Source organism: Mytilus trossulus, chromosome 14, assembly GCF_036588685.1.
Source record: "Mytilus trossulus isolate FHL-02 chromosome 14, PNRI_Mtr1.1.1.hap1, whole genome shotgun sequence".
NCBI lineage: Eukaryota > Metazoa > Mollusca > Bivalvia > Mytilida > Mytilidae > Mytilus > Mytilus trossulus.
In genome coordinates this window covers 6,896,115-7,040,293 of record NC_086386.1, presented here as the reverse complement: position 1 = coordinate 7,040,293, position 144,179 = coordinate 6,896,115, and the positions used below count along the sequence as shown (strand labels likewise).

Here is a 144,179-nt window from a genome sequence, read left to right as displayed (position 1 = left end):
TTGACGCGTCAAGTTGGTTACCTATTCCCTATTCCCTATTCCCTATTCGTTACCTATTCCCTATTCCCTATTCGTTACCTATTTGTTACCTATTCCCTATTCCCTATTCGTTGCCTATTCGTTACCTATTCCCTTTTCCCTATTCGTTGCCTATTCGTTACCTATTCCCTATTCCCTATTCGTTGCCTATTCCCTATTCCCTATTCGTTGCCTATTCGTTACCTATTCCCTATTCGTTACCTATTCGTTACCTATTCCCTGTTCCCTATTCGTTACCTATTCGTTACTTATTTGATTTTTAATATCCTTCCCCCTTTTTAATTATGGCATGAAATAGTTTAATATGGCTGCTGTTACCATGGAAACGGCACAATTTTGAAAAAAATCAGTTTTTGGTTTTTGGTGAACTGTTTGGATATGCTTCAACTCAGAATCATCATATTTTAAAACAATGTAGGTGCCCACTATGTACAGGTGTAGGATGATTTTGGCGATCATTGGAACTACTATGTTGCTATGGAAACAACACCAAAATTTTCAAAATTCTCCAAATGCTCAAAACTTCATGAAACTTCACAGTAATGACGAGCAACAGTGGTAGATGTGGCATTTGAAGTTGGAATTTCCAAAATAGGTCTTGTTACCATGGAAACAATGCAAAAAGGTCCTAAATTTCAAAAATAAGAATTTTCAGCAAACTGGATGAAACTTTACAGGAATGGTAACTGGCATAGGCAGAGTTGGATTTTGAAGTTGGAATTTTCAAAATGGCCGCCGTAACCATGGAAACAGGAAAAATATCAAAAATTTTAAAATTTTCAATTGTGTCCGTGTCTCTGGTGGTAAAATTGTGTTTTAAGAGATGACAATACCCTATTAGCGCGCATGTTCCCGTTCCAGCGCTCAGTTAAAACCCTGTTACCTATTCGTTACCTATTCGTTACCTATTCACTTAAATAAAACGTTTGTTGTACGTTGCACCTTTTAGAAAGGAATTTTCAATTGTGTCCGTGTCTCTGGTGGTGAAAATAAGTTCTTAGAGATGAAAATACCCTATTAGCACGCATGAACCCGTCCCAGCGCTCGGTTAATACCCTGTTACCTATTCGTTACCTATTCACTTATGATACGTTTGTTGTACGTTGCACCTTTGAGAAAAGGATTTTCTATTTAATTCATATCTCTAGTGGTAATAATGTGTTCTTATAGATGTAATACCCCTATTAGAGCGCATGTACCCATTCCAGCGCTCGGTTAATACCCTGTTACATTTCGTTACCTATTTACTTATAATACGTTTGTTGTACATTGCACCTTTTAGAAAAGGATTTTCAATTGTGTCCATGTCTCTGGTGGTAACAATGTGTTTTTAGAGATGAAATGATCCTATTTGCGGGCATGTACCCGTTCGAGCGCTCGGTTAATACCCTGTTACCTATTCGTTACCTTTTCGCTTATAATACATTTTTTTATACGTTGCACCTGTTAGAAAATGATTTTTCTCTGGTGGTAACAATGTGTTCCTAGAGATGAAACGACCCTATTAGCGCGCATGTACCTGTTCCAGTGCTCGGTTAATACCCTGTTACTTATTCGTTACCTTTTCACTTATGATACGTTTATTGTACATTGCACATTTTAGAAAAGGATTTTCAATTGTGTCCACGACTCTGGTGGTAACAATGTGTTCTTAGAGATGAAATTACCCTATTAGCGTGCATGTTCCTGTTCGAGCGCTCGGTTAATATCCCGTTACCTTTTCGTTACCTTTTCGTTACCTATTCACTTATAATACGTTTGTTGTACATTGCACCTTTCAGAAAAAGGATTTTCAATTGTGTCCACATCTCTGGTGGTAACATTGTGTTCTTAGAGATGAAATAACCCTATTAGCGCGCATTTACCCGTTCCAGCGCTCGGTTAATACCCTGTTACCTATTCGTAACCTATTTACTTATTAAACGTGTTGTACATTGCACCTTTTAGATAAGGATTTTCAATTGTGCCTATGTTTCTGGTGGTAACAATGTGTTCTTAGAGATGAAACAACCCTTTTACCGCGTATGTACCCGTTGCAGCGCTCGGTTAATACTGAATAGGTAACGAATAGGTAACAGGGTATTTACTGAGCGCTGGAACGGGTTCATAGGCGCTAATAGGGTAATTTCATCTCTAAGAACACATTGCTACCACAAGAGACATGTAGACAATTAAAAATCCTTTTCTAAAAGGTGCAACGTACAACAAACGTATTATAAGTGAAAAGGTAACGAATAGGTAACAGGGTATTAACCGAGCGCTGGAACGGGTTCATGCGCTTTTATAGGGCCATTTCATCTCTAAGAACACATTGTTACCATTAGAGACATGCACAAAATTATAAAAAGATGTATTTGAAGGTGCACCGTATACCCCGCGCATCAAAAGCGAATAGGTAACGAATAGGTAACAGGTTATTTAACAAGCGCTGGAACGGGTACATGCGCTCTAATAGGGTCATTTCATCTCTAAGAACACATTGTTACCACCAGAGACATGGGGACAATTGAAAATCCTTTTTTAAAAGGTGCAACGTACAACAAACGTATTGTAAGTGAATAGGTAACGAATAGGTAACGAATATGTAACAGGGTATTTACTGAGCGCTGGAACGGGTACATGCACGCTAATAGGGTTATTTCATCTCTAATAACACATTGTTACCACAAGAGACATGGAGAAAATTAAAAATCCTTTTCTTAAAGGTGCAATGACAGCAAACGTATTATAAGTGAATAGGTAACGAATAGGTAACAAGGTATTAACCGAGCGCTGGAACGGGTTCATGAGCTCTTTTACGGTCATTTCATCTCTAAGAACACATTGTTACCATTAGAGACAGGGGCACAATTGAAAATCCTTTTTTAAAAGGTGCAACGTACAACAAACGTATTAAAAGCGAATAAGTAACGAATAGGTAACGAATAGGTAACAGGGTATTAACTGAGCGCTTGAACGGGTACATGCCCTCTAATAGTGTCATTGCATATCTATGAACACATTGTTACCACCAGAGACAGGGGCACAATTGAAAATCTTTTTCTAAAAGGTGCAACGTACAACAAACGTATTATAAGTGAATAGGTAACGAATAGGTAACAGGGTATTTACTGAGCGCTTGAACGGGTACATGGGCGCTAATAGGGTAATTTCATCTCTAAGAACACATTGTTACCACAAGAGACATGGAGACAATTAAAAATCCTTTTCTTAAAGGTGCAACGTACAACAAACGTATTAAAAGCGAATAAGTAACGAATAGGTAACGAATAGGTAACAGGGTATTAACCGAGCGCTGGAACGGATACAAATGCACTTATAGAGTTATATCACCTCTAAGAGCCCAAATCTTCAAACAGAGACAACAAAACAATTGAAAATGATGTTTTAAAAGATGCAACGTAAGATACTCGTATTATCAGCAAATTATAAGTGAGTGATCGAACGAATTAAACAAGGTAATAGCATGCTCCGAAACGATGTACACCCATTTACATGTTTAACTCCACCACATTATGTTAGTATGTGCCTGTCCCTAGACAAGAGCCTGAAATTAAGTAGTCTATGTTTGTTTTTGTGTTACATATTTCCGTTTTTTTTTGTATATGAAATACGGCGGTCAATTTTGTTGTTTGAATTGTATGAGGTTGTCATGCCTGGGCCTTTTATAGGTGACTACACGGTTTGGGCTATGCTCATTGTTGAAGGCCGTACAGTAAACTATAGTTGATAATTTCTAAGTCATTTTGGTCTAATATGGATGGTTGTCTCATTGGCAATCATACCACATCTTCTTTTTTATGCAAGCGCTAACACGGTGATTTCATCCCGTCGAACCAAGATCCATCTTCAAACATACGGACATAAAGCAGTTAAAAGGTAGAACATATAAAAAAACAAGTAAGGAACAAATGCGTATCGAACATGAAGTAAAAAGATCGGTTGAGCACAAACACATATAAATAGGTCATAAAAAGATCATTTTACCTCAACAAATTTAGAACTATTACCATATGTAAGAGTATTAACAACTAGATTTGTAATTGCTAGCAATAACGGATGGCACCCTTCCCCCTATTACCAGGTTAGCGGCAGCCATTTTGACAATTCCAAAGTCAAAGAGAGCATCTACAGATGTCTAGTAACATTTTTGCAAAGTTACATTTTGAAATGTTTGATATTTTTGCTGTTTCCATGGTTACGGCTGCCATTTTGAAACTTCAAAATCCAACTCTGCCTATGCCAGTTACCATTCCTGTAAAGATTCATCCAGTTTACTCAAAATTCTTATTTTTGAAATTTTTCACCTTTTTGCATTGTTTCCATGGCAACAAGACCTATTTTGGAAATTCCAACTCCAAATGCCACATCTACCATTGTTGCTCATCATTACTGTGAAGTTTCATGAAGTTTTGAGCATTTTGAGAATTTTGAAAATTTTGGTGTAGTTTCCATGGCAACATAGTAGTTCCAATGATCGCCAAAGTCATCCATCACCTGTATATAGTGGGCTCCTACATTGTTTTAAAATATGATGATTCTGAGTTGAAGCATTTCCAAACAGATCACCAAAAACCAAAAACAGATTTTTTTCACTATTGTGCCGTTTCCATGGCAGCCATATTAAACTTTTCCATGCCGTAATTAAAAAGGGGGAAGGATATTAAAAATCAAATAAGTAACGAATAGGTAACGAATAGGGAATAGGGAAAAGGTAACGAATAGGGAATAGGGAATAGGTAACGAATAGGCAACGAATAGGGAATAGGGAATAGGTAACGAATAGGTAACGAATAGGGAATAGGGAATAGGTAACGAATAGGTAACGAATAGGGAATAGGGAATAGGTAACGAATAGGTAACGAATAGGTAACGAATAGGGAATAGGGAATAGTTAACGAATAGGGAATAGGGAATAGGTAACCAACTTGACGCCCATTTTATTTTGTATGTATTTTTGTCCGTTTTCTATTTGTATTAATAGTTTTTGAAGGCTAGATTAACATGTAATTGTTAAATGTGTTACCTTCGTTAAATAAAGAAGTTTATCATTATTATTATTTAGTCTTTAGTTTACTATGACATGTTTTGTGGGTGATTATGTTTGTCATTTTTGTCGTCTTTCGTCTTTTGCCATTGCGTTGTCAGTTTGTCTTCGACTTATAAATTTAATTATCCCTTTGGTATTTTATTTCTCGTGTATGATCACAGTAAAACACGTTTAAAATCGCAAATTACAAATTTACGAAATATCAGTTGTTGAAAAATTATTAACGGCCTGGGTGAAAGGTAATTTAAAAGTACTCACACTCTTTAATTTATCCAATGCGTCCGAAGAGCTTTTCTGGATTTACCTTCATCAGAAACGCTCAAAGCCAAACATGTGATATCCGAAGATGTACAAGTACCGAAACCGTTGAAGAGTTATATGACTAAAATACCTAAAATTGATAGACAAATTCAACTCAAGTCAACTTTGCCTGAGGGAGTTGAAACCTTAGTTTCTTAATAATTTCAAAATGATATGCCTTACACTAATTAACGAACTATTATTTTTTTGCGCGGAATAGTTTAATACAACCGAACGGGACTGGCTCTGTATTGATTGAGCAAGTGCTCTTTGTCCTCTTTATTTCATTATATATATTTTCTTGAAAAAGTACGACATTGGGTTTCAAATAATACTTTCTTGTTCCTGTATGTTGTGAAAACTTCGATATCTTGAATAAAGATAACAAAATTGTTAATCTCCAGAAAAATATACCGCATGCGCTGCTCTTATTCCTACTAATTTATCATAACACATTCTATTCTTCAGTTTGTTTGTCATGGAATCTATTTGCAACCCTTGTGAGAGAAGAAATATTGTATCTAAGTTAACACACTGGTGTAGCGATTGTGAGGATGGGCTATGCGGGAAATGTCTTAAGGATCACCAGGCCATTAAATTAACACAACATCATCATGTGACTGAAATGACAGAAATATCTATTGAAAAAGTTAAATTACTCTCAATTTCCGAATGTGATAAACATCCGGGTTGTAAAGAAGATTTTATTTGCCTAGAACACGATCTTATTTGCTGCCATGCATGTCTCCAGTCAGATCATAAGGACTGTAAACAAGTTTCGAATGTGAATGTTTTGGCAAAGGGGATAAGAAAGTCTGAAATGTATTTAGCTAACAGACGAACGGTGCAAGAAGTGAGAAAAACTATGAAAGGGATATATGAAGAAAGGCAAAGTGCAAAGGAAGGCGTAATAAAACAACAACATAGAATCAAAATGGAAATAGCTAATACCAAATCAAAGTTCATGGAACATATCAACAACTTAGAAAAGATACTTCTACAGGAACTTTCAAATATAGGAAAGGACAACAACAATTTAATTGAGGAAGAAATGACTGCCTTATTAAAAACTGAAAAAGAAATCAAAGAAGATGAACAAAATTTGCAGTTTATTGCAAATAATGGATCTGAAAGTAGGTTGTTTACCTTTCTTAAGAATCAAAGGAGAAAAAAGGAAAACATAATTGAATTGTTAAAAGAAAGATCCCCAACATCAAGAGTAAATATAAGCTTTGGGGAAGTTAGTCGTGAAATAGAGGCAATCAAAGCAATTGGATTCCTCTCCGTTCATTACGATATTGTTGAGTCAGGAATACCAAATAAAAAGAATCATAATTATGCAGCACAAATGGTTTCAAACCAGAGTATGTGGCCTACACCAAGGTCAAAAGGAAGCATACACAAGTTCCCAATGCTGAAGGAAACCTTGCAAATACAACTTGATCCAAAAGATTTTATTGATAGAAATGAAAAATATGGTAAATTGAATTTACTTGAAGTTTGGTTTGCTGTTGGAGATGCCAATTGTTTACTTATTGCAGGCCATGTATCAATACTAGAAAATGCAGAAGAATTTGAACCATCAAATTACAAAAACAGCTACAGACTTGTGAAATACAAATATGACGACAACGGATTAATACCCATCAAACACTTGAACTTCGACTCTTATAAGGAAGAACATCTTGCTATAAGTATGGCGATTAGCTGCATTCCTAAATCAAACCAGGCAGTTTTATTGTTCCAAAGAAATTTTGTTCTTATGGATACGGAAACTATGGAAAAACAATGTTGTATAATTATTGGTCCTTCTTTCAAAGCCATATCGACTGATGAAAATTATATATATATAGCATATGATAAAATGTTATGTAAATACAATCGTATCGGTTGTCTAATGGAAAACACGCAATTTGAATATTATTGTAGATGGTTTGCTTTTACATTGAATGGCAATATTGCTTGCTATTCTGGCTATTTCTTTTTGGTAAAAGCTGACGGATCCATGATTTTCTCCTACTGTCCTGATGGCCTAAAGAGTGTTACCGTAGACGATAATGGAAAAATCTACCTGGCAATTAGAGATGGCATACAAGTATTAGATCCATTGAAAATGGAAACTGAGATGGTGTATAGATATGATAAAAAGATAGCGGATGGGTTGAAGGGATTTGTTTTTAATCGGGATAATGACAAAATGTTCCTCCTAGGAAAAGAAAGTACAAAGGGCAAAAAATTTGGAAAAATCAGATGTAATCAAAGCATGACGAGTTGTTCTGAAAATGAAAAAACATATTACGTTTGTCCTTTGTGTAACTATCGAACGGATTCATATTCAAACAATCGTTGTGAAGGACTTCGGGACAGACTCTTGGATTCCAACAAATTCATTATAAAAGTTTTAATAAAATAAATCTTTAGGCTCTCAAGAGCCTGTATCGCTCACCTGATTCTACTTGGGTTTTTGAAATCATCTAAAAAAATATAAGATTTGGCTTAAAGTAACAACACAACCTCATAAGGAAAGGAAAATTCAGGCTATGTTTGATTTCATTCAAAAGTCCCCCCGCTGGCAGCCATCTTGAATGATGGATCGGCTACAAAGTAACAACACTTGGTCAGCAACTCATATAGGACATTCATGCTATGTTTTGTTTTATTCCATTTAGTGGTTCTCTAAAAGAAGACATTTGTATATATTTCCCATAGGGTCCTATGTTAAATTAAGTCCCCCGCTGGCGGCCATCATGGATGTTGGATCGGCTACAAAGTAACAATACTTGGTCAGCACCTCATAAGGAACATTCATGTCATGTTTGGTTTCATTCCATTCAGTGGTTCTCTAAAAGAAGACATTTGTATATATTTCCCATAGGGTCCTATGTTAAACTAAGTCCCCCGCTGGCGGCCATCATGGATGATGGATCGACAACAAAGTAACAACACTTGGTCAGCAACTCACAAGGAACATTCATGTCATGTTTGGCTTTATTCCATTGAGTGGTTCTCTAAAAGAAGACATTTGTATATATTTCCAATAGGGTCCTATGTTAAACTAAGTCCCCAACTGGCGGCCATCTTGGATGATAGATCGGCTACAATGTAACAACACTTGATCAGCACCTCATAAGGAACATTCATGCCATGTTTGGTTTCATTCCATTCAGTGGTTCTCAAAAGAAGTCACTGTATGCATTTCCCATAGGGTCCTATAATAAACTGAGTCCCCCGCTGACGGCCATCTTGGATGACGGATCGGCTACAAAGTAACAACTCTTGGTCATCACCTCATTAGGAACATTCGTGATATGTTTGGTTCTTTCCATTCAGTGGGTTTCTAAAAGAAGTCATTTGTATGCATTTCCCATAGGGTCCTATGCTAAACTAAGTCCCCCGCTGGCGGCCATCCTTGATGATGGATCGGCTACAAAGTAACAACACTTGGTCAGCACCTCATAAGCAATATGCATGCCTAGTTTGGTATCATTCTATTCAGTGGTTCTCTACAAAAAGTACAAAATGTTAGACAGACGACGGGCCTTCGGGCCAGATGAGCTTAAAAGTAAATAGTAAACAAAGAGGGGTAAGTATAGAAATCATAAATCGTGGTGTGATTGCAAGGATACAACCATCCTCGAGAGATCAAATGACGATATGAATGAAAGAACCATTTGGCACCTGAAATTTCAAAGATATAAAGATAATTCAAGACTTTTAAATCATGTTCTTTTTTGCTTAAGATAGCCTGGATGTTTTGGTACAATCATTTCATTTGTGATGTCGCGTTGACGTCATAAACATGTCATAATTGACCTTAAAATGTAATTGAAAATGTAAATTAAATTTTGGTTCAAAATACATACCGTATTATCTAGAAGCAAAATATCTTTTGAGGGTAAAGCCATGGCCAATATCAAAATCTCAAAATGATACTATTTCAATGGTTTTTGAAGTTTTGCACAAATACAAATTCAAAGCCTTAACATAAATGATATGTAAAACAATAATTAAATATTATATTGAATACGCACGAGTAACATTTTGATGTTTTGTGAACTTCCTAAGTATGTTATTTAGAAGTTTCGTAACTTATCATACATTTTCCTCTGCTTCCATCATAAAAATGTGAATTCTAAAGCTAGATTTCATATCTAAAAAATGCAAAATGTGTGCTGCTTGTTAAAGTATCTAAATCTATTTTTTAGAAATGGTTAACTTGTTTATCACACATTTTCGATTTGGTTCAATTTAAAAGAAAGGCAAGAAGGGGTATCATAATTCCAAAAGTTTAAACTTTCTTGTACTTTTAAATTCTGCTAGTATAGGAATAGATCTATCTGTATAAAAATTATGATATATGCCCACATAGAATGTTTGATTATGAAAAGTGATCATCGTTGGACCTTTTTCGTGCGTTTGGACTGATAAAATCTTTATCACTTTTTATGCCCCATGGGCATTATTTTTTCTGGACTGTGCGTCGTACCGTCCGTCCGTCCGTCCGTTCGTCCGTCCCGCTTTAGGTTAAAGTTTTCGGTCAAGGTAGTTTTTGATGAAGTGGAAGTCCAATCAACTTGAAACTTAATATACATGTTCCCTATAATATGATCTTTCTACTTTTAATGCCACATTAGACACTTTATCCCATTATCATGGTCCACTGAACATGGAAAATGATGGTGCGAGTGGGGCATCCTTGTACTGGGGACACATTCTTGTTTAATATTGAGTTAAAAAAGCAATGCATCCTTTATAACAATATCTTAAATAGAAATAAAGAAAAACTTTATATATTTGATTAACTGCTTCTCCGATTTTTTTTACTAAAAATACCAAATTCCAAGAAAAATACAAAATGGAAAGTCCTTTATCAAATGGCAAATCAAAAGCTCAAACATATCACACGATCATATTCCTGATTTGGTACAGATATTTTCTCATGTAGAAAATGGTGAATACAACATGTACAACAATTCAATCATAATATTTCACGGTTGTTTTAGATTGTTTTAGAATATTTGCAAACAAACCAACATTACCGAATTTGTCATCTTCAATCTGTAGGATAAGTTATCCCTAAATAACAATTGGTATCTAGTTTTGCATTTTTGGAGAAACTATAAAAGATAGAGAGCAACAGAAAAAGAAAAAAACATTCAGCGAAAGAAATATTACAAATTAGTCAAAACGGCTGAAATTGTCATTAGATCCTTTATTGGAGTTATAGTCCTTGAAAGATATTTTTTGGCCATTTTTCAGACACCATAACAGATAGGAGAGAAATTGTAAATAGAAAAGACGTTGATCACAATGATTTTTAGTAATTTGTTTTTAAAATAAGTCAAAATGGGCGAATTTGTCAACTGATATTTGAACTTAAAAAATAGTCCTGCATCACAATCTTATAGTGAATTTGTCAATCTCCCATTTGTACCAATATTACCGGGCTGAAGTTTTCTACAAGATTTCCATGCTAAGCTACTAAGCCAACTGTAATTGTAAAGTTGAAGTATTCTCTCCGAAAATTGTCAGAACGTCATCATGACTAAATGTGTACCGTTGTGTAACGATTGTTTCTATTTGTCGTAAACATACGCTTGTTTTCATTTTCTCCTTTGTCACACCACAAACCGCCTATAGATAAGCCGTGGTTTGCTTTCGTTGAGTAACACGAAGGTGATTTGTTTAAATTCTGCATGTTATAGTGTTTTATGCTTATCGTTGGTTAATATTGCATTGCTGTCCCCTTGATATTTTCACCTTTTTCAGATGTATACAAAGCCCGATATTTATTTGTGTGCCGCAATGTGTCAGTTTCCTATATTGTCGTCGGATGAAAAACAAGATAACGTAACAAGGAAAGAGGGAATCACTGACTTTGAACAAACGGGTTTGAGTTTTATTTAAGAATTGAATGCTTCTTTTTGTAAATTTATTGGGTGGTAAAAGCGTTGACCGAAGTACATTTTGTATGAAGCGCGGAAGCGCTTCATTCCAAAAATGTACGCACGGTCAACGCTTTTACAACCCTATAAAGTTTCAAAAAGAAGTATTCAAATCTTATAATTACATTTTTTTAGCTAAAATCATGAAAACACGATTTTTATCCAGTTTTATTTAATTCACCTGTGCACTTTTTTGTGGGACCTCGTGTCATCATGCAAAAATCAAAATCAAAAAATCAAATAATTTTATTGGTGTAAATTCCTATACAGAAATGATACCAGCCGACATTTACAAAATACAAATACAAATACAAAAATAAACAAACAAACAGACAAAAAAAAAAAAAAAAAAAAAAAACATATTTTCTCAATGATAAGAGATACATATTTTATATTTACATTGCGTAGAGGTGTTATTCATACAAAATTATTAATTCAAGCCATTAACAATTAGCTTTAATACTATAAAAGTTCTTAATAACATTATGTTTGCTTTAAATGAATGTTCAAATCATACATATCGCTTATTCCAGCTACACTTACAGTACTAATGTCTGTATCATTACTTTTCAAAATGAAACTAAACTTATCTTGTTCACACATATTAGCAAAAGATGGAACTATATCACTTAAATTACAAAAGAGAACATTTCTATTAATTTCTAGCGCTTTACATTGAATGAGGAAATGGAACTCATCTTCAATTCCATCCTTACAAATTGGACAAATTCTCTGTTCTAAAGGTGTTCTAGTATATCTACCAACTTCTATTAGTAATTTACTATTACTAATTCTGATTTTTACCATTATAGAAATAACACTTTTGTTCAGGTCTAGTAGAAGATATTTTTCTAATTCAAAATTATTTTTAACTTTGCGATATGTTCTTAGTTTATTACCATGACTATTACCATTATTTGAGTCACAAAAAAGAGCTTGTTTCCAGTATTTTATGAATTCCTCTTCTAATTTCTTTTGAAATGAAAAAAAGTAATTTTTTCTTTGACATAGTATTTTGATTTTCCCAGACATGTTGAAAGCCAAGTTTACTTAATAACACTTTTAATTTACTACAAAAACCATGAGGAAAGTTTAAGTTTTCATTGTATGCTTTCTTTACCATACTCTCACTGTCCATGTTAATGATATGAAGCCAGAAGTTAATTGTATTTTTAAGGGCTGACAATGAAAGCGGGAATAAACCTAATTCAGAAAGTACAGCATTATTAACAGCACCTTTATTTACACCTAATAAAAATTTAGCAAATTTGATTTGAATTTTATTTGGACTGAAGTTTGCATAATTTGACTCGATGGTAGTATTTTGTTTCACTAAACTAATAGTAGCCCAAACTTCACTGCTATATAACAGAATAGGTTTAACGCAAGAGTCAAAAAGCTTTAAATGTGGTAATAAATTCATCTTTTCAGAAAATAATAGTTTTCTAATACAAAATATAGCTTTGCTAGCCTTTTTACATAACTGATCAATTGCTGTGGTAAAAGATCCAGATGGTTTAAAAATTATACCTAGATACTTGTATTCATCGGTTAGCTCTAGTAATTTTCCATTATAATAGAATTTGTGCTTTCTAATAATTTTCCCTGCTTTATTGAATATTATTATTTTGGTTTTATCAAGGATTTGTATAGTTAGACTAACTATACAAATCCTTGGTTTTATTAAGATTAACAGATAAATTCCATTTTTCACAAAATATATTTAATTTATCTAAAGCATTTTGTAGGCCAGATGCAGATTCTGATATTACTACTAAATCGTCTGCATAAAGAAGACAAGACACTTGTTTATTATCAAGGCATACCGGATCACATTTGTGGTCAAACATTTCAACCAGTTCATTTACATACAATGAAAATAATGTAGGGCTTAATATACAACCCTGTTTTAATCCTACACATGTGGGAAACGTTTGTGTTAGTCCCTCTTTTAATTTTACAGAGAAAGATACATCTTTGTACATATCTTTTAAAATATTGAAAAAACAACCTTTTATATTATATTTTAGTAACTTATGAAAAAGCCCATCTCTATTGATTGTGTCAAACGCTTTTCTTAGATCTACAAGGCAAGTGTAGAGATGTTTAGGTTTTTTTAAATGTCTCGTCAATCAGAGTTTTTAATGTTAGAATGTGATCACTTGTTCTGCTATTTTTCCTGAAGCCTATTTGCTCCTTATGTAATATATTGTTAGTTTCTAGAAAGTTGTCTAATCTGGTAGATAATATTTTTAAGAAAAAATTACCTAAACAGCTCGAAAGAGCTATACCCCTGTAGTTTGAAGGATCATTAAAACACCCTCCTTTAAAAATAGGCTTAATTATGTTTTCTCTCCATACAGAAGGAAAGATTCCACTTTTAAATATCAAATTAAAAATCAACACATATGTTTTAACTAATTTACCACATGACACTCTAATCATTTCATTTGTTATACCATCACAACCAGCAGACTTTTTTTTAACTTTAAGTCTTTTACAACCTTTAACACATCCTCTGCAGTAATATTATTTTTCAAACAATTATTATTACAATCAATACTACTAAGGTTTTCATCAAAATTGTTACAATGTTGAAAATTCATTAAATCTTTAAAATACTTCAACCATTCATCATGTGAAATATTGGAACTAGGGTCTTCCTTTGTTTTCTCCTTTAATAAATTTACAGATTTCCAAAATTCAGAAGGGTTTTTCTCAGATAGGTCAAGTATATTTTTTAATATTTTATTTTTGTAGACCCTATGTGTTTTACGTACAAGCTTGTTGAAGTTTTTTCGCTCTGTAAAAATTTTTAATCTCAAACTGGAATCCCAAGGATTCCTACCTAAAGTTCTACAGAGAGCTTTTATATGCCTATATTTAGCATCACAGTCTTTGTCAACCCATGTTTTTTTTTTATTTTCCTTCTTTTTTGTTTTTTATTCAATTTTGATTCAAATTTGTTATTTAGGGTTGCTGCTCCCTTTAATAATTTATTAAAATCAGATACCACGTCATTCACGTCTGTTGTGCTGTTATCAGCATTCTCATTTGCTATCAGCTTTTCGGTTTTTGTACAAGTATTATTAAAACTATCATAATTTAAATTTTCAATAAATTTTTGCTCTCTTATTGGGGACCATCTTATGACTGGTGGCAATTTCCGAAGGTTATTACCTGTGTCCTGTTTAGGGCCCAATATGTTACTACAAAAAATGTTTACGGTTATTTGACAATGATCTGAATCATTTGTATGAAAGTCTTCAATTGTAAAGTTTAGTATATTTGTTAGGAATGTTGAACTACAGATGCAATAATCATCTATTGAGGTTCCATTGTAACTATGGTAAGTTACTTTCCCTATAGAGTCTCCTAAAGTACGTCCATTTAAAATACGTAACTGTGAACTAGTACACATTTCTAGGATACTTTTTCTATAACTATTTGTACGTTGTGGCATTTGAGTATTACGTTTAATTTGTACATTATCTGCAATATAGTTAGGTGGAAGAAAATCTTCCAAGGGGTCATTTAATTCATCACATATAAAATCTATTTATTTTGATTCAATATGAGCATTCAGATCTCCCATTATCATGACTTCACCTACTGAGTTAAAATTAGAAATATCAGTCTCAAGTTTTTCAAATATCTCTTTATCCATACCAGTTCTTATTGTATATGATGAATTAGATGGTGATATGTACACAAAACAAATATAAAGATCACGTTTAAGACCAAAGTAGGTGTGGTCTAATTTAAACCATACCATATCACTCAGAGATGTATCAACTAATTTCACACCACCTATGATTGTTCTCTTTACAAATATAGCTAAACCCCCTCTTTTTCTACTACTTTCAGTAGATCTACAATTAACAAAACATTTATATCCTTCAAGGTATAATACATCATTAGAAAAAGAATGAGTTTCTGATAGAAATACAATATCTGACCTTATTTTTTCTCTGAAATTTTGATCATTTAATTTTTGCTCATCTTATAACCATTAATATTTCTATAGAGTCCATGAACATTCCATGAACTAACAGACACACTTTTGGGTATTTTAATTGTCAATAATTACATTAGATGTATGTTTCATTATAATACGTTATTCTGATTGGCTAATTGCACATCACATGTTATTCCGTAAGCAATTGCATGAGACAATAACATTTCATTCATGATGACACGAGGTCCCACAATAAAGTGCACAGGTGAATTAAAAATTAAACTTCATGAAAATCGTGTTTTTATAATCCTAGCTAAAAAATGTAATTATAAGTATTGAATGCTTCTTTTTGTAACTTTATAGGGTTGTAAAAGCGTTGACCGTGCGTACATTTTTAGAATGAAGCGCTTCCGCGCTTCATACAAAATGTACTTCGGTCAACGCTTTTACACCCCAATAATTACATTAGATGTAAGTTTCATTATAATACGTTATTCTGATTGGCTAACATGTTATTCCGTAAACAATTGCATCAGACAATAACATTTATCATGCATGATGACACGAGGTCCCACAAAAAAGTGCACAGGTGAATTAAATAAAACTGGATAAAAATCGTGTTTTCGTGATTTTAGCTAAAAAAATGTAATTATAAGTATTGAATACTTCTTTTTGAAACTTTATAGGGTTGTAAAAGCGTTGACCGTGCGTACATTTTTAGAATGAAGCGCTTCCGCGCTTCATACAAAATGTACTTCGGTCAACGCTTTTACCACCCAATAAATTTACAAAAAGAAGCATTCAATTCTTAAATAAATTTACAAAAAGAAGCATTCAATTCTTAATAATATTTGATTTTCTTTTGAAATTATCTATGGGATCCTTAATCACACAAATGAGAAAAATATAAACGAGTTATAATAATCTACATATAAAATATCTAATATAAACCATTTAGTTCTTAAAAAGTAAAATGAAATAAAAATTCTAACAAAATACAATAATACTGATTAAAGGGAAGTAACTCTAACTTTCCTTTGACTAGACTGAAGTAAAAAAGTACACAACTATCGTTAATTCTTGTTAACCGTTAAGAACACTCAAGAGTGCTGAAGCTAGTGAATTCATCAGATTGTTATTGGACTGAAATTGATCACCTCTCAGATTTTGAGACCCATTTCCTCGGTGTATGTTGTGACTAGGTCTTTGATATAAAGGCTTATTTGCATATGCACGGTTCTGATGTTGACGGTCAAAGCTCTGTCTCCTTGGTATTTGTGATTTGTTATGATTGATGGATTCATCACGAGAGAAGATTGTTCGTCTTAGGTTACTGGCAAGTACCTTCACTCCTTGGTCTCTGGATAGTTTTGTGTCATTCCAATAGTTGTTGTAGTATTTTGCCTTGACGACAGAAATTGTTATTCAAACACAATGCTATTTTGGCTGAGTTTTCAAATTCTCAAATTCATGCATGATAAATGTTATTGTCTGATGCAATTGTTTACGGAATAACATATTAGCCAATCAGAATAACGTATTATAATGAAACTTACATCTAATGTAATTATTCTCAGATGGGTCAAAATCTTTAATTATTTTTACATAGGAAGTAATGGTAACGTTTTTTCCTGTAGCTCAGTCCATATCGTAAACTTTGATATGTATGATAGCTCGTTTCGAAGCTGTGACATTTTCACATATGTGGTTAAATTTTCGGGGTACGAAGTGAGATTAATTTTTCTATAAATTAGCAAACCCCGAACATCCTTTTGTGATGCGGCTGTTTGAGGTAAAATATCCCCTTTTTAACACAATAAGTTCTTTGAAAATTTAATACTTTGAACACATTCAATAGCTCCATATTGTTTACACATTTATTCTATGTTCCTCTACTTTCCTCATCACCACAAATAATTAAGTTCAGTCGTTTGTTAAAAATAGAAACATGTGCAATATCACTACACAGAGATTTCTTTACATGTGACTTTTGAGTTCCTCATTTCAAGGCGCATTAGTGATGTTTTCCCAGATGCGCTATTAGAAAGAGCCAGTGGTTGTATGGTACAATTAAGTAATTACCACCTGTGCAAACTAGTTGATGGCTGTGTAAATATCCAGCGTCCTTAATTTAATTCATTCACTTCACACACAAAAATAAGCAATCGAAGCAGGAGGTGCACGTTCAATCTTCAAAAAGAGAAAATAGTTTCTGTCCGACTTGTGGCACCTTTTATTTCGTTCATAGTTTTTTTAAAATATAACAATCGGGAATGTAATGACGAGAAAAGGTAAGACGGGCGTGTGGTGATCAGTGGTAGTCTATGTCACAGATATTACAATTGTGTTCGTTAAAATTTTTCTAAGAGTTGACTTAATATTATATTATAAAATTGTTCTATTCAATAGCTTCCTTTTCGGCAACAATCCTCTATCGAGGAAATCATTCAAGCATTGCTAATCGGTTCATCTTGGAAGTGTATATTTCATACACAGGACGACATGTAGTGGCATTCCATGGGAAAATCGATTGTTTTTGTAATACAATTGAGAATGGAAACGGGGAATGTGTCAACAGAGGCAACAACTCAAACAACTAGCAAACAACAGCCCAAGGTCACAAATTTGTCTACAACACAGCTAGAAAAACAAGAATCCGGAGGCGGGCTTCAGCTAGCTGACACTTGAACATAAATGTATACTAGTTCAGTGAAAATAGACGTCACACTAAGCTCCGAAACATATAAGGAGGCATGGGGGACCCAAAAACAGCAAAACAGCGAATCGGTTTGGTTTACAACAGCTATCAAGGAATCGAAAGGGGATAAACAGTAATAACAATAAATAAATGATCATTAATATTCCGTTTCGTAATACAGGTCAAATTATCCCTATATGTAAAAAATATATACATATGTGTAAATATTTCTCTGGTTATATATTTAGTGGCAATACTTAATGTATACTTTATACCAGGAAGAACAGACCAAAATAATAATGAAAGTCTATCGTTGTAAATAAACTCTTCATAGATACCAGGACTAAATTTCGTATGTACGCCAGACGCGCGTTTCGTCTACTAAAGACTCATCAGTGACGCTCGAATTCAAAACAGGTATAAAGGCCAAATAAAGTAATACAACCATTGATTTCTCCTTTTAATCTGTTTAATTTGCACTTTTCAAAAAATTGTGCAGAATTGATCTTTGTTTCAAATAAAGAAATGCTTGGCAAGAGTAAAGTTTTATCCTGTCCAGTACTACAGGCAAAATTTAATATAACATTTCATTGCATATAAAATAATAACCTCCAATAAACTTTTATCCGTTACTTTTCTGTAAACAAGCTTTAGTAGCCATTCAAACTTAAGTTTCCAACATACTCTATAGACAAATTAAATTTTACAAAAATGGTGCTTTAAAACACCAAAACTTATATGTTTATGACTCAGAAAAGTATTACTGAAAAGAAATGTAGAATTAATTTCCTTAAACTGTCAAATTCAAGGGATTATTTTTTCAACCCTTTTTCGTATGTTATCGGATGTGACTTACTATGATATGGTGATATAACACCTATATCAATGACTAGAAAATCTCTTGCTTTTAGATAAAATCTGGTAATGACACAGAAAGATAGGAACTAGTTCGGAAAATAAAATAAATACATCCTCATACTGATAAGAAATAATATAAACATATCTTCACAACGAAAATATGTACACAAATTTTTATTGCAAATTTATAACATTGATGACAACCGTTACGTCACATCTGGTGCGCATTTTTGTTTGGTGACTTTTCATCAGTAACTGAAAACTAACACTGGTAAGTTCTCTTTTTGTCATTTTCGTATTATTATTATTTCCAACTCAGGGGAAAAATCATTATAGTGGGAAAGACAAGACGCACCCTTTTTTTAAGTTATCATACAAGAGATTAATAATTTCAAATTTTTAACAAATTATAATTCTTTAGCTGGGTTTATTTCGACAAATACAACATTTAATTATCACATTTAAATCTATCAAATGTACAACATTCCTTTTAGCGTTGAAATTTTTGCCTGACATATGGTGTTTACAATACTAATTTTAAACATTAAACGAAATAAGCACAGTAGAGGACGACAAGAAAAAGAGAGGTGGAAGATACTAAAGCGATATTCAAACTCAACAGTCGAAGGCAAATTGAGAACCCCATGGTATAAAAAAACAGACGATGAATCAATACTGCCACACTTCGACTGATAAAATGTTAAATAATGTAAATAATTGTCATGTGCAAAGAAAATAACTTAAACACAAGGACCAATTAAACATGTTTCAAGGTTATATCGTAGCGGATGAAATACGTCCTGACAAACCCAATGACTGAACAGTAAAGTAATTCCTGTATAGTCTTCAACATCGGACAAGAAACAAATGTTTATCTTCGACGTATAATCAAGTAATTCGCCGTCGAAGATTCTGATTGAAAAAAAACGATACTTTTGAATTTGGATCTTTCAAATTTTGTCATTTAAGTCTAATCGGGCTTTATGAATTTTTTGACAGATCTTCAAATGTTTTAAACTAATCTGAACATCGCTGAAGGTTGCACTTCTGTAAAGTTAAACAATGCAATTTTCCATAGGAACTCAAATTACGGCTATTTTTTTTTTACTTTTACTTAAAAGTTTCGTAAAGAATTATCTTCTAGAATCGAAAGTTGATATGTACTACTATTTTATTCAAAGGTCAAAATATAAAACATAAACACTTATATACCCCGAACTCTTAATTGTAATGAGTAATGTAAACAGACTCATAGTTCTGTATGTGTGTATTGGTCATCAGTAGATTATATCTCTCTTTATCTCTTTTTCTAATCTATATTTGCATTATAACTTGAGTTCACGTTAAATATATGTTCATATACAGTAGCAATGGAATTTTGTCTCAAATGTGTCAGCCCCCTTCTCTTTTTCGAGCTTCTCTGTGTGTTGTTTGTTTGTTAGTCAGGACAAAAAACGTGGTTTTATTGATATGTTTTTGCTTGATTTTTCTTTTCCCGCTATAATAGTTTTTTTTCGGAACATGCAATACTTATAAATCTCTAATTTGTATGTTATTGTTGATTTGTTTTATTAACTAAAATCGTGTCGTGCAGAATGTCCGCTTCACAAAGAAATATTGTTAAAGTTAAAATTACATTTGAATCTTAAATATTTGAGCACAAGGTGTTTTCCGTTTTTATTCTATACAACTCTTGATGAGTTTTTTATTTGCTTTTAAACCCACATAATTTGTATCTAAAACAGCAGCGGTGATTATCATTATAATATGTCAAACAGTTATCAAAGGTACCAGGATTATAATTTAATACACCAGACGCCTGTTTCGTAAGACTCAACAGTGACGCTCAGACGCTATAGGTATAAAGCAACCAAACAAGTACAAAGTTGAAGAGCGTTGAGTTTCAAATTCCAAAAGGTTGTGCCAAATACGGCTAAAGTAATTTATTCCTTGGATAAGAAAATCCTTAGTATTTCGAAAAATTTGAAGTTTTGTAAACAGGAAATTCATAAAAATTACCACATAATTTATATTCATATCAACACCCAAGTGCTGACTACTGGGCTGGTGATACCCTCGGGACAAAACGTCCACCAGCAGTGACATTGACCCAGTGGTGTCAACAGTTATCACAGATGGACGAAAAAACTAGAGGGACAATCAGACTCATAAATCGAAATAAAAATGAAACAAATGAAGGAATACAAACAGACAAACAATAAAACACATGCCACAACATAGAAAACTAAAGAATAAGCAACATGAACGCCAACCATTACTGCTACTAGGGGTGATATCAGGTGCTCCGGAAGGGTAAACAGATCCTGCTCCATATGTGGCACCACTTATCAAAGGTACCAGGATTATAATTTAATACGCCAGACGCGCGTTTCCTCTACATCAGACTCATCATTGACGCTCAGTTCAAAATAGTTATAAAGCTCAACAAGTACAAATCGAAGCATGAAAAAACCACTTAAAACAAGGTAAAAAAGATTTTTTTATTTCAAACAAAAAAATGATGCTGTCGTATACTATTTTGTGATGTTTTATAACTTCTATCGGTCTAGTTAAAGATCGAAACCAACAATGCTTTAGAGGATAGTCAAGTCGTATATCACATTTAAGAGTAATATGCTATGTTTAGTTTTTAGTTTAAACACGTGCTATAAGGAAGAACATACATTGTAGGTTGAAGGAAAGAAGCAGTATCTACTCGATTAAAACCTATTATACTATAAGATAAAACTCGTTTAGACATGGAAAGATTGAAAAGTCACATAAATACATCCTCATAAAGATAAGAAATAAAATAAACTCATCCTGATACAAAAAAATAGGTTAAACCAACCGTTCAGATGACAATTTAAGGCCTTTCCACATAAGATTACAAGAAGCGTTCTCGATAATAAGATAAATAAAGACAGTTGAAGATAAACTTAAGGTATTAGAAAAAATGCAATCCTTTCAAAAATTTCTCAAATATAAATTAAGATTTGTATATACTTGCTCTTAAATCAAAGAAAAAAAAGCTACATACTTCTAGTCTAGAATATTCCCATAAAAGGATATTTTAGACTGATTTGAAAAAAAAATATTGAATGGTTGTAAAATAAGGTTGCTACTTAGCTACTCCCAGATAAGTAATTGGTACTTGCATGGTAATCAGGAAGGTTATTTTACATAAGATAATACACAATGTTGACTGCTATACACATATTTTCGACATTTTTACCGATTTTAAAAGTCTGTTTGTTTTGTTCACAAATCGTTGTCAATATAATGAAATTTGATTCGATTGTCATACAAGTGAGAGGTTTAACTAGCTTTAAAAGCAGTTTTTATCCACATTTTTTTACATAAGAGAATGCAAACCCCATATCAGGTATATGACTAAATTGATAAGTTTGAGCGATTGAATTTGATTAGGGACTTTTTTATGATTTTACTTTTAACACCGATTCTTTGATCGTATTGTTTCTATGGATGTTGAATTATATTAAATCTTTGAAATTCCCAAACGCATTTCAAAATAGAGGAGCTTATAAACCAAAACAGGCGACATGCATGGACAAAACGGTAAGTCAAATACTGTTAAGGAATCGAAGCGTTGCATAGGGGAATGTATTTTGTTTTTTATAGAGTGTCAAAAATGTTCTGCAACATTTAAGTTTTATAAACGTATTGTTTTACCAGTACATACGCTACCATTAACTACTATTTTTTATTTATTTGTCCACGTTATTTCCAATGCGAACGTAATGTCTTACATCTACGTCATTTTCTTTCTGGTGGATAATTAATTGTTTTACCTGAATATTATAAAAAGAACATTCAGCAATGTAAGGCTTTTCACTGAATTCAATAACAAACTTGTGAAATAAAGTTACAAGTGGCTACAAATACGAATTCTTGGCAAACTGAAGCATGAAATTACAATGATTCTCCTCATGAATAAGGAACATAATTGAAATATCCATCATATATACTTTAGATTCATTATTATTTTTACGGTTGGATACCAATTTTTGTGTTGTTTTTTTGGAACAGATAAACTACGAGTTCAAACGTTCATCTATTTAAAAGGTTTCTATAAGCTGTGTGTGCAAAGATTGACAAAACCACGAAATCAAATATCCACGAAGTTTTTCCTCAATTCACGAAAATTGATACCCACAAAAATAAATGAATTCACAGTTACTACCTTTGATATTGCCCCAATGATTCTATGGTTTATTTGAATGGATACTTACATAACTTTTATGTATGTCATTTAGTACTTTTGTATTGGGAAGGAACCAAACGGAAAACAGTCACCAAATCTATCAAAATTTAACTGTTCTTTGAAAGCATACAGGTGCCGACATAAGAGGTCAAACAGAAAATAAGGGAATGTATGACAGGGGTTGTCTCTTACAGGTCAGCCATTCTCCACACGTAAATATGTTTTAGAGTTAGTAAAATAGGATAAGCAATGCGTCAAAGTAGCCCTAGAATTTAAATCGCACTTACAATACTGCTGTTTTTCCTTTAACTTAGCTTTACAATTAAAAACGAAAATATATAGATACAAATCAGCTTTAAGAAAAAGCGAGGGAAAGCATAAATTAAGCATATGACTATAAATAATTATAGACTTTGTTCTGCTTCGTTGTTTTTCGTATCTCTTTTCGTTTAATAGATCTTGATTTATTTCAGACCAACAATAATGGATTCAATTTGTAATCCCTGTAGTAGAAGAAACTGTGTTAGTAAACTAACACACTGGTGCAGTGATTGTGAGGATGGTCTATGTGAGAAATGTGTTAACGATCATAAAGTTATGAAAATGACACAAAGTCATCGTATCGTGAACATATCCGAGATTCCTGCTGATAATTTGAAACTACTCTCAATTCCTCAATGCGAGAGGCATCCAGATTGCCGAGAAGATTTCCTTTGCTTAGACCACGATCTAATATGCTGCCATGCCTGTATCAAATCAGACCACAAGGACTGCAAAAAAGTTTCCAATGTGAATGTTTTGTCAAAGGGGGCGAGTAAGTCTGAACTGTTTATAGCTAACATGCAAACATCGCAAGAAGTACGAGATTCTATGAATAAAATTACAGAAGAAAGGCAAAGTGTAAAGGAAAATGTTACAAAACAACAGCAAAGAATCAAAATGGAAATTGCTAATACCAAATCAAAGTTCATGGAACATATCAACAATTTAGAAAAAGTCTTGATACAAGAACTTACAAATATCGAAAAAGATAACAGAATTTTAATTGAAGAAGAAATGGCAGACTTAAGGAAGTCTTTTAAAGAAGTAGAAGAAGATGAGAAAACCTTGCAGTTTGTAGCCGATCACGGATCTGAAAGTCAATTATTTACTCTTCTGACGAAACGCAGAAAAAAACATGATAACATTCTCAAAATGTTAAAACAATTACCACCAACGTCTAGAACAAAGATAGGTTTTGAGGAAGCTTGTCATGAAATAAAAGTAATCAAAGCTTTAGGGTTCCTTTCCGTTCATTACGAGATTGTTGAGTCCGAGCAATCAGAGGTGCGTGTTAATGAATATGAAGATGCAGCGCTATCTGCATCAGACCAGAAGAAGCTAACTACGACACCAACAGGAAGCAAGATCCCAATGCTAAAAGAAACTTTACAACTTCAACTTGATCCAAGAGATTTTGTCGACAGAAATGAAAAATATGCAAAATTAAATATGCAAAAGGTTTGGATTACTGCTAGTGATGACAATTGTTTACTTGTTGCAGGGCATGTTTTTATACTCGACGAACAAACGGGGAAAATGACAGCATCAACGTACAAAAATAACTACAGGGTTGTAAAATATATTTTTAATGACAACGGCCTAACATTATCTAATGATTTCAACATCTACTATCAACAGTACAGCGAACCTCATTTACCGAGTCCTTCTATGCAAATGGCCTTGAACTGCATTCCTAAATCCAAACTCGCAGTGTTATTGTATGATAAAAAGTTAAACCTAATACATACAGATTCCATGAAAATACAGTGGTGCTTTACATTTTATCATGAGTTCAACGTTGTAGCAACAGATGAAATGTTTATATATATATTATGTACACCAGAAAATCAAACAGTAATCACTCTGTACAAGTACAGTCGAATTGGTTGTTTCATGGGAAGTATGAAGTTTATGCGTTGCAATTCATTTGCTTCTACACTAAATAGTAGTAATTTTGCTTGCCTCTATTACAATAAGCTCCATTGGTTAAAAGCAGATTGTTCTGAGATATTTTCTTACGATTTGTCCATACATCCGTGTAATGTAGCTGTAGACAATGCGAGCAACATCTATCTGACAACTAGTGACGGGATACAAATATTAGATCCTTTGAGGATGGAAACTGAGATAGTGTACAATTTTGACAAAAACAAAGAAAGTCTTTTGAATGCATTTGTTTGTAATAGAGATACAATGACACTGTTCCTTCTGAGAACAGAATCTGAAAGGGACGAAGAATTTGGACAATACACACATGGTAAAAGAGATATCAGCCAAAATATAAAACATGAAGTGAACGGTTCATGGAGTTACGCTTGTCCCGATTGTACATTTAAAACCAGAGATTTTAAACATTGCCTCTACTGTCCAGCAACAGTCCACGTCAGAAGTATTCGTTTCAAGGAATTTTACGTACAAATCTTAACGAAATCGGACAAATAGAATTAAACTATTTTGTTTTAAAAATAAACGATATAAAAATTAACGACTATGATCAAGCCATAACATACTATAACATTACAAAATTTGCGATGACATCTATTGTGGCTTATTATTAACATCCTGTGAAATGTTCTTCATTCCTCACTCCTCATTTTGCATTTGGTAGATCTCCCTTATAGTGGAAGATTATCAAACTTTTGAAAATTAAACCTTGATATACTTACGGTGATGGTATAATAAGCAACCTGATATGTCTACACAGATCCTACTATAGAACACAGAGAAGAGGGAAAACCAGTTATATTCCCATTGGAATAATTATTGCCAATACAGACCTGGTGTATAATGCTATTTCTGAGACCAAAAAAAATAAATAAAAAAAATAAAGAAATGCATTTAAAATAGAAACTATTATTTTTTCCTCAATATATCACATATTTAAATGCTAAGCTATAATTGACATATCTCCTATGTATAAATCATTTCATTTCAACCTTAAAAACGACAGTTGTAATGATTACAACACTTTAAGCTGCAAATGTTCGTTTCAAATATTTACAAGAAAGGACTGTTTAATAAGTATTCGTTGTAAGCATTCTTTGTTAAACGCCCTTTTAATGTCGTTGATACATATCGTTATTCAAGTTATTAATTTTACCTCATAAGCACATGGTTATATATATATATATATAGCTATAAACGTTTAACGTTTTTAGACAGTCTTCAAATTATTGACTTTAAAGTTCCTGGTAAAAATTAATTAAGAAAAGGGTTAAGCAAACACGCAATTTATAATCCTATTTTCATTTCAAATCCATATGCACACAACTTTCAATTTGTAACTCCTGTAATAGAAGAAACTGTATGTAAATTAACACGAATGCATTAATCGTGAGGATTTGCAATGCGAAAAATAGTGATTATTAAGTCAAAGATATCGATGTCGTTTAAAGTCCGCAATATCTGTGGTAAAAATCTTAACCTATCATTGTTTCTCAAAGTGACAAGCATCCAGATTGTGGTGTGACTAATTGCTAATGAGACAACTCTTCATAAGAGACCAAAATGACACAGAAATAAACATAAATAGCAAAGCCCATGTCGCATAGTCAGCTATATAAGGCCCAGATATTACAAATGTAAAACCAGAGAATACAAACGGCCTAATCAATTTACAACAAGAACGTGGCTCTCGTATACGGATGCCCCATCCGCATTATCACTTTCTATGTTCCGTGGACCGTGAAAATGGAGTTAAACTCTAATTTGGCATTAACAGTAGAAAGATCATATCATAAGTAACATGTATACTAAGTTTCAAATTGATTGGACTTCATCAAAAACTAACTCGATCAAAAACTAAAACCTGAAGCAGGACAGACGAACAAACAGACGAACAGACGTTCGAACGCCATACCATGAAACAAACATAATGCCCATAAATGGGGAGTAAAAAAATAAACGAATAACAAATATATAACACAACAACGAACGACAACAACTTAATTACAGGATCCTGACATGGGATAGTCACACCGATACATAATGTGACCGGATACCAACCCTTCCCTAACTTGGAAAGTGGTGAAACAGTACAGCATAAGAACGAACTATAAAAATCAGTTAAAAAGGCTTAATTCATCAGATGGATACAGATAGAAATACATCTAACAAAAACACAGAGTGGGTGTGGCCGGGTACTTGTACATCCCAACAACAAAATGACACGAAGTGCAGATCTGAGAGTACTCGCAGTTCTTTTACATTCGTTTTTGATTTGTTTTGTTATTTGATCTTGCCATGTGATTATGAACCTTCCGATAAGATTTTCCTATAAGTTCAGTATTTTTGTGATTTTACTTTTAAGTTTATTACCACCAACAACTATTGACAAATCATGCATCTAAGGCGAAGATACAAGTATCTAAAGATAGAAGGATCATGAATGTTCATATGTATATAACCATGATATTTAGTCTGCTTTTAATCTACTGATAGCAAACTCAATATAAATATCAATAAAACAAATATTCAAAGATCTGATTACAGTGTCGTTTTTGTAATCTTTTAGGATGAGTTTATTTAAAAGATCGATAAAAGAGGGACGAAAGATACTAGAGGGACAGCCAAACTCATAAATCGAAAATAAACTGACAACTCCATGGCTAAAAATGAAAAAGACAAACATACAAACAATAGAAAACATGACACAACATAGAAAACTAACGAATAAGTAAAACGAACCCCACCTAAAACTATGGATGATCTCAGGTGCTCCGGCAGGGTAAGCAGATCCTTCTCAACACGTGGCACCAGTCGTGTTGCTCCGTTTATAACAAATCCGGTAAATAGTATAATTCGGCAGGTCACTTTCATGAGAGGGACGGGGATTTTAGTTACGACGTAAGGCACATATCTGATGTCATCTGTGAAACGGTTATTCCATAACGGTTAACTAACTCGTAATGGCGTCCGTAAAATTTACAAACTAAGTGATGATTTCAACTTCATTACTTGGAACTCTTGGTTTAATAGCTACCTTGTGAGCAGCAACCCTCTACAAGAAAATCAGGATAAGAAATACAAGCACGGGAATATCGTATCAATTAGGAGATATATACCCGTATGCAGGAGCTGCTGGAATGTTAATACTTAGAAATGGAAAGTTCATAATTGGGAAGCTGAAATCATCTCTTTCGTCTTAAAGTTTTGTTTTCAACCGATCATCATTGTCAATTTCTAGATGGAAGTCATGATATGAGGCCGAATTAACTGTATCTGTTGTATCCTCTATCTCTAGTTCGATGGGATAGATGCGTTCAACGTAGTCACCAAATTTGGAATTATTTAGTGAGAGAACATCATTCTAACAGCGGAAAGTAAAGTTAAAGGATATTGTTAACTTCTTATCTTTCTTCCTAAGAAGATCCTGTATGAAGTCAGCCTCATAATAATAAAGAAACAAGTCGGCATAAAGAGGGGCACAATTGGTTCCCATTAGAATGCCGACAGTCTGTTGGAAAAAACGTCCTCTGAACGTTGAAAATATGTTGTCAATCAAGAAAGCAAGCATATTGATAATGTCAGTTTCAGAGATTTTTTTTGTTTGAATCAGAATGATCCTTTATAAAGTAGAATGTATCCCTCCCTAAGACAAGATACTTGTATCTTCGTTGGCCATTCTTTTTTTATGAAATAAAGCAATACCAACTCTTTCAATTTGTCTTTTAGTTTGGAATGTGGAAAACTTGTGTTAAGTGTAGAAATAATATTGCAAGATGAAAGATAGTTAGATTGTATGTACTCTAAAAGATCTTTGGAATTTTTAGTATCCACACCTGATTCACACCACCTCTACAATAGGCAGTTTCACAATAACTTTAAAGCCCGGCTTTGATTGCTGATAAACTAGATGTTTATTAAAATAATTTAGAAATAGGTTTCTTGGAGCACTTGGATGACCCATGAATATACCGTTGTTTGAAAGAACACTTATGCAGTTTAGGTATCCAATATAGTGAGTGTAGATCCAGTCCTTCATCTTGGGTAGAAATTCCAAAGGAACATAGCACAGACCTATGATTGTCCAGTATTTCCTCTTTGGTAAATGTCTTGACATCTTCGAAAGCCAAGGGTTACGATCCATTCCCGTTCCCTTCACCCTCGGCGGATTAAGCAAACAATTGTGATAACAATGTTGCGCTTGATCGCAAGATTAAATCACGCCCATTCCGAATACATTATTCTTGACCAATGGTAGCACTGGAACTCTTCAATGTGGAGATAAAAACACGGTAGCGTCTAGATTCTACACACTTGCGAAAGCCAGAAATAAAAATATACGTCAACATTCTTGCATTTGTGCATGAAACTTACACAGAAACTTCTATTATTTGATTAAAAACATTCAAGTTGTCACTAGATATGGTCGCATGTTTAGGGATGTAAAGACTTGTTGCACAATAAACACGTGGCAATTGTTTGTAACACTTTCTACATTTACACGTAATCATGTAATAAGCGCTTTTTGATTGGATGCAGCTAGTTTCGACTTTTATCTCAATCCGTTTACTTTTGATTTTTTCTTATAGTAATTTCCTTAGCTTAAATTTCGGCAGCATATTTAGAAAACTCTTGATTAGCTGACGAAAAAATAAAATCAAGATAACGGGTATTGTTGTTGAATTTTTCAATTAAATGGAATTTAGACGGGTACGTCTTTACTAAGTTTGATCATAAACTGTGATTCATAATGGTTCAAAAACAAGTCTGCTATTCAAGGGGCACAATTAGTGCCCATATGAATACCTAAAACCTGATAAACGTTGTTGCCGAAACGCACGTAAATATTATCAAGGAGAAAATAAACAGTTTTAATCATCTCATCCCACCTCCAGTAAAAATATTTAGCATATTGACCTTTCTTAAAGCGGAGAAGGCTTTAATTGAGAGGCAGATTAGTTATTAATTAAGTACCAGAATTATAATTCAATACGCCAGACGCGCGTTTCGTCTACATAATACTCATTAATGACGCTTAGATCAAAATAATTGAAAAGCAAAACAGTCACAAAGTTGAAGAGCATTGAGACCCCAAAATTCCAAAATACGGCTAAGGTGATCTATTCCTGGGATAATAAAATCCTTAGTTTTCGAAAAACTCAAAGTTTTGTAACAGGAAATTTATAAAAAAAATACCACATAATTGATATTCTTGTCAAAACCGATGTGTCTTTTTTTTGACAAAATTTTATGATAAGTTCTTGGATAGAAGTTATTGAACTTGTTAAAAGCACCGAATCATCAGTTGTAGAACACTCAATAGAAGCCTCGATGAAACGATATTTTACTGATTTTTATATGTTTCTTATGTTGTACTGTTACATCACTGAACCAGATTAGGGGGAGGGTTTGGAGACCGATAACATGTTTTAACATGATAACCCCGCAACTAACTGTATGTTTATGCCTGTCACGAGGCTGGAGCCTGTAATTCAGTGGTTTGCAATTATGAGCTTCTGATATCAAAACAAAACACCCTCTTGGGATCAGATATTATAGATATCTCTGGAAATTTTCTTACTGTTCCCATGAAGTACTATATTTATTCTTGTAGATTGAACTCATTGTTACCTTGTGTTAAGATTTCATAAAGGATCGTTGAAGAAATTGAAAAAATAATATATTATTGAAAAAAACTATCTTCAATCTTTCACAGTTCTCCTGCAATAGGTGAAAAAAAAAGAAAAAAAATGGAAACCATTTCAAACATTAATGTATGTCACTATACATATAATTTTCTTTATAAGTACATGTACGAATAGAATAACCATGTTGTATCAATAATAATTATAATCTTTTAATATCAATTTAATCGTATATGAATATAAATAAACTCATCATAGATGCCAGGAGTAAATTTAGTATATACGTCAGACGCGTGTTTTGTCTACAAAAGCCTCATCAGTGACGCTCGAATCCAAAAAAGTTAAAAGGGCCAAAGTTCAAAGTTGAAGAGCATTGAGGAACAAAATTAGTAAATTTATAAATATAACCAAATCAATGACAATTCATGTCAGCACAAAAGATGATGATTACTAGGCTTGTGATACCCTCGGGGTAAGGTAATGATTTTTTTGATATTTTCAATTTAATTTTTTTTTTTATTTCAATATGTTTTTGTTTTTGCTTTTTTTTTTTTTTGTTTTTTTTGTTTTTTTTTTTTAAGTTGTGTTTTTTTTTTGGTAAGGGGAAGGGGTGTTAGTAGAAGCACTGACATGTATTATGTTCCTTTTGATAAAAAAAATTATTGCATATTAATATTGTATGAGATGAAGAAATACAAAAATAAAAACAATTATAAAAAAAAAATCATACCACCACTTTTTTATTACACAAATTCCCAATAATGAAGGAAACTTAGCAAATTGACACCACTTTTAAGACAACGATTTCCTTGACAACAATTAAAAAAAGTATATGCAAAATAAATTTTTGATTACTGCAACAGATGACATGTAGTTGCTGTAGGGCATGTAGCAAAAATCTTGGAAGGGGTAACATCAACATGATACAAAAATAACTACAAAGGTGTCACCAATAATTGGTATGATAAGAGGCTAAAATACTGTAAACCAACTTATTTTCGCGACTTTCGCGATTTGAAAAATAACGCGAATATAAATAGTCGCGAATATGTAAACCTTGGATCTTTCCTGATGAAACTTCATCAAGTAAATCTGAAAATCGCGAAATTAAATAGCCGCGAAGTGGTCAAGAAAGGGTAAAACGCGAAATAAAGTATCCGCGAAAATAAGTTGGTTTACAGTAGTCTGTAAAATGTACAGTGAAAAGTTCAGCGACTGAAGCATCTTATAAAAAGTCTTTCAATAAAATGGCATTCAGCTGAGTTCCAGAATATAAATTTGCAATGTTATTGTTTGAACTCAATTTCAATCTTAAAGATACAGATTCGATGGTGGTGTTGTCCATTTTATTAAGAACACAACGATATAGCAACAGATGAATCCACGAAAAGCCAGTTGCCTACGATTTCAAACTCATAGCAACAGATGAAATGTTAATAAATACTAGTCAACAAAGGAAACGATAGATGACTTTGGAATCAAATTGGTCAAAAGTATTAAATATTTAAAATAAAATGAGATGGACTATTTTTAAAACTCTTCAATTGCCAAGTATGTGCATATGATTATGAAAATCAAAACCTGTCGTAAAAACCTAAATTCTGCACAAATGATCACAGGATTCGAATTATTTTAGCGGAAAATTGATTTAAAATCGACACATTGGTGGAGGCCGTACGGTGACCTTTAGTTGTTAATTTCTGTGTCACTAGGTCTTTTGTGGAGAGTTGTCTCATTGTCAATCATATCACATCTTCTCTCTGATATGACAAACCAAAAAAACAAAACACTTCTAATCATCACTGGTTCAATAAGTAAGATAAAAATGACAAAAAATAACAAAAAAATAAAATGATAGAAGAGGAAAATTAGTAAAAATGAACAAGTTGAAAGTTCAAACATAATATTTCCCAGCCAATAATTACGCAGAAATATAAATACACTATAATTAATAAGTGACCATTAATGTTTGAACATAGCAAAATGAGACTTTCTAAACTGTAAGATGTTATAAGATAGTTTCTCAATATTGTGGTCTAATTCAAAAAGCAAACTAATAAAATAGTTCAAACAAAAATAGGTTAAATAATAAAATAAAATAAATTGAATAAAAAAGACTGTTGTTCCTGGAATGTCACTTTGAAAGACTGAACATATTAAAATACAACTTAAAGATTCAATATTTCCAAATGTAGTTATAGCAGTACATTTAGGCACACGGAGATCGAAAACGGACCAGGTCATAATCGATAACACAATTAATTTAAAATGTCATTTTAAACAGATAAACTCTTTTAATTGCATGTGAACCTATATCCTTTTTTGCAGGTCACATGCAATAGGTCTCTGTTAAATAAATTTTACAGAGTTTCCTCGGTTTTAGTTTGTTACCTCAATTTTGTTTATTGTCCATGGATTTATGAGTTTTGAACAGCGGTATACTAATGTTGCCTTTGTTTGACATATTGTAAATTTAGTGTAAATTAAAAAAAAAAGTATTGCAATGTTCTCGTATCAAATTATCGACAATACCACAAATTGTACGTACTATCATGATTCGTCACCATCAATCTTAATCTACGAATGGATTAAATCCAGTACAAAGTCCGTGCTCATGGCACATAACACGACTTGTTTCTATGCTCACTTTTACTATAATTAAGATTGTATCATCAGAATAGACGCAGTTATGTCCTCATGCTAAAACTTCACGTACCTCATTTAATATATTTCATTTATATTTATATTGTTTGTGAACTACGGATTTATTTTCTATTATCTGAACATCAGAAACAGATCTAGGAGTGGACATAGAGGGCGACCACTTCTAAATTTGAGCCCCAAAAAAGTAACAAACTCTTTTATTCTCTATACTCATATTAAGTTTTTAGTCAAATAGAAAATTGTCCCAAAAATGTTTAGATTTGTCCCGCTCGGTGGCATATTTTAAAATATTGGGAAGTGCAACCCATCAATTTGGATTCGCCCTTGAACAATAAAATCTTAACCATAGACAATGTGAAACAGGTGGCTAGACTAGACAGTGTGAAATCTTCCTTTTTATCTTTTTATCGGCTTTCCATAGGTTAAAATCTAGAGTTATCGATTCATTGTTTGACGGGAACTCCAGCCTACATTTTTTGTCAATTTTTTGGGATTTTCCATTATAAGCACGGCTGATTACAACGTAAGTATCCTCTTAGTTCATTTTCTTCAATAACCCTGATCAGATTGACACATGTGTAAATTTCTTGATTTTGGCACTTGAGACATGAACTATATCCTAGTCCAAATAATTATAACGTCTGGGACGGCTATTTTATTTTTTTTCTGGGAAGGCGTCCCAGAAAAAAATTAAAATAGCCTTGCCAGACGCCATAATTATTTGGACTAACTATATCCATGATAGATCTATACTTTTGCTGTAACGTACTATTGCTCGTATGTTCCTTCTTTAAAAGGAGCACTCCATATTTTGAATTAAATTCTAAATCTGTCGAGTTGGAACACAGATTTAGTTGAGGACAATTTCCAATAGGAAAACCATTTACGGCTATTTTTTATAAACTGTACTACTATAACTATGAAGTTTCGTAAAACATATGCATATCATCTTATTCTGTATCCGTCTAACTTCTGCCAATAATTATGATAATTGGGAGTAAAAGTGTCCTCTACCAGTTATCAGTTCCATAGGTACATCAAATAATACTGAACATAAAAAAAAACTTTTTCAAGTCCTCCACCAATAAAAGTTTAAAAAAGTGTATGTACAACACACGCTGTATCAACTAGATTAATGTCTCTTTAATGATAATACTTATTTACACTTAACGTTAAGCCAGGGGTAAAACTTTAAGTGTAGAGAGATAAAAAAAAAAAAAAGACTAGAAGAGTCACGTGACTATGTGGAACGCATCTATCTCATTGAACTAGAGATAAAGGATACTACAGATACAGTTAGGTCGGCTTCATATCTTGAAAATCTAGAAATTGACAATCAGGGTCGGTTGAAAAAAAACTTCACGACAAAAGAGATGATTTCAGCTTTCCAATTGTGAACTTTCCATTTCTTAGTAGCAACATCCTAGCAGCACCTGAATACGGGTTATATATCTCCCAATTGATACGACATTTCCCGATCTAATTAAAAACCGATCTCTCATGCTCCCGTTTTCTGATATGTCGCTCCCACGCGACATATCAGAACACGGGAGCATGAGAGATCGGTTTTTAATTAGATTGGACATTTCCGTGCTTGCATTTCCTATCATGATTTTCTTGATAGAGGGTTGCTGCTCACAAGGAAGCGTTTAAACCAAGAGTCTCAAATGGTGGAGTTGAAATCATCCTTTCGTAAATTTTACGGACGCCATCACGAGTTGGTTGACCGTTATGGAATAACCGTTCCACAAATGATATCTCATATGTTCCTTACGTCGTAACTACAATTCCTTTCCCTTTCATGAATGTGACCTACCGAATTAGACTATTGACCGGATTTGTAATCACATAAGCAACACGACGGGTGCCACATGTGGAGCAGGATCTGCTTACCATTCCGGAGCACCTGAGATCTCCCCTAGTCTTTGGTGGGGTTCGTGTTGTTTGTTCTTTGGTTTTCTATGTTGTGTCATTTGTACTATTGTTTGTCTGTTTGTCTTTTTCATTTTTAGCCATGGCGTTGTCAGTTTGTTTTAGATTTACGAGTTTGACTGTCCCTTTGGGATCTTTCGTCCCTCTTTTATATATAATGAATAGGTGTTCTGTAAAATCTAAAAGTATACTAACATGGCCCGGATTCTGGGCGATACCAAGATGCGAACAAAAAGTCATTTTACTTTGCAAGCTTCCTAGTAGTTCTAGATTTTGTTGGAATATCTAAAAGCAGATATTTTTTTAGCACGAAGCTTTAAGCATAAGCATCTTCAGCTGAAGGGCGGGAGGACTTCACATATACGATGTGAAAGGACTTGCTGCTGGAATAGGTCACTTTCTCCAGCTTGAAAATATAGGAATAGGTCGGAAAAATATATAATAGGGTAGATAAAGATCCAATTCCTTGTATATGAACAGCTCTGTCATTTTTTTTTATACAGCCGGAAGTCTCGCCGTACGTAAACATTACACACAGAATCGTTATCTTAAATATTCCACTTTTTCAAAGACCCCACGAAACCTTACCAATATGGGAAAAGGTTAAAATATATTTACTTACGCATTGCAATATATGAAAAGGTATACATTTTTAAGATCTGAATTATGTGAAAAGGATGGATAACCGAACCCCAGCGACACCCCCTGTCAATTAAGTATTGACACCCCCCTCCCCCTTTTTAAGATATACAGAGAGGTTCCAGCAAATTGATTGATGTCTGGTATAAGATCCCAAGAGAGTTCGATTGTGAGCAATAATGATATGGGTTAATGAGAATTGTAAGCATTGTAGCGTCATTCGTATATTCTCCAATTCGCTACATCGGGTTATTATTCAACAAAAAAAGTGTTTATATAAATTTGTGTTGATGGTGTTCAACATACTAACATAAGGACTTAACTACACGTCAAATATTTAACCCATTTATTGTCTAAGTGTATTAAAAAATATATGCATATATATATATTTATTTTCAAATGCACGTAGACGATTAACGGGCTATATATCGAACCTGTAGTTTAGTCGATATGGATACTTCAATTTTTTAATTTTTTTATTTCACCTATAAAGTACAAATCATTGCTAACATATTTTGTTCTATTTGGTTTCATTCTTATCTATGTTTGGCGTTAATTACGATGCAGTGTAGATATAAATTAGGGATGACAACTCGGAAAAGAAATACTAAAAAATACATTGAATGATAATGAGTTATTCCTTTGCAAATGAATAATTCGACCTCATTGAATCCGTATTCATGTGAATTTCAGTTTTAACCCCTTAGCCAAATATGGATACCGCATGCATTGTGCGTTTTCATTTGTTTAAAAATTGAATGAGAAACAAATGTATATCATTTGATTGACTGATTCGATCCTGTAAAAAATCTTTGTTATACAACTAAAAGCGATGATTAACATATATTTTTAATCTATAATACGAAAGTAAGCAGACATAGAAAAATCAAAATGCACGAGTCTAATATCTGTTTGTACATGTTATATTTATATTTATATCGCTTATATGCAATCGGATGTCTTCGGGAGCCAACTCGACAATCAATAGATGGCGTCTAGACTCTAATACACACGAAAGGAAGCTACATATTATCGAGCTCATGCCCGGTATATCGTTTATTTTTTACTTTATAATTTGAATGAATGTTTTACATTGTTATAATTAAAATATGAGCATTTGAGTCAAATCTGTGAACATGAATTTGACAGTTAGTGCCCTTCAAATAATAGTCACAACAGTAATATGCTTTTCATTTATAGCCCATTTGTAATTGGAAAGAAGGTCTGCTGTCACTGCTGCATTTAACCATCAACTAAGGTCATCACATGGCAACCGAATGTATGGCTTTTATATAGAAATGTTGTCTTGTTAACTATAAAAGGTGTGAGTTTGTTTCACATCTTTTTAACTAACAGTCCAGTAGATTTGTGACGGGAAGACACGCTAACAAATCTATAGGCATAGGAAACTGCTATCGTGAATAATCAACCACTTAATTGATATATATATAAATATATATATATATATTTTTTATATAAAATCTGGCAAACGATTGTCGTCCAATTATAACACTCGTTACATTGTTCTTTTGTATATTTAAACCTAAATTATCTGGAAAATGATATAATGAATTATCTGGAAATTCAGATAACTAGTTATCTGGAGATAAATTAGGATTATTTTCGAGAAACCTAGATTTTCTTAATATTTTAAAATAACCCGGGATTTTCTCCAGATAATGAGTTTTATGTATTTTCTGAGATAAACTAGGATTTTTTTCAAATTTGAAATGAGCTGAGACAATCTTAATTCATCTTAGATGAACCGGGATTATCTCAGATAAACCTAGTTTATCTGAGATAATCTAAGATTAATTAATAAAAGTGGTTCAGGCGTGCCATAGGTATCCGTCAGTATTTCCAAACGAAGGATTTGGGCGGCATTCTAACCAACCATTTAGTGTCAATACTCGTAAACATTCCCATATACAACTACTAAATGTTCATTCTGCCACAGTCAGATTATTATACACATGCCTAAAAGAGGGACGAAAGATACCAAAGGGACAGCCAAACTCATAAATCTAAAACAATATCGACATTTCAGGCGAAGCATAAAACATATAAAACACTCTGATAAATTTACTATTATATATTGTATACTTCAGATTGTTTGTCATGGATTCTATCTGTAACCCTTGTGAGAGGAGAGACGTTGTATCTAAGTTAACACACTGGTGTAGTGATTGTGAGGATGGGCTTTGCGGGAAATGCTTTAAGGATCACCAAGCCATGAAATTAACACAATACCATCATGTGTCGGAAATGGCTCAAATGTCTATTGAAAAATCTAAACTTCTATCAATACCTCAATGTGAGAGGCATCAAGATTGTCGTGAAGATTTTATTTGCTTAGACCACGATCTTATTTGCTGCCATGCCTGTATAAAATTAGATCACAAGGACTGCAAAAAAGTTTCCAATGTGAATGTTTTGTCAAAGGGAGTTAAGGAGTCTGAACTGTTTATATCTATCAAACGCACGGTGCAAGATTTAAGAGAGACCATAACAGAGATCTTAAAAGAAAGGCAAAGTGTAAAGGAAAACGTTAAAAAACAACAACAAAGAGTCAAAATGGAAATCGCTAATACGAAATCAAAGTTCATGGAACATATCAACAATCTAGAAAAGAGCTTGATACAGGAACTTTCAAATATTGAAAAAGAGACCAAGAATTTAATTGAAGAAGAAATGGACCAATTACTGAAAACTGAAGAAGGATTTGACGAAGATGACAAAGCCTTGCAATTTATTGCTGATAATGGATCTGAAGGCCGGCTGTTTACCTACCTGAGGAAACAAAGACGAAAACAAGAAGACATTGAGAAAATGTTACAAGAAGTTTCTCCAACATCAAGAGTGAAGATAAGTTTTGAGGAAGCTAGTCATGGCTATAAAGCAATTAAAGCACTAGGGTTCTTTTCCGTTCATTACGAGATTGTAGAGTCAGAAAGAGCATTGAAACGTTCAACAATTGAAAAAGACTCTGATAACACAGCACAAACCGTTTCAGTACAGAGCAATGAAGCTACAACCACACCAACAGAATGTATACGAAAGTTTCCAATGTTGGAAGAAACCTTACAAATACAGCTTGATCCGAAAGATTTCATTGGTAGAGATGAAAAATATGCAAAATTGAATTTGCGTAATGTTTGTCTTGGTGTTCGAGATGATAATTTTTTACTTATTGGAGGTCATGTGACAATTCTAGAGGAACACACAGAACGAAATAAGCCATCAAAATACAAAAACAACTTCAGTGTTGTGAAATATGTGCATGATGATAAAGGACTAACATTTGTCAACGGATATAGCATCTACTGTGAACAGTACACAGAATCTGCTCATGAGTGTTCTATGAATATTGCACTCAGCTGCATTCCTAAATCAACACAGGCAGTTTACTTGTACGGCAAAAGTTTTGAACTTATAGACACAGAATCCATGGAAAGTCAATGGTCCTTAGAACTTGATAATGAATTCCAAGCCTTAGCCACTGATGAAAAATTCATATATATTTCAAATAATAATACAATGTATAAATATAATCGTATTGGTTGCCTCTTGACTCATATAAGGTTTATAAACTGTAGTTCGTTTGCTTCGACATTAAATGGTAATTTTGCTTGCCATTCTGTTAGCTTCCGTTTGATGAGTGGAAATGGATCTGAGATATTCTCCTACCACCCTGCAGTCCTGAAGGGTATTACAGTAGACGATGACGGTAACATCTACCTGGCAACTAGAGACGGGATACAAGTATTAGATCCATTGAAGATGACGACTGAGATGGTGTATAGATATGACAAAGAAGTACCCAATAGTTTGATGGGAGTTGTTTGTAATAGGGATAAACAATTGGTATTTATTCAAAGACAAAAATCCAAACAAGGTGGAGATTTTGGATACGTCTTCACCAATAGATATTCTGCTGTGATTTGTAAACTTAGCGTTAAAGTCGAGGAATTTAGTATTCATGTTTTAACTAGATCCAACAGGTAGAAATCAAACAAATCTGTGTATGTCTTAAATGTTTACAAAAAAAATTAACATTTATCAAGCTAGAATTTTCTATTAGAAATATTATAAACTATGTGCTACCAGCTAGCTAGTTAGTTTCTTCTATGCAAACTGTTAATCCTGCGTTTATAATTGTTTGGTGCAAAATTGGGTTTTAATGTTGATATGCTTATATATTCCGGGATTTTCCAATAGCAACTACTAATTTTTTACACCAGGATTTATCTATTTTTTTAAAAATCATAAGAACAAGAGTGCACACACTGAAATGTCTCGCCTTCTTTACTTATCATTGATATATATTATGTTGATAGTCCTAAGTATAAAGCTTTATTACAACTGTTGCATAAACTTAGCATTAACCAAGATAGCTAAACAAACATGAACCATGGAAATGAGGTCAAGGTCAGATGAACCATGCCAGGCAGACATGTACAGCTAACAATGCTTCCACACATTGAATATAGTTAACCTATTACTTATAGTTCAAGAAAAATAGACCAAAACACAAAAACTTATCACTGTGCAATGAACCATGAAATTAAGGTCATGGTCAAATAAAAAGTGCAGGACTGACATATATCATAAAATATTTCCATACACCAAATATAGTTGACCTTGGCATAAAATATTAGATAAAAAGACCAAAACTCAAAAACTTAACTATAACCACTGAACCATGAAAATGAGGTCAAGGTCAAATGACATCTGCCCGCTAGACATATACACCTTAAAATCATTCCATACAACAAATATAGTAGACTTATTGCATAAAGTATAAGAAAAACAGACCAAAACACAAAAACTTAACTATAACCACTGAACCATGAAAATGAGGTCAAGGTCAAATGACATCTGCCCGCAGACATGTACACCTTAAAAGTATTCCATACAACAAATATAGTAGACCTATTGCATAAAGTATAAGAGAAACAGACCAAAACACAAAAGCTTAACTATAACCACTGAATCATGAAAATGAGGTCAAGGTCAGATGACAACTGCCAGTTGGACATGTACACCTTACAGTATTTCCATATGCCGAATATACTAGCCCTATTGCTTATAGTATCTGAGATATGGACTTGACCACCAAAACTTAACCCTGTTCACTGATCCATGAAATGAGGTCGAGGTCAAGTGAAAACTGTCTGAAGGGTATGAGGACCTTGCAAGGTACGCACATACCAAATATAATAATCCTATTACTTATAATAAGAGAGAATTCAACATTACAAAAAATCTGAACTTTTTTTCAAGTGGTCACTGAACCATGAAAATGAGGTCAAAATGGACAGGTGACTGACGGAAACTTCATAACATGAGGCATTTATATACAAAGTATGAAGCATCCAGGTCTTCCAGCTTCTAAAATATAAAGCTTTTAAGAAGTTAGCTAACGCCGCCGCCGCCGTAGTCGCCGCCGCCGCCGGATCACTATCCCTATGTCGAGCTCTCTGCAACAAAAGTTGCAGGCTCGACAAAAATGAAATTGGTACCAGGATTATAATTCAATACGCCAGACGCGCGTTTCGTCTTCATAAGAATCACCAGTGACACTCAAATAGTTATAAAGCCAAACAAGTACAAAGTCTAAGAGCATTGAGGACATAAAATTCCAAAAAGTTGTACCAAATACGGCTAAGATCATCTTTTCCTGTGATAAGAAAATACTTATTTTTTTTTTTTTAAATTCTAAGTTTTGTGACAGGAAATTTATAAAAATGACAATAAAATTGATATTCATGTCAACACCGAAGTGATGACTACTGGGCTGGTGATACCCTCGGGGACGAAACGTCCACCAACAGTGGCATCGACCCAGTGGTGGAAATTGTTATCAAAGAGGGGCGAAAGATACCAGAGGGACAGACAAAATCATAAATCGAAAATAAACTGACAACGCCATGGATAAAAGTGAAAAAGACAAACAGACAAACAGAACACACAACACAACATAGAAAACTAAAAATTAAGCAACACTAACCCCACAAAAAACTAGGAGTGATCTCAGGTGCTCCGGAAGGGTAAGCAGATCCTGTTCCATATTTGGCACCCGTCGTGTTGTTTATGAGATAACAACTCCGTGAATAGTCTTATTTGGTAGGTCAAATTCATGAAAGGAGGGGGATTGTAGTTACGACATAAGGAGCATATCCGATATCATTTGTGAAACGGTTTTTCACTAACGGTCAACCAACTTGTGATGACGTCCGTATAATTTACGAAGGGATGATTTCAACTTCAACATTTGGAACTTTTGATTTGATAGCTTCCTTGTGAGCAGCAACCCTCTATTAAGACAATCATAAAAGGAAATGCAAGCACGGGAATATCCCATCAATTGGGAGAGATATACCCCGTATGCAGGTGCTGCTGGAATGTTGCCCCTTAGAAATAGAAAGTTCACAATTGGAAAGCTGAAATCATCTCTTTTTTCGTAAAGTTTTGTTTTTAACTGACCCTTATTGTCAATTACTTGATGTAAGTCAATATATGAGGCCGACTTAACTGTATATGTAGTATCTTTTATCTGTAGTTCGATTGGATATATGCGTTCAATATAGTCACCAAATTTTGAACTATTTAGTGGAAGAACTTCATCTATGTAGCGGAAAGTAGAGTAAAGGGATACTTCTAACTTCTAATCTTTCTTCCTAAGTAGTTCCTGTATGAAGTCAGCCTCATAATAATAAAGAAACAAGTCAGCAAGAAGAGGGCACAATTTGTTTCCATTGGAATGCCGACAGTCTGTTTAAAACCACGTCCTAAAAACGTAACAAATATGTTGTCAATCAAGAAATCAAGCATCTGGATAATGTCCGTATCAGAGATTATTTTTTTAATCAGAGTGATCCTTTACATAGTAGGATTTATCCCGCCCTAAGACAATATCAATTTGTCTTTTAGTTTGGATTGTGGAACTCTTCCGTAAAGTGTAGAAAAGTCAAATATTTTAATACTATTACAAGATTAAAGAGAGATAAATTGTATGTACTGTAAACGATCTTTGGAATTATTAAATAACCACATCTGATTCACGCCACCTCTAGAATAGGTAATTTCACCATAACTTTGAAGCCCGTCTTTGATTGCTGATAAAAAAAAATGTTAAATAATTTAGAAAGAGGTTTCGTGGAGCACTTGGAAGACGCAGCAATATACCGTTGTTTGTAAGGACTCTTATGTAGTTTAGGTATCCAATACAGTGGTGGAAGATCAAGTTCTTCATCTTTGGTTGAAACTCCAAAGGAACATAGATCAGGTCTATGGTTATCCAGGATTTCTTCTTTGGTAGTGTTGTGAGGGTCTATGTTGAGTTTCCAAGTGAATTGTCAATGCCTAGTTCCTTTTTGTCGAGTCTTCGACTTTAGTCGAAAAAGCGAGACTAAGCGATCCTACATTCCGTCGTCGTCGTCGGCGGCGGCGTCCATGCACAAATATTCACTCTGTGGTTAAAGTTTTTGAAATTTTAATAACTTTCTTAAACTATACTGGATTTCTACCAAACTTGGACAGAAGCTTGTTTATGAACATAAGAAAGTATCCAGAAGTAAATTTTGTAAAAATAAAATACCCATTTTTTCTTTATTTTACTTATAAATGGACTTAGTTTTTCTGCGGGGAAACATTACATTCACTCTGTGGTTAAAGTTTTTAAAATTTTAATAACTTTTTTAAACTATCCTGGGTTTGTACCAAACTTGGACAGAAGCTTATTTATGATTATAAGATAGTATCCAGAAGTAAATTTTCTAAAAAAAATAAATCCATTTTTTCCGTATTTTACTTTTAAATGGACTTAGATTTTCTTCCAGTTAACATTACATACAGTCTGCAGTTAAAGTTTTCAAAACATTTATTAGATTCATAAACTATTTTTAGTTTTTACCAAACTTGGACAGAAGCTTCTTACAATCATAAGATAGTATCAAGAGGAATATTTTTATTGATTTTTTACCTCATTTTTGTTGAGCCTGCAATGTACAGCAAAAGTAGGCGAGACACTGGGTTCCGCGGAACCCTTACAAATTTTTCAAGCAGTTAATATAATGAGTTTTACACACAAAAACTATATTGTTTGTGGCTATATCTGCTGGGACAACAACATATTTGTCATGGAGGTAGGATAAGTGTTTTGCAACATTTTGGTCTCTAAAGATTGACGTAGCATGGGCATTGATAGACCCATTCAGTTTCTTAATTCTGATTTGTATCAACGACCTGACTGCCTTAATCCATTCGGGAAGAGTGCATACGTCTTCCTTCCCGCGCTTATCCCATTGTCTGGCATAATCCTCGACTGAATGCATCAAGATTTTAAAGTTGCATTTCCAATTGATGGATTTAGGCTTACGACATTTCGGACTTTTTATCAACAATGTTGAGGTCACCGGTAATAACGTGACCAGGCGGGATTATATGTGAATTGGGGACTAGCACAAGTGCAATCAGGAGGTTTCGTCAATATTGAGATCCTGCAAAACGTGTCTGTAATTGAAATTTTTGGTTGCAATAGGTTTGGCACAGACTAATCTTTGATATAAGGAGGTATTTCCAATTGAACTTATTTATGATGAGGGATATTGCCTAAGTTGACGTGACGCCCGCGAGACCTTTGTTGGCAAATGAAAGATTAAGGAAAGATCTTTCTCTTTTTCATCTTCCAATGCGGACTGGCTTGAAAATCTGTGTACTAGGATTATAATTAAATACGGCATACCCGCATTTTGTCTACTACATAATTATGCTTATAAAATCACCAGAGTAAGCAAAGTATTACCCGCCCGGGAACACTAGACTAGGAAATTCCGGTTTTTTCCGCCCTGAGCAATACTTTAAGAAACGGGTACCACAACGACAGACATCTGTTACATAGCTCTGTTCATTACCGGTTAATAAATTTAATAAAATTTTGGAGGATTGCAACACAATTTCATATAGCAGTCCTATAAGTATGAAATTGTTCTAATTATTATGGCATATTGTTATCCTAAACCATTTATCAAAATTGATCGCAGTGAAGATCATAAAAACCATTTTATTATTAAAAATTAAAGTATGCCAATAAATGTTTTGATTTTGTAAATACTGCCGGTATATTTAACGAACATTCTGTTAAAGAACAAATTCCTGGATATTTTGACAATACTGAGCTTCCTCTTATTTGTTATATTTACAAGAAATCTACACGGAAATTTGTGTTTTAAAATTATAGTCAATTGTGTAAAGATGTTAATATCAGTGGAAATACACCAGTCCTACTTCATGTAATTGTAGTAATTCGGAGTACATTTATGGAACCATTTCCCATTTCCCAACTTCAAGACCGAGAGTTGAAATCATTCCTGAGTAAAGGACCTTAATATCGTCCCCCGTCAATTATTAATTGGAATGAGTGTCGTAATAGCATCCACGACTCACTCCATACTTACTGTATGAAATGGATAAAACGGGAAAAAAGCAGACAAAAAGTCTGTGGACTCTTTTTTTAATTCAGTATAATATATTAATTGTTGATATACGTATTCAACATTTTAAAGAACATTTTTCTATTTAACCATAACCACAATAGACCTATTTCTCGTATTCGTATCAAACATAAACTAAAAAAACTATTCTTATGTTGTACTGTACCACTGTCCCGGGTTATGGGAGGGTTGGAATCCCGCTAACATGTTTAACCCCGCCACATTATAATATTTATGTATGTGCCTGTCCCAAGTCAGGAGCCTGTAATTCAGTGGTTGTCGTTTGTTTATGTGCTACATATTTGTTTTCGTTCATTTTTTAAACGTAAATAAGGCCGTTAGTTTTCTCGTTTGAATTGTTTTACATTGTCTTATCGGGGCCTTCAATAGCTGACTATGCGGTACGGGCTGTAAGAGATGACAGTTGTTTACTTATTGGAGGTCATGTGACGATATTAGAAGAACACACAGAAGAAAACAAGGCATCGAAATACAAAAACAATTACAGACTCGTAAAATACATGTATGATGAAAAAGAATTAACATTTATCAATGGATATACCATATATACTGTGGCAATCACTACGAATCTGCTCATAAAAGTCCATCTATGAATATGGTATTAAACTGCATTCCTACATCAACTCAGACATTGTTACTGTATGGGAAAAGTTTTGTATTAATAGATACAGAATCCATGGAAAGACAATGGTGCTTAGCACTAGATCATGAATTCCAAGCAATAGATACTGATGAAAACTTCATATATATTGCAGATAAAGGTACGCTGTATAAATATAATCGCAACGGTTTTCTCATAAAACGTATAAAGTTTATAAATTGTTGTTGGTTCGCACTTACACTAAATGGTAATTTAGCTTGCCCCTCTGATAATTTCCGATTGTTAAGAAAAGATGGATCTGAGATTTTTTCTTACTATCCTGTAGGTCTTAAGAGTGTTACAGCAAACAATGCTGGAAACATCTATCTGGCAACTGAAGACGGAATACAATTAATAGATCAATTGAAGATGGAAACTACAATGGTGTTTAGATATGAAAAAGAAATGTTTGATTGTTTGATGGAAGTTGTTTGTAATAGGGATGAAAATTTACAATTCCTTCATGGAAAAATGTCTGACAAAAGTGAAAAATTTTGACAATACCGTGAAGAAAGAGATGTTAAGCATTATAGTATAGGTAACGGATATTATAAATGTGACAAATGTAATCGTCCATCAAACAAATTCTGTTCCAATACCAGTTGTGCAGAAACTAGAAAAAGATGTGTTTATTTCTGGGAATTCACTGTACACATCTTGACAAAATGATAGATGTAAAAATCAAACAAATTTGTAAAAATATAGAGATGTGGAATGATTATCAATGCAAAAAATATCAAACATAATCTGTAATTTACTGTTATCACAGAGATATGTCTCGCCTTTTTGTAATTTTGGCAATGAATTGTGCCAATTAATGCTAATACAATTGCAAACCAAATATCAATGACCTACCACAAGTGGATCCCCATAAATTGCCCTAATCACAAACTAATACATGTAATGTAAGCAAACCAATCAAAGTCAATAGACCATGACTGAGGGGGTGGAGCCAAATAATCTCCATGGCAATGAGATGTGACAATGCCAATACATCTGCATACCAATTATCATTGATGTACCACAAGTGGATCTCCATAAACTGACCTAATCACAAAGTAATACATGTAAAGTAAGCAAACCATTCAAAGTCAATAGACCATGACTGAGGGGGCGGAGCCAAAAAATCTCCATGGCAATGAGATGTGGCAATGGTAATACATCTGCATACCAATTATCATTGACATACCACTAGTGGTTCCCCATAAAACTGAGCTAATCACAAACTAATACATTGTTGACAATGTCGCCGACGCCGGAAACAGCAAACCTATGTCTCGCTTTTTGACTCCATCAAGGCGAGACAAAAATATAGAAATGTCATTGAGACATCTATTTACCAGAGTCCAATTGACTTGCATTAGAGAAATTATAGGTCACTGATGTCCTTCAACAAAGATCAAAATCAATATGGTATGGTCAGCTATAGTTGTGGTATTATTGTAAACAAAATGTATCAACATTGATCAAGCTAGAAAATTGAAAGTAGAAATATTACAAACCATGTGCTGCCAGCTAGAACTGTATCAGATAAAGGAATACTGTAGGAGTATTTAATTCTAATTATCCAAATTTTGGATATGTGAATAGTCTACATAATTTTTATACTGTGTACTTCATAATATTGACTTCAGTCATAAAGAAATATATTCCATAGATATAAAAAGATGTGGTATGAGTGTCCATGAGAAAACTCTCCATCCAAGTCACAATTTGAAGTACTTTTTTGGTTCAACACTGAGTGTGCATATTTGTTCTTTCAATGGACTGGTGGATTAGACAATGCTTTTATCAAATTTAAGATACATAATGGTTCTATAACAAATATCTCATTTCGGATAAATCTTTATTGTATATTAATGATTTGTTAGAATATGATTAAGCCAAAGAAAAATAAGCCTCACATCTCCTTTTCCATACTGGATACATTATGATTCAGTATGGTTTCAATTGTAACATTTTTATAGTCAATTTTGTGATATGGCTTTTTCTTGACTTATTTAATTCTATGTTTATACGTGATCCTTGTAAAACTGTTTGAGATTGAATTTGGCAGGTTTATACTGAAAAATGAGTTAAATCCACACAAATTGATGTGTTTTTAAAATATCAGCAACAATGTCAGTGCCTGCCTTAAGTTATATCTAAATAGTTTGCCCTTGAAGAAATAAAACATTGATAGCAGTGTCAGATGTCATATCTATGGAACTTCCTCGTATATTTTCTGGACTAGGATGATTTAGAGCTTCACATATAGACACTTGACATTGTTCAAAGATGTATTATTAGAGTGTATATACAAAATATACTTCTAGATGTTATTTGCTTTTTGAATTATTTGGTTGCAGTCTTAATAAGATGACACTTAGCTTCTTAACCTTACATGATGCTTATATATAAAAAAAACAAGAATGTGTCCACAGTACATGGATGCCCCACTCGCACTATCATTTTCTATGTTTAGTGGACCATGAAATTGGAATTAATTCTCTAATTTGGCATTAAAATTAGAATGATCTTATCAAAGGGAACATGTATACCAAGTTTCAAGTTGATTGGACTTCTACTTGATTAAAAACTACCTTGACCAAAACCTTTAACCTGAAGTGGGACAGACGGACGAAGGGACGAACAAACGGACGCACAGACCAGAAAACATAATGCCCCTCTACTATCGTAGGTGGGGCATAAAAAAAGCAAGTGATAAATTATTGTATATTTTATAAGCTGATATCTATGTACAATAAACTTTCAGAAGCTCTTTTTAAATTCTTTCAGTAGCTATTGCAATCAATTGGTACACAATAATTTCTAATATTGTAGCATTTTAATTGCTTGGCTGTATTCTCTTGATTTGTGTGGTAAAGGTTCATTAAATCAATCAGTAAAGGACAAAACAGACATTTCATCAATCATCATTGAACAGACAGAGATTTTTTTTATTGCACAATGTTAAATGAACAATACAATCAAACTGAATGGACTGATTTCTTATTAATGATGCTGCAATTAGAAAACAGTCATATTAGCAAGGACCTCATTTTGAAAACATGATTTAACGTAAGGTCATTTATAACAAATACAAATTTCTAATTTCTATATTTTTTTCTCCAGCTACAAAATATCTTGTAATCAATTTATATATATATATAAATATATAAATAGATTGCTAATACAAAATCCTCTGTGTTAAAGTCCATTTTTATCTCTACTTAAATTAAAATACAAAATCTTTCTTTCTTGTGATGTGGAATTATAATTGTAAAGAACAAAATGAAAAAAAAACCCCAATATTATATCTGTTGACTATTGTATATATTTTTTATCATGTTTCGTTTTTATCATGTTTAGGAAAATATATTGGCATTATTGATTATGTAATTATACATATTTTTTTACAAGTTTATAAAATTGAATTTATATATACAATGAATACATATTTTACAAATAAAAATTTAATCTCTTAATTCTTCTTCTGTTTCCATACAATAGAATAAGCATGCACAACACGACCAGCTAACTTCAAAGATTACAGATAAGTTTGTCATACACAAATGTAATTGTTATTATTTCGATGTCCTTGACCTATATGGTTGTAGCTAAGGATTGATGAATGGGAGGTTGGAAGCACCTGACATGTTCAACAGGCATACTATCAGCATCATTTGTGTGAAGATATTTGTTCAACACAGCAAATATTTGATTGTTCAAAATCTGAAATTTTCTTATCCGGTCGACCATCTTCTTCAGTTGCTAAAAAAGGAAACAAAATATATCATTTATAGTATCAATGAAACATATAAATTTGTGAAATTTAGAATAGACATCTTCAAACTAAAACAAAAACTTGTGAATTTATACACCATTTCCCTTACAAACTACACAGCACATATATTGTGATGACTTTCTTTGATGGAGGAATAAATGTGCCTTCCACTACTAACAGTCTCCTTAAGGAAGTTCACTTGTAATGTTTTGGGATTTTTATTTTTTTAATATATAGTTTTTGAGAACTTAAACTTGTCAATGAAAAATGATATTAAGCTATGAAAAGTCAAGAGAGAATATTTCCCCACATAAATTAAAATGGCTAATATCTCCAAAACAAGCACATTGACCTATATATATTTTTTGCTCTTTTGATTCCTTTACTAATCCCCAATCAATATAAGCTAGTGTTTTGAAAAGTTAATTATATTGAAACTGAGAAGCGAACTCCCTTTATCCCCATGCATTTAAAATCTTGCCATATAAAATAAATTTCAACTAATCTACCTTGCTTTAAAACTCCAATTAAGTGGATTCAGTATATTGATTTTATGTATTCATGCTATGTTGTAATACAAACATTCTTGGCATGACACTGGTTATGTTCTTCTCATATATGTAATGATGGCATTATACTAAACCCCTAACGGGAAGGATTGTGCCTGATATTCATATGATGAAATCTATCATAATCTTTCAATCAGTTTAATTGAAGTATGGAGCAGGCATGTCAGTTAACTGCTAGTAGTCTGTTGTTATTTATGTATTATTGTCATTTTATTTATTTTCTTTGGTTACATTTTCTGACATCAGACTCAGACTTCTCTTGAATTGAATTTTAAATGTGCATATTGTTATGCATTTACTTTTTTACATTGGCTAGAGGTATAGGGGGAGGGTTGAGATTTCATAAACATTTTAACCCCGCCGCATTTTTGTGCCTGTCCCAAGTCAGGAGCCCCTGGCCTTTGTTAGCTTTGTATTATTTTAATTTCAGTTTCTTGTGTACAATTTGGAAATTGGTATGGCGTTCATTATCACTCAACTAGTATATATTTGTTTAGGGGCCAGCTGAAGGACGCCTACGGGTGCAGGAATTTCTCGCTACATTGAAGACCTGTGTGTGACCTTCTGCTGTTGTGTTTTCTCTATGGTCGGGTTGTTGTCTCTCTTACACATTCCCTATTTCCATTCTCAATTTTATTCTGCCACTTGCAATGATAAACCTGTAAACAATCAGTCTACTTACAATGCCTTTAACATTCTCATCTTTCATGTCTACTTACAATGCCTTTAACATTCTCATCTTTCATGTCTACCCTGTTTACTTTGAGAATATGGTAACTAAAATCTAAAGCTTCAAATCTTCTCTGTTGGGATAACAGTACTATGAGAGCACAGCCTGCCCAGTTAAGTCCTTCTCCATACAGTTCCCTGAAAAAATTGTCATACATGAATCTTTTAATTATTTAAAAAGAAGTCAACATTGAAATTGATAAATTTTAAAAGGGTTCCTAAAGTCTTTATAAATATATACTGGACAGATCTAATGCTATTCATTTATTTATTACATGTATTGTACAATAAATAATCATTCTTAACAATAAAAATAACACTTTTTAATTTATTGTTTGTATCTCATGAATATTCATGATGACTATGATGTATGACAGTTTTATAAAATTGATCACAGGTATTATGCATTGTTGAGTCCTTAAATTTAGATTGTTTCAAACAAACAAAGAAATGGAATTCAGCTTTTATCTTTTATACACATAAGTAGGTAACATGAAAATAAAAAAAAATCACACATGCATGACATTAGGTGTTTTGCTATGAATGTTATAAAGAGTACTTTGTATGCTTAAAAACAACACAGTTGCTCCCATTACAGGATTACAGGAGGAAACATATTGAAATATGGCAAGCTTACTGTGGATTCATTAATATTCATTGGATACCAATTTTCGTGGATTTCGTGGGCACTGGAGAACCTCGAATTCAAATGTTCAACGAATTACGAATTCTCTATAAGTATGAGTGTGGCCTTGCCAAAACCACGAATTAAATGTCCACGAAAAGGTAAGTTTTCCTCAAACCACGAAAATTGGTACCCACGAAAATAAATGAATCCACAGTATTCTACAAGAAATGAAAACAGAAGACCAACTGTCGAAGAAAGTGAATGAACCTCAATACTCGCCAATATTCCTTCATAATAGACTATTTTCTTATGACCACACGAGTATATAATTTTCAACAGGATACCTACTCTATGGTAGGAACTTCTGGTATCTGGTCATATAACAAAAAGAAGTAAATCAAGCTAACAAACAGCGCAATTTTGGTAAAATCACTGTTTTATTTTTTTCAAAACATTACAAAACCAAGTTAATTTTTGCCCCTTATGGTAAAAATTGTAAAATTGATTTTATGTTTTTTTGTTGCTCTTATCTGACTCTGTAGTCAAAAGTCAGTAATATGAAAATGATATCATTAGGGAAAAACTTACTCAATAGTAAACTCATTATCCCCAACAGGGATACAGAAGACAAACTGTATGGCACTCCAGAGTCTGTGAAACTCTGTACACTCATCTATATTCATGACACCATTGGCTGGAGGTTGACCTTTCCACAGAGGGTCATCAATGTATTCCCTGATCCTACTTAGGACTACTTCAAACATGGACAGCCCACAACAAAGTCTCTCTCTAGTTAACAGGTCACCTTCTCCTGCTATTGACACTTGCTGAAACAAACAAAAAGTGATATCTTAATTATAATAGGTAATTCAGATCTAGACACTGTTTTTTATCGAAAATTCAAAAATAAGAGGATGTGGTATGATTGCCAATCAGACAACTATTCACAAGACACCAAATGACACAGAAATTAACAACTAAAGGTCACTAAGGCTTTTACAGCATATTTCATTAAGTGTGTAGCCAAAGGCAATACCTTTGGTTAGCTTGCTTGTTAGCTGAACCATAAAGTTATTTTTAGGTCAGGTATACTACCCTCCTTTTGAAGTAGCCTAGTCCAACAGACAGATAGATTGAATATCTGTTGGACTAGTCTACTCTTAAAGGAGGGTAATTTACCTGACCTAACAATGACTTCACGGTTCAGCTAACAAGCAAGCTAACCAAAGATATTACCTTTGGCTACACACTTAATGGAATCTGCTGTAACAATAAGTAAAACCCATATCACATAGTCAGCTATAATAGTCCCTGAAATGACTAATGTCTTAACTTTATTTTATTTGGGTTGAGAATTTATAATAAAATGAAAAGTAATTAAAACTAATTTTACTCATACAAAATGTTGGAATAGTTGTTCAGTTGTATGAACAGAGTTGCTCGCATGTCACAGATGTCACTGCAATGATACATGACATCATTGCCAAATTTTTTGGACTACCAAGTCCTATCCTTGATCTTAAAATTGTTTGACAGTAAGATCAAGGGAAAAAGTACAAATTAAAATTAATTCTGTTTATAATGTCAGACTTGTACACCAGACCAAATCTGGACCATTTGACATTTTGTCAATCCTATTGTCCACTTTACCCATACACCCCTAAACCATGTCTTACCTGTTCAGTTCCTATTTTCTCTATGACAGGGACAACTTGTAATGGTGCATATTTCTGCTCTAGTTTCTTCATGACTACCTTTAATTCTTGCTCCTTTTCTTTTCTACTATCACCCTCTGAAAACATATATACATTTACAAACAACATTCAACTGAATGATTTGGTACTATAAAAATAAAACTAAGACATGTTAGATGAGTTTACAAAATTTTCATTGAATAATTGCCTTTAAATGCTATGATAATTTGGTATGATAGTATATATAAGTTTTGGTTGTTATAAACACTTTTGGTTAAGTGTAGAACTTGTTCGGTTTTAAAGTTTCTTGATATAATGTTATAAATGAACTGTTGAGAGGAATGATCTTAAGTTAAACATCAACACTTAATTGTTTATAAGCTGGACTAGTATTCAGATACAACAGATAGTACTATTTGGTCAGTGTGAACCATACTGCAGTATTGAGGTATGAATGGTTGAAGTATGAGGTTCTGTGACTGTATTTAGTTTTGAGTGATATAAAGTACTTTAGTTCTAAGATAGTCTGTTTTACTGTGTCTGATTTCAATTTACACACACTCATTACAGGGTAACATCAGAAATTTTTGCAGAGTTGGGAGCTGTACAACATCATCTGCAAGAAAACATCAACATTGGGATGATGTCACCATACAGAAGGTCTTGTTATCGATCAGGGTGAGGAATTCAAACTAGAACTGTGTGGTCGACTGTATAAGGAGTCGGAAGTGTAGTTTAATCATAGATTTGCCCAATTTGCGTGTGTAAAATCTAGGCATGTCAATATAAAAGTTTCACATGCTACCTCTTTTTCAATCTACACATTGAAATAACAACTATCCTAGAACTCTCCTATTATAGATTATATAGAACAAATATCACTTTACCTTTAATTGGTATGAATGGTTTAGGTATGATGTTCTGAAAAGGTGCTGCATGCTTCAGATCATTAACTTCTTCCTGTGTCTACAAAACACAAAAACTTATGGATATCATTTTTATTTCCTGAAATAGTCACAGGGTTGAATGTGTGGTTACAAACTATGATCTCACAACCAGTTGCTGTATTTCAAATGTACACATGAAAAACATTATTTATACCAAATTTTCAGGTTCATTTTGATTCTATAAAATAGTATTTGGGATAATGAATACCAACTTGAAACTTCTTTCTTCAATGTTTTTTGTTGTTTCATACTTGATTTGCATAGAATTTATCCATAAAATACTAAAAATATGCTTTTAAGAATTAAAGCATTGCGAAAAACAAATATATCAATTTTCATATTGGATTCATGACAATATTGTGTTTTGGTGAAGGTGGTGTGTTTGTGGAAAATATTTTGTAATAATTTAAAAATTTATGAATTTTTTTAAAAATTTACTATAAAGGGCAATAACTCCTTAAGAGGACAATTGACCATTTTGGTCAGGTTGACTTATTTTGAGGTCTTACATTATTGTTGTTTACAGTTCTCTATCTATAACAACAGTCAAGCTAATAACTAAAAGCTGTAAAACTTTCTTAAAATTACCAATTGAGGGGTAGCAACCCAACAACAGGTTGCCTGAATGGTTGGAAATTTTCAGGACAGGTAAATCTTAATCTAATTAACAATTTCAGCCCATCAGATTTGCTCTTAATGCTTTGGTTTCAGAGATATGAGCCAAAAACTGCATTTGACACCTATGTTCTATTTCTAGCCATGTTGGCCATCTTGATTTGTGGGAAGGGTCATTGGATACAATTTAAAACTAGATACCCATACAAGCATTAGCCTTTCAAAAAGGGCTAGTCGACTCTTAGCTGATGAAAATAAAAAGTGCTCTCGCTTTGTAGATTAATTCATTTACTAGAATAGCCATTTGCATCAATCAACAAATTTTACCACACACGTGAGGTCACACGTTATTGAAGTAGTATATATCGTTTAACGTTGTTGTTTACGAAACTCCAGAAGATTCGACTATTTATAGATAAAAGTTACCTGTGTACCAATATCATGAATATGCATGATTAATGACCAGGCAAAATATAATTGCTAAAATAGAGAGGACAAATCCGATACTCTACTGGATTAAAGGACATTTACTAGGTTTGGATTGTCCTAACCAATAAAAAAACTTTGATATTTCTCGTCTCGTAATATCTTCCAATCAGGTAGCAAGAAAAATTCATGCACTGACTGTCCCTTGTTTAATTCTAAATATCGACTCCTAGGATGTTTGTGGACAAGTGTGGTAAAATTTGATTTAGGAGTTTCAGAGGAGAAGATTTTTGTAAAAGATAACAAAAATTTACAAAAAAAAGTTAAAAATTGACTATAAGAGGCAATTACTCCTTAAGGGGTCAACTGACCATTTTGATCATGTTGAATTATTTGTAGATCTTATTTTGCTGAACATTATACCTATATAACAGTTTATCTCTATCTATGATAATATTCAAGATAATAATAAAAAATGGCAAAAATTCCTTAAAATTAACAATGGGTTATCCGATTCATCTGAAAATAGAAGGGCAGATTGATCTTTACATGATAAATAATTTTACCCCATGTCAGATTTTTCTAAATGCTTTGATTTCAGAAATATAGAACAAAATCTACATTTTACCCCTATGTTCTATTTTTAGCCATGGTGGCCACTTGGTTAGTTGGCTGGGTCACCGGACACACTTTTTAAACAAAATACCCAAATGATGATTGTGGCCAAGTTTGGTTAAATTTGGCTCAACAGCTTCAGAGGAGAAGATTTTTGTAAAAGTTAACGAAGACAAACAATGGACAACAGACGAAGGACGCCAAGTGATGGCCCTTAGGGCTAAGTGAGCTTAAAAGGTCTTAATGGCCTCAAATACAATATCGAACTATAACTTACAAAATTTTAGAAGAAAAAACCCGTTTTTTTCAAGAAAATTGCCTTATCATTATGACCTAAATATTTCCTTGAACAAGTTAATAAAGTATTAAGATCCAGATTATAGAACTGTACAAATGTTACCCTACAGTCTGATGTTATGTTTAAACAAATGTGATTGAATGGTCACCAGTAATTACCTTAATTACTTCATGTAGTTTTATATAGAATAAAACAAACAATGCAGGGTTCCATGATGAAAAGATAATTCCTTAAATAAATAAAGTATTAATGGAGGGTCAGAACGGTCAAAGGTCTTTCCTTTATCATTTATCATTTAGTTAGAATTATTTTTTTGTCAATAAGGAGTATTTCAGGAACTGAATATCATAGCAAAAAGATATATTTTATTAGTTATTTTACCTGAATTATTGCACCTTACATGTTAACAGTGGTCAGATGTTATATTTCACCTAGCCAGGAGGTATATTTTACCTAACACACCTGTATACCTTGCCCACCTGGACCACCTAAACTTTCACCTGACTCACCTTCAGAAAATCTTGTTAATAAATAAAAATATAAACATAATCAAATGTTTCATAAAATGTTCTAACACTTTCCCTGACCAGTCTGATGATGAGATACTAGTAATTGTTTTGTTAATTATCAAGTTGACAGGATGCATGTGCTGTGAATAAAGGAAAGATAGCATTCTGTAACTAGGAAGCTTAGTTCCCTGTTGTCTCACATGCTTTATCATTCTGACAGATTAACTGGATATGCAAACATAAAGACGGACTTTATTGATTTCTTTGATTTATGGAATCAAGAACTTTGTTTCAGCAACAACATAGTTTTAGATCGCTGGAGATAAGATGTTGTGAACACAGTACTTGCAGTTTATGGTATGTAAAAATAAAATTGAAATAGTTTATGTTCTTTGAAAATTCTAGCCACTCACATTAAATATCTGCAGGGGACCATTAAAAAATAATAAGAAGTTTGTTACTAATTCTGTTTAGGTCTGAAAGATATTAATTTCAAAATAAATGGTAAGTAAAATATAAATTTTGTCTCTGTCTGTATAAATTTATTTTTGGCGAAAATTTCTACCAATTAATAAGTTTATTTGTAAATACCATTATCTTTTATCTTATATTACATTTTTCAAATGAAACTATATTTTTGGATAAATGGCACAACATGGATTTTAAACTAGCTTGAATGGCAAGAAAGTGGGTGAAAATATGAAGTTGTATTGTGTTAACTCCTGATAAATTTTCAATATAGATTTGACAAGTTAGAAAACAAGTTGATTGACTAGCAAATTAATATCCAGAATGATTCTTCATCTCAATTATTCCCATTTCTGTCATTTAAAAAAACCAACTTAACAGTTAAAAATCTTAAAGTCCGACCGCAGGTTATAACTAAAATAATGCAAATTATTTCAGAAATCCTACATGAAATTTTTCAACAATATTACCTATTTTCTGTGTTCAAATCTTTGAATTTTAGAATTTATTGAAATGTTATTTTTCAATTATCTATTTTTTGAATTTCCTTTATTTTCTGGGACCATAACTTTTAATCCTTTTTCCTAAGAATTTGAAGCTGAGAGATCTTTTTTTTATTTTATGTAAACTGTTTTTATGGTAATGTCTATCAATCTAAACAATATAAATATTAAGAATAAATCATAATAGACTATTTATAATGCAGCACACAAATTACATGCAATTGAACACAAGTTTTAATTTTTTTAATAATTACATAAGATGTATGTTTCATTATAATGTGTTATTCTGATTGGCTAACTTGCAATCTCATGATATTCCTTAATCAATTGCATAACACAATGCAACTTTTCATTCATGATGACACAAGGTCCCATAATAAAGTGCACATGTAAATGAAATAAAAACTTGATAACAGGCGTGTTTTCATGATCCTTTAGGTAAAAATGTAATTATAAGTATTGAATGCTTTTTTTGTAACTTTATAGGGTTGTAAAAGCGTTGACAGTGCGCACATTTTTAGTATGAAGCGTTTCCACGCTTCATACAAAATGTACTTTGATCAACGCTTTTACACCTCAATAAATTTACAAAAAAGAGCATTCAATTCTTAATTGAGAGTTGATTTTTTTACTGTAAAAAGAACAATGTTTTTCCTTTTTTGTTGTTGATTATATCCTATGTACTATTTTCAGCAATGTAAAAATGGAGAATTATCCACCTTTAACTAGAAAAGATTCTGATGAAATTCTAAGTGTATTTTGTCTTTTTCATTTCAAGGCATTGAAATTACATAAATGAAGCCGTAATAAAAATTGTGTTTTACAAATTCAATTATATTTAATTTGGCAGAAACAAATTGTGAAATTAGCTAAAATTTACCAGTATGCAGCATTTAATTCATTTTTTTTTTTTTTTTTAAATTTATTTAATTTTTTTTATTTTATTTATTTACAGAATCAACATGGCTGCTTGTAACATCAGTTCAACAGATGTGAATTTTCTTCATACAAACATCTCTAACCTTCAGACTGTAATTAGATGGATGAAGTTTTGTCAAATTGTATACAAGGATCACTGTGACCTAGATTTACTAGAACCAACTCTAACAAATATTCCAACACTAAAGACAGAAGCCACACATTCTGACTGTTTCAATACCAAACAGCTAGCATCTTACTGTATTTGTTTATTACTCAGTGCTTCTATCTTGGTGGCTAACTCTTTAATCATAGCAGCTTTCATAACAAGCAGAAAACTTTTGACCAGCTCAAATTTGCCAATTTTGAGTCTGGCATGTTCTGATCTTCTTACAGGATTAGCATTCATCTATCCCACATCATGGGGACTGATAATACTTGTGACTGGTTATGATTTTGATATCTTTAAAGTATTGGAGTATGTGACAAAGAGACAGAACTATTATCTATGTTTGTTGTTGGACGGTCCTGGACTTCTGTTTGCATGCATGATGTCCTCAGTTTTAAGTCTGGGTATTATTGCTGGAGAGAGATATATTGCTGTGTTTCACTCTTACAGATATCCTTATTGGATAACAACAACAAGAATGGTACTGGCAATAGTTATACTGTGGATTATTTCATTAATTGTTGCCATTTTACCATTGTTTGGTTGGAATAATTGGACTGGAAGTTGCCAACTACTAAACATGATGCATTCTGGGTATTTAATCTTTTGGACAATAATATGTTTTATTTGTGGATTTCTAATTTTGTTTGTATATATTCGTATTTTCTGTCTGGCCAGAAAACATCGCCGTCAAATTGAGGCTGCACAAGTTACAAATACAAGCATGAGTAGTCTGCATACATCAACAACCTCATCTTACGAGAGACGAAAATCACGGAAGTCTGCAACAAAAACTGACACATCTTCATCCATGATTGAAGGGAGACAATCGGAAACAAATGAGAACCAGACGGTAACAATCGTAAAAACTATTTCTGGGAATAATGCAGCTCTGCATAGATCAGATACTGAGGAAAGTGACAAAACTGAAGTATTTAAGTCTGAAATTGGTGACAAACCAGACACTACGGAAAGTAAATATACAACAAAAGAGAGACAACAACAACCACGGTTTCTAAAGAAATCCCAAAGTAAAAGCATATTCAACAATATAAATATGAAAGCTATACGTACAACATCCATGATTCTGGGAGCATTTTATATTTGCTGGAGTCCATTTTTAATCTACATGTTGGTGTATCATAGCAACACAGACACGAGTTATAACATCACTGCATACTATCTAGCCATTGTTACACAACTCAACTCATTATTTAATCCAATACTTTATGGATTTAGACATTTGGAAATCAAACAAGCAATCAGAAAAATGTTTAAATGTAAAAGATGTTGTTCAAATCAACCAAACTTTTAGATACTTTGTCCGATATATATATATTGTAATATTATTATTTTCCATAGATAAAACTGCAATATTTGCACATTTAAGAGAAATATTATAATTACAATATGTACTCTGGATATGATATATTTGTTCATTTGACTGTAAATTCCATTGGTGAAAAAAGTTTAAGAAAAGAAAAATGAAGTGTGATTGTCGATTAAAAACTGCAACTATTCACAAGATCAAATGACATAGTTGTCAGCAATTATAGGTCACCATACGACCTTCAACAAAGAATAAAACCCATAGCTTATAGCAAGCTTTGAAAGGGGCCAACATGACAAAATGTAAAAAAAATCTAACAAGATAAACAATGACTTGATTTATGTACAATACAATAAACAAAGAACAAATATAATAGACTCTTAATGGTTTACTTTTATAAATTGTGACTTGGATTGAGAGTTGTCTCATTGGCACTCATTCCACATCATGTTATATCTAGTAACAAAAAAAAATCCAGATGCTCCGCAGGGCGCAGCTTTACACAACCGCAGAGGTTGAACCCTGAACGGTTGGGGCAAGTATGGACACAACATTCAAGCTGGATTCAGCTCTAAATTTGGATTGTGATTAAAAAGTTGACACAGCATAGGTTTCTGACACAGAATGAATGTGGTCTAATGAACTTAATTTTTTTGTTTTGCCTTTGAGCAATTCACTATGCTGTTGAATATTAATCCTCTCCAAAAAAATGTTTGAAGAAATTTTCTTTTTATTTATGAAATTTCAAATGAGAAAAATTGAACCCCCCACCCCCAATTTTTTTCTTTCACATCCCCCTATCCTTTATTTCAAAACTGATCTCAATTCAAATTTCTAATGCAACAATAATTACTCATTTAAATACATCATAAAATATCAAATTGTAAAAAAGTGCTTGTCATCACTGAATGATAAAGATTGTTTTAATTTATCAGTTGGTAGTAAAAGTGAATATACATTGTATATTGTATTAAACAAAGATTTAAGTTGATTCAACTACCTATTCTGGACAAAGAAAGATAACTCCAATTGAAATTTCTTGCCATTGCACAATATTGTGCAATTAGATATTTTTGCTGTTGCACAATACTGTGCAATTAGATATTTTTGCTGTTGCACAATACTGTGCAATTGAAAATACTTGCTATTGCACAATACTGTGCAATTGAAGATTTTTTGCTATTGCCCAATACTGTGCAATTGAAAATTTCTTGCTATTGCACAATACTGTGCAATTGAAGATTTCTTGTAATTGCTCAGAACTGTGCAATTGAAAATTTCTTGCTATTGCACAATACTTAATATAATAATTTTAGATCCTGATTTGGACCAACTTGAAAACGGGGCCCATAATTAAAAATCTAATTACATGTTTGGATTCAGCATATCAAAGAACCCCAAGAATTCAATTTTTGTTAAAATCAAACTAAGTTTAATTTTGGACCCTTTGGACTTTAATGTAGACCAATTTGAAAACAGGACAAAAAATTAAGAATCTATATACACAGTTAGATTTGGCATATCAAAGAACCCCATTTATTAAATTTTTGATAAAATCAAACAACAAAGTTTGATTTTGGACCTTGATTTGGGCCAACTTGAAAACTGGGCCAATAATAAAAAATCTAAGTACATTTTTAGATTCAGCATATTAAAGAACCCCAAGGATTAAATTTTTGTCAAAATCAAACAAAGTTTAAATTTGGACCCTTTGGGCCCCTAATTCCTAAACTGTTAGGACCAAAACTCCAAAATCAATCCCAACTTTCCTTTTATTGTCATAAACCTTGTGTTTAAATTTCATAGATTTCTATTTACTTATACTCAAGATATGGTGCGAAACCCAAGAAAAATGCTTCTTTGGACCCCTTTTTGGCCCCTTATTCCTAAACTGTTAGGACCAAAACTCCCAAAATCATTACCAACCTTCCTTTTGTGGTCATAAACCTTGTGTTTAAATTTCATGGATTTCTATTTACTTATACTAAAGTTATGGTGCAAAAACCAAGAAAAATGCTTATTTGGACCCCTTTTTGGCCCTGAGTTCCTAAACTGTAGAACCAAAACTCCCAAAATCAATCCCGACCTTCCTTTTGTGGTCATAAACCTTGTGTCAAAATTTCATAGATTTCTTTTCACTTAAACTAAAGTTACTGTGCGAAAAACAAGAAAATGCTTATTTGGGCCCTTTTTGGCCCCTAATTCCTAAAATATTGGGATAAAAACTCCCAAAATCAATCACAACCTTCCTTTTGTGGTCATAAACCTTGTGTTAAAGTTTCATAGATTTCTATTCACTTTTACTAAAGTAAGAGTGCGAAAACTAAAAGTACTAAACGTGATAGCAATATACGACGATTTTTTTTTCAAATTTTGCGGTCTTATAACAACAACAGAATGAAAGGTTCTTGACTTGAGACAAGCTCATACAGAATGTGGAAATGTTAAACATGTTTACGAGAACTCAATCCTCACCTAACCTGAATCAGTGGTGTAACAGCACAATTATCAGACAATCTATGAATACCTTCTTTTTTCATGATAAGTCTAGTTTGTATTTTTTACACCTTATCATCCATTATCAAAACACGTAAACATCTAGTTTTCTAGAATCATGAAATGGGTTCAAGTATACTGTTGGATTTTTCTAAGTACTACTGAGAACTAAATAAGAAATGCCAGTAGTCTGTCAGAGGTAATTTTTCAATGTCAAGGAGTAGCAATTCAGCCAAAAGTATGTTAACTGGAATTGATATAAAAGGGGCTGTATTGATCAGGTTATCGTTACTGGCATGAAAATACGGATTTTTTGTGTTATTAAAATTTGCTGTTACAAAATGATAGAAATTATTATAAATTAAGGAATGTATCTCCCTCATGCAAAGCTCTGATTCCTTTCACGGATTTGGCTATACTTTTTGGACCTTTTGGATTATAGCTCTTCATCTTTTATATAAGCTTTGGATTTCAAATATTTTGGCAACGAGCATCACTGAAGAGACATGTATTGTCGAAATGCGCATCTGGTTCAAGAAAATTGGTACCGTTAATCTTATTATCTGTAGGAACCATAGAATGTCAGGACTATTGTTGCATTTTTGAAAGAACGAATAGCAAAAAGACAAATGAAAGTAAAGGTAAGTAGTACTACCACATAATGAAGAGGTATGTATCATGTTTAATTATGATCTAACAGGAAACATATATGGTTTACTTACCAAAGCTTGCTCTATCAACATAAAGAACAGAACACTGTTGCCCACTTCTCTAAAACTCTGGAAAACTTCTGTCCTCAGATCTGGGTACTGTATCATGTCATTTAACTGTGCCTGATAGTATCCCATCACACCTAAAATACATAAATGGATAAATTTTTAAAGAGCTATGCGAATGTTGATAACTCCTCATAATGTGCCAATGGGATACTATTATATGAAAGCAATCACTAAATGTCAGTAAGAAACACAGACAACGTTATAAATCCAAGGTTGATTTTTTTTTATCAGGTTTTGTTTTTCAACTGTGTAAAGTTTCATCAATATCTATCCAGCCATTAAAAGAGAGTTGTGATTACAAGGCACATGTAGGGACAGATGAAGTATACAAATACTAGTGCACCCCAACCCCCTTTTATTTCTGAATATATTCTTAGGGACATTTACATACTAAACTGTATATGTTCATATTGAAATGTAAAAACCTTAAATCTGCTCAATATTGATTACCTTTAAAACTAATTTTTACATAAGATGGAATCATGGATATTTTATAGATATTCAACTAGTGAATTACTTTTGAAACAGGACTTTAAAATTATTACAACTTCAATTATGAGTTATGTGATAATCTATCTGTAAAAACGGGCATCAAAGAAACAAAAACAAATTCAGCTTATTCTAAAATGTTAATATCAAGCTTACCAGGTGACCCATAGTCATATCTTAGAAGACGACAAACTTGAGGCATAGCTTTAAATAAAGTCTCTGTATAGTCTCTCAATGTTCCTTTTAACTGAAATAGAAAAATACTCAAAATGTTAATGCCAATTATATATGTTATTTTCCCCATCACACTGTTATCATTTTTTTATTTCATCTAAACCATTTCTCAATACATAGGTGTAATTATCAAGAAGGTCAGTTTTGACAAAATACTGATTTTTAAAAAGTCATAAGAAACGATGAAAAATTATGTTCTTCCAATTCTTGAACCAATGCATACAAACATCATAAACTTAGTCTTCTGTGCACGAATTTATAATTTTTTTCGTGTAAATTTCGTATAATCGTCAATTTTTTTTTCAATCGGTCATTGTTGTTGTGAAAATATGGCAGGTAATTAAAGTTCGTGTTTTGAAGCCGAAGTTTAACGATGCACCTGTTTGTCAACAATCGACAAAAAATAAACAAAAAAGCATGGAAAGAGAGCACGTGTTTAACATGTGAATTCAGATAATAGTTTATTTTAAGGACATCCATGCGTATTGTGATCACCGGATTTTTACGAGATGGGTCACACTGAGGTCACTTTGCATACGAAAAATATGTCGGGGGAATTGGTTGCTGGAAGCAAGCTATTAAAATAAAGTAAACTTCTTCTAAATATGAATAAATTAAAGAATTTTCTTCAGAAAATAGTAAATGTACATAAGTTTTATAATGCAAACTATCCATTGAGTTATAAAAAACATATGCATTATTTTTTTTTTATTTGAGGTTTCTTATGACTTTAAATTACATTTTTTTTAATGTTTGTTCATGTTCTACTGCATTCTAGTAGTACGTTTTATTCTAGAGTAAGAAAGATAACTCTGACTATTTTTAAATCTGATATTAAAGATAACAAACAAGAAAGACTAATGGTTTGACTCAATTAGGTTTTAATTAGGTTTTAATCAATATAATTTAAAAAGTATAAAAAATACACTTATCTCTATTTCTCATCCGTATTATCTTATTACAAAGTGCAGCAATGCATATTTGAATTTTATTATATATTGTTGGTACAATGGTGACATGGTCTTATCTTACGGTGACCTATAATTGTTAATGTTTGTGTCATTTTGGTCTTTTGTGGACAGTTGTCTCATTGGCAATCATACCACATCTTTTTTATATTATCATTAAGTAAAATACATGCTGACATCACCTTGATATATATTGCCTATATCCTACTTAATTTAACATATTGTAAAATACAATTTTCAAATCAGAAAGATGGATTTTTCATCCATAATGGAACTTCCAACTGCAAGTACAGAAATAAATTGGTTCTTACCTGACAGTAAATCATACACAAAAGTTTTCTTCAGAGTCCATGCTGAGAAGATTAATGACATTAAACACTCACACTACCTCCCTTTGTTGGGAAAAAAAACTTTTGAACCTACCAATGCTTTGACAATTTTGAGTAGTTCCTCTATAATTACATTGTCTACCTACCAATGCTTTGACAATTTTGAGTAGTTCCTCTATGACCACAGCTATGCCTTGATAGCCTAGAAGTCTGCACATGGCCCTGAAATGTTGTGGTCCAACAAAACCATTGTACAAGCTGTATATTGCACTGTAAGAACTGGTTAACGCCTGCAATCAAATAACAGCATAATTTAATTTGGTTAGTGATCTACCATACATCATAAATAATAGATGTAAGTTATACATCAAATAGACAGGAAATCTCAACAACAAGTATAACAAACTTCAACATAAAGTGTTTCTACAATTGACAGGGGTTTACAGAATATAAAATGTGTCAAGCTCTAAATCTTTCAGAATAGAAAATATCAAATAAATCAAAGATACCATCAAAGATTTGTTGTCAAGACCAGTATTTCTTATTTTAGAATACACAGATAAATTGTTTGGTATTTGAGCATTGCTGGAAAAAATTGGAGGAAAAATACAGAATATTTTAAAGATGTATAAACTAATCAAGATCACTTGCAGAGCAATACAAATGGACTTCTTGATTACATTAGACTATTAAGTAAAAAAGATCCTGCAATAAAGGAATAGCCAAAATGACATAAAATAAATGGAATTAAGCTTGATAGATATGTGAAATCTGTTATTTCATATAATACTATCAGGCTTGATTCAATCATAAACATGTGGAATGTATGGTATCCTATAATGGCTTAAATCTACTCCATTTGAACTTCAGTTGATATTTGTCTCATTGTCAATTATACCACATCTCCTTATTTTTAAATAGGGGTAAATAATTATATTTTTCACAGAGATAAAATTTCTCAATTTCAAAGGCCAAAGCTGTTCATAAGGTTTTTATTTTTCATGTCTCAACCAATGAGAAAATGTTTTCTAAATTTCACCCAAAACATGGAAACATGAGAAAATAAATGTCTTGGCTAAATTAAAAGTTTACAGTATATACCTTTGTACCCCATATATAAAATGGAGATGGATTTGGTGGTTTTTCTCTCTGACTTGCTGGAGCAAATGGTAACTTGGTTTTCACAAACCTAAAATGGAAAATTTAACAAAATGTAATACTTGTTATCTATAAAACACATATGAACAAAATTTGATAATACTTTTTCTTTTTGAGCGGCTATTAAATTCTAACAAAAGTTCAGATTAGCCACATATAATTTATCAGTGCATTTTGTTTTGAAAATATCTATTTTTAGATTAATCAATAATTTTTAATATCATATAAGAACTGAACCATAAAACCACCAGTATTTACCTAGAAGTTGCAGCATTATAACAGTAGTTTGGTAAGAAATCATAATTCAGTTCCCAGAATACATGTAGAGTTATTCTCCCATACGGTGCTGATACATTATGGTTAGCTTCTCTCATCATGGCATCAAAGTCATTCAAGGTCAAATATCTTCTCATCAACTTATGTGTCAGTCTATTGCACTCAACTAATCCCTCAAGCTCCTGAAACACAATAAGCAGAACCAAATTAAAGTCATTTGATTTCTGTATGAATTTATGTAACAGTGTATTTGTGACCTTTGAACTTGTCCAATACAACAAATTCCTATATACCTGATTATAGTATTGAAATGTAACAGTGCTTGACATTGGCAGATTGGAACCCCCCTCCTTTCTCCTGGGTTGGGAACCCCCCTTTTTAAAATGGCTGGATCGGCCCCTACATGATATTGCTAATGTACCTTTAGCCCTGTATGCAAGAAATGTAAATAGTATAATTCTGAGACAATAGTTAAATCCTTTTACTATTAGAACAAGAACGAGTAAATTATTCTAAATATACTAACAGCAATGCCAGTAATGTCCCCTGCTTCAAACCTAGATATGGCCACATCCAAAGCTTTCTGAAGTGAAGCATTCACCCTCTGTCCAACCAACTTGTTAAGATCAATGGATCTTCCTAAAATCTGAAATAAACAGAAAATCTGGTGTGTTGCATTTATTAATGATGTAATATATCTTTTTTGAAACAAATTAGATTTAAAAAAAAAGAAAATTAGAAAAGTTCTCTGTTATTTTCATCACAATTTTATGAGCATCTCCTTTGTAACAGAATGAGATAACAGCAAAATTCTTTTTCTGAATAGTTTATTACATGATATAACTGGATTTTTTTTTGAATAGGTTTGCATCATTGTTTTAGGGGCTCCATGCCACTAAAACAATTAAAATGAAACAATATCAACTAATAATAACCTCATACTTTGCAGCTATCATGATGTATACCTGCATCTTATCTTAATTCATCAACTAAGGTCCATCATCCTCCACCTCCCCCTTTTTTCCCTCTTTTTTTTTTAACAATCCAATTTTGCCTTGAAGTTCCTGTACATTTTACTGTAAAAATGCAATCCTTCTTGTGTACAAACTTTTAAAATTGAAATTCATTTACTGCAATTCATGTGTTTTCTAACATAATTACCTGGACATGTCTCTGTTTGAGTAATGTCTCATATCTGTTAGCTACTGGGTAATTGATCTTCACATTCTGACTGACACACTCAGCTCTAAATCTTTTGTCCAACATGATGCTGTAACAAAGGGAAATAACTAAAAAATACAGCAACAGACACATTCTGCCTTAAATTTAGCCAAACATTATGCAGAACCAAAGGTAAGTAACTCATAAATGAAACAACTGCCTCATCCTGCTGTACATCTCATATCAAATATATAGTAGTAGTCACAGGGGGAAATCACATTGTGCAACTCATTATATAGATATTTTATTCTAGTTTGACAAATCATTGCTATTTGCTATTTAGCTTTTGGTGTGAAGTTTTAATGTCAGTAGAATATTGTGATATTGCATAAATTGACTAATGAAAAAAAATCAATGATTTTTGTAATTCAAGCTAGCTGGAGTCTTGGTTGGTAATTGATGAAGTAAACAAAAATAACATTTGAGATCCTTTATGTATTTTCATAGTCCATCTCATTTTCATAAAACTAGTTTCAGGTCAGTTTTTGCTTATCATTTATTTTATCATCACACTTTTCAGACCCTTTATGTATTTTCATTGTCCAGCTCAGTTCTGTCATAAACAAACTCATCATAGATACCACAATCGAAATTTTGTATTTGTGCCAGACTCGCATTTTGTCTACAAAAGACTCGCGCTAGAATAGGAAAAATGTTAAAAAAGCTTAATAAAGTACAAAGTTTAAGAGCATTGAGGACCAAAAATTCCTTAAAGTTTTGCCAAATACAGCTAAGGTACTCTATTCCAGAGGTAGAAGATGGTCTCAGGTAACTTTTACATCACTTATTTATTTATCACACTATACTATCTCTATCTTACATACTTGCTTAAAATAACAAAAAACATAGGTGAAATCTCCCAACAATAGTTAGTCAACTTACCTGCCAGCAAGATGTTTGTAGTAGGCAAATATCTGGTCACTCAGTTTGTATACAAACTGGTCAAAACATAAATTAACCTGTCAACGAAATACATCAGAAATATCAATTATCAGATTAAAATTATCATTCATGTGTAAACAAAAGCAAGCATTAAACTTATTATTAATATAATTACTCATGTGCAGGTATACATGCAGAGTTGGAAAATATATAATTTACTTATCTGATGTTAAGAAACAGAAAGATATCAAGAGATATACATGTTCTTAAAATAAATCTTTATGAACTTTATGAACAATCATGGGCTTCTATCAACAGCCATTGACATAAGATATCTATAAAAGTCAGTTACAGACTGGTCTGTATTTTACTCACCTCTGCCTCTACTTCATCATAGAGGAACTGCTGTCTGAACATAGTCAAGGCATAGTTAGCACTGTCATTGTACAGATCCAAAGGGTACAGAATATATCTAAAAAATAAAAATATTTAGAGGAACTGGTGTAAAATTGTAGGTATGATGCAGCAAGTACTGTAATTACAAAGACAAAAGAGTACATAATATTTCTAACATACAAAATTTGTATGTTCAGAAATCTTGTTGTCTAAATAGCCTAGTTGTAATTTTCAGCACAGTCATATAAATACAAATATAAGATATATTCAAATAACACATACTAATCTGATAGAGGTGAAATATAGAGGTTTGCAGGGTCTTGAATATAAAAATATCTAAACACTTTTAAAAGAGATAGCAGTAGGGTTAATTGGACTGCCAACATATGTCTTATCATAATGATTCAATGTAACTTGCATATTTCACAAATTTTCGTTTGAATTGATGAAGGGAAGGATGTATATCTTCAAAATGTATCAGTAATCTAAATATGCATGACTGCTTTTTATATCAGATAAATAAAAATTTATTTATTGCTATTATTTCTTCAACATGTGACAAGTCCATACAATTTAGAAAACTCTTTAAAAAAGTGTTTTATTTAAAGCAATTTAGCATGGTGCGGTGCGAAGCCATGCCCTTTTTTCGGACGCCATGCCCTTTTTCTTTCAAAAAATTTGACGCCATGTGCCCTTTAGCGTTATCTGGATTGAGATTGGGTCGCGGTTTTTTGTTTTTCGCTGATCATAGGGCAACATGCATTGACTAAAGTTGGTTTCATGTTGTTTCATAAAGACAGTGTTTATCACTTCCAGAGACTCAAGAGCGTACATCAATCATTCTTAATTTCGACAAAAAAGTGTGTTACTTCATTAGAACCTGATGAAAGTTGCCTGAAGTAAATTTTAATCCATTTTTTGCATTAAAACCATCATATTCCTTTCCAAATTGCGTGCCAAACATCGTTTATTTTTGTAAATTTTCTTCTTCCGCCATTGAAATATTTGTAGGAAGTAGGGATCAGAGTCGGGAAACAGACCAGCTATGAATGAAATCCGGATTCTCACGATAATGACTAATTACTAATTCATGAATGGCACAGCTGACGGACATTGGTTTGATCAACTTGATTAATGTACATATTTCAATGTAAATGCATTGTTTCAATTTATTTATTAAAGTTGCTTAACTCTGGGACTATTATACTAATATCATTATATTATGTACCAGCTTAACTTTGTTAAATTTATATATCTTTTTAATGAGAAACACTGATGACTGAATATGTGTAACTTACTAGTTTATTTATGTGCCCTTTTTGGTATAGTTGGCGTGCAAAGTGCCCTTTTGGTAAAAAAAATTACCATGCCCTTATTCAGCTCTAGATAAAACACTACTTAATTTACAGAAAAACAAGAATGTGTCCATAGTACACGGATGCCCCACTCACACTATCATTTTTTATGTTCAGTGGACCGTGAAATTGGGGTCAAAACTTTAATAAGGAATTAAAATTAGAAAGATCATATCATAGGGAACATGTGTACTAAGTTTCAAGTTGATTAGACTTCAACTTCTTCAAAAACTACCTTGACCAAAAACTTTTACCTGAAGCGTAGGTGGGGCATAAAAACAAATATTAAATAATGTGAAAGGGTAAACAAAGTATGAACTTCTGTTTATTTCACATATGCAACAATATAATTACTTTGTAACTTTGTTGAAAGTTTTATCTAAAAACTTAAAACTATATGTACTCACTCCATCATAGAGGGTTCCTTGGTCTCCAGTATGTGGTCTGTTAGTATCCATGGCATTGACATTTCTATAGGAAACTACAAGACATAATCATCATTTGTACAGAATGTTCACCTTACTTCACTTAAAAATAATACAATATTTAACAAATCGTAGGCTTCTCTAAAAAAAGTCATGAAAATCAAATATGGTTGGTTCAAATTGTTTATATATTTAATGAATGTTTGTGCTCAGACTGTTAACAGAATACATTAATGACATGTGGAGCAGTGACTGAATATTACAGTTCACTCTGACAAAATAGAGGCAGGACTTCAGCGAACAATATTCATTTAGATTTCATACACATGCAATTTACACAAATTTCTATGTCAGTTAGTCTGTTTTGTGGATAGTTGTCTCATTAGAAATTATACCACATCTTTTTATTGTAATAAGTACATTTGTGTATGTTAATTGTAAAGTAAATGGTTGGTAACAGGACCTACCTGAATCCTCCTGCCCATTGTCATTTCTAAGAAGAATTCCCTGTACCATAACTGAGATAAATCACAGCAGTTGTGTAGAGATTCTGAAAAAATAAAGAATTTTACAATAATTGAAAGTTACGAAAATACAAGTACAAAGTCCATATTATAATAATAATTCATCAGTTTGAAATTCATCAAATTTCATAAAAGTTTTATGTAAGATTGTCAGGGTTGTTAACTTTTGTTTAGTTAATAAATTTTCCTTAATTGGCTGCTACCATTTATGGTTAAGACTTTCAAGTCTGAGAACAAGGATTTTAAATTGATAGGAAAACATACTAAAATATGTATCAAAAGGAGCTACGAAATATTTGTTTTTCTATTGACACAATGAAAAAGAAAGCATGTATTTTCACTAAGTCAAGAGTTGTGGCTTTCATTTCTGTTGCAGGTAAACTTCAGTATGTATTTCTGTAGGAGGTAAGTAAAGTTTTACCAGCCTTTAAAATTCAACATGGAAGTGGGGCTATTTAAATGTACTTCACCATTTAAATTCAGTATGTTATTCTATAATATTAGGGATTTGAAAATGACTTACGATTAAAATTGAGTATATAATTCCAGAAGAATGACTGTTTATGGAAGTTGTCTATGATCTGTAAATGATTAATATCTATCTCCTTCCTTAAAGTCTTCTTTCCTCCACTTTTATCAGCAATCAGTGACTCTAACATGGTACGCACCATATACAACTAGAAAGGAAAGGTTGATTAATACAGAACATTTCTACCAATTTTAAAAGAATATACTGTGGATTCATTATTATTTGTTAGATACCAATTTTCGTGGGTTTCGTGGGTACAGTTGAACCAAGAATTCAAATTTCCAACGAATTACAAATTTTTTATAGGTTTTGTATGCAGAAATTGGCAAAACCACGAAATCAAATATCAACGAAAATACAAGTTTTCTCAATGCACAAAAAATGATGCCCACGAAAAAAAACGAATTCACAGCATTTACATCGTTATACATTGCATGAATTATAATCAATTTTGATGGGTAATATATTTGCGCAAGTCTTCCTTAATGATTGGGAATGCTCTTCTACTGTTACTATTTACTTGTCCTTATGGTATAATATTTTACCTGTGTAGAGGATGGACCAACATTTCTGCTGGGGACTTTAATGTTAAAGCCTTCATCTTCTTTCTTTCCTTTCATGGCAGGGTCATCATGCGGTTCAACTCCTCTTAACCAATCAGCACAAGTGTCTCTTACAGCAAGGATGATGCTAAAAAGGCAAGTTTACAACCAATCAACACAAGTGTTTACTACAATCAGTGCAATGAAATGAACATACTTTTAACATATGAAGTTTAAGATATAAATGATTACAAAGAACTCATTTTCTGAAGAAAAGACCACAGCATTGGAAATAACTTTCAAGTAATAATGTCATAGCTTTCATACAGCCCAAACATTTCTTATATATTCAGTATATTCATAATTTGTATAGTATGAATAATGAATACAGAACTTTAATAGTGATTTTTTTTATGAATATCTTGAAAACCATGTTAAGACATTATAGCATAATTGCACAATGAATGCTTAAATTGAAATAAAGTGATATCATCTTGATGACAATAAGTTAAGAAACGTTTACATGTATGTATGTCTGACCATATTAAAACAACTTACACTTTGATGACATCATTTTTCTTCCTGACAGATTTCCTCAATGGTTCTCTGACTGTGATTTGTACAAACTTTTGAATCTCTGCGTAGATGTTACGTCTTATGGCATCCAGGAACACTGACTCCATCCTGGCCATAAGTAACTGTAGACCTTTAATCATAGCTATAACTTCAATGATGGCAAACTTCTCATCACTGGAGTAGTTATATCTGGTGGACTGTTAAAAAAAGTTGAACAATGATAAGGACTGCAGTATACTTATAAAATTCCTGTGTTAAATTTTAAATTATTGATCGAAGAATGATCTATATTTCTTATCTTGCAAATTTAAATAAATTAATGTGCAAAGGGAAATAACTCAATCAAATAGGAAAGCTAAAGTCGTGAAAATTGAACTTGACCTTCATTAAGTCACAGGAAACAACATATCTAAATTTAAAAAAAATCATGTTAATGAACGGACACTGTTTGGCAGATGCCCAACTGCCCACTCGCCAGCCCGCTGTACAACCCCAAATCAATTTCATATGTAAATACCCTTTCATATTCCTCAGCATCAGGTGGACAGTCTTTATTTTGATGTTGATCTGTAGGGTGTAACAGTTTCCAGGAATACTGAAATTGGTAAAAAATACTATTATCATGGATTGTTTTAAGATGGCAGAAATTTTGCAGATAATTTTCTATGAAAGCATATGTATTAGTGCAATTCCAACTGTTGTGGTTTTGTATGCAAATTTGTTCGCCATTATGTAAAATCACACTGGTTCCCGAAAAACTCTGACATCACAATTCAAAACATTTGACCTCACAATTTTAAAGTGATTGTTGCTTGACGTCAGAAGGTTATTCAGAGAAGATCTAAGGTTATTAGGAGGCAAAATTCAGTTAAATACCAAAAGTGTAAATACGTTTATTCTCAAACTGGTAGATATTCTTTCATTGAATTTTTTTATGTAAAATTTGAATACACAACTATAATAAATAGTGGATGAAATAAAATTAAATAAAATACCCATATCAAGGAAGATTAAGAGTCCATTACTTCAAAAGATAATAAGAATTCATGAACTTTAATAGGTTGTGTGTGGTATTATTGTACTAACAGATAGAACAATTCCCGAAACTTAGCGGGACTGTAGAGAAATAGCTGTGTACCACAATATAGTAATTAACCATGACAGGAAATTTAAAAATGGTAAAGTAATTAGATTAATAAAACAAGTTAATGCCACCTACCAATTCCATGACTTGCTGTGTCCATGCAGACATGAGTTGTAATCCTCTCAGGGCTAGGTCAGTTAACTCTCTATTCTCATCATCTGTACGAGGTGCCTCTCTTGTTGTCGTTATTGCCTACAAAATGAGTATAATAATTAAAATTTAAATTTTGTAATCCATTCAAATTATAAATAAAGTGGCAAAGTCCCATCTGGTATTTAGAATAATGTGCATGCTACTGACATTTAATACAGGGTGTTTGGTAGATCTTAAAGTATCTATCATATGAGATACTTTACTTGTGCTATTATAAATTAACAGAATATAAATGTGTTAATGATTTGGGTATACAGCTTAATGCAAATTTATGTATGTATGATGTATGTATGAATAAAGTATGACCAAAAAAGCTTTTATAAAGAAACATAAAATGAGATGTTTTCAACTTGGTTTATTTTTAATGATGCATGGTAATCCTCATCAAGTAAAATTGAGAATGGAAATGAGGAATGTGTCAAAGAGACAACAACCCGACCAAATAAAAAACAACAGCAGAAGGTCACCAAAGTAAGTGCATTAATTTGGGTCCTATTTTTAAAATGTGAAATAATCTTCGGCTGTTTTCTGTTCTTTGGTCAGCATCTTGTATCCTTGACACATTCCTATTTCCCTTCTCAATTTTATTTCATACAAACCCCAAATAAATTCCAATCAAAATATTCAATGTACCATTTATTTGAGCTTCAAATCATAATTAACAATAATAATAAATTGATAAGAATGAAACAGAAAATAAATGAACTTGAAGTAAATTATCTGAAGAAAAATGACAGTGATTCAGAAGTACCAGGAGATTAAGCTTTAAAGTAGACATTTATACAGGCAATGATAGTATAACAACTTGAGATCTCACATTCATACCTAATTTCAAAGCAATATTATTCATTCATTTAGATTTAGAAGAAAACAATATTCTTTTTGCAATATTGTTTTTAAAGCTAGATCAACTCTTTACATATAAGTATTGGCTTCTTACTACATGTACTATGAAACTTACAAATGAATCACAGAAAAAGAAAATCACAGAAAAAAGGTCACTCAATAGTCATTTTTTTTAAAACACAAGGCATATCTTATAAACACTTATTTTTGATTTGATATTCTTTTTTTTATTTATTGGTCCAACATTTCATCAAAAGTGAAAACCAGCTAAATTACTTGTATAGCCTAAGTCTGAACTTTTAGTGGATGGGTATTTTAATTTCAACAGAAAACTGCAATTCACTTCATACAAATCTCTAATAAAGGGGAAAAAGGCCCCCAAATATATAAAATATAGAAAGCAGACATTTAGTATAGCTAATTGAATAATCTTAATATGATGAGGTGAAAGATACATGTAGTTTTTTTTAAATGAAGTAAGGATATTAAAAGTGGTCATTCCTGTAGTAAAATATATAAATTGAAGACAGATCCATATTGATCATGTTGATAAAGACAAACTTCAATATCTGAAAATCAGTATTCGTCAAGCCATTCACAGATTATGTTACATGCCATTCAAGGTCATTGGAAGGTCATTAAGACAAAGTATCTGTTACTGTTTTAAGGAGCTAGCATACTCTACCTCATTTTTCATTTGTAATTTCATCTGAAAGTCATGGGGGCATTATAGAAATTACTTTTACTATATCTACATAAAATAGAAGTGCATTATTGTTACTTAAATGTGTTTATTAACTTTAATCATGTTAATTTCCCATTTCAATCATGCTAATTTTTTATTTGAATGTTACTAAAAAACAATGATTGGATTTGTTGAAGTCACCACACTGGGGGGTGGGGGTGTCTAAATCAATATTTGATAGGAAATGGCTCTACAATATAAACTTCATTTTGGCAAAGTAGGTCTTAAATTTCAATACATAATATAAGTAATGAGGAAGATTTGGAATACACAAAAGCTATAATGCCTTAAAATACTAGACTAAATTTTAAAATCACTACACAGCCTTTAATTATATGCAAAAACTCATATGCATGATAAAGCAAGCTCAACATAAAGCTAGAGTAAATGGTGATTAATAAAGTCATATCAAACACTAAAGTTACAAAAGATAACAACAAGTCTATCAAGTCTATATCTTTCTTTTATTACTGATGATTTTCATAATTTGTGCAAATTAGAAACTTAAAAGAAATGGAGTAATGTACTGTGGAATTTCTTTTCTACATTGAAACAAAATTTGTGATTTTGATCTAATCAGTAAATATGTGAAATATTATAATAAATTGCACTCTGTCATTTTTTAAACATTTCATAAAACCTATTTATTCTAAAATTTTAACATTCTTTAAATTTTTTTAGAATGACTTTCTTAATTGTTTGTACCTTCAAAAACTTAAACTTTTTGTGATTTGTTTCAAAATTGAATGCTTGGGTTCTAGTAGATATATAAGTTTTTACAATTATAGGGTAAAAACCATCCCTAACTATTTATCAAAGACCCTGCAAACATAATGACTCTATATACCTCATTACTGTGACGGGCCAGCTGGCTGATGTATGACATATGGTCCTCACGGATGGCTTCAAGATTGGCAAGTAAGTTAGACTGTGGACTAGGATGTGAAGATTCACAGGCTGGCCATTTTCCAGGGTCAAAGTTCATACTGTACTTTATATAGTGGTATGGATTTATTTGCATGTCTCCATAAAGTGGTACAACTTCAAGTTGCTGGAAAAATAGAGATTTTACATTCTTACACAAAAACTACTTCATTACTTATAATCAGTGGGTTACAAGAAAATTGAGGAAATATGTGTTTTTAGTTTTGATATTTTGTTTTGAAGCAAAGAAATAAAATATTCACCATTACATGCATAATTCAGATAAACCAAGTTCAAAGATAACTTCATACTTTTCTTTCCTATCTGTCAATCAGTCATTGAATGAATGAATATTTTATTTACAAAAGCATATAAAACATGCTATGGCAATACATAATGTGACAAAAGACTGGTAACATTAATTAACATGATGTGAACACTACATTTTTAAGGAAATAAAAGTTTCGATTATACCATTTTTTTATGATTCTTAACTTTTTATCAGTTGAAACATGAATTCTAAATTCAATTTGTTTTCATGTTACAATATTGGCAGATAATTTAGATTGAAAATACAATGAAAGTAACAGGGGGATGGGAAAACATTTTGAAAACTAGGTGTGTTGGAATAACATGTATGGACCCTGGTGTGCACCAATAAAAAACTTAAAACCGTTTTAAGATTTGGATATTTGAGAATTAATGTCTGTAAAATTGTAATTTTGGCACAAGTCAGTGGAGGGAAACCAAATATAAACTTGATATGAGTATTTTTTTCTTACCTTTAGGTATTTGTCTATTTTGGTTAAATTGATTCTTTTCTTTGAGTCCATCTTATAAATGTTGTTTTGTTCATTGTCAATCATAAACAAACCACAAGCCATCACCTGCGGAAGAAAAAAGACTGAATTATATTATACATTATCAGATACTTTCAGCTTTCAGTGTACTGAAAATACATAATTTAACACACATATAATACTGCAGTCCTTGGCCTACGATAAACAATCAGTTTATTGTTCATATTGATGTAGAATAACATTGGGAGTTTTGATAATACCAATAGATATAGGAAGATGTGGTGTTAGTGTCGATTCTGTCGATTTTTCATATTTATACAAGCAATGCATTAATTTAAGTAAATGGATAATCAAAGAACCTATATAAAGTATATGCCATTTGTTGAAAAGTTATCTATGAAGTTAGTAAATATAACATTTAAATTCAAAATCTTCTTTGACAAATTTCTATTCTAGTAATTTGTTATTGACTCATTTAAATGTATTACATTATGACTGTTGGATTTGCTTTATCACCAATATGAGTTTTTTAGCAAAAAGGTCCAGGTAGCTTGAGATTTAAAAGTAATACACTGCAGTATTCTCCTATGACAGTCATTACCTATTACAAAGTCAGATGACCTTATAATGAAGAGCATACCTTAACCAACATGTATTTCTCTGACGGTTTCAGATACAGACAGTCATAACCTATTACAAAGTCAGATGACCTAATGTAGAAAGCCATACCTTAACCAACAGGGCTCACACTACTTCAGAATTATAGGGAGAAGTGACTTCTCTTTTTGAAACTGATAGGGAGAAGTGGTGAGATTTGAAAGAGAAGTGCTCTTTCGCGCGGTGCGCTACAATGTTTGCATTATACTATAGCATGTATAGTATAAAGGGTCATATGTAAATAATGTTCTTTTTAAAATGTTCAATTCATATCTGAGTATACAATTAAAGCAACATTTCAAATTAAAAGTTGTTAAGTTTTACTCAGGTTCTTTTGAGAAACAACCAATTAAATATTTAGTATCTAGCACTAAAAAAAATATTTTTTGAACTTAAAAAGGTAAAGAAATTATAATATTTCAATTACAATTTAATTCAAAACTATCTTGTGTATGAAAATCAGTGTTTTTCATAAAAAAAAAAAAAGTTATTAAGCTGGGCCATAATATATTGATAAAAGTATAATAGTCAGTGTTAAACAACTTTAATCAATAGTTTGAAACAATCCATAAAAAATATAGAGAACTATATACACCAATCAATTAGATGTAACCAAAAGTCTTTAAATTCGTGTGGAATACGTAATTTTCCCCTTTGGAATCAATATTCTTCTGTCAGCTGTTCCATCCGTGCGTCCGTAGTAATTATTGTAAAAGTACGGATTTCGGTCATAGCTGGTCCGGTTGAGATTCATAGTTTAGAAATCGGTCAATGGTGGACGAATGCAAGAAAATTTACAAAAATAAACGATGTTTGACAAGTTATTTGGAAGGGAACATTACGTTTATAATGCAATAAATGGATTAAACACTTACTGGAGGCAACTTGTATCACGTTTAAATGAAGAAATAAACTTATTTTGCCGCCGAAATATAGGTTGATGTATGTTTTCAAGTAACAAGCACTGGAACAAGCGGAAATGCACGAAGTGATAACAAGTTGTATTTTTATCAAATAACCTGCTTCAGACTTCAAAGACAATGCTTCAACCTCTTTTCTTAAGATAATGAATCGTTTATGTCTAAATTTCTTTAATATCAATAAAAAATTGATGTTTCATCAACTTCGTAAAAATTGAAAATGTCCGATGACGGAAGCGACTGAAAGCCAGTATCGTCAAGAACAGGGCGACTTCTTTCCGCTTTTGGGGGTCGGGGAAAGCGAAGTGACGGTCAGGAAAGTGACTTCTTCGCCCACTTCGCCTGGTAGCTTGAGCCCTGAACCAACATGTATTTCTCTGACGGTTCCAGATATTACAAAGTCAGATGACTTAATGTAGAAAGCAATACCTTAACCAACATGTATTTCTCTGACGGTTCTAGATATTACAAAGTCAGATGACTTAATGTAGAAAGCCATACCTTAACCAACATGTATTTCTCTGACGGTTCCAGATACAATCTACTCTCATACATGTTGACACAGATGTTGATGACATCAGCTAACAATTCCTCATAACCAGGTGTGGACTGGAGGACTTCTTTTAGCATGTCTCGGATTTTGTTTTGTGTGGCCAGGAACATGGATAAGTTCTGAGATTCTTGTAAAGCTTGTGGGTCAGCGATTACTTTTAGGAACTGTGCAGCCCTGAAATATCATTTCACTTAAAAGTTGTCAATAATAACAATATAATTTTTTAACAACTTACAAAATTTCTTAGCACAAATGTTTTTTGAAACTCAATTTTTTTTTCAAAATAGAATACAATAAAACTTATTTGTACATGGTAACCAAGTAACATTTCACACAAAAAAACCAAACTTAAAATTCATTGAAAAATATTAAAAAAATCTAACATGAGGTATCAAAACATGACAGCTAATAAAATCCACTGTAGCAATACATACAAATATATATATATGTCATATGAAAGACTTATTAAAATCAAATAAGAGTAAATAAAATAATGAAGCTATGATCTAAATTCTAAAGAAAAGTAGTAAGAAAATACATACATAAGTTTCAGCAGTAATAAAAGGATATACTTCATAAGCAAGAGTTAAATGAAGAAATAGAAAAAAATATATCGTGCAAGGTAAGTTATTATTTAAAAAAGAAAAAATCTCACCAATTTATATAAACAGTTAAGAACCGGTACAGAAAACTCTTTTAAATGATATCCAATTTAGAAAGTGTCTATGATATTCTGTTTGTTTTGTAGTAGAAATTTGGATTGAATTTTCATCTTTTTTTTGTAGCAATTGCAATCATGACTGATAAATCTTTATACTGATTTTAATTTTATCATTTATCAAACGATTGGGTAAAAATTAGTATTTTTAAAGGATTTTACAAGAACTTTATTGACATTTTGGTCAAATTTCATGTTGCTTTATTATCAGTAAAAAAATATTTGACACTAGACAAAATAAGAGTGAGAGAGGCAAGGATAAATTTTAGTTAGTCCAATAATGTGAGAAGAGTATGAAAAAAAAATTCAAACAGATAACTTTAACTGATAGACTTATAATGGATTGATTAATTGGAGTTTAATGTCACTTTCATCATTATTGTGCTACCATGGAGTGGTCAGTTTTTTATGGAGGAAGCCAGACAACTTTCATTGATAGGCTGGCAATGGATGATTGATTGATAGGAGTTTAATGTCACTTTCAGGATTATTGTGCTTTTTTGTGGTAATTTGTCTTTATTGGAGGAGAAAGTCAAAGTGACCCAAGAAAATTAAACCTTTAGTAGAAGAATTGAAAATCCTAGACAATTAAGATTGGAGCTGAGCACACTTGTATGTGCTGGGTAGTTTGTTTGACAGGCCAGTAAAACTGTAATTTGATTACTTTTAAAAATCAAAAGTTCACCCTGGCAATATGAGCCAGTTGAACTGAAAAATAAATTAGACTGAATAGATTTCACATTGAATAATTGCATAAATAACATCAATTATTTTACAAAGAATTTAAACCAAGAATTCAAAAATTATATTTGAAACAAAAACAAAAAATTTATAAGAAAATTCATGCTCTAAAATTATTTAATGCCAACATAAAAGAAATATAGCTATTAAAGAGAACTGAAACTAAACACCTCTAAATATTAGTAAGATCACCACAACAAATAGTCTCAATCAGACAGATGCAGAAAATTAAAACAAGTATATTAATTTAAATTGTCGAACAAAACAAAATTGTTCATTGTACACACATTTTTACTCTAAACTAAAATTTTCAGATGAGTAACTTAATAAATAATTACTATAAGCTAAATGAGAGATGTTTGTTTTGAGGAGACCTCTATATTATACCCTCATGGACACAGATGATAACCCTGCTTGTATACAACATTTTAAAGGGATATTACTCAAGAATGATAAAAGTGGCGCTACCCGAATTTGTACTTATCTGAGTTTTGTTGTAATAAGTATTGTGTATAGGTTCCATAATGTTTATTTGGGACAAACTTAAGTTACAGAACTGAAACTATTTGCAATTTTCTAATTATAAAGGGGCAGAACTCTATAACGGTTAAAGTGACACCACCAAAATTCAACCTTGATCTGTGTTTTGTGGTAATAAGCATTGTGTATACATGGTATAAGTTTCATAACATTTGGTTGAGGCGAACTCAAGTTAGGGAACAGAAGCCAATTATGGAATGTACATATAGACAGACAAGTGTAAAACTTGATGCCACCTCCGGTATGGCGGGAGCATAAAAAGTTGTCAAGAAGAAATAACCCCAAATAAATTCCACAAAACACATAAAAGTGTAAAATAGAAAACTTTCAATAGGAACAAAATTTATTCATTTATATTTTCTTTTAATTCAGAAAAAAATCATTCTTCAGAAACATTAGAATTTCTTCTTTGATAAATAATAACAATTTTAAGCATAGATTATTCGTTAAACTTATCTGCATCTGGGTGATCAAGACTACAAGGATACTACACAAATAAGTTACTATCCCCTAACTGCAATATTCCCAAAACAACACACACACAGACCCTCACCTCCTAAATGCTGAATAATCATTTCTGATACTGGCTTTCATATTTTTTAACTGATCTAGCTCAGCAAATGTATTAATGAACTTCCCCAGGGTCAATAAATAGGCCTCAGATACAAAATCATTTCTTTTCTGTATGTGACACAAACGTTTCACTTCACCCCCAAATCGTTCAATGGATTCACGCTGTAAAGTATAATTAACTGTTTTATAATATGATATGATTTGGAACTTCAACCCCAATGACTTTAAGAATGGATCTATGCTCATTCTCTGTGGAAAAAAATCTGAAATCAAATTCTGCATTTGAGTATGTTTAAATTCTGTTTAGTACCACTGCACCCTTTTAAGCTCATAAATATAACCAACTCTCATTAACTTGAAACAAATTAGATGTCTAAATTATTCAACCAAAGATGATATAAAGAAGCTAAAGATGAACCGTAGTATCCGCTAAAATTTCCTTGTGGTTTTGAAATTATCATCCACGTAGTATGTAGTAACTGCAAAATTTTGTGCTTAAAATAATTTTTTAGAAATTCTTTTGTCCCTGTGAGACATTTTCCTTTGATATTCTCTCAAATTAGGTAAGGTCACAGGTTTTTCATTCCAAATTAATAAAAGAGAGTTGATTTTATATCCTCCATACAGCAACAAATGTTTATTTTGAGGTTGTATGAAATACTTTTAGAAGTGCTGCCCCTCTCTAATCTCTATAAAACAATACATTTATTAATTCCTATAGCTACTATACACTTTTCCTATAAAACTTCCAAGTTGTGATAATTTAGCTAATGATTATAACTAGCAAATATTTTAAACCAGTGAAAACAATGACATCATACATATCACGAGTTATAGATTAAAAATTATACCATTCAAGGAAATTTTAAGCTAAAGATTTTGATTTCATAATAGAAACGTGCTTAATTATTAAAACCGATTAGGTAAAAAAAGTTTCTGAAAAAATAAGCAGACATTCTGTCTATAAATATATCAGTCCAAGTTTGATTTGTGCAAATATTTTTCATAAGCATTCAGTTCATGAATATCTATATAATATTTCTGATTTCATATTTTTACTGGTAGATTTTATGAATAGCATATATATTCATTGGGCAATATAAGCACAGATAATATACATGGAAAAGAATAAAAGATATTTGTAAAGTAATCAGAAATGATGCTGCAATTTATAGAAAATACATGCAAGAAAAGAAATGTGTAAATGGGAAAAACAAACATGTGAAAAAAAACAGAAAATTACAGAAACAAGCAACATGACATTTATCAAAGTTCAGTTTTTTTTACAATAAAATTTGAAATTTTATCTTCGATTTTTTTTTTCTCGAAATTATCATTATCTGCTTAAATCGTGAATTATAAGTGAACTCTCTTTAATTTACTGAAAATCTTGAATTCTTTCCATTTGCTCCAAAACTGACTGCTCAGTATAACAAAGATGGTTGTATTTCTACAAAATTATTTTCTAAACTCAAAAGCTACATTATTTAATATGTATGCAGCATAAAGGTTTTTCAATCAAAAAAGTTTTCCTCTGTCTTATAAAGTGAAGCAAATTCTTTTGAATACAATCTAATATTAATTGTTCTCTATAATTGAAAACAACAATTAACTATTAGTTTAAAATGCTGAATATTTATCACCATCTTGTAAGACTAAGCAGTCACATGGCATGTGAGTAAATAATGTTACATATCTTCCACGGTATGTTGTATATAGTGTATATCATCTGCCTATGATATGTCTGGTCAGGACTCACCTTCTAAAGGCAGAGTAATCATTACTGATACTCGCTTTCATGTTTTTTAACTGATCAAGCTCAACAAAAGTATTGATGAACTTTCCTAAGGTCAATAAATAGGCCTCAGAAACAAAATCATTTCTCTTCTGAACGTGACAAAGACGTTTTATCTGCTCACCAAATCTGTCTATAGCATTTTTCTACAAATTAAAAGATATATAAAATTCTTATCAATTTTGGTTTCTGTTCTCATAGTATTCCTTGTTCTGAAATACAAAAAGAATGTTAAATGTATCCAAATAACATGCAAATAATTAAGCATGTTTAGCAGTATCTGAAACAATTCAATATACATTATCTACCTTATTCTATGAATAATTTACCAGTCAATACTAAAGGGTTATTGCATGAGTATTTGGGAATATTGTCCCGAGTAGAATTTTATATTGCACGAGCTTGCGAGTGCAATATATGTTCTATGAGGACAATATTCCCCAATATTCATGCAATAACCCTTTAGTATTGACTGGTAAATTATTCATAGAATAAGGTAGATAATGTATATTGAATTGTTTCAGATACTGCTGAAAACATATCAATAATTCTTTCAAAGCCTACACAGAAGAAAATGAGATTCAAGAAGGCTAGAAGTTTAACGTTTTAAATATAAATGTAACTTCCTGAAAGATGTTCTTAATGATTGCCTAAAGTAGTTATTGGAATAACACTTCTTTTTAATACCTAAAAGAAAGTATGATAAAATTACAGGAAGTGGTGTTATCCAAACCCGAAATGTCAAGGTCATTGTAACAGCTTAATCTTTTTAAATGATACTTTGTGTATGTTCTGAAGTTACAAACAATGTTTAAATTGGTAAAAACAAAAAAAATGTGCTTGTTTATATTTATTTTTTAATTTAGAAACACATTTACCACCACAAATAAGATTTTCTTTCACATTTCTCCCCTTTAACATTTCTCAATGTAAATTAAATCATATCATGTAACTATAAAGCTTGTTTAGTATACATGTAAAAGTTCCATTATGACAATGCTTTATTTACTTATTTTAGCTCTAATATAATATTACCACAAAATACATAAATTCCATAAGTTTTGACACTTGTGGATCCAGAACCTCCACAATCTTATTGTAAATCTCAGATCTGTTAGGTTGTTCATTACTTTTCACCTGAAATACAAATATTTGTTTACAGCTTCATTTATAGTTGAACAATAATAATGGCTTACATCCTCAGCGTTTGGTGTATAGTCATCGCATTGACAATCACCCTACAATGTACATCTCCTTGATTTTTACTAATAGAACTATTAGAATTTATACTGTAGTTTTATTGGTCACTAACTAGTAAAACTTTTAAGGGTACTGCTTTTAAATCAGGCCCTCTTTTTATAATTATTTACATACACGTTTGAAATATGATCATATCATTCCTCAGAGTTAATACCCTTGAATTTGCATCAGAGTGCAAGGTTATTCCATGCGTCTGACCAACAAGGTTAGAGACAATGACCTGATTTTTGTTTGTAAGTCATATTTTTTGTAAGGTTATAAATACAATGTTTGATAAATTGATCTCAATGGTTTTCAAATACTTTTTTCAAATGAGACACTGATCTGCTTTTGGGATAAAGTCATGTTGTGATAATCTAAAGGTGTTGGTTTTTCTCATTGAATAGACTTACATTTTGTCATCTTGGAGCTAAATAGCTTACTATAGTATAAGACAAACATTTTTCTCAATCATGAAGACTGTACAGTGACTTACAGTTGCTCCATCTATGTCAACCTAATATGGGACTGACAGACTAATTTACTACTACTGAATTGACAGATCAGTAAATGTAATGTCCCTCTACCATTACCCTATGGGAAATGATTTCTTAACCCTTTCCTTCATAATGACGCTTTTTGACCCCACCCCCTTTCCTCCATAATGACGCCTTTTGACGCCTGTGTAGTACTTCAGTTGAAACGCTTTGACTACAAAATGTTTGCATCAGACTTAAAAAAATTAGTATCTAATATGAAAAGGCTATTCATGAGAATATCTGACTTGAGTTTCATTGATGAAATATTCATTTTCACAATGCATTAATAATACTTTAAACCTGATGATTTTTTTTTATTGAAAAAATCCTATGCAAATCAAGTATGCGAGAGAAAAAAATACATGGAGGAAAGGGTTAATATACATGTATACTTGTATCTTAAAGTTCAGTATATGTGTTATACTTTATTCTATTTACCTGTGGTAAGGCTCTAGAACAGCATCTCCATGTGTATAATATTGCAGCAAACTCTTGCCCTTTCTCTAATAGCTTGTTCTGTAAAAAAATATATAATCAAGTTTATACAAAACTCATAATTACTTTGGTTACCCTTATCAGGCTGATCTATAGTACAATTCAGGTAATTGTTAGTCTTGGTGGTAGTAGTTCACAGAGCTGAGAATTATAGATTTGGCAAACCTCATAAATAATGAGCTTGCTTTTTTGAAAGAATATTTATATCAACATTATTGGTGCTGATTGAAAAGTTCACATTATTGCAATTCAAACTATGTTCCTGTCCCAAGTCAGGTGCCTTTGACCTTGTTAGTCTTGTATGATTTTAAATTTTAGTTTCTTGTGTATATTTCGGAGTTTAGTATGATGTCCATTAATTATCACTGAAGTACAATGAAGTATACATTTTGTTTAAGAGCCAGCTGAAGCACCCTTCTGGTTCATGAGTTTCTCCCTGCATTGGAGACCCATTGGTGGCCTTCTACTGTTGTCTGCTCTTTGGTCGGGTTGTTGTTTGTTGACACATTCCCCATTTCCATTCTCAATTTTACATGTATATGTACATACCAAATCTGCATGAACGGTGGCCTCTTCTATATACTTGGCAACCCCAGTGACATAGGCATTTCTATCCTCAAAATTAGTGTCAAAGTTAGCTTGGTAATGGATGGACAATGACAGGCCTTCTATACAAGGTTGTTGATCAGGTAAAGGCAATTCATCGAGAACGTCTACATTCTGTAGGGCATCTGTCAGGGATATCTTGTCTCCAGACATGTTTCAAATCTAAAAAAAGAAGAAATTTCATTTCTAATCTAAATGTGTATGTAGAATGATGATGATGATATCATGTTATATTAACAGGGATAGGTGTAGTAATGAGATTTGGAGACTTCAAACAGACATAACACTACTAGTCAATAAGTCATGCTAGTACATGTACAAATGTACATGTAGGACTTCATTGTAATTAGCAAAACAATTGACAATATCTAAGGTAAATCATTTTGTTTAACATGTTGAAAGAATATCGAATACACAAGACAAAGGAAAACATCAAGTATTCAAATTGGCTAACAACATTACATGTTGCATGTTACATGTACATGAAGGAATGCCATCACTTGAGATTGAAAGCTTTTCTTTTTATTCTAATGAAAGATCTCCTGCTGATAGTATAAACAAATAAACAGAAATGGTGGCATTGAAATACATTATAAATACTCATTAACTTTGAAATGTAATAACTGATCTTTAGTAATAATATTTTTTTGGTGGCTTTCTTATTAAAAAAAACCCACATACATGTCATTCATATTAAAGGCATTTTGTTTCAGCAACATATCCACTGAATTGCTTTCAACAGTGATGATGAAGTTGACCTCTAGTACACAAACAAAGACATTGTATCACTACAAAAAAAATCTTATAAACTGTTTGAAGAATTAACGAAAACTTCAAACATTGACTTAGGCCACACTTAAAAATATTTTGGTTTGCCCAAACCCTACCCTAAGATTGAGAGTGGTTAGGTAGGTAGGCATTTTCTTTCTTCTTCTTTTTTAAAAGAAATTGAAGTATTAGATGTTTATTAGTCTTCATACCTATTTGATTAAAAAAACCTTCTTCAAATCAGGACAATAAAAGAATTTGAGACAGGGTAGGCAGCTTTTTTCTGGGTAGGTAGCGTTTGGGCAAACACACCTATTATTTATTATGGCCTTATTTTTAATCTTTTTTTTCTTCTAAATAATCCCGGAATAAAAGGTCAAATAACTCCACCTAACAAGGCCTTTGAAATTGTCTCAGATTGCAGATTTTGCATTTAATTTTACAATATTTTCTGACAGGAAAAGTTCAGGAGTAATAAAATTTATTCACTGAATGTCAACATTAATTTATCTGAAAAAAAAACAATATTTTCAGATTGCAGATAAATTAAAGTTGACATTCAGTGAATAAATTTTATTACTCCTGAACTTTTCCTGTCAGAAAATATTGTAAAATTATATGCAAAATCTGCAATCTGAAAATATTGTTTTTTTTCAGATAAAATTTTCGCAGAGGTGCTCAGATGGCAGGAAATTGCATCTTATTTCCAAAAATTTTCTTGGGGGGGCATGCCCCCAAACCCCCCTAGCTAGTTCGATGCGGCCCTCACCGGTGATAGACGAGGACTACCAGGACTACCCAAAAAATTTTCTTGGTAGTCCTGTGGACTACATCACCTCTAATGTTAATAGTGTCAAACCCTGCCCATTTATTTCTGTTCCCATGTTGAGCAAGTGGTTGGAAAACTACATGTATGATGCTATAATGCACAAATTATTTCAGCAAATTGAATTCTAATAATTGACAATCAGCACTTTTAAAATAATAGACCACTTTCGAGTTCATCCGTCACCGGAAAAAACAATTATACGCGCCTTTATCATAGCGCGCGACAAGATTTTCAAGGGTTACAATTTTAGCGACTTTTCTGTGAGCATTGTTTTTTTACTCCTAAAATAGTCTAAGTTCTCTTCTTTTTTCTTTTGTTATACTAATGATGAGATTGTAGGCCTTGGTTACTTTTATTTGCATGATTCTTGTACTATTAAATTATAAAATTGACAAAATAACTTAGGAATAGAGAAAATGGCATTAAAATTAAAGGATTCAAAGAAGAGACCCTCCCCCTTTCCCCCCTCCAAAGACCTTCTCATCTATGAACCTTGACTCAAAACACCTAAAACTGCATGTCCTAAAGTAAGAAGGATGAAGACAGATTTTGATTTAGTCTTACTCATGGTCTTTATATCAGTATCAATGAGAAAATGGATTAAATTTGAGTTATCTTTCTTTGTATTCAGAGGTGCTCTTACCTGCGGAGGCTTATACAGTAACACAGTAGGAGTGTATACAAAATGGCGTCGATTTTAGATCAACAGACACGCACACGATGTCTGGTTTCAAAAATTAAACAAATTTCAAGAAAAACGATGTTTTCTTGAGAGTTCTTTACAGTTCTCATCTTTCAATTAATTATGATTTTGCTGTGGAACTACGGCAAATGTTGCAAATTGTGCTTGTATGATAAATTGATTAAAATTGAAAGGCTGTTTGACCAAATTTATACAAATTAATTTTGAGGATTGTTACGACCCATTAGGTAATCTGATTACATACAACCACTAATTATGACACCTGTTGTGACTGTTAATTAGCGTAGGGTCATTAACTTGTCATAATATGTCCCCAAGTAAAATGATTGATTTTTAAAAATTGATCAGAAAGACTTCAAAATCGGTAAACAATAATTTTTTCGGGTATATTTGTTGAAAATCGGGATTTTGACTAATTTTACAATCCCGATATCGGGATTCGGGTTGAGGGGTAAAAATCGGGGTTGATGCCGCGAAAATCGGGATAGTTGGCAGGTCTGCTAAAGCAGAGTTCACGAAAAGTGTCAGTCCTCAGGATTTCACCACCAAAATTTTGTATAGGACTGACACAATTTTAGTATTTTTCAATAGAGTTAATAGTGAGGACCAGTAGATTTTCTTCAAGGACCACCAGGGAAAAAAAGATTTCGTGAACTCTGTGCTTTATGACGTCATTTACCAGATAGAGGGGGTCGCCTGTATCCCTGCACTATTTACGTTCATCAAGCGTCTTAGTGATCGTCATTGTGCAGGATAAACTAGAAATAATGGTTGTTCTGTAGGTACTTAATGACAATTCCCTAATGACAGCAAGGCTGATTGTCAATTTTGAGAATTCAATTTGCCGAATAATTCGTACAATATAGAACTATAGTTTTCCAACCACTCGCTCAACATTGGAACGGAAGTGACGACGCCCCTAAACTCACAAATGACGGTGATAAAGGCGCATATAATTGACGAGTTTTTTCCAGTGACGGATGAACTCAAAAGTGGTCTATTGCTAGTTTATCCTGCACAATGATGATCACTTAGACGTTTGATGAATGTGTGTAATTCGTGCATTCATAATCTATGACCATAAACTCTTCCTCAGATGAATTGATCCTCTGAAAAGTCAATATTTTGGTTAGGTTCGGTTCCTTCAAATATAAACATGTACATAGTAGTTTCATAGAAGCAAAAAGGTATATACGGTTTAGGATCCGCCAGTCTGTCCTGTTTTTTGTTTAGAGTGCTAACACATGATATACTTTATATATTTTAATGCAACCTTGTCTGTATTAGTGAGACCAAAAAATAAGGGCGTCCAAAATAGAATAATAAAAATTCTATTAGAGAATTAATCTAATAGATCTGGTACCTACCATGCATTGACCTACTTACTGTTACCTTCAGTGACAGATACATGTGAGCCTAACCGAAAATGTATTCTTCCACAAAGAAAAATATCACTCTTCCTTATAATTTATAAACTAAAGAGGAAGAGCCAGAGATCGACAGGATTGATATTTGATACTACTTTTAGAATGCAAAATGTCGACTTAACTGCAAGTGCATAATCTATAAAAAAATAATGTTTTACGTGTCCCTGTTTTGCTTATGTCATTCATCCGATTGATTACCTTTAAAATGAGACCTCTTAAAATTCACATAATAAGGAAATGTCAGTTTTCATTTTTTATCATTTTGATAACTTCCGGATTTACTTGATCATAGGGGGCGCTGTGAACAAAAGCAACTGACTGGTTACCTGTGGCTATGCACTGACCTTCTTTGAGATTTGATCAACATGGAGTCAGATTGAAAAACTAATTTCCTCACCATATTCCGAAGAGCAACGATTACCGTATTTGTACTAATACAAAAGGTGCTTCTACTTTTAAAAGGAGGCTAATACACAGAAGAAGAAGCAAATGAGATGGTGCTGTAAAAATAACTTAATACTTCAATTATTTCTTTACTCATTCTAATTAAAAACAAATTGTTTTTCATATGTGCAACAGTTAATAGCTGCGAAAATGTAGCTCTATTGTCCTTTGATTTCAAGTTTTTTTTGCTATGGTCCGCAAATATCAAAAATCATCAAAAGGACCCTAAGAACTACGTTTTCGCAGCTAGCATACAGTACATTTCTGAGTTTTGTTTAACAAAAACAACAATAAAATTAACAAAAAGGCAACAGAAAAAGATGGAATCTCTTCAAAAATACTAGAATTATCTGAATCTGAATGATCCAATCCAATTTCTAAACTACTAAATAAATCATTTGAGATCAGCTGTTTTCACAGATAAATCAAAAGAATCACAAGTATTACCTCTACATAAAAAGAAAAAAAACTCTGAAACTGAAGACCTGTAGGTATATTGCCCATGATTCAAACAAAAAATTGAGAGGTCTATAGAAAATAAACTTGTGGAATATTTTAATTCATTTTTCCACAAATTTTCGGTCAGCTTTTCGAAAAGGATACGGATGCCAAACCGCTTTATTAACAACAATTTTAATATTGGAAAAGGCTTAAGATCAGAATAAATATGTAGTAGCTATATTTATAGACTTGTCATGGGGTCAGTAAATTCCATATGGTGATTCGAGCTTCGCTCTCAACACATTTGGAATTTACTGACCCCATATATCATGTATATACCGGTATTAGGTCACTAGCACGCTATGTAACTAATAATATGAGATCTCTGGTTGCAGTAATGCCATAATATATGCATAATAACACGGAACACGAGTTCTTAAGAGCTTTTTAACCGACTGATATTAGATAACAAAGTTACATGTAACAATACTGATCTGATGATCAGATATATATATATATACAACAAAAAGATACAGACAGACAGCACATATATTCATATATGTATTCATACATAGTCAGCAAATGCAAAATATCCGTCATTATGAAGTATTTTCCTACGACATCATTTGTTAGTATATTTTTCTGGAGGCTTCAAAGGACAGCAAGGAGTTAAAAATATTTACATGAACTGCAGGTACAATTTTCTGAAAAACACCAGGTAAAAATAAAAATTTTAAACTGACCAAAAGTTGGTAAGCTCATTAGCTCACTACTCTGGTACTCAATAGGCCAGGTAAGAGAGCTAAAATCAAACGACTTTAAAGAATATAAAAAAAGATACAGAACCCTTGATTAAAATACGCATGCAATGCAGAATACATTAATATCTGTTATAGGTCAGATAAGTATGATATATATAGAAAGATGAATAAAATAATAATACTATAAGTATTTGTTGACATAGTTTAACACGGTGGCAAACAACTGAACTATCTACACTATCTGATAATATCTTAATTATCATCCAAATGGTAATATCAATCATAAATGTATATGTCAATATATTACCGTCAAAGGATATAGTATACAGTTTGACCAAAACAACCGACCATTTGACAAAACAAAATGAGTTAACTTTTGTAAAGGTAATGTTGTATTATGCTTATAAATTACATTTTGTATATATCGTTTTGCCCTTGAAATCTTTATAGTAATTCTCAGCATCTTCAAAATATTCAATCAGTAAAATGCATTTGTAACTATTAAACAGATCCGTTGATAACAATATGGTATCATATGTATATTGGATACTAAAGCCTAACAATCCATAGAACCCGAGTTGCCTGAATCGTCCATTTTTCTTCCTTAATGCTCCAAAGTCAAACTTAGTTTGGCGGTATACGGGCGTGGTGTTGTACAATAGTTTACTAATCTTGTAAATCGAATTAGAAGAAACAAATTAAGGTTACAACAAATTCTGAGGGAATTACAAGAACCCTAAAAGGAGCAACCCTGTATGCAACATTATCAGACGTCTCCTGCTATTGGAAACCATATTCAATTAAAATATAACTATCGGGAATAAGAATTAAACAATCGATAAAATCAGAGATTGGAACCAAAAGATTTACCATTTATCGACAGCCTAATCACAGACAGTTTGCATTATAATTTTAGCTCACATGGCCCAAAAAGCCAAGTGAATTTTTCTCGTCACTTGGCGTCCGTCGTTCGTCGTCGTCTGTTAACTTTTATAAAAATCTTCTCCTCTGAAACTACTGGGCAAATTTAACCAAACTTGGCCACAATCATCATTGGGGAATCTGGTTTTAAAAATGTGTCTGCAAGTCAAGATCTATCTGTCCTGAATTTTCAGACGATAAACTGTAAACAGCAATAATGTTCAGCAAATTAAAATCTACAAAATTAAGTCAACATGATCAAAATGGTCAATTGACCGCTTAAGGAGTTATTGAAGTTTTTGACTTTTTCCTCTGCTAATGATTGTATCAGGTATTAGACATTGATCAATACTTTCATTATTTGTCATTACATTGATTCACGTTGCCGGTAGTGTTCTTCTAAAGTTAAAACAGTCGAAGGATAAGTCCATTAACTGAGTTTTGTTTTTAACATGTGTTCTTCTTTGTTTCTTAGTTGTCGTCAATAATAGTCCCTAAAGTTAAAACGCTTTTTTGCGATTATAGGCCAACTTTTTTAGAAGAATTTTGAAAATTGAACATATGAGCGAACCCGACCTATTCAAACCGTTCAAAAAAATTGGTAATTGCTGTTTCACCGATATGCGCCCTTAATACAGAATAATCTGCTCTAAATAGTAATTGAAATTTGGTACCCATCGTTTTTTTATATCTTACTTTTTATTATAAGAATAATGGACATCCAGAAAGAGTCATTGGTACAGCACGATGAAAATCAAACCGTGTATGATTCGGTTTATGCTGATCAGGAGGTATCTGTTGTTGTCAATGACGATGGAACACCAGATGTCACTGTTGTCAAAAAAACAAAAACAACCACACAGGAGACAAAGGTTTACAAACGACGCTGGTATGTTTTGTTGGTATTCTCTTTCGTTGCTATGATGCAAGGAGGACTGTGGAACACATGGGGACCCATTGCGGCGTCTAGCGAAGAAGCTTTTGACTGGACCGATGGTGATATAGCATTGTATGCTAACTGGGGTCCTATTGCCTATTTGATTGCGACTTTTCCATTCGCTTGGCTTATTGACACGAAAGGTAATTATTGGCTTTTTGACACGAAAGGCATTTTACCCATTTGGCCATTTATCAGTAGTGAATTTTGACGCAAAGTTAATCTATATTAGAGAGTATCAACATGTAATATACAATGTTACTACAATTAGAAATAAAAGAGGTCAACCCAGAAAACTTATACAATATGATGCAATTATTAATTACAGTACTAGTATTAATTTTGTTAGATATTGATCTGTTACAGGGCTAAGATCTGCTACATTGATAGCAGCAGTAATGGTTGCCACTGGAGCTGGCGTACGATGTATTACTGATAATCCAGATTATATCAAATGGTAAGACCATGTATTGGTGCTTATTAGTACATAGTTTAGATCGGACATACCTGTCGTATAAAATGCACTAACAGTTGTTTTATATACTAAGTCTTGTATATTATTATTTTTTATCGTTGTTTGTATCATATTTTCATATTTTCGTACTGTAGTTTTGCTTTTTGGATTTTTGTTTGTCAATACAATGTGTTTTTTTTTCATATTCAAGTTTTCAGGTGTTTTAAGATTGGGCTTTTAATGAAACCAATCAAAGATTCATTGTAGCATTATATTCGTGGTGCATATTGTATTTTGTTTTATCACTTGAGTAACATATATAACAAGTCAATATGGAGTGAAACAAATACACTGGAAAAAAATTGAGAAAGGAAATGGGGAATGAGTTAAAGCGATAACAACCCGACCATAGACCAGACAACAACCGAAGGCCACCAATGGGTCTTCAATGTAGCGATAAACTCCAACACCCTTAGGCGTCCTTCAGCTGGCCCCTTAAAAATATGTATACTAGTACAATGATAATGGACGTCATACTTAACTCCGAATTATGCATAAGAAACTAAAATTAAAAATCATACAAGGCTAACAAAGGCCAGCGGCTCCTGACCTGGGACAGGCGCAAAAATGCGGCGGAGTTAAACATGTTTATGAGATCCCAACCCTCTCCATATAACTAGCCAATGTAGAAAAGTAAACACATAACAATACGCACATTGATATTCAGTTCAAGAGAAGATAGAGTTGACATGGAAGTAGACATGTCGTCTCTTTCCAGAGTGTATTTGTTTCATTCCATTAGTTATAATCAGAAAGCTAGTGAAAACTTATCGGAATTTGAGTAATATATCATTGATCATATTATGTCGAATTATCGTATAATTTAGAAGTAAAAGTTACTGTCGGTAACAATATAATATAGAATATCGCAAATGTTGGTGGTTTAAATTAAGGACAGTCAACATTGGACAGCTACTGAATGGTCTAGCTGGTCCCGTTGCCATGGGAGTTCCACCTGCACTCTCTGCTCGCTGGTTTCCTGTAAACGAAAGAACAACAGCAACAGCTATCAGCTCCATATTAAACAGTCTTGGAGTCGGAATATCGTTTATCATAGGTAAGCAGAAATGTCATTAGACAATACAACAGCCATCAGCTCCATATTAAACAGTCTTGGACTCGGAATATCATTTATCATTTGTAAGCAGACATGTCATTAGATAATACAAAAGCCACCAGCTCCATATTAAACAGTCTTGGACTCGGAATATCATTTATCATAGGTAAGCAAACATGTCATTAGACAATACAAAAGCTCCATATTAAACAGTCTTGGAGTTGGAATTATTTATCATAGGTAAGCAAACATGTCATTAGACAATACAACAGCCATCAGCTCCATATTAAACAGTCTTGGACTCGGAATATCAGTTATCATAGGTAAGCAAACATGTTATTAGACAATACATCAGCTCCATATTAAACAGTCTTGGAGTCGGAATATCGTTTATCATAGGTAAGCAGACATGTTATTAGACAATACCAAAGCAAAGAGGAATAGAGGTACTTGCTGTTCGGAGTGAGCCAAGGTTATTGAAGGACGTACTTTGACTTCTGATTGTTTTCTTTTTATACATTGTGACTTGGATGAAGAGTTGTCTCATTGGCACTCATACCACCTTTTGTTATTTCTATCATAAGTTGAAAAGAAATTGACAAGGCCATCACAAAAGTTACACGAAAACCGACCAGAACACAAACAATAGTACACAAAACGCAATATAGAAGAGTAAGGACTGAGCCAAACGAAAAAATTGGTATTTTAAAACAATATAGTTATGTCGTTACGGCGTAAAGAAAGAACCTGTGTGAATTTTTCAATAACCATGCATATGGTTTGAATGGTTTTACACTAGTAATTTTGGGGCCCTTTATAGCTTGTTGTTCGGTGTGAGCCAAGGCTCCGTGTTGGAGGCCGTACTTTAACCTATAATTGTTTACTTTTTAAATTGTTATTTGGATGGAGAGTTGTCTCATTGGCACTCACACCACATCTTCCTATATCTATATCTATATATACATGATAGTGTATAGATAAAGCTCTATCTGTATGTATCACGAAGACGATACTGCTTCAAAATAATGCTTTGTAATATAAAACAGTATGTAACCTCTCCGATATCAAAAGTGCATTGAAATAATTCTGAAAAACAGTTGAAATGTGCATTGTTATTAAATGTAATACCAGTATTTAGGTCAAATATGATCTTAAATCAATCCTTATTCTGTCTTATTCATTCTAATGTGACGTCATTTATCATTTTTTGATGATTTGTTTTACAAATTCAAATGTGACGTCACTTTTTACAATTTCAAATATGTCGACACTTGGCGTTGAAGTTTGAACTTTTTCGGATGTGCTGCATTTCGTTGGGTTATGTAATGTATTTCGGTTGTTTCCTGTAATTAGTTAATTCTTCAGTTTTATTATATATCTTTTGTATATTTATTTTATAAAATTTACTGTTAGCAAAAGTATAAATTATTCTAAATAATAGTTATTTTCTGGTATCTAATAGAAAACCCTGGCTGTTTTTGTCACCATTTTTTTTTAAAAACTTTTGGTCCTCGATGCTGTTCAACTTTATACATGTTTCGGCTTTCAAACGTTTGTATCTGGGCGTCACTAGTAAGTCTTGTGTGGACAAAATGCACTTCTGGCGTATCAAAACTTTTTGTTAGCTATTATTCGTGTGTTTCTTTGTCAATTATGTTCTCCTATTTATTGTTGTTGTAGTCCTGTAATGTTGTGTTGTCATTTTAATGTTATATTCCACATGGTCATAAAAGAGGGAGATTCAACCCACCATTTTTCCTTTAAAGATGTCTTGAACCAAGTCAGGAATATGGCCATTGTTATATAATAATTCGTTTCTATATGTGTTACATTTTAACGTTATGTTTCCGTTGTGTCGTTTGTTTTTTCTTATTTTTGAGTGTGAATTCACATTGCTATAAGACGTGTCACGTTACTTATCTATCCCAAATTCATGTATTTGGTTTTGATGTTATACTTGTTATTCTCACATGACTTTGTCTAAATGCTTAGTCCGTTTCTGTGTATGTTACATTTTAATGTTGTGTCACTGTACTTCACTTATATTCAATGCGTTTCCCTCAGTTTTAGTTAGTTACCCCGATTTTGTTGTTTGTCCATGGATTTATGAGTTTATAACAGCGGTATACTACTGTTGCCTTTATTTAAAGCTTATTCGAAGGAATATAAAAAAACCTATATTTTGTCTTAAAATTATGTTTGATATTTTATTGGTAATACATGTTTATTCATAGGACCATATTTTGTGCCTGACAAACAAGACACTGGTAATGCTACAGCTTATAACTCAAGGTAAATCTACTTCATAATAATTATATCTAACGTTATCTCTTCCCATATAATTGTGTTTGCATTAGTGATATTTTCACAGAAACGTACTCACATGATAAACTTGTGCACTTCGTTTTTTCAATTTTTAATCACAATTTCATCTCAATTATTTTAAGGGTTTAATTCGGATTGACATGGCCATGGGTGTCGTCTTATCAACACACACCTGTTCATATTTTTATCTGTTTCTACTCATTACCCCTTACTCACTTTTTAAGAAACAATTTTTTGCACATCCCATTTGTTTTGGTCCGAGTTATTTTTAATCTTTGCATGGGACAGTGTCTCATTTTGTAAGTTATCCCACAATGCATCTATTTTACGCCTCATTTATGGGCAGTATGTTTTCTGGTCTGTGTGTCCGTTCGTCCATCCGTTCGTTCGTCCGTTTGTCTATCTCGCTTCATGTTAAAGTTTTTGGTTGAGGTAAGTTTTGATGAAGTCGAAGTCCAATAAACTTGAAACTTTAATAGTACACATGTTCCCTTTGATATGATATTTCTATTTTAATGCCAAATTAGAAATTTTATCCCGTTTTCATCGTTCACTGAACATAGAAAATGATAGTGTGGATGGAACATCCGTGTACTTGGGCCACATTCTTGTTATCTGATCGATTGCGACGTACATGTATGAAATGTATCTGTTATTTTACCTTTCAGTAATATCATGAATATCAAGCATGACAGATCTTTTTTCAACGTAAGCATCACGAATGGTTAGTTATAATTATCACATGATAAACAGTGACATTAGTTATGAGAGCCAAACAATGAACTTTTTAAGTATGTGTTCAAAATATTGTAATTTCATAAATTTAGTACGTTCATACAAACTTGTTGAGGTTTATCTTTCTTTAATACGTAGTTATTTAATATGTAGTTTGTCTGTTAGTTTATGGTTAAGCCCTCTGCTAATATTTTGTCTGAACATGTATTTTACTGTGGTACTTGAAGTTATCTAGGATAACTCTCTAAAAAGTAGCCTGACGGGATAATCTGCTGAAGTCGTCTGTTTTGCTCTTCAGGGTCAAGCATACTTCATGAGCGACAAGAAATAATGAAACTTATGTACTGGGGTGAGTAAATCATGTCTATTTCTATTCTCTTCCAATGTATTTGAAAAGATTGAAAAATACGAGTTCGAACTTTCGCAGAATTGTGGCTACGGTAATTTAAAAAAAAAATAACGGTTGATGACGACCGTTTACCATTCTGACCTTCAGAGCGTGGATTTCATCGAATACTTCGGCGATATTTTATCGATGCTTGTCAAAACGATTATTGAAAACCTTATACTCTAATCATTTCGTAAATTGTTTAGTATTTAACATAATTTATATTGTTCATTTTTAGTATTGTTTTACATACACAACCAACATTTTAAAAAAAAATTCTGGTTGATTTGAAACATGCTATGTTAAAGTTGATATTATTCAATTATTCGTTATGTTCAACAGAATGTGGCATGTCCGTGTTGGCGTTGCTGCTTGTGATTATATATTTCCCAGATAAACCCAAGCTACCACCAACTGTATCAGCTTCTGTAGAGAGGATAGATTTTAAAGAAGGGGTAAAGCAATTAATGAGGTAAAACTTATACAATGTATTTTGATTACTAATGAAATACAATGTATGTATAAATACCTATTAACTGTAACTGAAGTTTTTGATGTCAAATTTGTGCCAACATAGGCATACTACTAACTGTCTATGACTTCGATACTTTTTTTTATGGTTTTAGTGTGTTACCCAAATTTGTTTTCTCTCAATCGCTTTATGACTTTCGAACAGCGGTATACTACTGTTGCTGTTTTCTAAAATACAAACTCATCAAAGCTATTATACACATAATTTGGTACGCCTGTCGAGATACATTAGCTGCACTCTTATCAAAACACGTAGAAAGTCAAATAAAATACGGAGTTGCAGAGCATTAAAAACAACAGGTTATGCATAATACGACTAAAGCTATATATGCCTAAACACAGAAATTAAAAAAAATACACATCATAGGTGTACCAGGATTAAAAATAAATAAGCAATACGCGCCTCTTCAAAACACTCACCAGTTAAGAAAAAAAAGATAAGCAGGTCAAATAAATGAAGGTTTCTATAGTCTCTTTTTAGGAAAAAAGTGTTTTTTTTTATTATTACAGAAACGTAAAATTTTGGATGATCTGTCTAACGTATGGAGTGTCATTAGGAGTTTATAACTGTTGGCAGAGTGTCCTTGATGTCATACTTAAGCCTCATGGAATATCTGAGGTATCTCAACTAATTCAAATACTCAAAATATTGACGAGGTGTGTAGTTTTCTCTAATAGCGTCGTTGAATGAGTGATACCCGGTATACGCCTGGATCTAGTGCAGACGAAATTGCTACGATGTCACAAAGATACATTGCATATAAATTCCTGTTGATAATAATTTTAGCAAATGAAATTTGCAATTATTAATAATATTCATGGTATAAATGCTTCAATATCATGCATCAAATTAATCTAGGAAACTAATACTAGTATGTTATCAAGAATGATAACAATTATATGAAATCGGTAAAATTATAAGACACAAGATTCCTTTTACACATGTTTTAGATTCTAAACGTTCCAAATATTGATTCTAATAGTTTAAAAAAAATAATATGTTGAAAAAATCTATGTTTCCATGATGGATTGTATAATGGTCTTTACTTGGCCCAAACAGCCGCATAGAAACAAATTTTTGAGATGATCTGATTAAGCATATTAAACCAGGAACATTGTAAGTGCTTTCAGAAAATATTAAATTCCAGTTGCTTTTCTTTCGTTTCGTTGGTTGATATTTACGAGCTTAGATTTTTACAGATATTTTTTTTTTTCATGAATAGACAAAAGTTTTCTTTTGAGCATTATTTAAAAAAATGCAAAGTTATTTTAATAATTGAATTTCATTATTTTTGTTAGGATGAAGCAGGATGGCTGGGATTTTACTCATTAGTAGCAGGATGTGTTATAACACTGGCTGTAGCTAAGTAAGTATATTATAGACTCGGTTTCATTTGATTATTTCACCTAATAATTCTTATTAACTAATTGATTTGATTTACTCTTAGATGCATCTAAAGAGTATCTATCTCGACGGGTGAGTCTTTATTTTCTATTTAATGAATAAAGTCACAGAGATTAAGTTTGTCAACAACAAAGGCTTGGCCTTTAAATGATATATTTCAATTATTTTTCTGCTTGCTGTTATATCAGAACTAATTAATCGTTGCGACCATAAGGTTGTTTTTGTAAAAGTAACCACCATTTTCTACATTTGAAAATGCCTGTACCAAGTCTCTTCGTTTGATATGTTTTGTCATTTTATTTGCCATGTGATTAGGAACTTTCCGATAGAATTTTCATCGGAGTTCAGTATTTTTGTGATCTTACTTTTTTTAGAACGGTAGTTTTACAATGACTTTAGCCCTGAATAAAGCTTTGAATTTATTATCACTTACATTTTTGTGTAATGCATTTTTTTGATCATTTTTTAAATGTATATTGTAGATTTGCAGACGTCTTTGCCAAACATATGCGTCTATTCCTGCTTGTCTTATATATTGGTGGTTGTGGCAGTCTAGTATGGTTTACCTTCTTACTTTTGGGGACCATCCATTCATCTACAGGTAACATACAATAAAAGTATTTATCAAATGTAGCCAAATAGACGAGTAAGATCTCTGTTTACTGTTAATGCTTTTTGTAGCAAGAATACAGCATAACGTAATCCAAAAGAGAAAACCCACTATTATCAAAACCAGTATTTATCTTTAAAAAAACAACCATGAAAAGGTGGACAGTAGGACACGTAGTACCAGGGAAGATAACATTCAATTTAGGTTCCTAACAATGCATATGGATATATCCAGTTACCATAGTACACGGTTATATTTCGTTATACAATTACTGTGCTACTGCAAAATGATTGAAAGAGAACGCATTTTGTAGGGCAATATTAAAACAAATGTTAAGACGGCTGTCATGGGTATACAAAAAAAGCGTGCTGATTTTTTTATACAACTTAGTATGCAACTACAAATGTATATACGGTTATGCGTTTAATAATGACTATATTTTTCTGTTAATTTTCAGTTCAGTTGTACATGTCTATCATACTGCTATCCATGTTTCTGGGGTCCACGTCTCCGCTGTATTTTGAGATGGCCTGCGAGGCAACATATCCTGTAGCAGAAGGCGTTACCAATTTAGTATTAACGTTAGTAAACAATATAGGAGGTTTAATATTCTTAGTTGTACAGATGGTGCCACATATTGGTAAGTTCCTAGAATTTCACCTATGTACTGACTCAAATGATAACAAAGTTTGATTTATTAACAAATAACGAAAGTCAAACAATTAATTTACATACCGTTAAATTAAGGAAACATACAATCCTACCACTAGAATATATTACCGTAGCTGTAATTAGGAAAACATTTCGGAATTTTACTTAAAGTTTGTACTTCATTTGACATTTAACCTATTATATTCGAGCACACAAATTAAAGCCAGCTAGTAGCAATGATGACTTTTTCACTGAATTCTACAGATGATGATATTGTTTTATTTCAAAGATACGCTCTTATGGATAATCATAACCATTTGTTCAGATTTATGAATTTGTATATACACATAAAACACTAGTATTATAAAGACATTTGTAGAATAGGATAGAACAACTGTCATGAATGAAAGCATATTTATGATGGATGGGTCAATGGTTTATGTCTATATTCTGGGTTTTTTTCCTGGCCACTCATTCACATGGCGCTTGGACAGGGAATTAAATAAAAAAATACTGAAACAAGCAATCTGTTGTAAAAATAGAATGAAAAGTTGTATTTTTGAACTTTCTGAAACTCATCGAAAAGAATTTTTAGAACAAAAATAAAAATTATCTTTTGCAGGAACAAAATGGGAGAACTGGTGTCTGTTAGGGGCTATTGCAGCCTGTATACCTGTCCTAGTGTTTTTGAAAGAAAATTACAACAGACTTGAGATAGACGAAACTGAGATTAATGTAGATTAAAACTAAATTATCACTTCATCAACAGTGTTCACTCGTTCAGTATTACAGTATTACAGTATTACAATACGAAATAAGACATTATTTCTTGATTATTTCATTACAAAATATAACATATATCTACATTTTAAAACGATCCACTTTACACAATGAAATAATAAAAAAAACCCGTTATAGCATGGTTGGTAACGGCCATTTTAATTAGTTTAACAAAGTATAATATACTTATACTGCAAATATTTTAGAAGACAACAGCCGGCAAATCAAATAAAAATAAAAAGGTCAGGAAGACAAGTTAACATTAAAAAAAAAGAAAACATAAAAATCAACAAAACATCAAAAGTAACTGACCTAAAAGTTGAGCAGCACTGAAACTATTTACATGACTGTATAACTAAACCTTTAATCAGGGGCTTCAGAAGAATAGCATTTCCGGCGCCATCAGTGGCAGTAATTCAAGTTTCAAGTTTCAAGTTTCAAGTTTCAAGTTTTTATTTCTCAAGACCCTTAACCAGGGTATGTGAACAAATACAATTGAATACAATTTAACACAATATAACAAAATAGGTTGATTAAATGAACAAGTTAACATATATACATGATATACATTTCCAAATATATGGAAGACGAACATATTATATAAACAGTAACTTCAATCATTTTACTAAAGAAAGTATGATTTTACAAAATTTTGCAGCTTTGAATATTACATTATAATTGTCTGAGTTAAACAAAGCATGAAATTTCTCAACATTTGGATTTGTAGTGAATTCTTTTGGCAATAACATTTTCCTCTCGTTTTTGAAATAAGAACATTGGAATAAATAATGAAATTCATCACCTAATGATTTACAGTCACAAATATCACAAATTCTATCATCTCTTGCTATTCCCCAAAACCTGCCCTTTTCAACTGGCAGTTTATTATTAACACATCTAAAATTACATAAAGATTTCCTTAAATCTGTAGGAAGTTCTATTAAATATTTTTCAAAACAATGCTTTCTTTTAAAAATTCTATAATTGAGACATTTAGGTGATTCATACACAGTAGCACACCATTTCTGCTTAAATTGGTCACATAACCTTTGCTTTACAATCTTAGCTAGGTTGACAGATTTAGACACATTTTGAGTTAACCAATATTCAGAACAACCACATTCATTTAGAGTATTTTCAACACAACGTATCCATTCTGAATGGTACATATTTCTGTTATGCATGGTGTATAACAATTTATACAAAATAGATGAAATCTTATCTTGCTTACTACACATGAATCTTTTCCATAGACCAATCTTCCTACTTTTAATAAATACATCAATAGGATATCTACCTAGTTCTCCATATATAATACAATTTGGAGTTGACTTCTTAACATTTAAAATAATCTTATAAAATTGTAAGAATAAAGATTCAACAGTATTATTGTTACTATAACCCCACACTTCACACCCATATAACAATATAGGTGCTACCATTGTGTCAAACATTTGTAATTGCAAATCAATAGGCAATCCTAGACTTCTACATAATCGCAAAATAAACAATTGTGTGAATATCCAGTAATAAGTCGAATTTAGTGATAAATCATTGACAAGGAGAGGAGGACGGAGGGCATCTTTGACAGAGAGAAGTCAAGACTCTCAAATGTTACACTAATGTATGCCTTAGACAAATAAAATTGCGACGACAAGAGCAACACTGTTGGTTTCTATAAAAAGACAATACTGTCTGAATACAACCAGTATTGTAACGAATTAATGAGCATCATAATGAAAATCGATTGTGGATTTTTTTTTATATAAATAAATAAAAATAAATGGCAAAAGTAAGCCGACCAATAACTGAGGCATACGCGACAGACGCTTCGGTGGTACCGGTATTATATCTGCATGTTGAATCTTATATTTTCACATATACCTCTGTTAAATGAAAATAACTCTGGACATACCGATTTCGTTTTCGATTGAAAGTGTTTGTCAAGATATTTTCCTTCACTGATCACCGTATACATCTTTTTGCTCGATTAAATACATGTCCATTTCAACTGAGCAAGGGTGAAACTAGTGAGCAATGGGCAATGCAAATGAGTCTACCCTTCGGGTGTTCTTAGGGTTAATGATTATGCGCATTTACTTTTCTACTTGTGCCAGTCTTATATTTTGTTACAGGAGAGTCTTATCAGTGGCGCTCGAATTCTGTTTTCTTTTGCCAATTTTGCATTGATTGACTCCTATAAGCAAAGTGAAATAACTTGTATCCAAAATAAAATAGACAGTTTTACTTCTATTTATAGAATCTTTGGTCACATTCATCTTGAGTATTAATGAGTATTAAACGCTTTTAAAATTTTTGTATTTGGTGTAATCGTTTTTCTTATAAGCAGAATGATTAAACAATGTTCTTACAATCTGAAAGGGTAATGTACATGTGTTTTTACTGTGTGTGTACTGATTTTGTGTCATGAATGGATACCCCATATCCTTCATTTTAAAATATAGTAATTAAGACTTCTGTGAGTCAAACGTGAGGCCCACAGCTGTAGAGTTATTATGTCAAAAACAATTATAAAAGCGGGATATGTTGTCCTTCTAAAAGACATGTATAAGCTTTGTTAGACACACAGCTGCAATATTAATATGTGAGAGCTTCGTATCGTTTCTTACACATGGGGAATTTTCACAAGAATAGAATTGCACCACAGTTGTGTTAAGATTCGTCTAAAGTGGAATAAATCTTAAAACAGCCTGTACACGACACGAGAAATGAATTCTTGCTGTTATTTGTCTATTATGATTTATAGATTAATACTGTTTTAAAAAATTCTTTAAATAGTAACTGTACCACGCGAAAACTAAGATATTACAAGGAAACATGACTTAACGTCTACATTAACGTATCAACGCAAGATCCCTTCTGTATTCCAGTTGTACTGTATCCAGTGACTAAAGTCATTCACCATCTAGGCTTTATAAGAATAAAACTTTCTTTAGTCGAGTGATACCTATTTCCCTCGTCGTTTTTGTCTAGACTATAGAATATGTTTTATGGTTGCATGCAGGTGGGATATTTCGCAGATCAGCTCATTTCTTGTCAATGATATAGGATCATAAATACGTACCATGCAGCCAAGTGTTTTTATTTTCTTCTTTGAATATGTGACAACTCTACGACTGACCTTCTCCATCTGATAACCAAGGATTATACAGGGTTAACAATACCACAAATTACATATACATCGTCTGAAATTTTATAGTCCCATAAGGCCTAGTGAGTTTCTCCCATCAATCTTTTGTCCGTCGTTTGGACTTCGTCCATCGTCCGTCGTAAACTATTTCACAAATCATATCTGAGGAGGCTTTGATCGCCTATCATCTAAACTTGAGGTGAATGATAATAAGGTTACCTACTATACAGTATGAGTTTTTTCAGTAAGCCAACAAACATTGTCGCCATGGATAGAAAAAGCAGTCAAGGGTGAATACATCTTATATGTTGAAAAACTTTGATAGATATATATATTACATATTACAAGGTAACTAATGCTCCAAATGAAGGATGTTAAGATCCACCTACTCTCTTATTTCACCTTATCTGTCAGATGAATTTTAATGGGTTTACCCCATATCATCCCTGAAAATATAGGTTGCAACTCAGTAAATATAGACAATTTAATTTTCAATAGGGATTCTCTTCACGACTAAAACTGTACCACTTTTCTTCTATGAAGTTTCGTAAAAATGTATATCATGGAATGGAAAGCTCATGCATTACTTTTTTTTTCAAAAGTCAAAATAAAGGTCTGTGCTGCATATTTGAAACATTTATATGCCCCAAACTTCTGAGAGAGTTTAAAACTTATTCTAACAATCTGTACTACCCCTCACTTCACTTTGCGTCTTCCACTGAGATTTCATTTTGACAGCATGTGAATATTTACTGGTACCATTCCCAAGTTATGTCTCTCTCTCTCTCTCTCTCTCTCTCTCTATAGATATATACGAAATGAAACATAGAATTTATATCTTCGAACCAGAAGGTAAACAATACAAAATATCTATGAATATCATATATCTATCCAAAAGAGGCATGATTTGTGAAACAGCTGTATTTACAAATTGCAAACTACTAGTATTATAATTTAGATAGACAGAACACTCCAAAATCATTTGGGAAAATGACAGACAATAAGAAGTTATCGATTTAAATTACGCTTTTCACGAATATTATTGTCAGTGGAAATCTTTAAAGCTTCTCTGAAATTTCTGAACAAATTCCAACCATACTTTGGGTGAATGGTCCTTAGGGGTCTTGTATAAAGTGTGTTTCCCCCGTTTAGTCAACAAATAAGACTACCTTGCATTGCATGACTTAAAATATTGAATATAAGGGTAAACTGTATAGATCAAAATTGAGAATGGAAATGGGGAATGTGTCAAAGAGACAACAACCCGACCATAGAAAAAACAACAGCAGAAGGTCACCGATGGGTCTTCATTTAAGCGAGAAAATCCCACACCAGGAGGCGTCCTTCAGCTGGCCCCTAACCAAAAATGTAAACTAGTTCAGTGTTAATGAATGTCCTACTAAACTCTGAAAAATATACAACAGAAACTTAAATTAAAACTCACACAAAACTTCTAACAAAAGCCAGAGGCTTCTGACTTGGGATAGGCCCAAAAATGCAGCGGTGTTAAACATGTTTTTAAGATCCCAACCCTCTATAGATTGTTTTTTTTTTTTTTTTTTTAAATTGTAACAGAAAAAAGGAAACTGACCGGGTCAAAAGAGCGCAAAACGTTCAAGATCTATCTGTTTCTGCCTATATTTACCAAACAAACTAGAATATTTATGGGACCACAACCACAGTTTCATGTTCGTTTTCCCGTTTTTGTTCTTTATATTGTTAGGTAAATATTTTTTGATTAGGGGGACAGGACCCTTTTCGGGACGCCGGGATCGGGTATTTTAACCCCGAGAATTCGATCGCGGGCCTTTGTTAGAAGTTTTGTGTGAGTTTTAATTTCAGTTTCTTTTGTATATGTTTCAGATATTACAATGAAATTAACTTATACATGCTACCCTCTATTCTAATTTTTAACAATGAAATATAATTTTCAACAATGAAATATAATTTTCAACAATAAAATATAATTTTCAACAATGAAATATAATTTTCAACAATGAAATATAATTTTCAACAATGAAATAAAATTTTCAACAATAAAAATTAATTTTCAACATTGAAAATGAGATTAGATGGGCAGCATTTATAAACTATTATTTATCTAATACCAAATGAAAAAATAAAAAAAATAAAGGCAACAAACGCGTTTATAAAATTAAAGCTTAGACCGACTAAGATATTTTGCAGAATCAGTATGATGTATAAAAACAATTCGTTTTTTTTTGTCTTTATCAAATGAAAAGTAGTTAAATATAGACCTGTAGGTCGGAAATAAATTATGTATTATTGCTATTCCGGAATATCATCTACCGTTAATGTTCCGTTATTTAAACTATACTTTCATTATTATAAGTAGGTCAGTTATGTTTACATTTGAATACAACTGTCACAAGGCTCATTCAATTTTATCGACCCTGTCAGATGTCCACAAATGAATACATAAGTATTTCGGACATACAAGTGCACGTATGTTTTATGTTATGATTTCACCTGGATAGAACAAATCAACAAAAACAAGGTATGGCAAAATTATTATTTATAACGTGATCCATTGTGGGAGTCACATGATTTGTTTACAATTTTTTACATACCGTTAACTTGGCAATGCTATCTACATTATCTATATTAGTACACACTAGACATTGTCCATTAATTTTCGTCCAAATACCCGTTTTAATGCTCAGTATAGGCTATTGGGAGAGATGGCCTTACGCCCCCTTTAACCAATAAAAATTTGGAAACTGCTTAAATTTTCATTAACATTTTACACATTTAAAAGTCACTGTACCAAAGCAATACACCTGTCAAATTTAAGAAAGTTAGAAAGTAAATAAATCATAACGTTTTTTAGAGGGTGACACTAGTAAGTTACACAATTAACATATAAACAACCAAATATACAACAATTTCTCCCCGATGACCCCTTTACAACTTATCACAGATAAAAGTAAATATATCACAAATATAATGATCAAATATCAAATGTATTAAGCCCATTACGATAAATTTGATATACACAAACATATAATCATTAAATGCTTTCATGACTTTATTCCATGGATTAAATGTCTGCCAGTTGTGGACATTTTGATTAATAAAAGTAACAGATAAAAAACAAAGTAACACAACGAAACGAATGAGTTAAAATACAGCTATTTTTTTTATATGTGCCCCTCTTTTTTTTTTTTTTACATCTAAACAGACGTAACTATTTGTAAATCAATTTTATATTCGAAGGTATAGTCTTAACATTTTGTTGTCATTTTACCCCTTTGTCTGACAGATATATGCCGTTTATAGTTTCGAGATTTTAAAAGATTTTATTTTGTACAATTTTTTAAATTCATTAATCGATTTTTTTCATTCCCATTTCCGATTTTGCATCTTGCCTTGTCCCCATTCTACCGAGGATGTGGGGATATTTGTACCGATGAATAGTCTATAGAGGTATATAATACAATTAAACATCATAAGGACAGCATCTTGTCATAAAAAACTAAAATGATGCATCACCATGACTAATTTATCAAACATTTTTATGTATTTGCTTTATTTTAGCTGACAGCTTTCAAGAATGGAAGCTGATCGAGAGCCATTGCTTAAGGACGACAAAAGCACGGTTTACGATTCTATATATCCGAATCAAGCTATTGTTATCAACACTTCTAACAACACATCAGACGATGATATACTAAAAGACACTGGCGACAAAGTCGTACATGAAACAAAATTATACAAGAGACGATGGTATATTCTGGTTGTTTTCTCATTGATTGCATTTGCGCAAGGTGGGATATGGAATACCTGGGGCCCGATAGCAGAGGCCAGCGAGGAAGCGTTTGGTTGGACAGATGGTGACATAGCATTATTTGCTAACTGGGGACCAATTGCCTATCTCATTGCTACCTTTCCACTGGCATGGATAATTGATGTAAAAGGTAAATGAAAATCCCTTATTAGCATATTTAAAAATAAAATAGAATTGTATTCTTTGAGTAAAACAATACATGTGAATGTGGCAAGTCTTAAATGTGTCTTATCGTTTGAAAGTTTTTGCACTAGTCATTTTGGACCCTTTTATAGCTCGCTGTTCGTTGTGAGCCTAGGCGCCGTTTTGAAGACTGTACTTTGTCGTATACTTTTCTTCTTTTATAAATATTGACTTGATGGGGAGTTTTCTAATAGGCACTCATACCACGTCTTCTGATAACTACTTAAACGTCTTTATAAGAATGATAAGCGAAACACATGTTATAAAAAACATTAAAAGACTAGTTTTTGCCTTAACTTTATTTTCACCTGACGATGCGTCATGTCGTTCTCATAGTAATGTTTACCATTCATTTTGTTTTTGTATAATGACAACTAATATTTGTAGGTCTCAGGCCAGCTTGTGTGATATCAACTTTTCTGGTAGCAGCTGGTGCGGGGGTAAGATGTATAACAGACAATCCTGATTATATCAGCTGGTATGTATGCATATCAAATATATTGTTTTAATTCTGAATTAAATGGTGAAAATAAACTAATGGTGGTAAATATATAATTTAATTACCGGTTCTATGTTGTGTACCTCAACTCTGTTTCACAGTTCGCAAACGTTTGACGAATATAAGTGTTATAAAAAAATATATAGTCCTGTTGATTAAATTGATTATCTTACAACCACTAGACTCGTAACGGATATTCCATTTTAGTTCAATATTTTAGGACTGTTAATATTGGACAGTTATTAAATGGACTGGCAGGACCTGTTGCAATGGGAGGTCCACCTGTTTTGTCGGCACTCTGGTTTCCGGCCAATGAAAGAACAACAGCTACAGCTATTAACTTGGTATTCAATAATTTAGGACTTGGAGTTTCCTTTATAATAGGTAATATTTTAATGTTTTAAAATCAATAAGTATGACATGCATGGATAATAATCAAAATGTAATCACAGTAGGGATGGTTTTCATAGACTGATGGAACACTGATGTTGTCAAGAAACTAGATTTTGTAGGCTGTAATTGCTTCATAGTGGTGGGAAATAATTTTGGTTTGATTGATCTAAATGAAAATCAAGGCGTTTTCTCTTAATTTTGTATTAGGTCAAGGGAGGAAAGATGTAGAATTAAAGATTGTTAATTTTTGTACTTATTAACTTCCTAAACTGCAGAGGTTTGAATTCGAATATTTATGAATACGCAAACACCTGATTTTGATTCAATTAAATGTATCATGTTAACACTAGTCAAAACCAATGCAGAACTTTTATGTATCGTCTGCATGTTAAAATAGAATAGAATTGGCATGAGATTCTGGCTCACTGATATATGCAATAGCACTGGCTTCAATTGTACATCGTACGTTTAATAGTAATTAAAAATAATGATGAATGTAGTCAGAATACTTAGAAAACACATTTCGGACGACAGTACGTACGATACCGGAAGCCCTTACAGCACACCCTTCCTGAAAGCTTCCTCTGGTTTCAATTGTATTCATAAATACACATTCACGTCCCATAGGGAGCCCCACTTTAATACAAATTAAATTTCTTGAAGCGTCTTTTAGGCTCAGTTGGTTTTATAAATAGACAGCTTTTGTTGGATATAAATTCTTTTCTAATGTCCTTTGTCTTTTTCTTTGGATAAATATTTCTCAAAATGTGCCAAACGTGTACAGGTGTTTTACTTGATGTATTTTGTTACAAATACCTAAACATGTTATCATACTCCAAGGTACGTTAAAAGGAATGGTCCTACCCAAGGCTTGTTCTTTCTTCAACTCTAAAACCTGATTCTTTTTTGTTACGTTACTTGAAATTACATTTGGAAAATTGAGAAGAAACAAAAAAAGTATAATCCATAACATTAATAAAGTCTCTTTCTTACAGGTCCATATTTTGTTCCTGACAAACCTGATAAAAGCAATACAACAACCTTTAATACCAGGTATGTATTCTAAGGAAAAATGAAGGAAATGCATTCAAAGTATAGGAATTATATTTCTATTTACTCATGTTAAGTTATAGCCTCGTATTTAAAGTTTGCCTTTTCTATCTTAATTAATTACCTTGACATATTCTAGTTTCTATGTGCGTAGCCTCCTCTCTGTTGTTTTAGAGCTGTTACAATTTGTAAATTGTAGTTTTAACTCTTTGTTGTTTAACCCAGTACACATTTCTTTGTATGGCAGTAGTGGATTTCATACCAAATTGAAATAGCAAAAAAAAAAAAACAATCTGAAGAACTTATATACGACCATTTTGATTTTCTGATAAAGGTAAATTCAAATCCACGTTTAGCCTAAAAAGTAAAATCACAAAAATACTGAACTTAGAGGAAAATCAATTCGGAAAGTCCATAATCATAATGGCAAAATCAAATAATAAAACGCACCAAAAACGAATGGACAAGAACTGTCGTATTCCTGACTTGGTACAGGCATTTTTCAAATGTTGAAAATAGTGGATTAAACCTGGTTCTATAGCGCTAACCATCTCACTTTAATGACAGACTCATCAAATTCCGTTATATTTACATTGCTGCGTTTATTAATTCATTAAGTATGTTAAGGTTCGTCTAAAGTGAACCTTGGCATTAGCATGTTCAGTTTCAGGGATTTTATTCTGAAGAAAAAAGGTATCGTAATGATACAAAACGAAAAAAAAATATTTTGCAAGAGAAAAAAAACCTGAAATGGTTCCTCAAATTTAAGTGATTTTATTGCTCAAATACCAGCATTGTATATTAATATACATATATATTGTTTATTCCAAAAGCAATACATCTAATAGCTAACAGTACAGTATATATTATAGTATCCATCACATAATACAATTCATTCATTCATTAATACTTTTAATACAATGTTTTACAATCTTTGAGCATGATATTACTTGATGAAATTTAATACAATTTTGGACCATTATGTTGATTAATGGAGCATGATATTAACTAACACAATTCATACAATTATAGAGCATGGTATTTTCACATTAAAGAGATAACAATTCTTTCAACAATGTTTAAATATTTTTCAATGTGAAGTTTTTATATTACGACCAAATAACAAATGTTTAATGCTGATGGACTTCTCAATTAAGTAGGTTTGGTATATTTTTCATAATTAATTGCTCTACATTAAATACAATCTTAAAGTACAAATTCTATTATATAGATATAGGAATTTGTGGTATAAGTTCCAATGATACAACTCTCCATCCAAGTCACAATGTATAAAAGTAAACCATTATAGGTAAATGTACGATCTTCAACACAGAGCCCTGGCTCTCACCGAGCACCGCACATCAATCTATAAAGGGCCCCACAAAATTACTAGTGTAAAATCATGCATTTAATATGTCTCGTTCTGTGATGTCACAATCAAGTTTTATTAATGTAAACGTTACTTTTTATTTATCTGTTAATATATAAAATAAACAAGTCCTTAACTTAGCCATCACAATGAATGTTTATCAAAAAGTAAAATCACATAAAAAAACTGAACTACGAGGAAAATTCAAAACGGAAAGTTCCCAATCAAATAGCAAAATCAAAAACTCAAACACATCAAACGAATATATATAAAAAATCACAGTCACTGTCAACCAATTTTCGACTGGCAACTGTCTTTGACAATCGTGTTCATATATATGGAATATAGTCTTTGTTGATAGTGAATATTCTTGTTGGTTGATTGAGTTTTCACTTACCTTACTTGTATCTAATATACAGTATTTTTCACTTACCTTACTTGTATCTAATATACAGTATTTTCACTTTGATATAACTTAAATACATTTACATACAGTTCTTTAGCTTTGTGTTCTGACGTCAACACTGCAGAGAGTAGGCTTACAGTATAATACAATAACATCGATATGTACTGATGTGTTTAAACTTACAGCTAAGTAAAATTGCTTCAGCACATTGATGTATCTCAATATCTGTATTCGTTAAGGTTGTATCGGAGAATAAATTAAAAATGATAGAATTTGAACATACTTTGCCAAAAAGTAGTAAATATTGATTCATAGTCAAAAATATATTAAAAGTGATAGGTGATCAGGCATTTTCTAAAGCTACAGGGTGTGACAAAATGACAAATATAGACCTCAGGTTAACTGTTTTTTAAAAACTACGATGGCAAAAGACACCCATACCACCTTAATCATTGTTAATAGCTATAATCATGTCTTCCATTATAGTACTGCCGATAACCAAAGTACGTGGTACAACATTAGTCAGATCAATGGTAGGTATGAAACATAGAATACAAACAAGGTAACACAATAAAAACCAAAGTACGTGGTACAACATTAGTCAGATCAATGGTAGGTATGAAACATAGAATACAATCAAGGTAACACAATAAAAACCAAAGTACGTGGTACAACATTAGTCAGATCAATGGTAGGTATGAAACATAGAATACAATCAAGGTAACACAATAAAAACCAAAGTACGTGGTACAACATTAGTCAGATCAATGGTAGGTATGAAACATAGAATACAATCAAGGTAACACAATAAAAACCAAAGTACGTGGTACAACATCAGTCAGATCAATGGTAGGTATGAAACATAGAATACAATCAAGGTAACACAATAAAAACCAAAAGTTAAAATCTTTCATATATCATAATCGTGCGTAATGTGTATCAAGTTACATTTCGTTTAGAATCATTTTTTAAATGGGGATACTGCCTGAAAATATTTTCCATAATCATCCAAAGACTTTCACTGTCCAACCAATAGATCTATTTTCTAGTTGGTACGAAACATTTTGTGTCAACTTATATGTGTAACATGCAATATAGCAGACATGAAGTCGATAGTTGGGGTATTTTGTTTTATCTTTAAATACGTCTTATTCGTTCTGCGCATATATCCTTGTTATTTTTCAAAAAAAAATTGCTCTTAGTGCAATGCATTGCCATGGTATTTGTTAAAACGCTATTCTTTTTGGTATATTTAATCAAATGTCATTCATATTAAGAAATTTAAGTGCTTTGTCTGTTCACACAATTAAGTTACTTGCCAAATCCCATTCTACAAAAATATAAAAATAATGAAAATGAATAAAACAATATTGTGATTCCCTTAAAAAAATGAAATAAATACTTTCATAAATTTTATGCTTCTGAATAAAATGTTTACAAAAATACCATACTCCTAGGTAAATTTGAAAATGGACCTTCCAATCAACTTGCAAAATCAAACACTCAGTCTCGACTATATCAACCAACGGCACAAATGGAAAGCAACTGTTGTGTTCCTGGATGTATCTTCATCAGGAACACTCGAAGTCAAATATTGGAAAACCAATGAATTATTAGATAACCGAACAGTAAGGGGACGGTGAAATGATAACACAATCCATTTCAGAAAAAAACTGCATAAGTTGGAACCGTAATTTGTCAATAATTTATCAATTAATAAAGAAAAAACGCAAGAAACTAATAGTCCAATAACACTGGTCTCAATCCTAGTGCTATAAAAAGTAGTCCAATAACACTGGTCTCAATCCCAGTGCTATAAAATTAGACTTCATTTGTTTATGCACCGAAGTGGTTTTCGGTACTAATGTTCACCAGTAACGGTAACAACTAAATATGTGAACGACATTGATGACTAAGTACCACATCACATGAAACTCAATTTACATTTGTAAAAATAAAGATAAAAGAAAATGTTCAGCAATAGTGGCGATTAAGGTAAGCAGTTAAACAAATATATTTTATAAAATGCAGTTTTAGAAATATGTTGCTTTTGTTTATTTCGTTTGTGTTTTGCTGCATTTATGTTCAGTTCGAATTAATTTATTTATATAGAAGCAAGAATTCATAAAGAGAGATCAGAGATTATGAAACTAATGTATTGGGGTAAGTATTGACACACACCTATCTTAAGACAGAAACATGTTAAGAAAATAAGTATCTTTTGACATCATGATAAAAATATAATATTATGTTTGTAGTTTCTTATTTCCGTTAGGCTTTGGAACTCGATATGACTTTGATTGAAGCCACTGAATAAGTAAGATGCGGAATAACATAATTAGTTAGGAAGTTTTCTTTTGTTTTATCTGTATTCCAGTGAAAACGATTCAGAAAGTGCGACTCCTTGAAATTTTGTTTCTTTGACATTCTGTTGTGTTTTACCCGTTGACGGTCGACATCGGTGACACATGTTATAATAACATAGGATTCTAATAATAGCTTTTATCAGTGTGCACCACGTTTTTGATGTAATTTCTCCATGGACAGACAAAATATTAAAGTCATTCCTTAAGGTGGTACCTAACACTACAGGGAGATAACTCTGTGAAATCAGCTAATTGTCAAACTGCTATATAACAAGTGTATCAGCTGTTTGTCAAACTGCTATATAAGTGTATTTTTTCTGATAAAATGGTTGGTTCAAACTTTTTGAAATTTTTATATTTTTGTCAAAGAGTCAAAGTAAATACTTTGTCAAAATTTTATGAAAATTAAACGAGCCAAATAGTTCGATCGTATGGTAGATATGCATGCAAAGCATGAGACGCTTTATACTTGCCACGTACGCAGCATCGCTACTTTTTCAGTTCATTCGATTCTGTCACTATTTGTATCTTCTATATGGATATATGAGATGTTACTAGCGGTATACTGCTGGTGGCTGTAATTTATATAATATTTGATTTTTCACAGAATGTGGTTTAGCAGTATTAGTCTTTCTGCTAGTGTTGGTATACTTTCCCAACAAACCAAAACTTCCGCCCTCTATATCAGCTTCAGCGGAAAGAGTAGACTTTAAAAGTGGGGTTAAACAATTATTCAGGTAAGATGGAAAACGCATCGGAAATTAACCTTTAAGTTGCAAATTTAAGGAATGTTTAAAATTTCAGTGAATTTCCCTATAAAATTTACATCCAATCTAATCATGCAGGTGAAATACATATTAGTTCATTCAAAAAGTTTCCGATTTTTGTTCTCAGCAACTTCAGGAATATATATTTTATATGTGTATTAATTGTAACAGTAAACAAGCACTAATGTTCAAACCTAATTATTTTGTGTAGAAATGGCAAGTTTTGGTTGATAGGACTGACATACGGAGTGTCGTTAGGTGTCTATGGCTGTTGGCAAAGTGTTCTAGATGTTATCCTCAAACCTCATAATATATCAGAGGTAAGTTGTTCTCGGACTTATTTCAATAATCAAATTATCGATATTAATGTTTAGATATCAACTAACAAATATTTGTTCAAATATAATTCAATATTTAAACAGTAGCGTGCATGATCAAATGTAAAAGTAAAGAAAAAACCAACACACATTGAAATGAACAATATTCAATCAACTACAAATGTATAACAACAAGCATACGAAAAAGTAACTATAAAGCATTCAAACGTTAAGGGTGACATAAACTCAATATTTAGATAAACCAACGTGTAAATGTTGGTGGAATAAGGCACGGTTGAGACTAAAAGATTTAATGTTGTTATCTTTTATACATAACAACTAGTTGGACACTACAGGTACTTTTTATTCACTGGAAAGTAAACTCAAACATTATTTTGTTGCAGGAACAAGCCGGTTGGTTAGGATTTTATTCTTTATTAGGAGGATGCATAGTAACATTAGCTATCGCAAGGTAGGTTAAAATAGTTATCAAAGGTACCAGTATATAATTTAATACGCAAGACCCGCGTTTCGTCTACATAAGACTGATCAGTGACACTTATATCAAAACAGTTGAAAAGCCCCAAAAAAATACAGAGTTGGAAGTGCATTGAGGACCCAAAATTCCAAAATGTTGTGACAAATATGTCTAAGGTAATCTACTCCTGGGATAAGAAAATCCTTAGTTTTTCCAAATATTCAAAGTTTTGTAAACAGAAAAATTTAGAAACGACCATATAATTGATATTCATGTCAAAACCGAAGTGCTGACTACTGGGCTGGTAATACCCTCGGGGACGAAACGTCAAATTGATTCCTTAGTCATAAATAGATAATTGTAAAATAACAAAAATATAGTTGTTCAATCGCTTTTGTTTGTATGAAAATATTCAAACATATTAGCTACTCTGCATACTGTATAGGGAGGTTTATAATAATACTATAAAACATTTACTCGAGTGCTCACTCAGCAAAAAGATTCATACTTTTACTCACGACTACTAGTTTACATTGTATTATTCAGAAAACGTGTTGATCTATTGATCTCAGAACGAGCTGTATGCTTTGCAAGTTGTAATTTCATTACTAATAAGTAATTGAAATTTGATATGCATACACATATGTTGTTAAATTCTTCATTGCAGTATCATGTATGAAGGAGCAGTTTATTGGTTCCTTTTGTATACTTGGAAAAATATATCTATTGAATTCAACCGGAAAATGTGGGATGTAAAATTTAGTAAAGAATGAGATCACAGTAACTAGTCTCATACAACTTGTTTCTTTTACAAGTTATTATGCAAACTCGAAACTCATATGGTTAAAAATGAATAAAGAATGCTTGGCTTCAAACAATTTGTCTAGTAACAGAACGACTGTCTCTCTTTGATATTTTTGTTTTATCTTTTGACAGATTTGCTGATGTATTTTCAAAACACATGAGATTGTTTTTACTGTTTCTCTATGTTGGTGCTGCTGGGTCTTTAGTATGGTTTACATTCCTTATACAGGGCACCATTCCTAATTCTCAAAGTAAGTACATTTTATGGTTTCAACTTCGTACTTTAGTTGGCTTTTCTTTGTCTTTTTCTTTTAGCGTCACTCATGAATCTTTTGCAGACGAAACACACGGCAGTCGAAATAATAAAATTTCAATCCTGGTATCTGTGATGCGTTTATTTCAAGAAATGCGAAATGTTTATCAACAATAATTATTAAAACAGGAAAATTAAAAATTATACGTTTTTAGTTAACAGTATGTTTTAATGACCGCTGTTGTCGAGAGAGTTTGTTTTTAGGGATTTTCACTTAAAGGTATCAAAACTATTAAATATACTATGATTCATAAGTGTTTTTAAAGATACGTTAACTATGTTTATACACTCTATTTAAAACTTTCCAAAGATACCAAGATTATAAATGTATACGACAGACAGTCGTTTCGTTTGCTCAAGACTTAAAAGTGGCGTTTGAATAAAAAAAAGTTGTAAGCCAAAAGCATAATTGACACTTGTGACGTGATGATGAAACACACAAAATAATATTGTAACAATATGGCATGTTGGGAGTTTCTCTTGTCAGTTTCGGATTCCACAGTCACCAAAACCTTTTGCAATATCTACGTCATGGAAACATGATGTCAGTGAAACGTTAACTTGAAATCATAAAAATAAAGTTTACAAATAGATATAGGAAGATGTGGTGTGAGTGCCAATGAGACAACTCTCCATCCAAATAACAATTTAAAAATTAAACCATTATAGGTTAAAGTACGGCCTTCAACACGGAGCCTTGGCTCACACCGAACAACAAGCTATAAAGGGCCCCAAAATTACTAGTGTAAAACCATTCAAACAGGAAAACCAACGGTCTAATCTATATAAACAAAACGAGAAACGAGAAACACGTATATATTACATAAACAAACGACAACTACTGTACATCAGATTCCTGACTTAGGACAGGTGCAAACATTTGCAGCGGGATTAAACGTTTTAATGGGCCCAAACCTTCTCCCTTTTTCTAACACAATAGCATAACATCACAACATAGAAAAACATACGATAAAATATCAATTGGCAGACTTAACTCAATCAAAAAACGTATGATTAAAATCTATTTTTTAATTATTTTCTTTTTCAGTTCAACTTTATGCCTCCATTATAATATTCTGTATGATGCTTGGTTCCACCTCTCCATTATACTTTGAGATGGCTTGTGAAGCCAGTTACCCTGTGGCAGAAGGAGTCACAAACTTAGTGTTAACATTACTAAATAACATTGGTGGTCTAGTGTTCCTTATAGTACTGATGGTTCCAAATATTGGTAAGACATTGACATATTGCTCACGGAAAATTAGGACTCATTGATTTTCAATGCTAACTAAGGATAAATTGTGTAAGCATGAGGAAACCCAGTAGATTAAATATGCATAACTGAAAGCAGTTTGTTAATCATTCATATTGATGATTATGTTTTGTTAAAGAACCAATGTCTCAGATCAGACTTACAATAATCCTGGTTAATTTCGTCACATGCGATGGCTTACATCAAATTTAGTTCTTTTGAATCGATTTACGTATTTACGTTATGCCAATATGATTATTAAATTTACAATTTTGTTTTCAACACTAGGTTCAGCATGGGAAAACTGGTGCCTGATAGGAGCTATTGCATCTTGTATACCAGTGCTTGCGTTCCTTAAGGAACGTTATAATAGACTTGAGATCGATGAAACTGAGATTAAAGTGGATTAGGATAATTATTTATTTTATTAATTTGTCTTTTAAAGTGGTGATTTTATTTCAACTTAATGCTGTTTATTTTTATTACGATTTCTAAATGGTTTGTAATATTATTTATTGATTGTTTTATTAAGAATTACACTTTGTACAATAAATGATAAGGTTGCATTATATTTTTTTGATAACTTTTTCAGCCTTTTTGATAAAACACTCTGTTTTGTGGTACACTTAGTCTTATTTTTATATCTAACTAGTAAGGTTAGAATAAAAACAAAATTCTTTTCGATACTCGTACGAGGTATGTTGACTCCTGAACTGACTAGAACGAATTATTTTTTATCCAACCCATTAGTGCTTTTCTTATCAAAGAAGCATTGGATATCAGTCTTGAAAGTGCTATGAATTGAACTCATTGATGAATAAGTGGTAAAATAAAAAAAATGAGAATTGACTCATGTTTGTGTTGCGCAGACTATAGATTTTTATGTTGTTTTTCTACAAGAATTGTTTGTCTTTTATCCGTCTTTTTTCCCTAAAATTGTAGGTTTATTTCCGATTTATGAGTTTGATTTCCTTTGGTATCTTATCTCTATTTTTTATCCAATTTGTAAATGTAAATTACTATCCTGTATGAATTATGCACCATAGATCTGTATCTTTAACATTGTAACACGACTTTCTTTATTGCATTAATTGTGTACAAACTATTTTTTTTTACTTTAGAAATCGTCCCAATTTTTCATATATCAAAGATATTTGCTCTACTTTTTTTTAAATTAAATCTGAAGAAATTTAATTCAAATGTCTTTGATTTCTTTCCAATTGATTGAATAAATTTCATTCAATAAATGCGTTGTACAGAGGATGCAAAGGTTGTGGAATTTCTGCTTTGATGTGTCGTACCCAAACCATATCTCCCTGGTCTAATTGGGTGATCACTGTTGAGGTACCACTTTCATACCCATGACTGTCAGCAAAGCAATTTCCGAAGACCACTCCATTTTTTACAATTTCCATGTGGACGCTTTTATCAGGAAACGACATTACTGTAAACGAGAAATAGAAGAGTCCTGGGACGGGAGCTGTGAAATGGCCATGTCTCTTGTCATAGCCGTTACCAACGTTTACCCGTACGACATCGTACTCAACTGCCTGTAAGTCTCCGATAGTCAACGTCTGTGAGAGTTGGGCATAGAACGCTATAGGCTGTATTTCATTTATGGACGGAACATCTATCGGCAGTGGTACGTCCTCAGTATTCTGACCTGTCGAAATAAATATGATATTGTGTTTTAAATTTGATCAACTGTGATATAATATTTTGTTTTGTAATTTAAACTTCATCCGAAATAACACTATTACTTCTCAGTTTGAACACTGTTGGCATATTGATTTCAATCTGGACTATGGGTATTGTTCAAACAGGACTGACAGAAGCTTTCAGACAACCTCATGATACGGAAAGGTGATTTTAATTTCGTTTAATCTTCATTATTCATAGTTGTTCAACCTGATCGAAGGGTGAATTATCGTATAGGAATAGTAAGAATAATTTGAGATATTTCATAGCAGCATTGTTTTTCGATTTGATCAACGTGTTTGCAGTTACGTCTACTTGTATTTTAACCATATATCTTTTAACTCGACACAGTATTACCGCTGTATTTAATTTGAACAGTTTAAAAAAGACGCACAAGCACATATTGATTTCATCAACACAATTGCCAGAAGTTACATACTTCGCGTCAAAATCATCTACTTTTCCCAATGTTTTGCAACTCATGTTTGCATACACATCGGAGCTGTGCCCTGCATATGTTTAAAGGTTTCCTTGTGATATTTTATTTCAGAAACGTATATGTTTAGTAAAATATTTATTTTAAAAGGAACACGGGGTTCCTATGATTTAAAACTATTTCAACTTAAGCTATGCATATGTTTACCTATAGGTATCTAAAAGTATACGAAGCGTTATCGATGGTCATTGTGTGTTGCATGATTTACCTTGTAATTGAATTTCTGTCCAATTATGATGCTATTGAACAGCTATTGATAAGTTTACCATATTTTCAGTTCAACTTATAAGTAACGACAATGTTTACTGCAACCACAGCTGACACTTCGGAGTTTTTTCATACACGAAAATCAGGCTTCGATAGCTAGATTTTACTATAAATCCGTAAGACATTTAACTGAATATTCTGCATGTTGGGGAGGCAATATAACTTGCATATTGCAACTGTAAAGAAATACTGCCGTTTAGGTTTATACTTTGGATTTTCTTTGTTTTATCTATTTTTATATTTTATATATATTTGATTTTTTATAAATCGCTGTGTACTATGTTGACTTATGTTTCTTCTTTTTGGCTTACACAACCAATGTCTATAACCAAGGATAAAATTTGAACTTACCATAAGTTGAAATTTGTGGCTGTTTACATGTCTCTTTAAGATACTCTACAAGAGATGCACAGTATGTTTGAGTAAATTTGAAATGTAACAATAAGAAAACAATGTTTTTTTCTTGTATGTTTACATAACATACACATAAAAAAAGTATTTTTAACCTGCAGGTAATAATCAACAAAGTTAAAAAACTTGAAAATCATACGTTAATGTTTCCATTCCTACTGTAAAAGTGGTTTGTCGACTTTCTTAAATTGTTCAAGTGATCTTTAACATACCGGGTCAAGCTAACGACTTTATTATTTGTAATTCCTAATTCTCTATTACGCAGCGGCATTGTGGAGTAATGGAGGCTTGTCGGTTTGGATTCGGATTAATTTGTCAATGAGGAAATGAGGTATTTCATGGGATAAAGTTAGCAAACTTACCTATTTCTCTTTTGAGATTTTCTAGATAATGAAGTTGTTCCTTTGTCCAAATTCCATCAGAGCTATTTTCGCAAAACACAAAGTTGACAAGCAACAATAATAGGAAATGGTTGTTCTTAACTTTTGGTGCCATATCTGTTACTTATTGACCGAAATGACGATAAGATAAAAGAGGGTCTCGAAAGAATTTACTGAATATAGAATAAAGGATCATAGTTATCAAAAGTACCAGGATTATGACTTAGTACGCTAGACGCGCGTTTCGTCTACATAAGACTTATCAGTGACGCTCATATCAAAATATGTATAAAGCCAAACAAGTACAAAGTTGAAGAGCATTGAGGATCCAAAATTTCAAAAAGTTGTGCCAAATACGGCTTAGGTAATCTATGCCTGAAAAAGAAAATCCTTAGTTTTTCAAAAATTTCAAAGTTTGGTTAACAGGAATTTTATAACAATGACCACATTATTGATATTCATGTCAACACCGAAGTGTTGACTAGTGGGCTGGTAATACCCTCGGGGACAAAACGTCCACCAGCAGTGGCATCGACCAAGTTGTGTAAATAGTTATCAAAGGTACCAGGATTATAAAATTAGTACGCGTTCAGGGGCGGATTTAGGCGGGGGCGTGGCGGGCGTGCGCCCCCCCTAAAATTTGCAAAGCATGGGTTTACTCCAACATATTTAAGTATCAGAAGAGACCATTACATCTTTTTTATCATTCAAAGTATATAAAACAGTCAGTTTAACACAATCAAGGTGATTACTAATCAACTGACCCACGCTTTATTAAAGTTCTATAACTTATTTCAAAGGAAAGTGTCAAATGCGGAGCTGCGTTTGATGACAAATATAATAGGGTTTTTTTAGCAGTTAAAGTAAAAACTAATGTTACATTGTATTTCCGGTTTTTATAATAAATTTCTTTGACAATCGAAGTTCCAAAACATCCCTTATACTCACTTTCACAATGTCATCATGACACGGTCAAGAAACTATCGGCAGGTGAGATTCTTTCATAATATCCGTTATGGAAGATAGAAATACTGTTTCAAGCGAAAGGTTAGTTTATTAATTTGCATCTCTGTGTCTATATTTGTTTCTCACTTGCAAACCTAAATATTTAGCCGAATTCTGTACCGAATTACGTGCTTGGAAAAATAAAGATAACTGCTTAAATGCATCTCATTCTGATTTTAGTTGTTTTGTTGCGAACACAGTAAAGTCTGGGACAACCTCCAAAAATTTAAAAAGTAAAAAAACAGATATTATGAAAGGACAATTAAAAATTGCTGGTAAAAGTAGAAATTTTCGTTTGCAAAATATATATGTCAGGTGAGCAATTGTGATCTGTCTCGTCTCACTTTGCGTCCGTCTGTCCGCCCGTCTATCTGTAGATTGTTGTCTGGTGTGGATTAAAGCGGTTTCAACTTGAAACTTTAATTTTTCGATCATTTTACCACACAATAGTTCGAGATATCTACATTTCAGCCCTTTGGAAGCATATTTCAATAATTTTACCTAAAAATAACTTCAAAAATTTTTCGCCTCGCTCCGCTCGGCGAAAATAATTTTTGCGCCCCCCCTAACTGGAAATCCTGGATCCGCCCCTGGGCGTTTCTACTCACAATAAAAAATGAAAAAAATGGAGACAAATATGCCAACATAAAAAATAGATTATAATGAGGTAATAAAATATAAGGAATAGAGAAGAAAGGACGAAAAATACCAAGAATAGATAAATTATGCCTCAAGTAAAACATTGAAATGAAAGGCCCCAAACCAGACCCTCACAAGATTTCGGCAAGGCATTGAACGTCTTGGGGAACATAAAACTACATGCACAAAACAAATTGTCAGATATCAACTAACACAGAAATAAAAAAAAACATGATTTCATTATTATATTATATAAAATATAATGAAGTTTTTTGAATTACTTGTTTATTCTTTTATCATCAAATAACCTCACGGGTGACTGCGGGAAAGAAATGCGGCATATTATGACATCCATTCGGCAGTTTAACCTTCGGCAGTGCGAGATGTACAAGTTCGCGGCCACGACCAGTTAGAATTGGGACAGCAAGGCGTAGCTTCGATAAAGCCATAAATTACCCTTTTTTTTGCCTAAATTTTAAAATTGGAATTTATTGACCAATATCACAATAAATAATAGATAATACCGTGAGTAGATAGGAAATTAGTCTTTTTGTTGCAAATTAATGTTCCTGCGTTTTATACATGCCGTCACAAATAGTACCCATTTTTATTTTCAACGAAAAAAAACAGTGAACATGGGTAAATTGCCATTGAATATTGAAACATAGAGCGCATACGTCGACAAAAAATATCTTTGACAATAATGTTTGTAATTACATTTTACACGTTTAACTTGAACTTTTAGGTTGTCGGCGGTTGCGCGCTATGCTTCCTGATCTGGCTGATGTTTCGTGTAGAGAGACCTTTGCACGTTAAGAAACTTGCAATAACTTTATGAAAGGCCCGTAGACGGCATGTTGCAAGGCAAAATTGCTGTTGGTATTACAGTACCTGCCTATTGCTTTTGTCGGTAATTTATTACGGTCCTGGACGTTCAAGAAATATTTGCCACTGGATATTAAGCTTCTCAGAATCAACCAATCACAATAAATGTGGTTTAGTCCGCTTCTAGTTAGAAATGTATACTGAATGTTACGGTACAATAAAATTTTAGATTAGCATGTTCCCTTTTGTTAAAGATTCTTGACGATGTAAAGAGTTGTATACTGTTTTAGCACCTGCAACAGATAGGGATCTCTTAAATATCTGTGTGATGTGTATTGTTTGTAAACAGAATCTATGATGTGAATCATTCAATCATTTCATGCTTAACTTATTAAAAGAATCACACTTACGTGTATACACATAGAACGAAATGTCATCAAAAGTATTTCAAACCAATAGTTTGATGAAAGCAAACTCACTTCGCGTTCTACATTCTTGTATACGGGCTAGCTAACTTAATTCTAGAAAAAAACATACAGACAAAATAGATATGTGGTATGAGTGCCAATGAGACCATCACAATGGACTATGCTCATGCATTCTGGGTTTTACTCATTGTTACACACCATACGGTGACTCATAGTTGATAATTTCTGTGTAATGTTGTCACACAGTTCTCGTAATTTGTCAATCATATCACATCTTTTTTCTTATTATAGACACCAAATGTTGTAACGTTTTTTTCTTACTCTAGCCTTTCCATAGATATCAAACCTTAACTTTTTTCTGTTGTTTACTTGTGATATTTTAAGACAACCTATGCTATTTTTAATACAGGAAACGAAATAAAAAATAAAATAAGAACACATGACAGGAAGAATAGAGATGCCAAAAGACACATTCATTAACCAGGTCAAAAAATATGTGTAGACTTCAAAAGAATGTTAAATAGTCATAAACATGTATATTTAAATATATACATGTAGCGACAAAACAAAGCTTAAATCTTTACTTTCACATCGTTGACAAATAAAGTTTATATTTGAATGAATTTAAACCTCGGATTTGAACCATGTCTTATATATTCACATATTTATATGTTTATTAAACATGTACACATTTACACACATACTGCAGGTGTAATAAGGAAATGCTAACTTTATCGTCTTTATGCAGTAAAACATTTACATTTGTATATACATTTATACAGTTAAACTCGTTACATTTGTGTATAAAAATATTCGAATCGATATAATACACAAATGTCATATAAATGGAGAACATTACAAATAACATTAATAAGTTAATTCGTCAGGATCATATGATGGTATGACAAAGTAAGTTTTAGACACCATGGAACATGAAAGTAAGCCGCTTCTATTTGATAGTGATAATACGGGGGCTATATACACAGAAACAGCTGCAGTTATTGACGACATATGCAACCAAAATGTTGTAATAAACACAGACGAGGCGCTGCCGAGAACCAAAGTTTATAAACGTCGTTGGTACATTCTTGTAGTATTCTCTCTGTGTGCTATGTCTCAAGGGGGATCATGGAATATTTATGGACCAATATCAGCTACAACAGAGAACGCATTCGATTGGAAAGACTCAGACATAGCTTTACTTGCGGCATGGGGACCTATTTCATCGATTCTATCAACCCTCCCATTTATTTGGCTAATAGAAAAGAAAGGTAAATCTTTAATTGCTTTACTGAATAACTATATGCACTTGTAAAATATTAATTATGTTATATGTTATTGAGGCATTCCCAGGTTATCATGTTATTGATAGGAATTACAAGTGTTTAGTTTTTACTATATTAATAACATTGTTTTTTGCTACATAATAGTTCTCTTATACCTTAGATGTTATACATTTTAGAAACAACACTAGAATCTAAAGCATTTAATATACAGAGATGACTATATAATATTTGACTACTTTTCAGGTATCCGAGTTGCATCTTTGCTAGCTACATTCCTGGTACTTCTAGGTGCTGTTGTACGATGTCTCACAACAGATCCGTCGTTTGTCACGTGGTAAGTATAAAAACCAGTTTAACATAATAGTTCTTTATAAGATGTGATAGGTTTGCTTTAGAGGAGGGTTGAATGTTTCAATGATAATTTCTCTCAAATTCGAAATCGATTTGTATAAAAAAAAATGATGGGGGTGTCTGCTGGATAAGATACTTATACATTTGTTTTGTTTGCAACTGTTGGCGACAAACTAATATACGATAAACCAATTTTTGAAGAAAAATAATGAATACATATTTTAAGTTATAAGTCACATGATAAAACAGAAATGGTATGTCATGTTATCCCTATGAGTTTGTTGTAGTTGACAACACAGAAGTTCTTCCACATATGGCCATGCCGCAAAATGCAAAGTCCATCTGATAGTTCAGATATTTTACTAAGCAGATACATAAAATTTACTCTCCTGAATATGAACAAATTCTTGCTACAAGACAATAAGCAAACAGGCAATAATCGATTTATCATGGGATATACATCTTTCAGACACTTTCCGATCTACTTGTGACAGTTTGAAGTTTTGGTTGACTTTATTATTTTGATAAAAAGGTTGCTGACCTTACGTTTCCTTTGTAGTAGCATCATTATGCTTATAACGTAAATTATTTTGAATGATTCGAAGAAATATTGAGCTAAAACTGTATTGTATTTTTTTAGGACAAGCAATATTGGGCAGTTTCTAAATGGTTTAGGTGGACCAATAGCTTTTGGTGCTCCACCTGTTCTGTCAGCCCTATGGTTTCCTGCCAACGAAAGAACTACTGCCACAGCACTGAATTCTGTATTAAGTAGTTTAGGACCGGGTCTAGCATTCATACTGGGTATGTGAATCTATATTTTTATTTGTTCATTTATTCATTTATTGTGTTGCAACTTTAAATTGTCCACAGTTGATATAGATAAGTTGAAATTAATATCAGCCTAAATATTTGCAATAAAAGGAATGACATTTGTCCATTCATCCTTTATGTTTTACTTAACAGTACACGTTGTGTTGGTTGAATCGCAAAATCAGATTCATTTCCTTGTGTATATATAACGAAAGGTATGAGTTTTAAACTCAGTTTGTTGGGACAGTGACGTATGACAATGAACGTCAAAAAAATATGTATTTTTGTAAACAGTCAAAGTATTGTTAAGATCTACATGGATATGTAATTTAATGATTTTATCTAAATATGTTCATGTACAAATTATATCTATATTCTAACCTTAAAATCGATTGTAGGGCCTTATTTCGTTCCATTAAGAGATTGTCATGACAACAAGACTGTACAAAAGAGAAGCAGGTGAGTTTTGCTTAGTCTTTAGTTTTCTATGTTGTGTCATGCGTACATGTACTATGGTTTGTCTGTTTGTCTTTTTCATTTTTAGCGATGGTGTTGTCAGTTTAGTTTCGATTTATGAGTTTGACTGTCACTCTGGTATCTATTGTCCCTCTTTTATTTCTGTTTCTATTATATATTTTGTTTTTTTCATTATCATAATGATCATTTTAAATCTTAAATATGGAAATAACGGTTCATATTATCTAAAAGGACACAATAGTTATCAAAGGTACCAGGATTATAATTTCACAAGACTCATCAGTGGCGCTCATATCAAAATTTGTATGAAGCCAAACAATTACAAAGTTGCAATTGTGACCAAAATCAGTCATCATAAGGTCTTCAACATTGAAAAAAAAACCGTATCAAATAGGCTATGAAAGATTTATATTCAGATGAAGTACATCTTTTGTTTCTTTATATACATGAATATCGACCTTTTTGATACCAAAAAAGAAAAACAATTTCTATCAATTATGTTTGCAGCATTTTCATTGGAAGCATCATGCACAACTGCACCAATCGTAAGTTTTGTAAATTACTTACTTTCTCCATGTAGTTACAATAAGTTATTTTACCCGAATAATTTGTGTTTATCTTTTACCGCACCTTTAGTCGAATATCGCCGCGCTTTGAATTTAATTCGTAAAATAACCTACAAACGAAAAATTATTTGTTTAGGCCAATATGAGTTCAAATTAGTTTCTCTGTTGTGAAGTGTTTTTTTTTTTGCATGGGAAATATACTCTATTGGTGACTTGTTTTAGCAACCGATTTAAATTGAAGAATCAACATTATTCAATCTCAATCTCATTGTCAATAATCAAATACAATCCCATTCTTTTAAATTACTTTGCTATTGTACAGTATATTTTTGTCAGGATGGTGTATACAGTTTACTCTTTTAAAATTTCAAAAAACGTTTACCAGTTAGGTTGTCAAATATGTGAAAGATTTGCTTAAACAAACTGTTTACTTTTCACAATGTATATTTTTTTGTGTATTTTTTAGAAACCGGGATAAAAGCTGAACGTACAGATATCCACAGTTACATGATTTACTGTAAGTACAAAAACCTTAATTATAAACTAAGCAATGAGTATAAAATTGGATTGAAGAAAACATTATTATACATGTTATTTTATTCGAATGTACAATTTCATGAAAAACAATTAAAGAGTTTCAAGTTGTTTGCCTTGCTATCTTACTATTGTGTTGTGTGTTTTTATTTTTACAGATCTGTGTTTTGTCGGTGCTGCTTTTTTATTGATGTTAGTATATTATCCAACAAAGCCGAAACTACCACCCACGTTATCAGCGTCAGTAGGACGTTTAGATTTCAGTTCTGGTATTACAGTTTTGTTAAGGTAGGTTGTCAGAAATAATCAGTGGTTTCCATTTCTTGGCTATAACCTACTTTAAGGATTATGCGCTTCTTACCGAGATATTTTCTATTAATGTTTTGCTGACAAAACCTCTGACCCATGTGTACCAGTTGAGAATAATTTTAAAAAAAATCATTGCAAATAAAAAAGGTATACATCTTTTGACAAAATAGTTTCCGTTTGAAATTCATTCTCAGCTTTAAGAACTTGACTTAATGTTTTAACATTTGTTTTTGATAAAATAGGGTATGATAACCTCAAATTGTCTTTTGGCTTCTTAGTCCAGGACCGTCTCAGCGAATTATGTATTATAGTACCTTAGATCCAAATAAGGAGATGGGGTATGATTGAACATGAAACAACTATCAACAAAAAAAAAATGACGTGGATTTGAAGAACTATTAAGCTAGTATGTCAAAATATAGCTTTCAACAAGATCTTAACCAATATTATATAGCAGGCCTTATTGAAAAGACTCCTGCATGACGAAATATTCAAATTAGAGAAACACAAATGACTTTACATTGTATATATTATAAATCATAACAAATATAGCAGACATCAACAAAACATAACTGCACTGAATTACAGGCTTATGAATTAGGAAGGCACACGAGAGTATGGCGATGTTGAAGGTGTTTTGAGTGGTAGTATTAATTAACCATATGAGAACGAACTGCAAAAACCAGTTGGGAATGCTTATTTATTTATAATTATACTCAGTTCTATATGTATTTATGAAAAACACTTAATTTACAGAAATGTGAAATTCTGGTTGATTTTTGTGACGTTTGGTCTTTCTCAAGGTGTTTTTGGATGTTGGCAGGGAGTGTTAGATGTTATCTTAAAGCCACACAATATTTCAGAGGTATCTTCAAAATTATATTATCAGCATTACAATGTTAGAGTTATTTTATATCAGGAATATGACAGTCGTTTTCTATTTGTTTGATGTGGTTGAGCTTTTAATTTTGCCATTTGATAAAGAAATATCTGTTTTGAATTTTCATTGAAATTCGATATTTTGTTATTTTACTTTTTATCGATGAGGCACACAGACTAGAAGTAGAAAAGAATCCAAAAATAAAGTATCAGAGTTAAAAAAAATATTTGCATTCAATTCAACGAAGACAGATTTTTAAGAATTTCATACAAAAGACATTTTTAATTGAACACATTGTCAACCTTATTTAATGACAAAAAAAGTCAACTCGCTTGAATCTTATTGTACTATTTGTAGCTTTTTCATTTTTGTTAAAATAAGTTGAGTGATAATGATGAATAAATGTTTCTTTTACAAGCATTCACCGCATTTTCAATTTCTAACCAATTGCATAAATATGAAATTAGCAAATACATTCGTTTGTCAGAGAAGACACACTTATAATTTTGTTATAGAGACTAATAAACATATCGAGTACGTACATTGGAATATAAAAATTATTATCAGAACTTTTGTAGAATGAAGCTGGGTGGCTTGGATTTTATTCTTTAATCGCAGGATGTCTCGCATCACTCGTTTTTGCTAAGTAAGTCTAAATACATTCTACAGAAAACCAATTAAATTCTATATTAAAATTAATCACGCCAATCATAACAATTGTTTAACACATTTTTATATTTAGTGTCATTGTAAATTTTTGCAAGTTTTGTGCGTATACCAACGAGGCAGCTTAAAACCATAAGTTGATGAGAACATCATGGCTATACATAGTAAACACAACGTTACTGTTTGATGAATGCGAACACCATCAGAAACTTACTGCGGTTGAACTCGGGTTGTTCTGAAGTTACGTTTACAAAACAAATTAACAAAAAATAATTCTTTTAAGCCGTTAACATTTCAGTATACTTTATGATCAATAATGGTCGATCGTCCTGAATTTACATGAAATGATTGCCATTGAACTTCAACCATCAAATAATCAATCAATCAATGATTTTTGTAAGATTGTTTTTTTGTGAACAGTGCTCTTCCTCCACTTGTAACGTCGTACGGAATAACAATCGCATTTGATACAGACTGCACAGTGGTATGGGAGGCACGGTAGTATTTCTTGGCCCAAAAGGGATAATGGTAGTCTTTTTAGAATTTTCACTACTTTCTAACGCTGTCAAAAAATTTACAATTAACTGTAGTTCTTCCATTATGCTATTCAGAAATGAATTTGAATATGTATGATGACCGTTTACTTTTTTGATAAGCCACTAGGGCTTTTGGGTCTTTTATCATGCAGTGAATACAAAATGTAAAGAAATTTATCAAGAATTCGTTTTCACCTGTATGTAAAATTATTTCATATTTTTTTTACACCTGATTCATTCCTCAGTTTTGGAATGTATAGAATTGAAAATGGAAATGGGGAATGTACTAAAAATACAACAACCCGACCGAAGAACAGACAACAGCAGAGGGTCACCAACAGGTCTTCCATGCAGCGAGAAATTTCCGCACCCGGAGGCGTCCTTTGACTGGCCCCTAAAACAAATATATATACTAGTTCAGTGATGATGAACCCCATACTGAACTTCAAAATTAAAATAATACAAGACATACAAAGGCCGGAGTCTCCTGACTTGGGACAGGCGCAAAACATGCGGGGTTAAACATGTTTATGAAATCTCAATCCTCCCCTATACCTTTAGCCAATGTAGAAAAGTAAACGCATAACAATACGCATCACTAAAATTCAGTTCAAGAGAAGTCCGAGTCTGATGTCAGCAGATGTAACCAAAGAAAATAAACAAAATGAAAATAATACATAAATAACGACAGACTACTAGCAGTTAACTGACATGCCAGCTCCAGACTTAAATTAAACTGATTGAAATATGAATATCAGGCACAATCTTTCCCGTATGTGCAGTTGATACTGTTTTTCTTGTTCAATTACACTGTTCAGAACCATTGACTGAAGAAGGGTACACTAAAGAGCAACCTAAATTCTGGAATGCAAATAATTCTTACTTTGATGTTTTTCAGATTTTCTGATATATTTACTCGACACATGAGATTACTCTTGTTATTACTGTACATATGTTCATCCGGATGTTTTGTTTGGTTTATATTCCTTGTTGAAGGTGTTATTTACAGTTCTACATGTAAGTTTTTATCATGAATAAATGAAATAATAGATGCCTAAACTCATATCATGGATAGCGATACGCGTTTCGTCTACGAAAGACTCATCGTTGTCGATCGAATAAAAAAAGTTAATAATTCTAAATAAAATACAAAGATATAGAGCATTCATGATTTGAACTATTTTGAAAAAATATTTATCGCGCTGGTGCTTTGAAGCATGACATGATACAGTCCATATACAGACATGCAAGTAAATTCCAGACACTTTTTGATATTTTAAACTGTAAGACTACTATTTATTAAATAATGTGTAAATATGAGATTATATCGGGAGAATAAACTGGTTAGATACTGGACAGGATAATACTCAATTTGAATGATGAACACAATCAGATTTCTATTAATAATTTCATTCACATTTGAATTTAACATTACCGTATACAAATATCAAATGAACAATTTTAAGAATGATGATGTCATCAAGCATGAATAAAAAAGGAAACATTTGTACACCGCTGTTTAAAAGTCATAAATCGATATACAACCTAGAACAGAAGGACATACATCAGTTATAAGAGTAAAACAACGGAACAACAGCATTACTGAAACTTCACATTTTTACTTTTCGTATAACAATTTTTTTTTTTTTTTATAGTTATGTTATATGCATCCATAATAATGGGAACGATGTTCCTGTCATCGACCTTGCCACTGTTCTTTGAGATGGCTTGTGAAGCAGCATATCCGGTTCCGGAGGGCACCACTAACCTGTTGATGATATGTGGTTGCAATGTTAGTGGGGTTATATTCCTAGCCATACAAATGATACCAAATATTGGTTAGTACGTTTTCAAAATTGTTTGGGAATTAATATTTTACCAACTTAAAAAAATCGTATGACACGTATCCTAGTGATGAACGTTCAAGTTGTGCGGTATTATTTGTATTTTATACATATGTATTTCTGTTATCCGGATTTTAGATTGTCAATATCTAACAAAACATAATTAATATATATCATTTGTATACCAACATATTTATCAAACTTCAGTTACATTCAAAATATCGAAACCTGTGAGATTTCACACGAGTTTTCGTATAATTGTTTATTGCTGCAATGAGCTTCAGTGTCATAAACTAGAGGCTCTAAAGAGCCTGTGTCGCTCACCTTGGTATATGTAAATTAAACAAAAGAAGCAGAGAGTTCATGACAAAATTGTGTTTAGGTCATTGTGATGTGTTTGTACATCTTACTTAACTGAACATTCTTGCTGCTTACTATTATCTCTATCTATAATGAACTTGTCCGTGTAGTTTCAGGGGAAAATGTTAGTTAAAATTTACAAATTTTATGAAAATTGTTAAAAATTGATTATAAAGGACAATTACTTCTTAGGGGGTCAATTGACCATTTTGGTCATTTTGACTTATTTTTGAGTCTTAAATTGCTGTACATTATTGCTGTTTACAGTTTATCACTATCTATAATAATATTCAAGATAATAACCCAAAACAGCAAAATTTCCTTAAAATTACCAATTTAGGGGCAGCAACCTAACAACGAGTTGTCCGATTCATCTAAAAATCTCAGGGCAGATAGATTTTGACCAGATAAATAATTTACCCCTCGTCAGATGTGCTCTAAATGCTTTGGTTTTTGAGTTATAAGACAAAAAACCGATTTTACCCCTATGTTCTATTTTTAGCCGTATCGGCCATCTTGGTTGGTTTGCCGGTCACAAAACACAATGTTTAAACCAGATAGCCTTATTATGATTCTGGCTATGTTTGGTAAATGTGGCCCAGTAGTATCAGAGGAGAAGATTTTTGTAAAAGTAAACTAAGATTTACGAAAAATGGTTAAAAATTGACTATAAAGGGCAATAACTCCTTAAGGGGTCAACTGACCATTTTGATCATTTGACTTATTTGTAAATCGTACTATGTTGAACACTTTTGCTGTTTACAGTTTATCTCTATCCATAATAATATTCAAGATAATACCCCCAAAACAGCAAAATTTCCTTAAAATTACCAATTTAGGGGCAGCAACCCAACAACAGGTTGTCCCATTCATCTTTATATTTCAGGACAGATAGATCTTGACCAGATAAACAATTTTACCCCTTTGTCAGATTTGCCCTAAATGCTTTGGTTTTTGAGTAATAACAAAAAACTGCATTTAACCTCTATGTTCTATTTATAGCCTTGGCGGCCATCTTGGATGGTTGGCCGGTCAAAAACACAATTTTTGAACTAAATACATCATTGATGATTGTGGCCAAGTTTGGATTAATTTGGCCCAGTAGTTTCAGAGGGGGAGATTTTTGTAAAAGATCATGGAGATTTACGAAAAATGGTTAAAAATTGACTATAAAGAGCAGTAACTCCTAATGGGGTCAATTGACCATTTTGGTCATGTTGACTTATTTGTAAATCTTACTTTGCTGAACATTATTGCTGTTTACAGTTTATCTCCATCTATAATAATATTCAAGATAATAACCAAAAACAGTAAAATTTCCTTAAAATTACCAATTTAGGGGCAGCAACCCAACAATAGGTTTTCTGATTCATCTGATAGATCTTTACCTGATAAACAATTTTACATCATGTCAGATTTACTTGAGTTATAAGCCAAAAACTGCATTTTACCCCTATGTTCTATTTTTAGCCATGGCGGCCATCTTGGTTGGTTAGCCGGGTTAAAAAACGCAATTTTTAAACTAGATACATAAATGCTGAATGTGGCCAAGTTTGGTTTAATTTGGCCCAGTAGTTTTAGAGGAGAAGATTTTTGTAAAAGTTAACGACGACAGACGACGGACGACGGACGCCAAGTAATGAGAAAAGCTCACTTGGCCTTTAGGCCAGGTGAGGTAAAAAATGTTTCTTTCTTACACTAAGGAACGACATTAATTCAAGATAGTTATTGGTTTTTTTATGAAACAAAATCGGGTCCCAACTTTGAAATAAAAAAATATTTTGATCAAACAGAAGGAAACAATTCTGATAAATAGTCCCCCCCCTGAATAGAAAGTAAGTGCCTTTTTTGGTTGATATAGTCAAACGTTCGATTTTTTTGTGGTTAAATGGACTTTTTTTGAATTTACATTGGATGACGGTAATTTTGTTATATTTCTGTAATTTTAATATTCTTCCAAACCTCTCTCCTTGAGGATTGTCTTGCAATATTTGATATAGCAATATGTTTTTTGTTATATAATTGTAGGTACAAAATGGGCCACGTGGTGTATGATGGGTTGTATAGTATCATGTATACCAGTATTAGCTTTTCTAAAAGAACGTTACAATCGTTTAGAAGTCGACGAAATTACAATAGACAGTTGACAGAGTGACATATAAAATTTACTTCATTATCTCATTATTTACGGGTTTATTGTTCACCAAATACTAAGACATTATATTTATATTTATCATAATAAATTGTAGAAAACAATTATTCTTTGCAGGTTTTATTTTTGTTTTTGATTAGGTATAACAGCTTGTGATGTTTGTTTTTCTAAATTTTTAAGACAAGAATATTAAGTGTTCATGGTCACATAGAGGCCTGTAATGCCTTTAAGATACTGTGTGTGTCTGTGTGCGCATCAAAATTGGCCTCTGTTTTTTCGAATTATGATCTTTTTAAAAAAATTAGTTCTCATTATAAACGTAGTTAACCGCGTTCTTCATAAACAGTGTTGATAACGAATAATCAACAAATTTGATTTAATATTTTATTTTACAAATAAAAAATAAAATGAAATTCGTTCATTCTTAATAACTTATCAATCAACACTGATGAATAATTTGTATCTGAAGCGTTCGATCGAAGAAATATCGAGCACTTGCTAGAGGTAGGATTTCTCTTATTTTTTTCACAATAAAAATTACAGTCAGAGAGCTGCGCGTACGGTGCGACTAAGAACCAGAAAGGTATTTAAAGGAATCTGTCGATAACAAATATATACAATAACATTAACGGCAACATTACTCTGCACTAAATGCATATTTCGACAATCAATGTTTGACTCTCTTCAGTGATGCTCGAGGCCAAAATATTTGAAAAAAAATAAATTTATAATAACTTTAAATCCACATTTTCATGCTAGTACCAAAGTACTGTCTACTAAGCATGTGATACATTTGGGGACTATGAGTCCAGCAGAGGCGTCCTTCCAGTGGTAGTAATGACATAAAAGGTACCAAATTTTCTGCACCAAATGGGCATTTCGACAATCAATGTCTGTTCGGTGATGCTTGGGGCCAAACTTTGAAAATTCAAAGCATGTAAAAAATTTGAAGAGCTATGAACAAAAAGAAAGAGCATGAAGGATAGCCAAATTAATTCAGATGATTTTAGGATAAAGAAAGAAGGGTGGAAAACAAAGAAAATTTGTTTTTCCATCCCTGCTAACGAAAATCTAGAAATAAGATATGAGATAGGCTTCAAATTAGCACGTTACCGATATACCTCACTGATGGCAAATCTCGAATGTTATTTTACATATTCACAAATTTTGTTATCAACGGTAATCAAATAAATTGAGATATGACATGTAATATGTGTAATACATAATGTAGGTGTAATCTTTCAATGAACGATTTTTCATCTTTTTTAAGTAATAATAGTGAAGTTGGCAATAGTTTAAATACGTATTCGGAATTAATGCAATGCAAAATCCAGTCATCATGAAGTCTTTGTATAACAGGAATACAGAACGATGACGATTTCTTGGTAAGAGCAATACTGCTTGACTGAACAAACCGTCACAATTATCATGGAAAATGAGAAGCAGCCGCTTCTATCTGAAGATAGTAGCGATACATCGGATGTTATCAACACCGAAACGAACTCAGTTTTTCTTACAACACGTAGTCAAAATGTTGTCATTAATACAGACGAGTCGGTGCCGAGAACCAAGGTTTATAAACGTCGTTGGTATGTTATGGTGATATTCTGTCTATTTGCCATGTCGCAGGGCGGATCATGGAGTATATATGGTCCAATATCAGCCACAACAGAGGACGCATTTGGTTGGAGTGATTCAAATATAGCGTTGCTTACGGCATGGGGACCAATAGCGTATTTAATAACAACCTTTCCATTCGCTTGGCTGATAGAAACGAAAGGTAAACAAAAAGTTAATTTTCATAAATACTGTTATACATCATTGCACACACATGCATAAATGTACAAGATCTGTTATACTGTCATAGTTTAATTACCCATGACTACCTACTGACTGTGACGATCATTTCCCCTTTCAATAGTTAACTCGTTTTATTTACTTTCTGTTTTATAAATTTGTAGCATTTTCATGCTGATCGGGCGGTTTGAATGACATTTTGGTGTCGATAACAATATAATGATGAATGGAAGAACACGAATACAGGGGAGTATCAACGAATTTCAAATCAAAACGAATAAAGTATCTGATATACAAAAGAAGATGTGGTATGATTGCCAATGAGACAACCTTCCACAAGAGACCAAATGACACCTATATTTATTATTTGTCCGAAATTTTCCCTGTAAAATGTACATATATCAATTCGATAAAAATGTATGCCAAGCAAGAATATTAATTCTAAATAAAAAAAAAAGATGTGGTATGATTGCCAAAGAGACAACTATCCACAAAAGACCAAAATGACACAGACATTAACAACTATAGGTCACCGTACGTCCTTCAACAATGAGCAAAGCCTATACCGCATAGTCAGCTATAAAATGCTCCGATAAGACAATATAAAACAATTCAAACGAGAAAACTAACGGCCTTATCTATGTAAAAAAATAAAGGAAAAACAGATATGTAACACATAAACAAACAACAACCACTGAATTTACAGGCTCCTGACTTAGGACAGGCACATACATAAATAGTGTGGCGGGGTTAAACATGTTACATGTAACGGGTTCCAAACCCGCCCCTTACCTGGGGCAGTGGTATAACAGTACAACATAAGAATGAACTATAAAAATCAGTTGAAAAAGGCTTAACTCAACAGATGGACAAAAAACAAGCGGACGCGTGGCATATTGTAGTAAAGTTACTTCGATCGATGAGAACATATACAACGGACGCGGATACATCATATTCGGTCTCAACATAGCATAAGACAGACTCAGTGAACGGTACTATATGGGATGTTTCAGGGATCCGTGTTGCATCATTAACAGCTACATTTCTGACTCTAATGGGGGCAGTTGCGAGATGTATTACAACAGATCCAGCATACGTCACGTGGTAATTATACATATTTATTTAGGATATGCATACTAATTTTCTATAATGATGATTATGTTGGTTTTTTTTATAACAAAATATGTTATAAAAGATGGCAAAAAGATAATATAGGTACATTCAAACTAAAAAAATCGAAAATAAACATAACTACAAAAAGAAAAAGATAAGCAAAAAAATAGTACAGAACACCCAACATAGAAAATATAAAACTGAGATACACGAACCCTACCAAAACAGTGGATGGTTCATAAGGAGGGTAAGTAGATCCTTCTTTACATGTGACACCAGTCGTGTTGCTCATGTTTATGAAAGGCTAGTTTTCAAAAATATTTTATACAGGAGGACGTTAAGAGTTTCGTCAATAAAAATCAATTAATATTTCTACCGATTTAAAACTATTCAGTTATCGTGTTGTTAATTTTGTAAGGTGAACATTACACAATTCAAGTAAAATGGCGTACAGGACGAATCCCGTGAGTATGAATAAAAGTGTATTTACTGTATTACACAAATACCTAACCATTCCTCCAAGGGACAATGTATTGATTTCGTCTCTGAGACGATATCGTATATCAGAAATCTTTAAACTCACTGGTAGTTTTGGGGAATTCCTTTTTTCCTTTGACATACAGTTTTTTTTGCATATATGTGTTGTCAACTTTAAATCAATTTATCCATTCATGATTTTTCGCAGCTGTTTAAATTGTATAACAGCATTTATCAACACCTGACATTTCCGACAAAAAAAAAGATTCTTAAAAAAAAAAGACAAACAAACACAAAGTCCACCACATAGCGTGAATTAGTTCAGGTAAAAAGTGCGGTGTGGTATAACCAGTGTAAATGGTACACACACTTCCCCTAACGTCTTAAACTGAAGTAAACAATTCTACGACCTCAATTGAAATGACAACTGGTATTTATGCAACCCACAGCTAGCTTTCATAAATGTTTACTTTAAATGTCAAATCTACTCTTACAATGTTATAAGGAGGAAAACAAGTTATCACTTCACAAATTATGTACAGCCTTGTACAACAGAATGTTTTAATTTATGTGAAATAATAGTGAAATAATAGTGAAATAATAGTACTAATTTTACAGGACAAGTAATATTGGGCAGTTACTGAATGGTTTAGCTGGACCAATAGCCTTTGGTGCTCCACCAGTACTGTCAGCCTTATGGTTTCCAGCTAATGAAAGAACGACTGCAACTGCACTGAATACAGTTTTAAACAGTGTAGGGTCTGCTCTAACGTTTACATTGGGTATGTACAGTTAGTAGTATCTAATTGTCTACAGATGATTGTTAAACGTTGAAGTGTTATCATCTCATTTATTTCACCTTCCAAGTAGTAGAAGCTCTGGATATTGTTTTTCGTTGAAATACGATAAGCATTTCACCTTCATAGATAGGAAAATATGGTTGGTGTCCTGAAATCATTGTCATTCAATAGCTCTCTCAAAGCAAACTCTATTAGCATGCACAAGAGATAGCATTTAAAAAAACTTTATGAAGATGAAAAGCTTTTGCTGCATCGCCGTATTGTGTTTGAATTTGTATTTCTGGAAAAAGTTATGCTTATATTTAAACAATGCACGCATGCACATATCGTTATAAATCAAGAATAAACTTTTGTTATAACTATTGTAGGACCACATTTAGTGCTGTTTAGAGGTTCTTGTCATGTCAATGATACAACAAGTAATACAAGCAGGTGCGTGCTTTTTTCTTTTTTTGTAGTATTTTTCTTAATTTTAACTGTCTTCTTGATCTCAGTCACTTTCAAGCGGTTACATAACCTTTTCAATGCTATTATGATAATTTGAAATTAATTGGGCCATGCGTATCAACAGTATACACTATTGTTAAGATGTGCATCTGATGCAGTTAAATTAGTTAAACATTTAATATCATTACTACTACTTAATCAGAAACCTTGAGGACAGACTGTTGAATAAACGGATATTATCAACACAGTAGATATGTAATATGGTTAATATGAATATTTATTATGTTATAATGTTTTAGAAAAAACGAATAACATCCTTTCCCAATTAATGATTCATGTCCCTCATTGGAATTTGGAACTTTGAATCTTGCCGTTATATCAACTCTCAAACGTTTCTCAAAGTGTTTTTTTTATTTTGCATTACGTTGATTTCTAGCATCTCTGAAGATACATTTAAATATCGCGAAATATGTATATTGGTAAAATAAAATCTGTCCAGTTTAATATCATTGATGAAGAAGAATACAATCTTTTGAATTATAAGATTAAATGACAATCTATTAGAATTAATTCAATGGAGGTTCGTGCTTTTCATTACATTTTCTGTTGCTTTTATTCTTTGTTTCCTTTTTTAAATTGTTTTTCACGCTGTGTTATCTTTTATTTATATTTTATTTTAGACTTGTATTCCTTTAAAGATAAAACAATCTTTTTAATTATTTTTATAGTCATTTTTATGGGAGTATCACAAATAACTGCACGAATCGTAAGTTATTATAAATACATTATTTTTATTCATGATATCAAAAACGTCATTGTTTCCACAATATGCTATTGTGTTTTTCAAAAGATATTTTAATGTTTTGTCTTATGCTTTGATGTTCGAATGATTCCGGATGACATATGAGGTTGTCGCTATTTTATTCAATGTGTTTTTTCATGAGAATTTGTTTACCTTGATTCAGTATAACATACATATAGCTATCAACAATAAATAACAGGCAATTGTAGTTTAATCCTTTTAAAAAAACGATTAAGTGAAAACAAATCCGAGTCACAAATCCGAGGGAACAGCAGTACAACAGATACAAAGAGCTGCAACTTAAACAATTCCAACATACATACAAATATATCTTATAATCTGCATGAACTTGAAGTACATCATTGTATCGTAGAAAATTACGTTTGCCTTGCAACCAAACGTGTGCGTTATTGTTGTAACATGATGTTTACATAAGAGAACAGAGACGAAAGATATATATGAATAAAAACGTCCTGTAAAACATCCTCATAATCCTGTACTGTTTTATACCATATTCAAATAACACTATTTATGGTAAAACTTTATTACTTCTAGTTTAGTCAAATTAGAGCTATATAAAGAAATCGAAGGAAAAATGATGTTTTACAAATTAAATCAGTGTTTATTCTGTTCGCTTTGTTTTTATTTTATATTTTATGGTTTTATAGAAACAAGAATATTAGCTGAACGTCACGACATCAGCAGATACATGCTCTACGGTAAGAATGATGCTTAAATAGTTTTGAAAACAAATGGATATAGGAATGAATTTTAACATTATTTATTGTCTCAAATGCTTACGATCTAGATAAAGGTGACAGAAGTTCAAATCTAGCTGGTCGATTATGGAAGAAAAAAGAAACAAACAAACAGAAACCGAAGGAATCGACAGAAGTACAAGATTATCGACAGGGTTAGCGTCTCCAGTTACGAATACATCATCCTCCATGCGAAATAAAAATCAGTAAATAATATCACAATCAGGAATAGAA

General features: G+C 32.3%; 8 protein-coding genes across 14 annotated transcripts in view; 6 read left to right on the top strand and 2 right to left on the bottom strand.

Moving 5' to 3' along the window:
• Positions 1-38,057: 38,057 nt before the first annotated feature.
• On the top strand, positions 38,058-39,944 carry LOC134696959 (uncharacterized). Its single transcript, XM_063558927.1, has one exon. The coding sequence runs from the start codon at positions 38,058-38,060 to the stop codon at positions 39,942-39,944; it is 1,887 nt and encodes a 628-aa protein (XP_063414997.1).
• Positions 39,945-49,012: 9,068 nt separating this feature from the next.
• Positions 49,013-91,488, bottom strand: LOC134696371 (cytoplasmic FMR1-interacting protein-like). Of its 6 annotated transcripts, none has more exons than XM_063558100.1 (30): positions 91,371-91,488; positions 87,389-87,607; positions 86,783-86,860; positions 85,602-85,703; positions 84,531-84,712; positions 80,148-80,373; positions 78,052-78,156; positions 77,193-77,396; positions 76,286-76,309; positions 74,677-74,793; positions 73,975-74,052; positions 73,440-73,654; positions 72,885-73,029; positions 72,334-72,487; positions 71,754-71,836; positions 71,269-71,342; positions 69,486-69,582; positions 69,111-69,187; positions 68,169-68,277; positions 67,534-67,653; positions 66,990-67,189; positions 66,675-66,762; positions 65,720-65,863; positions 64,199-64,289; positions 63,497-63,627; positions 54,368-54,446; positions 53,463-53,578; positions 52,375-52,613; positions 51,149-51,296; positions 49,013-49,847 (listed from the first exon to the last, which is right to left on the bottom strand). In XM_063558100.1, the coding sequence occupies exons 2-30, from the start codon at positions 87,596-87,598 to the stop codon at positions 49,680-49,682; spliced, it is 3,804 nt and encodes a 1,267-aa protein (XP_063414170.1). In that variant the 5' UTR covers positions 87,599-87,607; positions 91,371-91,488; the 3' UTR covers positions 49,013-49,679. The 6 variants fall into 6 exon arrangements, with proteins under 6 accessions (XP_063414170.1, XP_063414171.1, XP_063414174.1 ...); XM_063558101.1 differs by lacking the exon at positions 84,531-84,712 and adding an exon at positions 82,752-82,933; XM_063558106.1 differs by having other exon boundaries at positions 49,633-49,847; positions 51,112-51,296.
• On the top strand, positions 56,958-60,264 carry LOC134696372 (lysophosphatidic acid receptor 1-A-like). Its single transcript, XM_063558108.1, has 2 exons — positions 56,958-57,247; positions 58,817-60,264. The coding sequence occupies exon 2, from the start codon at positions 58,824-58,826 to the stop codon at positions 60,261-60,263; it is 1,440 nt and encodes a 479-aa protein (XP_063414178.1). The 5' UTR covers positions 56,958-57,247; positions 58,817-58,823; the 3' UTR covers position 60,264.
• Positions 91,489-93,131: 1,643 nt separating the features above from the next.
• On the top strand, positions 93,132-103,654 carry LOC134696435 (solute carrier family 49 member 4 homolog). The gene is made up of 13 exons (XM_063558247.1): positions 93,132-93,202; positions 94,449-94,819; positions 95,043-95,133; positions 96,084-96,247; positions 98,482-98,539; positions 99,241-99,296; positions 99,606-99,656; positions 100,038-100,167; positions 100,737-100,845; positions 101,526-101,593; positions 102,114-102,232; positions 102,699-102,881; positions 103,515-103,654. Exons 2-13 carry the CDS (start codon positions 94,453-94,455, stop codon positions 103,634-103,636), a joined length of 1,518 nt encoding a protein of 505 aa, XP_063414317.1. The 5' UTR covers positions 93,132-93,202; positions 94,449-94,452; the 3' UTR covers positions 103,637-103,654.
• A 5,502-nt stretch (positions 103,655-109,156) lies between these two features.
• On the top strand, positions 109,157-121,385 carry LOC134695784 (solute carrier family 49 member 4 homolog). Its single transcript, XM_063557196.1, has 13 exons — positions 109,157-109,341; positions 110,382-110,761; positions 111,202-111,292; positions 111,534-111,697; positions 112,702-112,759; positions 115,018-115,064; positions 116,644-116,694; positions 117,505-117,634; positions 117,876-117,984; positions 118,386-118,453; positions 119,396-119,514; positions 120,625-120,807; positions 121,117-121,385. The coding sequence occupies exons 2-13, from the start codon at positions 110,398-110,400 to the stop codon at positions 121,236-121,238; spliced, it is 1,506 nt and encodes a 501-aa protein (XP_063413266.1). The 5' UTR covers positions 109,157-109,341; positions 110,382-110,397; the 3' UTR covers positions 121,239-121,385.
• A 678-nt stretch (positions 121,386-122,063) lies between these two features.
• Positions 122,064-124,207, bottom strand: LOC134696957 (complement C1q-like protein 4). The gene is made up of 3 exons (XM_063558926.1): positions 124,063-124,207; positions 123,641-123,685; positions 122,064-122,491 (listed from the first exon to the last, which is right to left on the bottom strand). Exons 1-3 carry the CDS (start codon positions 124,193-124,195, stop codon positions 122,064-122,066), a joined length of 606 nt encoding a protein of 201 aa, XP_063414996.1. The 5' UTR covers positions 124,196-124,207.
• Positions 124,208-127,636: 3,429 nt separating this feature from the next.
• Positions 127,637-137,858, top strand: LOC134696130 (solute carrier family 49 member 4 homolog). Of its 2 annotated transcripts, XM_063557749.1 has the most exons (12): positions 127,637-128,248; positions 128,507-128,597; positions 129,255-129,418; positions 129,826-129,886; positions 130,412-130,449; positions 130,937-130,987; positions 131,163-131,292; positions 132,070-132,178; positions 132,772-132,839; positions 134,294-134,412; positions 135,051-135,233; positions 137,628-137,858. In XM_063557749.1, exons 1-12 carry the CDS (start codon positions 127,903-127,905, stop codon positions 137,744-137,746), a joined length of 1,479 nt encoding a protein of 492 aa, XP_063413819.1. In that variant the 5' UTR covers positions 127,637-127,902; the 3' UTR covers positions 137,747-137,858. The 2 variants fall into 2 exon arrangements, with proteins under 2 accessions (XP_063413819.1, XP_063413820.1); XM_063557750.1 differs by lacking the exons at positions 132,070-132,178; positions 132,772-132,839.
• A 1,112-nt stretch (positions 137,859-138,970) lies between these two features.
• Positions 138,971-144,179, top strand: part of LOC134696133 (solute carrier family 49 member 4 homolog) — a 10,699-nt gene continuing 5,490 nt past the window's right edge. The window contains exons 1-6 of the mRNA XM_063557767.1: positions 138,971-139,531; positions 140,562-140,652; positions 141,757-141,920; positions 142,307-142,370; positions 143,114-143,151; positions 143,856-143,906. Coding sequence (XP_063413837.1) covers positions 139,180-139,531; positions 140,562-140,652; positions 141,757-141,920; positions 142,307-142,370; positions 143,114-143,151; positions 143,856-143,906 — 760 coding nt within the window. The 5' untranslated portion in view covers positions 138,971-139,179. The remainder of the gene's footprint in view (positions 139,532-140,561; positions 140,653-141,756; positions 141,921-142,306; positions 142,371-143,113; positions 143,152-143,855; positions 143,907-144,179) is intronic.

Bases quoted from the DNA above. Each gene is read 5' to 3' on its own strand.
- LOC134696959 (XM_063558927.1), top strand. From the start codon at position 38,058: ATGGATTCTATCTGTAACCCTTGTGAGAGGAGAGACGTTGTATCTAAG.
- LOC134696372 (XM_063558108.1), top strand. From the start codon at position 58,824: ATGGCTGCTTGTAACATCAGTTCAACAGATGTGAATTTTCTTCATACA.
- LOC134696371 (XM_063558100.1), bottom strand. From the start codon at position 87,598: ATGTCTGGAGACAAGATATCCCTGACAGATGCCCTACAGAATGTAGAC. The intron at 77,397-78,051 runs GTAAGAAAAAAA...CTATTTTTCCAG, and splicing joins AAATAGACAAATACCTAAAG to CAACTTGAAGTTGTACCACT. The intron at 53,579-54,367 runs GTAAAGTGATAT...ATATGTTTTCAG, and splicing joins ACCATTCATACCAATTAAAG to AGGGTGATAGTAGAAAAGAA.
- LOC134696435 (XM_063558247.1), top strand. From the start codon at position 94,453: ATGGACATCCAGAAAGAGTCATTGGTACAGCACGATGAAAATCAAACC. The intron at 95,134-96,083 runs GTAAGACCATGT...GTTTAAATTAAG, and splicing joins AATCCAGATTATATCAAATG to GACAGTCAACATTGGACAGC. The intron at 101,594-102,113 runs GTAAGTATATTA...TGTATATTGTAG, and splicing joins ATAACACTGGCTGTAGCTAA to ATTTGCAGACGTCTTTGCCA.
- LOC134695784 (XM_063557196.1), top strand. From the start codon at position 110,398: ATGGAAGCTGATCGAGAGCCATTGCTTAAGGACGACAAAAGCACGGTT. The intron at 110,762-111,201 runs GTAAATGAAAAT...TAATATTTGTAG, and splicing joins ATGGATAATTGATGTAAAAG to GTCTCAGGCCAGCTTGTGTG. The intron at 117,635-117,875 runs GTAAGATGGAAA...TATTTTGTGTAG, and splicing joins GGGGTTAAACAATTATTCAG to AAATGGCAAGTTTTGGTTGA.
- LOC134696957 (XM_063558926.1), bottom strand. From the start codon at position 124,195: ATGGCACCAAAAGTTAAGAACAACCATTTCCTATTATTGTTGCTTGTC. The intron at 123,686-124,062 runs GTAAGTTTGCTA...CATCTCTTGTAG, and splicing joins AAATCTCAAAAGAGAAATAG to AGTATCTTAAAGAGACATGT. The intron at 122,492-123,640 runs GTAAGTTCAAAT...TTATTTCGACAG, and splicing joins GCCACAAATTTCAACTTATG to GTCAGAATACTGAGGACGTA.
- LOC134696130 (XM_063557749.1), top strand. From the start codon at position 127,903: ATGGAACATGAAAGTAAGCCGCTTCTATTTGATAGTGATAATACGGGG. The intron at 128,598-129,254 runs GTAAGTATAAAA...GTATTTTTTTAG, and splicing joins GATCCGTCGTTTGTCACGTG to GACAAGCAATATTGGGCAGT. The intron at 134,413-135,050 runs GTAAGTTTTTAT...TTTTTTTTATAG, and splicing joins TGTTATTTACAGTTCTACAT to TTATGTTATATGCATCCATA.